Raw genomic sequence first — 137,463 nt, 5'->3', positions numbered from 1 at the left:
ACTTTCCCTAAAGCAAATTATGGTCAATGACAAGAGGCTATGTGATCTGCATAAGCAAATTAGAATTCTGCAACAACAAGTGCACAAAGTAAATCATTGGTCCTTCTACTGAAGACCAACCTAGTGCTCGTGCTGAAGACAAAGCAAGTGGTGTTGAAGACATACCCCTTGATGGAATGAAGATATATACAATAATGTGTTCATTGCAGGGACTGTACTTAAACCGGTAAGTGAATATATAGTGAACTGGTGATAGTTACCATTACTTAATTAACTTATTTAAGTAAGTTACTTTGAGGTTTTATTTTTTGTCCTGTTGCAGTGTTGTTGTTGACATCAAAAACCTGATATTGACTGGGGCTGACTTGCATTCATTAAGTCCCAGGTCAAGAGTTAATGACATGGTACATTTCTTTCTATAACCTTTGATTTGTATTGAATTATAGTTTGTAAATTGAAATACTTGCAATGTATTTTTTAGGTTATGTTATTTGCAATTGGTTTCTTCATGCTTGATGAATAATAGAACTGGAGGGATTGACTGCTTTTGCTTTAATTCTTTCTTTGCGGTAAGTCAACTGTGTGAATTTATTGTTGTTTTTTTTATGGAGTTAATGTTAACAATACTTATTGTTCGTTATAGAGTCGCGTGATCAAAGAAATGACCATGAGTCCCACAATTTGGCAAAAGAAGGACTACATGTAGTTTTATAAAAAGGGTTTATTTGAATTAGAAGGGCTATCACAGTGTGAATTTGTGAGTGGTTTATTTATTTATCCTTAATTACCTGTTAATGATTTTTTTTTCATGTTACGTTAAATTTAAAATATATTTACACATGTAGGTGTTTGTCCCCACGATTTATAGAGACCATTGGTGGTGCTACGTCCTGAATCGCGATACTATGGAACTGCATGTTTTGGATTCCCTTCCTGGATGTATTGTCGAACGTAAAGAAATTGACAAAGCAATGGTATGTACTTGGAGTATGTTTAAGAGTGAATGAATTGATAATTGTGTTTGATTTGTGTTGAATGTGAAGGATTGTCATAATGTTGATATGTGTAGGTCAATCAACTTCAATAGTTGTTTCTTTATGTTGACAATGTTGCTCAAACAACCAGTCCTCCTATTCAAATTGTACAAGAACATCTTCCTTCCCAACCAAACACGTAAATATATAAAACAACCGTACTTATTATGTTGATTCATATGTATATCGTATTAATTCATGTGTTCTTGTATCATGTATGCATGTATTATTGTGGGGTTATAGTAATCAAATATATGGAGATATGGAATGGGAGAGATGACTTTAATGGCAAGACGATGCCAAATTACACTACGGTAGTTATTAATTTTATAGATTTCACAATTTCATTTTCTACATTGACATTGTGGTATACTGAATTAAACATGTACATTTTAGCAGGATCTCCAAGTTTTGCGACAAGAAATGGTGTGCAAGTGGCTATTTGATCCTCACTATCGAGATAATATTTTGACGGATTTGAAGTTGAATGGTGAACATTGATGATAAGTTATTCATATGAATTGTTTTACAAACTTTGCAATTCTAAAGTTACATGCACTATGCAACAGAGGTTACAGTTATAGTTGAAAAAATTTGTGCATCTTTTATTTTAAATTGACTGTGGTAGCGTTGTGTTAAATGTACAAGTACATGATCATTAATGGAGTACTTATTTTATATTATTGAAGTTTTCGTTGGTTTATTATTGTTTCACTAAGAGTGAACTTTTTCGTTTTCTTTTTGAATTTATATTAAATTATTATTATTTTTTTAATAATTTTTTATTTTGTTTCTTGAAGTGTATTTCATTCCACATTGTGACCTATCTCAGATGCATTTTTATTTTGATTGCTTTTGTGGTCTCCTTTTCTGTATCTCACCTTTTGAAATGGGATGTCAATATTTATAGCAATGTTCTTTCATAGCAAGTTTGTCAATCATAATATTTGCACAAAAATGATGTAATATAAGTGTCAGTCTGTACAATCTTTGGCATTTAAAACGTCAAGGCAGGACCACTGTCACACTACAAAATTGAATCCCAAAACAGTATGTGTTGTGTGCAGAAAGTGTTACACATATCACCACTTATTCATGCCCTCATCCCCACTTCCTGTGTGAGATAACACAATGACCACCACACCACATCACCCTCATGAACTGGGAATGCAAAAATTACCATGGGAAACCCACCACCAATATGTCCCTCAATCCATCCTCATTCTTACAAAAAGACAGTTCAAAACATGCATAATTCGTCCATTGGGCAAAAAGTTATACCTTAATTACCACTTATTTAGACAGGCATCACCACTTAGCAAGACCACTGTGACACTAGAAAATTCAATCCTTCACCAACCAAGTTAAATCCCAAAACACCATGTGTTGTATGCATAAAGTATTACACATATCACCACTTATCCATGCCCTCATCCCCACTTCTTGTGTGAGATAACACAATGACTACCACACGACATCACCCTCATCAACTTGGAATGGAAAAATTACCCTGGGAAACCCTATACCCACCAACAATATGTCCATGAATTCATCCTCATTCTTAACAAAACTTAGTTCAAAACATGAATAATTCGTGAACTCGGCACAAAGTTATAATTTCATCACCACTTATTGAGACAGCCATCACCACATACGAATACCACTATCGCAGTAAACAAATCAAGCCTTGACCAACAAAGAACGACAATAGGCCATTAGTTTTGTACATATTAATGAAATAACCTATTAGTATAAATGTAATGATGAATACAATTCCTTTGTCATAGCCAATAAAAGAACATAAACTTATGACATGTAAATAAATTTAGAATTTTACATTAACATCAAAATAAATATTAATAGACAATAAATTTTGCATCTTTTATTTAAATTTAACCGTGATACTATTGTGATAACTGTCACAATGTCACAATGCTCACAATATGTGGTGATCCCTGTGTACATAAGTGGTGATCACAGTATAACTTTCTGAAATCACCACTTATTGGTGCCCTCATCCCCACTTTTTATGGATGAAAACCCAATGAATACCACATCACCCATGACCAATTGGGAATGCAAAAATAACCTTGGGACCATCCACCCACCTCCAACATGTCCAACAATTCATCCTAGTTTTCCAAAATATACCCACTTAAAAAAATCCACAATTTGTGCATGGGGCAGAAAGTTATATTGTGATCACCACTTAAGTAGACAGAGATCACCACATACTGTGAGCATTGTTACAGTTAAAAATTATGCATACAATACCTTTGTCATAGCTAATAAAACAACATAAACATATGACATGTAAATAAATATACAATTTTACATTAACATCAAAATAAATATTAATAGACAATGAATTTGTAATGACTAATACGGTAATGTTGCTAAATTTTGTACTTGTTCAAATTATGAATATCAGTTAAAACATAAAATATTTAATGTGTAATAGTACAATGTCCCAAAAGCATACTAAAATTAACAATAACATAATCAGTCATATACAACTACAAACGCTTCATTCTTTTCCTAGAATACGTCATCCAAGGTGTTTTCAAAATAGGAGTCTTGACCCGAATTCTGGGTTCACGTTTCATGCGTGATATCATGTTACTTTCTTCCTTTGGCACCTTTTCTTCATCTCTTTTATTTCCCCCATCTTTTTGTTCATGTTGTCCTGCATCAATATCATTCTTTTCCCTATATGTATCATCCACTGATAGCGGTTCAAGTAGAGGTGAAGGACAATCTTCTGGAACAGACTTGTGCATTTCACTTATGCATTGCTTTAACGGCTTCACAACATTCTCAACATTGGTAATCAAATAATCATGTTCCTTAGCTCGATGAACCATTTCTGCAGTTTCTTTAAGCATTTTACCAATATCATCTTTTGTTGGTTTCAGGATGTTATATGCACGTCGACCTTCTTCAAAGGCTTCTTTTACAATTACATTCTCAACTCTTCCTTGGAAACAGGCAAATTAACAATAACCTGATTATGTAAATAATAGTGAAAACATAAATCAATGCATTACTACATCATCAACAACAATATTTCCCTACATATTTGAATTAAAATGATGCCTTACCAAATTCTTTTCCAACACATATTCAATTTCATGGTCCCCAATGTAAAGTCCATCCAATTCAAAATTCTAGGAAATTTTATTCTTCTGGGATGCACTTTTGTCTTGTATGAGAACAAATGCTCCAATGCCCATATCTATATACCATCAATATTAAAAATTTCAATCATGCTCAATAAAATATGAAATAAATTACGCATATGAACTAAATTATATAAACATAAACATTTCAAAGTACCTGTAATAAGTATACACATCCAACAATGTGAATATGTGATGTACTTGATTCGTTTGTAATAGACATCGAAGCTGAACACAAACTATTTACTAAGTACTCATAAACTACTAAACCCCAATTAAACTTTTTTAGTTGCCCTAAATCATCCAAAACGCTAAACAACCCATAATGAACAATACCCATTCTATTTGGTAGTAAAAACTCTGAAAGCCCTAACAATATGTACAATCTACAAAAGTCCTCAATGCAACCATCATTGTCAAACTTCATAATTTCATCAAAAATCATCTTGACATTGACATTATTACTTTCAAATAAAGTCTTAGTATGACTTTCGTCTGCTGCTTTCTGCAAGTCTATTTTTTCTCCCACAACTCTCAACCCCGAACCTAAACAAACATCTACCAAGGACAATGTGACAACTTCACACCTTATGAGGAAACTTTGTCTTCTCTCCACCCACCTAGAACACAACTCCCTAAGTAGGGTTCGACTCATTTTTACCTTGTCAGCCAACAACATTAGCCATGCAAATGGGGTTGATTGAATGAAACTCTTTTGTTCATCAGTTAACCTCTTATTCACTACACCCAGAAAAGTTGTCCTACAATAATGTCGAAACACCTACATATGAAATGGAAAAAACAAATCATCAAAAAAACAAAAATCAGTGTGCGTTGTGCACAAATTATGATTTTGTTGAATCAGACCTTGTGCTCCATAACCAAATCATCGACTTGACCTGCATCTCCCTCCATTATATCCTGAAAAAAAATGTATTTATCCACCTAAAGAAACATTGATTTTTCATATATATAACTTCTGCCTAGGTGGTGTCTGCCCTCACTATTTATCCACCTAAAGAAACAAGGTTTATTTCTTCTCTATTTGTTTTATTTTTACCATACTTTACATGCATCGAATAGGATATGTTATTTTACTTTCCCTTCGTATATATTAGGGAACCTAATCATATGGAGCAAGAAGCTGGGCAAATATGATTTGAATGCTTATCAGGTACTTTCCTTTCACTCGTTGGGATTATCTGTCTCATTGTCATACTAATCTGTAATTACACTTGTAACAGGCATCACTCAGAGGAGGAATTTTCAATATTAGTTTAGATAAGCAGAACAAAAGAGTGTTTTTGCATGGGAAAGCAATTACAAGTGAAGGAGGGGTGTATTCTGGTCTAGTTTTATTTCTATCATTTCAGATTATGTAACCAGAATTCCAAATCAAAATCCTACACAGACCCTAAAATAAGAACCCAAAACGAAATCCTATCAAACCCCTAAAATCACAATCCAAAAAAGAAATACAAAATACACACATGAAATCGAAAATGAATGCCAACCAATCACAAAAGCAGAGAAGAAAATCATAACCATAATGCAAAAAAAAAAAACGAAAACAAACCTTTTTTTAATTAAGTTGGCCTTCTTAAGAGCTAGTTCTTAGAAAGAAAGAAAAAAAAGTACTTGTGTAAATAAAATTAATTATAATTAGTTTACAATTACATGTTTAATTATTTATAAAATATCATTATCTTGGTGATTATGATTAATAGGCTTGGTTTGAGTTGACAAGTTGGCCAATTTAAATCTTATATTCTTAAATAAAAATCTTGAAGAGGAAGAAAAAGGCTACATTTTATCAGGTAATGTAACCACTTATCATTATCAGATATATGATTTATCAGATAAAAATATGTATCTCTGCAGAAAGGAATCATATCTCATTATATAGAAACAGGAAATGAAAAAGAGGGATCACTCTTCACCTGCACTCCATTTTAATTGGAAAGGGGTTCATATAAAATGTGATTCAGTAAATGGCTTCTGCTTGTGTGTACATGGCTCATGTACTCAACTGTTCTTTAGAAAATGCATTATGGTGACTCTAAAATTCTTCAATTTGGTTACAAGGCAGTTAAGGTTTGAAAATGAGGTTGGAATATGCAATCAAAGCCTAATAAGTTGCTGAAGCTGCTACAATAAGAATGATGAAGTCCATATCTATGTAAATATGCTTTAGAATTACAGAACAGGTTTAAATTCCACATTCAGTCAAAATAAGTGTTGAGTTTTTCAGTATATCTTTCAAAAGTTCTGTCACAGTTTTTTATTTTAAACAATGAAAATAAATAGTTTACAAAAGCAGAGAACCATTATTCTTTTAGGAATCAAACTAGAAAACATTGAAAGAGAGTTTTGTCATGTGACATGCCTACTTCGGTTGCTTATTGCTTACACCATGAATTACTTAAAAGAAATAAAGCATTCTATCAACTTCAATTGGTAGCCAAAAGTCTGGGTCCCAGTCAATTACATGAAAAATTGACGTGTTGGTGGCCAAAAGTCTATATAATTTTATTTTTTTATTAATTTATTAATTTTATATCCTTTTAACGTGTTGGTAAATTTACTTAGAACCCTAAACCACAAACATAGAACAATAGAAATCCTAAACCACAAACATAGAACCAAACGGTCACACAATAGAACCAAAAACTCGAAAACCAAAAAACGCCCACAACACCAATGCATTCAAAAAACGACAAAAAAAAATTCACTGACCTTCCCGTCGCTCCTACCACTTCGTCTGCAACCGCTTCGTACTCCATCACATGGCAATGTTAGCCCTAATCTCTTCGCAACGTTCTCCTTGTGTTTGAGCAACACCCACACTCCACTAGGGTTCAACATGCAACCGCTTCGCACTCCATGTCTGCAATGTTAGCCCTAATCTCTTCGCAACGTTCTCCTTGCATTTGAGCAAACACCCACACTCCACTAGGTTCAACACGTTTTGAAACGAATTCAGCAAGTTCTGAAACGAAATTCAAATTTTCTCTTTATGATTGTCATTTTACATAAACACCCATATCCCCGTCAGCGATGTCATTTTACAAAAACACCCATGCCACGTAAGCAATCCATCCACGTAACCCAGATGTATTCTGGCGCAAGAAAAACTAGGGTGTCTAAATATCATTTCCCTTGCCCTTTAGGTATTAGGGTTTACAAATAGAAAAAAATGAGTTTTTTTCTACACCCCAACCCTTCACCTATCATTTCACGAAAAGAATATTTTACCATATTATAATAACTTTCAAATTACTCTTTTTGAAACATTCTGGAAGCAAAAAAATATATTTTAGAAGTTTTTTCTTTTCGGATTTCCTATTCCATAAACATCTTACTCACGGAGAATCCTAATTCTGAAATTAATCAAAGTTGTCGAGGATTAATTTGAGTATTTCGAAAATTTACAATATGAGATTCATAATTTTTAAGCACGACAAAATTTGCATATCTAATGTCTCTTTAAAATGATTCAAAAATTTAAAACTTTGAAGATGAAAGTTATAATTTGCGAAATAGTTATATTATTAATATAGTAAAACTTGATAGTACATTTTATTGATAATTTATTTCTGTTAGAATGTTAATACTCATTCTTTAGAAGCTTTTCCTAAATTATTGCAAAAAATCAACAAAGTTTGACCTCTTAACCTGATTAGTAAAGTACATACTCATAATAATATACACTAATTACATGCATTATAATAAAATATTATCATCAAAAGAATCACAAAATTTATAAAAATAAAAGAAGTATTAAAAAAAGAACAAAATGATTTATAAATTATGAATTTAAACTTTATTTTTTTCTTGGGTAGTGCATGACATGTGTGTAAAGTAACTTCGGTGGAGGACACCAATGTCAAGTTCTTTAATCTCAATGTCAATATAGTTAATCACAATAAGTGATGACATGTGTAGCAATAAATGGTGACTTGTGTAGCAATAAATGGTGATTGCTACCATTTGTCTGCACATTGATGTGATTTTGGAAATTTTAAACTTTCTTTTGTTCTTGGGTGGGGTGGTGCATGAGGTATGTGTAAAGTGACCTTAGTGGAGGACACTAAGGTCAAGTTCTCTAATCTTGGTGTGAATCTAGTTAGTCACAGTAAGCGGTAACCTGTATAAGAATAAGTGTTGACTTGCTACCAAGTTTTTGCACATTTGTCACATTTTTTGAAAATCTAAGCTTATTGTTGTTCTTGGGTGGGGATACAACCCAACTCGACAAGCAGATGACTAAGGACACCACAAACACTTCACAGCTAGGTCAATCATCTTAACATACAAGACAAAGCCCCATCAAATCTCAGAAAAGCCTTAACAAAAGGAAAACCTGACATAAAATCGAATATCAAATGTTCTTTCTTCTGATCCTTTTACAAGACAAGATTAAAGTAAATAAATTGGGCTCATTTGGACCCAAATAGTAGAATAAATTAGATTAGGGTGTACTTAGCAATTTGGGCTTGTGCCAAACCCACACACACCCATGTGTCGTCCCATGTCACTCAATTTACCCTAGCTTTTAGAACCTTTTCCCTAGCTTGGGCAACACACTAAGTTAACCTAGTTTCTAGAAGACTTCTTACCTTTTTCGCCCCTCATCTCACTCTTGCCCACAAAGGCACCCTATCCTATAAATAGGGTGCCTTGTCTCTTGTATTTACATTAAAATTTTGAATAAAAAATAAACTTTTTCAAAGTGTTTAGTGAGCTTTGTTCTCCTAAGAGTACTTGGATCTTATCTTGTGAGGGCATACTCCAAGTGGCGACACTTCACCACTCATCTTGGAGTCTTCCACCACTCCATCTCATCTTTTCCTCTTTTTTATCTTCCAATACGCTTTTCCTTATCATTCCTCGTTATATTCTTGCTTTCTTCATTTACTATTCGGTCATCATTTTATTATTTGCTTCATTTTGTTCTTTTAATTCAGCAAGTCATCATCATCTCCACTCTATAATTATGTTTTCTCTTTTATTCTCTAGAAGAGAACCTTCACACTTACTTAACCACTTGATTAAGTTTGTGTCTAGTGCAATCTTCTTTGAGCTTATCACCATATTCTGCTAATCCAAAAAGCATAAACAAAAGTGCAGCCTCTAAAATGAGCAATACTAAAATCAAGTCACATCAGGTGGGGTGTTGGATGAAGTGTGTGTAAAGTGACTTTAATGAAGGACATCAAGGTCAAGTTTTGTAATCTCAGTGTCCATGTAGTTAGTGACAAATACACTAAGTGGTGACCTACGTAAGAATAAATGGTGACATGCTACTAAGTTTCTGCACAGTGAAGTAATTTTAGAAATTTTGAGCATTATGTTGTTCTTGGGTGGGGTGGTGCATGAGATGTGTGTAAAGTGACCTCAGTGGAGGACACTGAGGAAAGTTTCTCTAATCTTAGTATCAATGTAGTTAATCAAATAAGTGATGACTTATGTAGGAATAAGTGGTAACCTACTATGAACTTTTTTCACATTGAACAAATTCCCGACATTTTGAGTTTCCTGTTGTTGTTCGGTGGGGTGGTGCATGAGGTTTATGTGAAGTAACCCTAATGGAGCACACCAAGGTGAATTTATCTAATGTTATTGTTATCGGTGTACAATTATCACATTGGACCAGTCGAACCTATAGTTGTGTACAATATTTGTAATTTATGTTTTAGTTTGGACAATTTTATTAGTTATTGGTCTGTGTTACCAATGTTACATTGTTCAAAATATTTAAAGTAACTGATTTTATTTTTCATGTAATAAATAAATTTCACATGTGATAAACGAACTCAGTTCACCTTATTTATCATCCTCTTTGGTGCAAAAACTTACATCAGGTCACGACATCCTAAACCATTCTTGAGAGTGACCAACACATTAACTTCAACCATACTCGAGTCCAATTGACGAGTACTTCAATAAATGAAATCATTCATACTAAAGTTAATAACAATTTGCATTTAAGCATAAAAAAAACATTTTGAATCCTCTCAAAAAAGTTCAATACAAAAATATGCTTATGATAAATTTATTTTATTCAACAACATATTTGACTAGGCTAAATTGAAAACATATTTGACTAGGCTAAATTGAAATTGTAAGAATATGAAAATAGATAGATAACACTTACTAAGTTAAAAGAATATTATTGTAATTAATATTAACATTATTATTACTACTATTATGATTATTATTAATAATAATATCAATAAGAATAATAATAATATTAACAATAGTAAGAAACCAAAACAAAACACAAACTTAACATAGAAGAAAAACAAATCTTTCACTCTACAATAATAAATTTTACAACTATTGAGAAAAGCTCAATGAGAAAAACTAATAAAAGAAAAAAAAAACCTAAAATAAAATATGCAAGCAAAGAATTAGAAAGAGTTTGAGAAGCACGTGAGGTCTTAAAATATTAATATATTTTATCATATCAATAGTTGTATATGGCCACATTTATGTGATTGTCTATATATCACTATCCTTACTAATATAAAAATATAATATGAAAGGTTTATTTGTATTAAATATTTATAAATTTATGAATTATTTTATGTATCAATCTTTTGAATTATAATATATCTTTAATTATTTTATATATAAATATTATTTTTCATATATCATATTATTTTCTACATATCACTATCTATCACTAACTCTAAAAGTAAGATTTTTTTTTATCTTCTTTCCAATCCTTGAATTTAACAACATTTCACAAGGCCAAGATACATTGTTACATGAAATTTTATAGTTAGGAAAAAATTTATTTAACAAAAAAAAAATAGAATACATATACTTGACAATTCATTATAATAATATAATAATAATTTAAATTAAAAATAATTAAAATATTAATTTATTGAGTTGTGAAATAAATATTTTTTTTTTTAAAATACGGTGTTGAGATTTAGGTGTAAGATTTCAGCACCTTATCACTAATACCTAGTTAAGGATATGTGAATGAGTGAGCATTAAATATTAATATACCAATGAATCGCGAAATACACACCCTTCGAATCTCACGCGCGCATTTACAACTGGATAAATAAATAAATATTTTATTGAGAAATAGAGTCACATCTGACGTGGAATTTTTTTTTGCATAAACTTTGGTGTGATGGGCGGTTGAAGTATATGAGGATTTGCTATTTGAGTCAGTGGTCCCGGTTTTTTAATAAAGAATAAATAAATAAAATAAAATAAAAAATACTTTAGGGTGTTCCATTAAAACTCTAATATAAAATAAAGTAAAATTATTGGTCCTGTGAATTTGGGTGCAATTTGAAGTGTGTATTTGCATTTTTGGTTGGAGTATAATGTTTTGCAGAAGTAGGTTTTAGGTTTCGATTTTTTTTTATGATTTAGATTTGAAGTGTGTATTTGCGTTTTTGGTTGGAACATAATATTTTGCAGGGTAGGCTTATCGATTTATTTGTTTCATTTTTTGGGTTTCGATTTTAATGAAATGAGTATCTTGAATATATTTAATGGATTATTTAACAAAAATTCATTCACCATGTTTATGATTAATTAAAGAGAGATTTTCTGAAACTATGTACAGGGAACAGGTGCAAGAGGTTGTAAAAAGAGTGAAAAACATTTGTTTTCTTTCATTTTCTTTTATAAAAGTTTTGTATATTTTTTTTTTGGTGTTACAGCGTCCCTCCTAAATAATTTTTCTTTTGCTCTATTATAATAATGGTAATAAAAAATAATAAATAAAATTTAAATAAAAAATGATTTCATCTCCTATTACCCTTTGTCACCGATAATTATTATCCTAATAGAATAATAAAAGAAATTATTTAGGATAACTTAAACTGTGAATAGAAGTAAGTGACAAAATCTTGACATGAGAAGAAAGATTTTTGGTATCACATTCAAAGATAATCTTGTTTCCTTCACGGAAAGAATGAAAACGACATAAATTTTTCCACCCTTTGCCATGTTTAATGCGTGTAGAAGGAAACTTCCCTTTCAAGACCTTGCATTCCACCTCCATTAATAGATCATAAAGAGTAACCTTATTGAATCTCCCTTGTCGAATATATTGTGCAAATGGAGCAGGAAGATCCTACAACAATATCGAAATAATAAGTAAAAAGAAATCAAGTAGAATATAATATAGGTCATTTTTAAATAAATGAATGTTATATTAACCAGATAACTAACTTTGATACTTAATCGAGACAACTTTATGGAAAAATGGTCAAAGGGGCCAATGTTTAAGGGTTCATTTCCTTCAATTTCGTTCAAATAACGATTTACTCCACTTTGAGGGACGTCATCCATATAAAGAGTTATATGGAAAGCGTTTTGACCCACGTAATGGAATAACATATAGTGATCATCTGTGAAGCCATTAAAATCAATCAAAGTAAACCATCCACGCAACATTTCCAACAACAATAAATTTTTGTTATACTGCACTATATGGATGTTCCCTTATGAATCTGCAAGCGTCCACTCCTGTCCAAGTTCTTTTTTAAAACTCAATGGCGAATTGATGGGAGTTTGTGAGTGATATAATGTTGTGAGGAAATTTTGAGTTTATTAAAAGATGTAAAATGTTACTTTACAAATTTATCCTTACCTATTAAAAAGATTTAATAATAAAATGAGTTTTTTTAAAATATATTCATAAATTTAAAAATTATAATTAAAAAAATATGTATTCGACAAATTAAATAAAAATAAAAATAGGGACTTCACATAATTGCTTAAAATATTAAACATGTATTATGAAAATAAATCAGATATTATATCAATAAATAAAAAAATTACTTTTTGATATTAAAAACCCTGTAATAATGAAAAATAAAAAATACTTAAAAAAAAATATAAGGTAATTAACAAAATATAAAAGAATTTCATAAAAAATACTAAAAAAAATATAAGGTAATTAACAATATAAAAGAATTTCATAAAAAATTATAATTAAATAAATTATAACTCATAAACATAATAATTATACATAAAAATATATTAATATAAACACGATAATGAAAAATAAAAAATATTATAACAGTAGAATAAATGAGGATAAATTCTGAAATAATACTTGGGTAGCTTTCCTTCTACATCTCTTCATTTTGAAGGGAGAAGATATTTACTGTTTATATGTATATTTTTTCATTCTCTACCTCACAAAATCCTGGATACAAATAGCTGATATTCCCTCAATTATTTGCCTATAAACAGTACATCCACAAAAATAAACATTTGTGCTCTCCTCCCTTCGCACCTCCGTTAGCGTCTTCGTTCGCCTCCACTCGCGCCTTTGTTCTTCTCTGCTTGCACCTCTGTTCGTCTCCGTTTGAGGCGACGCCTTCCACCCGCAGCTTCCTCCTCCTCTCGCACCTTCGTTTGCACCACAACCACCACCTGCAACTTCCTCCTCCTTCTCCAATGGTTCTTTGTTTTATGAAAATTTACCCACTTCAATGTCCTAAAAGCCAACACCAACTCTCTGAAGCTTGAAGAAAAACACAGTGAGAAAACTTTTTTCAAAATAATAATAATAATATTCAAGAATTTATGACACACAAATTTTTCAATAGATAAAATAAAATTGATTTTGAATCAACATATCAATATTTTATCTAATTACATTATTTATTATTAGAAATGAATAAAACTATGCAGCCATACACATTCAAAAATAAATATTAAATAAGTATTTAAATATCCATGATAATAAATATAGATATTTTAATCATTTAATTATTTTTCATACTAATAAAAATTTCAATGGTTTCTAACTTGCATAAACGAGTGATAAAGTGCTATTAATAAAAAATGATTTACAATTTAATTCTGAAAATTTATTTATTTTTATAAAATTAAAGTTATTTTGAAGAGATAGCTTTATTTAAATTTAATTATGTGGCGTAATTATTTTTAAAAATTAATTTTATTAATAATATTTTTTTGTTATGTAATTTAATTTATAATTTTTTTTGAGCTGATATTTTAAAAATAATATTTAATTAATTTTATTTAAATTTCAGAAATTACAAACTCATGACCACTCATGAATATATAGAGTGTGATCCTGGTATAGTTTTTTTAAAATAAAAATAAATTATTATTATTATTATTAGTAATAAAATAAACAATTATATTTAGCGACCAAAAGAAATTTGGTGGCTAAAAAATATATATATTTGGTGGCTGATTCGAGGGTAAAAATAAACAATTATATTTAGTGACCAAAGAAAAATCGGTGGCTAAACAATAATCATATTCGATGACTAATTCGGTAGCAGAAAATAAGCAATAATATTTAGCGACCGAATTAAAATCGTTGGCTAAAAAAGAAACATAATCGGTGGCTAATTCGGTCGCATATATATTTTTCCAATTTATACAAAACAGTCACCACTTTAGCGACCGTTTATTTTGTCACTCTCAAGTTCGATCGCTGATTCGGTCGCAAAACTAACTAACATCATTAATAATTCAGTTAGTCACTATTTCGGTTGCAAATTTAACACTACAGGTATTCGATGGTTATTTCGATTGCAAATTACGACCACTTATTTTCGGTCGCTGAATTCGGTGACTAAATTGTTATTTACTTGTAATTCATACCTAAATGTCTGAATTTTTTTTATTGGTTATTAAAATCTTATAAACGATCGAGACCTGAACTCAAATGACAACAATCTAACAAAGACAAAGAGGAAACATTTCCAATTCATACAAAGAAGAATTGTATTAGAATATTTAACTTAATAATAGAATATTTGGGAGAAGAGATGTTGACACTTAGGTATTTGTTTTTCTTTTAGTTATTTTTTATATTTTTTCTTTTCTCACCTTTCTTGATTTCAACAAATTGAAAATAAAATAAAATTCAGCTAATAATACTGGTAAGACAATTTCAAATATGGAATCGGGTTTCTCATACCCCAAATTTCCAGAGGGAGTAGTAGAAAAGTCTACCCTTTAGAAACACAACATACTTTTATGTTACTTTTGAGTGGGAGTTTATTTTTCTCATTACTTTATATAAACACGTAATATTTTTCTTTTAAATAACCATTCCAGAATAATAAATAAGCACGCACCACAAAAAAAAAAACATTTTAATGATATATACTTTTATATTGTTTCTTAAGAAAAATATTTCTCACTAATAACAAAACAAATTTCTAGGTATTTCTAGCGATGATATATACTTCAAATGATGTCATTATCTTCTTGGAGTGATTGGTTGATTTCTCTTAATTAGATTGGTGTTTGGAACCTTTACAATGTATGAGATATTTGAGAAATTAATCTTTGGTGATTCATGTTTAACGTTTTGTCTAGGTTTTGAAGTTGTAATATGTGTGTAGGTTTGTTGGTTTTTTGTTTCTTTCTCGCAAGGTCAGTTTAATGTGTATGACTCTTGGGTGTTTGGCTTGTTGGCAAAGATCCTATTTATTTGTTAGATTATTGTCTCTTTTTGTGAGAATGTTGATTCATTTCGAGAGTTGATGTAATTGTATTCTATTGTGTTCATGCTTCATGTCTTTTATATGTCAATTTGGCTGATGTGATGTGTTGTAGTGTCTGTTGGATCCCAATCTGATTGGGTGTTAAGAAGTTTGATCTAGATTTTCTTGTATAAGAATTGAGACATTCCTAAAATGTCTCATTTTATTTTATTTATTTGTCATTGATGAAAAAAAATATTCTTGAAGGAATTGTACCTTTATGGATTAGGGGGGGCCCAAGTAATACATGTCCGCTGGGTACACAATTTGTTGACGTGTCGGTTGTCTTCAAGTTCCTTCAAGCTTCCTTCTTTCGCTGTAGATGCTCCGTCGGTCGGGACTACTTGCGATTTCACTTTGACACTCAAGTCAGTGCTATGATTTAGGTGTACTCATGTGGGATCTGAAAAACATACCTTATTCTCTCTACCAGAGTCCTATTTATAGTGTTGACTTAAGGGCTTTTACCTGTGTGGACTGGATAGTCAGCTAACAACGAACATGTGGAGTGGCTCCCTGATATCGTGGAAGTGTATTTTTCAATTTGATCAATTTCTATCGTTGCATTGAGATATTTTTCGGAAATTTCGGAGCGTGCATTTGACCCATTCAACATTACTTGTAATTGCTTCTTTATTACGTATTTATTATGTTGTAAATGTTATTTGATTTGGGTGGTCGGTTCCCGATCGTCCGATGTCTAACTGGTACACTTGTCCTCCAGGCTCGAAGAGATTCATCTCTGAAGAGTCGAGTATGATGGTTGGAATTCCCGAGGTTATGCATGACTGTTGGCAACATTAAATGCGTGGCAGAGATGTGGCGCTTGATATAGTCGTCGTTTCGTGATGCATTGTTTCATCAGATGCATTCAACGGTGGAAATTTGGTGTCGTTTCATATGCCGAGTGGTGTTGATCATTGGATCATGTTAGATCTAACAGTGTTAGACGAATGGTAGAGGACCCTCTCTCCTAGTTGCCTTGCTATAAATAGCACTTCATTGAGACATAGAAAGGTTTACGCTTTCCTTCTTGCTCTTAAACCCTGTGTCGTTTGCTCCGAGTGTCGAGTCCCCTAATTTCTTTGAGTTGTCAAATTTTCAGGTCAGTAATGTCTTCCTCTCTGGATTCTTCTGATAATGTTGTAAATATTGAGTCATCTGTGACACACTGCATCTGATAGTGCGAGAAAGGGTGGTGGGTTGAGTCAGTCGTCGGACGTCCCAAGTTATGATTGGGTTGATCCCTCGGTTCTAAAAATTCCCACTAGGTTAAGGGATTCTGATAGCTTAAACCAGTTCTTATTTAAAAATTCATTTTTGACGTCCAACTGTCTGTCTGATGCGATAATGGCTTATATTTTTGGTCTTACCGACCGCGTATGTTATGGTCGGGAAAACGCGCCACATGACTTCTTCTTTGTGTATAATACTTTTTTCGCTGATTTGTACATAACTTTACCTTTTGATGATTTTACAATGGGGGTTCTTCGGATTCTCAATTTAACACCTACCTAATTGCATCCCAACTCGTGGGCGGCCTTTCAGGCGTTCCGAGTACTCTGTCATCTTTTCAAGCTTGTGTCCACACTCGAAGTTTTTTTATATTACTATAATAGGCGTCCGAGAACTCCTGTGAGTTGGTTATCTTTATCTAGCCGACCAGGGAACATTCGTTTTGCTGCCTCTACTACCTCTTATAAAAATTTTAAAGAAAAATACTTCGTGGAACCGGATGACCGAGATTATTTTTATAATGCGGACGGGACAACCAAATTTCCTTTCCATTGAACGGAAGAATCCAACCCAACTTGGTAACTGGTTGTGCTCGTCCATGTCACCGTTTGATAGAGAAATTTTGGTAGGTTTTGATCAACTTCCCTATAAACTTCTTACCCAAGAACTGATAGCTTTACACGGGTCATTCAAGAAGTGGGCGAATTTCAATGGTACGTAGATTTCTTGTATCTGATTGTGCATTCGCTATGTTGATGTAGTTTACTTTTATATGTACTTTGCATGTATTATCTTATGAATGGATCCGACCTTGAGCAATTTCATGAGTAACCACAAGCGACAAGCGGTCGCACAGAAGCTTGGAAGCTTTGAGGGAATCGAAAAAGAAAAAGTTGTTGCTACAGTGGAGGTTATTCTTGTTACTGCGGCGATTCCTCCGTTCATCAGTCGAAAGAGGGGTCATCCGCCAAAGGTTCATAATGGGTTTGAGGTTGGACAGTCGTCTGTTAGGCAGCCTTCTATGTTGAGCCCTTCGATGCAAGTGGTCCAGGCTATGCAGTTCGACCTCCTTCCAGAAGATGAAGGTGTTCTGGCAGCTATTTCCACCAGAAACTTAAGATAAGAGCTAGTGGAATTGAAAAGTTGCGCTACCGTCGTGGGCAAGACACTTGATGATTAACTGAATAGGACTAGCACAGTGTAGTGCATAAGTTGAGGGCCGAGTTGGAGGAGTCAGCCAGTTCCTTGAAGGCGGCTTTGGAAGCTGCCAAGGCTTGTAGGAAGAAAATGCAACAGAACGATCGGATGGCTCAAGAACAACAAGAGGCTTTGAAGGCAACTCTCACCAAAGTGGAGGCCGAGAGGGATCAACTTCTGAAAGAAAAATCTAATGCTAAAGCAAAAGAAAAATCTCTTACCGCTAAAATGGAGAAGTGCCAAGAATTCATGCTATGAATTAATAAAGAAAGTTTTTATTAGGATATCCAGCAGGTAGCCTTTTATCATGGCGTGCCGACGAATGACCCTCAGTATGACTTGGGTAAAGATGTAGTAAATAGCAACCTGGTATCACTTGGTGAAAGTGCTGACAATGTGATTGACGAAGAAGAACCTCAGCGTATCGAGGTGACTCTTCTAAAGATATTTTTTTAATAGTTTAAATTTATTTAAAACAACAAATTGAAAAAAAAAAAAAAAATTGAGTTTGACATTTTTTTTATAATTTTAATATTTTATTAATTATGGGTAAAAAGATATATATTAAATGTAGTTGTATTAGTTAAAATTTATTTAAAATTACCAATTCAACAAAAAAGTAATTAAATAAGATTTGAGTTTGTTTGTTTTAAATTGAAAGAAACGGTTTTGAATTATAAAAAAAAGGTTTTGAATTAAGAGAAATTGCTTAAAACTATTTTGTTTTCAAAATCAGTTGAAGGGTGTCAAGTAAAAATTCCGACGGGGGAAAATGAGCCAAAATATTGAAGAAGATATGAAGGGAGACATGGGCAGAGAATTAGAAATAACTTATACCGCCACTCCCCACCGCAACAATCATTGGCTTGGCACGCATGCGTGTCACGCTGGTGTCGCCTTCGTCGTGTGATTGGCGGTTCTGGCGTGAAGGAAGAGTAATGGATTCGGGCGCAGGACTTTGAAAACTTCAAGGTGGAAGAAAGGATGAAGATAATAAAGAAAATCCGCTGGAAGATTCTTCTGTGGCTTTCTCCGAGGGAGAGTCTACCGCCAACATTTTCTATTGCATTTTCCGTAACCTCTCTCTCTCCTTTATCATTACTCTCGAAATGAATTTTTCATTTTCCTTCATTTTTATTTAATTTTATTCGCGACAAACTACCATCAACACGTAACACCCAACCACAACAACCACCTCCATGAACAACCACCATACACCCTCCCTACACAGACCAAGAAAACACCATCCACCACCCCCTAGTGCTATGAAAGTTGCTTAGGAAAACATGGATAATATTAAATTACTAATGAGAAGAATTAATTTATTTGATGAATGGTAGATAAATTTGGGAAATTGTGTCCTTATTTTTGTCTTTGTGTATGAGAGATTCAGATGATGAATATCTCCTTTTGCAGCTTAATTCAAATGGAAAAGGTAGGATTGCTTACTAAAATAAAGAAATCTTATTATGTCATTAATAAAAATTATATCTCTGTAATCATTGTATTTTTTTTATTTCTCTTGATTATGGTTTAGTTATTTTTATTACTATTTTATATTATAAGTTTTTATTGAATTTGTTTTGACCATTTTGGTAAGTTTGTTATTTGAGAATATGTTTTGATTTTTAAATTTCATTGTTATGGTTTTGTTATTTTTTTAATATTGTATATTATAAGTTTTTTTATTGAATTTGTTTTGACCATTTTGGTAAGTTTGTTATGCAACAAGAGAATTTGTTTTGATTTTAGAATTTTATTCTTCGGTGGAAAGATCTTATAAATGAGAATTTTCTTTAAATTGAAAGGATTTTTTTCTAACGTTTGTTTTTGTTATTTGTTTTGTTTGAATTTTGAAAGAATTATTTTATTTGTGTATTTTTTGAGTTTTAGAAAGGGAACATTAGTGTGTTTTATTTAAGAAATCTAAAAGATTTCTTTTTAATTTGAATGTTGTAAGAAAAGTTTATTTAACTCTCTCATGTAAAAAATATATTAGGTTTTAAGGTGAATATTTAATTATGATTGAAAACTAAAAAAGAAAGTAAAATATTCAAAACGAAATATTTTAAAATCGTTTTCTTAAATATTCATAAATCAATTAAAATTATTTTTGGTGAATTTTATATTTTATTTGTTTCTTAATTAATTAGTTTAGTTCAAATTTTATATTAATTTTTTGTAAGCAAACCAAATTAAATTATGTATTACGTTAAACTATAATATTATACATTTAGAGTTAGTTAAAAACTAAAAAAAATATATAATTTTGAAAACATGGTAACAAAAATGTAAATATGTATATAGTTTCTGTTGCTAATATTAGTAATTTATCTATCAAATTAAAATTGCAAATATGAAGTAATTATAAAAAAATATACTATGTTTTTATTTTAGAATTTAAAAACAATAATAACTTGGTGTTTATTTGTTTCATATTTATATTGCATGATAAGATCAATTCATATTCCATTAAACTTGAATTTCATGATTGAGATATGAGCATCTAAAATTGGTTGCAATTCATCAGCGACCTCCTCCATGTTAGCTAGGATATCACATCATGCAATGTGTACAAAAAATCATTATATATGTTGATGAAAACATGAAAAATCTGTTATTTATCTATTATCTTTTTGTAACTGATTTTTCATGTTTTCATCAACATGAAATTTTTTTCTACACATTGCATTATATCCTAACTATCATGGAGGAGTCCTTTGATATATAGTAAATTCCAAATGCTTATGTCTCAATTATGAAATTCAAGTTTAATGGAATATCAATTGATCTCATCCATGCAATATAAGAATATAAACAAATATACACTAGTTAAAGACAATATATTTAATGGAATGATGAAGATTATGAGAATAAAGAGGAGAATGGTAGTGTTCACCGTAACCTTGTCGTGTACTTGGATTCAATGTCTGGTTCCATAGTTATTATGATTGAGAAAAAGTGTTAATACTTTAATATCTAAAAGAATGTATGGTAAAGGAGGGATTTTACTTTTTATATTTGTATAAAGTTGTTCCCTATATAACGTGTGCAACCACTCATTCATTGGCCATTTACTTATTATTACGTTTAAACTTTATATTTCTTACCATGGAATTCATCATAATTTTATCTCAATTTCAGTTGCAATGTTTAACTATCCTTTTTATTTATTTAGGAATAAAGATTCTTCAAAACTCCTATTTTTATTCTATTCTTACCAAACTATCTAAGCGCTCTTTTTGAAGACTGGAAAGATAAAAGACAAAATATTATGTTGGGAATCTCTCCTTAGTTTAGTGGGAGACCGTGACAAATGAATATTGGTAATTGATCCATTGAGTATATTTAATGATGGACATTCCGAAATCTTGGGATTGTATCTTTCTCTGAAGACTTTGAAGCTCAGTCTATAAAGTTGATTATTTTTAAGGTATCTTGAAAATACGACAAACATTAGTTATCCATTATCTCTTTATGAAAAAGTTTTATTATCATTCTCTATATAAAGAGAACTTGTGAGGAAGAGATAAAAGTAAGGGAGAAGAGCAACATAGAGAGAAATGAGAGAATAGAAATTCACCATAGCGAGATTAGAAATCTTAGTGAGATGTTATAGAGACTTTGTAATTCATCATTGTTAGGTGAGATTAAGTGTTATCCTTAAGAATGAGAGAAACAAATATTGTAATCAACTTTCATAGTTGAAACATTTTATGGATGAGGTTTCGAGGGTTTTTATTTCTCAAATTGAGGAAATTTTCCCAAGTTAAAATTCTTGGTATTATTATTCTATTTTGTTATATTTTTTATTATTTACTTATTGCTTCTGCAATTGCCCATTTTGTATCTACATTAAAGAATGTGAATAAGTTATGAATTTTTCAACATTTTAAACATGTTGAATAATGTGATAAAGATGTAAATATAAAAAAAATAAGATAAAAAGGATTTTAAGGTCTTTTATTTTTTCCATGTAATCTTTGTTAAATGTTTCTTTGAGCATATAAGGAAATAGAAATCAAAAGAGATATGGTCACACTATGGTGCATGTCTCAACCCAACTCTTAATGATCATTCCCAAACATAATTAATTCTATCATATTTACTAATGGTCTCTCACCCGTGACTTAGTCTTACCGACTAAAATTTTAAATTGTTTATCTATTTTAAATTTTGTGGTCTCTTTATGAAATTATGTACATTTTGAGATACTTAAAATTATTATTATAGTTAAGGAAATATCATACATTAACAAATAATGATGAATTGGATTATTAGATTATGTTACCATTAATTTATTTAATGATAAAATTAAAAAATGTAATACAATTGTTGATATCTAAAAAATACATAGACATAATGATAAAATTAAAAAGAATTAAGGATATACAAAGGCTGTGATAACAATAAAAATAAAAAATTGTGACGTCTTTGTATGCGTCACAGGGACGAGATGCATTGCGAGATGAGTTAAGGATATGTAACGAGTGAGCATTAAATATTAATGAATCCAGATCAACACACATCACGAATGTGAAAAGTTCAGAATTCTAAGTAATTATTTTTAATATTTTTTAAATTCCAATTCCACCAATGGTTGTGGGTTTTTGTCGCCCCAACAATACTCCTTCTACGCATACTCTTCTTCTTCTTCTCCCACATGGTTGTGACAGTGAAAAACTGAAGAACATAAAATTATTTTGCAACTGGAATGCAGAACGATACTTTTGCCTCCAGCTCAAAAAATATATACGTTTATATATCTCGATAAATAAGTTGCTCTTAAGAACGTTTCGGAAAGGGACGGTAAACTTTTCATTCCTATTCATTTAAAACATAGCGGTGTTTTTCAAAATAAAAGAAAATTATCATTAATGTCAGAATTTTATGAACAAACATAAAAAACTCTACTTTTGCAAGATACATTTGAGTAAAAAAAAAAGCATACTATCTTTAACAACATTGCATAAAATAACAACTAAGTGTTTCTACAATCTAAATTTTAAAAAAAATAAAAAATTAAAGACACATAATGACATCTATCTAGGTAATAATTACATGTGATTTGAATGTTGAGGAGTTAGTTAGTAGGAGGAGCAACTAATTCCCTCTTGATCTTGATGTGGTTCAAAGTATGTTCTTCAACACCCATTTCTTGCGCACGCACATCCCACTTTTTGCTATCTACATAGCAAAATCAACACACCACGGATGCTCATATCATACTTTACTAAAAACATACACCAAATATTCTTATAAATTATTATTTTTATTTTCTTTTTTACACGAAAATCATGCTCATATCATATTCTGGTTCGAACTCATCTCGCCATTTTCATTTTGAACAGAGCATGGGTATCGATGAAGTAGCACGAGAGGTTTACAGAAGAAGATTACAAGTAATGAAAGTCACCTCATTATTCTTCGTCTCATCGCAGCGAACATGCTTTCGTCCATTATCAGCAAGAGCCATGTCTGTCACACAATATTTTCTCTGCTCCTCACTTATCTCTTCGGTTCTTTCTTTATTTTCTCTGCTACCGTTGGCTTGTTATAAAGGCACTTCTGTTTACTAATAGAAAATTACTTAGTGGCAAGTTACAAGCAAGGCTCGGAGAGGGATGCCTACGTGGCGGGATGGGATTTTGTGTCTTCAAAACGCGTTAATTATGTTCTGATAAGATTACTTATTTTTAATATTATTTTAACAACATCAACGAATTGGTTTCATAACCACATTACTGTCTTTTGGACTTGCTTGGTATGGGCTACCTGATGGTCGCTCTACTCAATCCAATTCCTAGCACCCTTGATCGGAGCGTGCGAGGCGAATGTTGGTTTCTCGAGAACGTAGGTTCATCCTTCTGAGGCGTGAATCTAATAGTCCAGATGTTGATTTTTAACTTGACTCGTGGTATGCTCGTGGCTTTGGTGACGACACTTGGCTATAACGTTCTAGAACACCAGCGTTGACGTAACGTTCTAGATCGAAGAAAGGCGAAGAGGGTTAGTTGATTATTTACTTATGTCCATTTTATTTCTATATTGAAGAGTGAATGTCCATTTTATTTCTATACTAAAGATATACTAAAGAGTGAGAATTAGTTCGATTTTTCCAATATATTAAACATGTTGAATAATATGATAAAGATGTAAATATATAAAAAAAAAATAAGATAAAAAGGATTTTAAGCTCTTTCTAGTTTTTCCATGTAATCTTTGTTAAATGTTCTTTCAGCATATCAAGAAATAGAAATCAAGAGATATGGTCACACTATGGTGCAGGTCTCAACCCAACTTCTTAATGATCATTCCCAAACATAATTAATTCTATCATATTTACTAATGGTCTCTCAAATTTTAAATTTTGTGGTCTCTTTATCAAATTATGTACATTTTCAGATACTTAAAATACATGTGAGAAGGCATTCGTAACAGTTTTTGGTTTTTGTAGTGTTAGGTGTGTTTCCTTATTAAACACTATCAAATATCAAACATAGATACTTTCCTCCTCCAATTTTAGTGATTGAGTAAAAAAAATAAAACACCCTAATTTTAGCGATTGAGATAAGAAAAAACAAATGATTTAACCTAAAACACATTATTATTATTAATAGTGACGCTTTTATTTTTTATTTTTATCAATTAGATATAATTATATTTAATATTAAAATTCGAATAAACTAGGTCATCATTTGCACACTTATATTAACCGTATAAATTTATAATTCATTTTAATAAATACGAATAATACATATCAGAAGACACACGTATTTTTTGAGTGCACCTATTAATATATTGTGATTGAAACGTAGCCAACATAGTAGTGATATATGGTAAATTTATAAATATCATGTAAAATTATAACAATTTTTGTTACCTGCATTATTTATTGACTAAGTCAAATGTCGAATGATGTCAATCTCCTTTCTAGAACAACATCTATCATATTAATAATGTTGTTTCTTCTTTCTCTATAATTTTTTCTTCGTATAGATAGTTCATTTATCATTTGTTCAATGATAGTTTTTCTTCTTCTATTTACAACATTTAGTCTTTAAGTTTGTCTTTGTTGTTCTAATGTTGATCTTTTATCACTTATATTTTTCATGTCATTATATAACCTATTAAAATGTGAAAAAATAAAAAACATTAGAAAAATATTTAAAAAATTATAAAAAAATATTTATATTTATTTTTAATTAAACAATTTTAAAATAACTAAATAATTTATTTTTTAAATAAGATTATATAATTTTTTTAATACTATTTTTTTATAAAACTACAGTAAAAAAAACTCAAAATATGTTTATAAAAAAACTTACATTACAACACAGTAAAAATGAAAAATATATAACTATTAATAAAATATAAAAAACATACTATCAATTTATTCTTAATCTTTATTTTCCTTTCCAATTGTTCTTTTTCTTTCAATTATTTTATTATAAAAAATAAAATTGTAATATATCAGATTTCCACAAAATCAACGTTGTTACAAAATTTTACTTTATTATCATCAAAACAATATATCACCTTCACTAATATTATAATTTTTTTAACGATCTTTATTTACCTAGACACCAGTTTTTTTATTCCATAATATATCTTTATTAAATTATTTTGAGTCTATAATTGTCAAAATAAGTATTTAATTTATTTATTTTAGATCTTATAACTAATCTCATATATATATATATATATATATATATATATATATATTATTTATATTGTGTTATATTTTTAAGATGTATTCAAAGTTAATTTTAATATTTATAGTTTATTTTTTATTTTTTAATTTCAAAGTATAATAAGACTAAAATAAAAATTAAAATATTATATCTATCAAGATAACAAGTATGATTACATTTTTTTTAATTAAAAATAAAAATAAAATATTATATCTGTCAGGATAACAAGTATGATTACAATTTTTTCAATGGTTTTATTTATTCCGACAGTTATAGTAAAAAACATATAGTATGGAGAAACTTCTAAAATCTGTCTTATTTAAAATTTGTCTTATTTAAAAGATAATTTTTTATAATATTTTTATTTCATTGTTATTTATAATAAAATCATTATGGTTGAATTTTAAATAATATAAAAATTTAAAAATGTTGATAATACTCTTTTAAAAGATATCTTTTTAATAGTTTAAATATATTTAAAACAACAAACTGAAAAAAATAAATAAATTGAGTTTCACATTTTTTTATAATTTTTAATATTTTATTAATTATGGGTAAAAAAATTTATTTAAAACTACCAATTCAACAAAAGTAATTAAATAGAATTTGAGATTGTTTGTTTTAAATTGAAAGAAACAGTTTGAATTAAAAAAAAAGGATTTCGAATTAAGAGAAATTGCTTAAAATTATTTTATTTTCAAAATCAGTTGAAGGGTGTCATGTCATGTTTAAATTCTGAGGGTAAAAACTGAGCCAAAATATATATTGGAGAAGATATGAAGGGAGACATAGGCAGAGAATTAGAAATAACTTATACCACCACTTTCCACCACAACCATCATTGGCTTGGCACGCAGGCGTATATTAAATATTATTAATATTATTAAATATTATTAATATTATTAAATATTAGTAATATTAGTAATATTATTAAATATTATTAATATTATTAAATATTATTAAATATTATTAATATTATTAAATATTATTAAATATTATTAATATTATTAAATATTATTAATATTATTAAATATTATTAATATTATTAAATATTATTAATATTATTAAATATTATTAATATTATTAAATATTATTAATATTATTAATATTATTAAATATTATTAATATTATTAAATATTATTAATATTATTAAATATTATTAATATTATTAAATATTATTAATATTATTTAATATGATTAATATTTATAAATATTTATTAATATTATTAAATATTTATTAATATTAATAAATATTATAAATAGTGTTAATATTAATAATATTAATTTTATATAGATTTTTATTAATTGTAACACCCCGAAAATACATCTAACTATTTAAATAAATGTTCTACATATTTCTATACAAACTTAGAGTTTTTCAAAATATTTCTATTACAAGATTATGACTTATAGAAATACAAATATTTACATATCCATAACTCAAAATAAAACTCTGAAACCTTTTAAGGCTCTCCTGCACCTGTATGGTCATCTGCTCGTGTACATAGTACAGTCATCGCAGTTCAAACACAACTCAAAAAGTAAGGGTAAGCTAGTGCAAAGAAAATCCATAACATAATTCATGGAAATAGAACAAATTTAGACTAATAATTTATAACCATTTCTTTAAATGATTTCATGTAAAATTTCAATACTAATTCCATCATTCATATAGACCACACATGGATCTATTTTCAATCATAATCATTGGATTTCATTTCAATCCCACTTCGTCTTCCGAAAGACTCATTAAGTATGCACCTACCAGAGACTAACACCTGACCCAAGGATTACCAGCGAATCTAATAGAAAGGATCAGGGTAAGTTCAAACATCCAATACCGAGTGTCTACAGTGGGACCCGGTGTGTATGAACTCCCTCTCAGCTTCTCACCACCTAATATCTTAGTCTACATGACTTAGATCATTAGTGAAGCCAGATGATCTCCGTTAAACATAGGCTTTTCATACTTAACGTACCATCAAACAACAACTCATACATTATCCCAAATGTATGACATCAATCTCATACAATTTACATCATTCGTATATAATACATATCATTCAATCACATAACATTTAAAAATTATATCATTCCATAAATTTTCCAAAGTCAAAAACAATATTTAACTCTCAAACTATCAAAATATAATATTTATAAAGTTTAAATAATATATAAACAAACACACAATATATAAACAAATAACACCCTGCAAGAGAAATTCAATATTGAGACCATGTCCCTTCCGCATTCAGATCTTCTATCCTAGCGTGCTATTAAAAAATAAATTTAGCTTCCCTTACCTTAATTGTTTGCTTTCCAAGCAACTTCTATAATTTTATTTCCCATTTCCCACAGTCTGGATAAGCTTTAAGATTTACGGGCCTAATGCAAGTTATCCAAACAGAACAAAAATTCAGTTTATAGTAGAATAAGTTGAGAGGATTAAACTTCTCAACTGACCCCACCAAGATTGATGACTAAATCCTAAGGAAAAATAGAAAACAAAGGAACTTTAGAGCAAAAATGAACCTACTCTGTTTGAAAATCTGATCGGGTAGAAATGTTCCTTAACTCCTCGGCTACAGTGGTATGATCAGATTCTAAAATAGATGAAGTTTGGGAGAGAAAATTAGGAGAGAGGGAGAGAAGAGAATATGGGGAGAGAGAGAGAGAAAGAGAAAAAAAAGAAAAGAAACTATGGTGGAGGGGTAGGTTATGTGTGTTTTTTTTTTTTCGTTGTCACATTAATAGTATTTATATTATTAATGTTATTATTAATATTATCAATAATGTTAATTTTATATATATTTTTATTAATAGTATTTATATTATTAATGTTATTATTAATTTTGTTATATTACTAATATCATTAATACTATTATTATTAATATTATTTATATTATTAATATAATACTAATTATATTATTTAAATTATTATATTAATATTAATAATACGTATAAATTAGTTATGATTATTATTATTTATGAATATGAATTATGAGTTTATAATTTTTTATATTATATTAATATTTTTAATTTTTAGGATTTTTTTATAGAGAATCTTTTCTTTGGTATAATAGGCTTTCACCTTGTTTGTTCTTAAAATTCTTTAGGATAATCTACCTATGTATCGTTTTTGTTAATATATGAGTTTTGGTCTAGTCCCGTATTTTTGTATTTTCTTTCTTTTTTCTTTTGTTTAATAATACTTTTTTTCATGTGATGGTAAATGATTGTTGTTACTTGAAGTGTCAGCCTAGCTGAGATCTTAAATTTCTTACTAATGCCTAACATAAAAGCTTTTATTTTTTTAAAAAAAAGTATGTTCTTCACAATCACCCATTTCTTGCGCATGCACCTTCCACTTGTTGATATCTGCATAGCAAACTCAACTCATCACTTAGATATTATTTTTTGTAGCCAGAAAATGAACTTACAAAACTTCCTCTTCTCCACTACTCATCTCCTCACTTTCACCTTGAACAGAGCATGGGTATCCATGAAGTAGCACCAGAGGTTTACAGAAGAATATACAAGTAATGAAACTTATGAAGCCCATACACTCCTCTTAAACATCGACACTCTCGTATAACATTTGTAGGATATGTATCCGTGAAGTGTCCAATTCAAAAAGTATTTGTTAGATTTCTGACAATGTTAATATTAGTACGGTTCTAACACAATTTAAAAAAAAAAATTTAAATTTTTACAAACTTAAATTTATTGTATAAATTTTTATATAATTATAAAAATAAGAAACAAATTCTTTTAAACCAATCATAAAAAAATAATATTTTTTATTCCAAAAATTATCTAAAACATAGTTATGCACATAAATCTTTATTATTAATTTATATAATATAATATATAAATTCATATCCTTTATCTACCTATATAAACTCACCTCATTATTCTTCATCTCGTCCCAGCGAAGATGCTTCCTTCCATTATCACCAACAGCCATATGTGTGGCAAAGGGAGGAGTTGCATGAGCTACTTATAGCTAAGATCTAGTTAAGGATATGTAACGAGAGAGCATTAAACATTAGTGAATGCAGATAAACACACGTAGCCAATTCCGTTTTACACCTGTGATGAGGTCAGAAAAACTTCAAATTCGCCATCAGTTGTGGAAAAGATATGACGTTACCCAGTTTGGTTAAGTGCCTAAAGCAGAGAAGAACTAAAAAATTGAAAGAGTATTGGATGAAAAAGTAAGTGAAGTTTGAAATATTATTGACTTGATAATCAATAAATTAATATTTTAGTTATATCTAATTTATTTTTTAATTTAAAAATATTATTATATTATTATAATGGTTTCTTATTTTATTTATTCGGTGGCGGGACATGAAAACAAATGTGTCGTGAGCAATCTCTTTTGAAAAATATTGTGGTGAAAAAATAACCAATGAGGTGAAGAGAGATGTTTGAGATATCTGAGACTCCTTTTATATAACACTGAAAAAGATAACCACTGGGATACATAATTATGCTTTTTTAAAATAAAGATAAAAATGGTTTTAAGGTGACAAATTGGGCGTAGGAAAATTTTGTGAAGTGACCTTTCTTTCCTTGTTTGAACTAACAAAGTTTTGCTAAACAAACGAAGTTTTGTTAGGTGATTTTTTTTGTTTTTTTTTTTTTTATTTTTTATAAAGTTTTCGTGTTAGGCATCACTATGCAACTTGACATCTCAGCTAAGCTGACACCTCAAGAAACAACAATCATCTGCCATCACATGAAAAAAAAAATATTATTAAAAAAAAGAAAAAAGAAAGAAAATACAAAAATATGGGGGGACTAGACCAAAACCCATATGTTAACACAAACGATACATAGGTAGATTATACCTATTCATAAAGAATTCTAAGAGCAGACTAGTTGGGAGTCTATTATACCAATGAAAAGATTCTCTATGAATAAATCCTAAATTAGCCAACTTATCAGCACACGCATTCCCTTCACGAAAAATATGAGTTACCCTAAACCTGATTGTCTCACAAAAATTAAGACAAGTATTCCATCGATTCTGAAGCATCCACGGAACATTAGTCCTAGCAGTAAACGCAGCACAAACCAAGACAGAATCACATTCAAGCCAGACATTAGTAAGTCCCATTTTTTGAGCTTCCTCCATAACATGTATAACTCCATAAAACTCAGCAACCAAAGCAGTTTGAACTTCAAGAAACGCTGAAAAAGCACCAATAAATTCTCCCATACTCTCACGAAAAATACCTCCACAAGTAGCAAGACCAGGATACCCCTAGCAGCCCCATCAGTATTAATTTTGACCCAGCCTGGTGAAGGAAATTCCCATCTAATAGGAAGAAGACGAAGAACTTTACCACTACGAGGACGTGTACTAGTTTCAACATCGTAAAAGTTTTCTTTAAGATCTTAACATCCTCAAGATATGCGACCATCGGATGATTTTAGGTCTGGTATTCTAAGGTACAGAAGAATCAAAAATTGAAAACAATGGTTAGACAGAAAATTAACTTATGAAAAGATAAAACTATAAAGTTAAAAATTTATTTTTTCACATTTAAAAAAAATAATTCAATAATTTTCTTTTAATAATATAATATATAATAAAATATATCAGGTTTAAATTTAAAAAATATAATTAAAATTTTAATATTATGAGTTGTTAAGTAATTATTATTTTTTAAAATATTAAAATCTATCTATTTAATTGAAACAAGATAAATGTTTGATAAAAAAAATTCAAAAAAATTAAAATTCAAAAAATCTCAAATTTACGTAATATTTTGAAAAACTACGTTTTCAAACAAATTTATGTCATTGAACTTCAAGAAATCATTTATGTTAAAATATATGAAATTTTACTCTTTTTTTAAAAATAAAATAAAAATTTAAATAATGAAAGTAAAAAATAAATTTATTTTAAAATATTGGAACATCTCTCTTAACAATTGAAAGATAATGAATAATAAGAAAGATGATTTGTTTTTAATAAAACAAAAACACAAAATTATAAAATAAATAATAATAATAATAATTAAAAAATAAAATAATTAAATATTTTAAATGTAATTGATGCAAAATATTTAAAAACAAATTTATTATCTTTTAAATTCAAGGTATAATTACTACCTTCTTCTCTATCACCACAACCTGTCGTATCCATAATCTTAATTGCATTTTTCACACACTCCTCACTTTCACCCCTTTGTTGTTTCTTGCACAACACATCACACAAAAAGTCAGAAAAAACAATTTCATAACCAAACATTTTTGCGGAGAATTAAACAGGTTTAACTTCATCGTATGTATCAACTTCCAAACTACTGAATAAGGAAGCATCTCATCATTATCCAAATTCATAATCTTATAATACCTATTGTCGATTCTTTCATCCTTCCCGAATTGAAAACTTGCATATGCTTATAAATCCTCTGAAACCCTCATAAATTCCTCCTCTTCCACGTCCGATAGTGATTTTGGCTTGACACACCTCACGCTCTCCCCAACCACCTAAACAAATAAAAAAATATTACATCCTTCTTTCTTTATTCAATTTTTCAATAGATGCTTATAATGAATTTATTTCTCCACATAATGTAAAATATTATCATTAAGATAAGATAAGGAAAGTTTATTTTTATGAACCTATTGTCCAAAAGTTTCTTAGCAAAAGATTTTGCAAATAAATCTGTTAGATTTTGAGAAGAGTGAAATTTATGGATTTCTATATCAGCATATTCTTTTGAAGATAATGAGTAAGAAAGGATTTTAAATGAATGTGTTTTATTCAATTCCTTTTAATTTATATTTAAATGACTGTTTAATTTAAATAATGATTATAAATAAATTAATATTTTAATCAGTTTAACTAAGATTAAAATGAGATTAACTTTAAAATTCGTGATAACTCGAGTCATTTATTTCTATAAAGATGAATGTAATATGGTAAAAGGTATATTTTTCTACAATTGTTTTAAATTCTAAATAAAATTTCTATAAAGATGAATATAATCTGGTAAAAGGTATATTTTCATACAATATTTATTGTTTTAAATTCTAAATAATAATTTGAGTGTTTGAAAAATCTTTTATAATCATCTTCATCAAGATCCTATTCACAAAAATGGCCAATTGCAGTAAAAGAGCAATAAAAGAGAGAGCCAAAAGCAAGAACCGTGAATACAGAGAAGCTTAGAGAAAGAGTGAAGAGAAGCTTTGAGAGAGAGAAAGAGGGTTTCATTAATTGATTAATGAAAAGTGTACAGTACAAGGGTTATACAGAAAGGAAAACAATATAGGCACACGTAAGAGCCCAAAGACCCACAAGGGCCCAAAAACAGAAAACCAGCAAAAAAGAAATGGTTGCAGTAACATAAATAAACTCTAAAACAAATACAATAACAGAAAGATATTTTAACATCCCCCTCAAGCTGGGAATAGATATTCTTCATTCCCAGCTTGGAATATAAGGTCTTGAACATCTTAGGTGGTAGAGGTTTCGTGAAAAAATCTGCAGTTTGCATGGAGGAGGAGACAGGAAGCAACTTGATCAGTCCTTGATTGAGTTTTTCTCGAACTACATGGCAGTCAATCTCTATATGCTTTGTTCGTTCGTGGAAAACTTGATTGTGAGCAATCTGGATTGCTGACTGACTATCACAGTATAAAAGAGCAGGTTGAATGAAGGAAATTCGAAGATCTTGTAAAAGGTAGACCAGCCATTGAATTTCGCATGTGGTGGCAGCTAATGCTCTGTATTCTGCTTCAGAGGAGCTTCTTGAAATCGTTTGCTGTTTCTTTGATTTCCAGGAGATCAAAGTCTCACCCAAATATACACAGAAGCCCGTGATGGATTTTCTGGTCTCGGGGCAAGTAGCCCAATCTGAATCGCTGTACGCTTTGATCTGCACAGGAGTATTGTTATGGAGAAAGATACCAGCACCAGGTGAGGCCTTTAAATATTTGAGAACATGAAAAGCTGCTTGAGAATGAATGTTGGTAGGTGCAGATACAAAATGACTGAGGTGGTTGACAGCATAGGCAATATCTGGGCGTGTATTGGTAAGGTAAATGAGGCGTCCTACCAGTCTTCTATAGGATGTAGCTTCTTCTTCATTGAGTCTTTCTCCTTTATCAGCAGTGAGGCGAAGAGTATGTGCCATGGGTGTGAGAGAAGGAGCACAAGCAAGCATACCAGTTTCTGTAAGGAGATCTAAGGTGTATTTTCGTTGACTAAGGTGGATACCAGTGTTGTTCCTTGCAATTTCGAGGCCTAGAAAGTATGTAAGATCCCCTAAATTCTTGATGCAGAAATGCTGATGAAGCAAGGTTGTGATTTGATTAATTTCAGCAAGGTGGTTCCCAGTTAAGACTATGTCATCCACATAGACAAGAAGTGCAATTATTTTCTCTCCATCATGTTTCAAGAAAAGAGAGTGGTCAGCAGTGGAGATATTATAGTTATGAGATTTGAGAAAATTGGAAAGTTTGGCATACCATTGGCGTCCGGCTTGCTTGAGGCCATACAGAGACCTTTGAAGTTTGCACACTTTATTCCTATTTGCTACTGGAAAACCAGGGGGAAGCTTCATGTAAACTTCTTCATTTAAGTCTCCATGAAGGAAAGCGTTGTTCACATCCAATTGCTTAAGATCCCAATCTTTTGCTGCAGCAAGAGCCAGGAGAAGCCTTAAAGTGGTTAACTTTGCTACTGGTGCAAACGTATCTAAGAAGTCTAGACCCTCCATTTGATTGTAGCCTTTCGCTACTAGCCTGGCTTTATATCTTTCTATAGTACCATTTGAGTGATATTTGATCTTGTAAACCCATCTACAACCAATGGCAGATTTTCCAGGGGGAAGATCTGTAATACTCCAGGTCTTATTAGCTGCAAGGGCTGCTAACTCATTCTGCATTGCTTGGACCCAAAGAGGATTCTGAATGGCTGCCTCATAGTTTTGAGGCTCATCATGAGAATAGATAGACATTATGGTATATCTAAAATTAGAGGATAGGGAATTAAAATTAATGTAAGTTTGTATGGGATACTTGGTACTAACCTGATTACTGCTAGTCTGGAAGTCTTGCAAATAGATTGGTATCCTTCTATTACGGTCAGATCTTCTGAGTGTAACAGCAGGCACGTCATTGTTATCAACACAAAGATCATCATCATTTTTATCAGGAGAGCTATGGTCATTATGCAGATTTATGTCATCATAAGTTTGAGCATAGTGTTGTGGTATGGGAAGCGAAAGACTGTTAGGATCTTTTTCATTTTTCAAAGAATATGGAAAACAATTTTCATAAAAAACAACATTTCTTGAAACTTCAATTTTGTGATTTTTTAAGTTTAGAAAGACAAAACCTTTGGTGTGTGGTTTAAAACCAAGAAAGACACCAGGAACAGCGCGGCTGTCCAGCTTCTTTCTATGGGCAACAAGAGTAGAGGAATAGCACAAACAACCAAAGATACGCAAGTCAGAAATGTCACACAACTTTCCATGCAATTTTTCATATGGTGTTTCATTTTTGAGCAAAGGAGTAGGAATACAATTAATTAAGAAAACAGCATGTTGGACAGCAAAATTCCAGAAATTAGCAGGGAGTTTTGAATGAAAAAGGAGAGATCTTGTAACGTTTAAAATATGTTGATGCTTTCGTTCAACAACACCATTTTGCTCAGGTGTTTCTATGCATGAAGTTTGATGTAAAATGCCCTTTGAAGCAAAAAAATCTTTCATCACAAATTCAACACCATTATCAGTACGAATAGATTTGACTTTTGTTTGAAAATGATTTTCAATGTAAGAGACAAAACTCACAACATTAGCTCTAACTTCAGACTTATTTTGCATAGAGAAAATCCAAGTAAAGCGAGAAAAATCATCAACAATAGTGAGAAAATATCTATGGCCGTGCATAGAGATAACAGAACAAGGACCCCATACATCCATGTGAATTAAATCAAATATATGTGCAGAATGAGTAGTGCTAAGAGAAAAGGGCAGTTTCTTTTGTTTAGCTTGATGACAAGCATCACAAAAATAAGATTTTTCAACAGATATATCAGGATAGTAGGTTTGTAAAGTCTTTAGTCTCTCATCAGAAGGATGACCTAATCTTTGATGCCAAAGACCAACAGTTTTAGTTATACAATTCAAGAGAGGAGGAACATGCTGTGAAATGGATCTATCTAAACAATATAAGCCACCAATCAAATCAGCTGAACCAATCCTGTCTCTGGTTCTGCTGTCCTGTATGATACACTTGTTAGAGCAGAAAATTAAATGACATTGAAGGCAAGAAGTAAGTTTTGATATAGAGATTAGATTGAAAGAAAAAGCTGGAACATATAGAACATTTGTGAGGCTAATTTTGTAATTGAGATTAACAGTTCCTGAATAATTGGAAGTAACATAGTGGCCATTGGGTAATTTTATGAGAATCGGATTGATACGATGATAGGAGGAAAAATCAGATAAAGTAAAACAAACATGATCTGTTGCTCCAGAATCTAAAATCCAAGTATATTTATTTAATGAAGGAATCTTTAAGGCATGTGTGTTACCTGCAGAACTAGAGTCCCGGTCTTGTTGACTTGTATCAGCAGCAAAAGACCCAACCTGATTCACTTGAACTTGTCCAGCAGAGGTGTTTGCTTGTTTGAGCAGGTTGGTTAAGATTTGATATTGCTGATGAGTAAAATGAGTATCACCATTCTCATTGTTGTTGGAATCATACTCCTCTTGGGTGGCAATGTTGTTGACAGAATAATTTTTACCATTTTGGAATTTGTAACCGGGTGGGTAACCATGCTTCTTATAGCATGTATCAACAGTGTGGCCAGTTCTGTTGCAGTGTGTGCAGACCTTCCTATTACTATTGTGACTGACCTTTTTCTCATTCTGATTGGGAAAACCATGTTTCTTAAAACACACACTGCCATTGTGACCATTCTTACCACAAAAGGAACAAACAACATAAGACTGTACATTACTCTTGTTAACCATGGGTTGAACATTCTTTATATTAGCAATCAAAGCATGACTACTCAATTGTCGCTCTTGTTGAGCTACTAAAGAAAAGATTTTTGATATAGGTGGGACGTGTTCCATTAAAAGGACATGGGATTTAACGTTGCTATACTGATCATTTAGACCTTTTAAAAATTGCATGGCTTGGTCTTCTCTTTTTCGTTGAGAAACAATAGAGGAAATATTGCAAGTACAGTTCTTGCAGATGCAAACAGATTCGGGTCTGAAATTCTCCAACTCATCCCAAATCACCCTTAACTTTGTAAAATAGTCGGTTATTGAGAGCTCACCTTGGTTTAAGGAGGATGCCTCCATTTGGAGGTCAGAAATGCGTGAGAGGTCACCTTGAGAATATCTTGTCTTGAGATCGTTCCAAATTTCTACAGCTTTGTCCATCCAGACGATGCTTTGACGAATGGGGAAGGAAACAGAGTGGACCAGCCACGAGACCACCATGTTATTGCACCGATTCCATGCCGAAAAGGTGGAATCTGTCTTTGCTGGTTGTGTAGCGGTTCCATCGACGAACTCGAGTTTATCCTTAGCGCTTAACGCCGTGAGCATCGACCGACTCCATGGATGATAATTGCTAGGGTCCAACACCGGGGAGACAAGAGGAGTCGCTGGATTCTCGCTTGGATGAAAATACAGATAACTTGGGGCTGATTTCTCCTCTTCCTTCTTCATCCCGAGAGGTAAATCTGTTCAAAGGAAACCAAATCAAGGATTAAGATTAGAAGAAAAGAAAAAAAACAGAACAAGGAAAAAAAAACAAGAAATCAAAGAAAATAGAGAAGAGGCGGAAGAGTGAAAGAAAGATCGGTGAGACAGGATCAATGAAGAATCAGAGATGAAACGCAGCAGAGCTCTTCCAAGAAGAGCTCTGATACCATCACAAAAATGGCCAATTGCAGTAAAAGAGAAAAGAGAGAGCCAAAAGCAAGAACCGTGAATACAGAGAAGCTTAGAGAAAGAGTGAAGAGAAGCTTTGAGAGAGAGAAAGAGGGTTTCATTAATTGATTAATGAAAAGTGTACAGTACAAGGGTTATACAGAAAGGAAAACAATATAGACACACGTAAGAGCCCAAAGACCCACAAGGGCCCAAAAACAGAAAACCAGCAAAAAAGAAATGATTGCAGTAACATAAATAAACTCTAAAACAAATACAATAACAGAAAGATATTTTAACACCTATAGAAGTAATCAATAACAGTCTAACAAAGATAAAGAACGTACATTTTCAATTCATATAAGAATAATTGTATTACTACGCGTAATATATTTTTTTAAATAACCACTCCGCAATAATAAATAAGCACGCACCACGAAAAAAAAACATTTTAATGCTATATACTTTTATATTATTTCTTAAAATAAATATTTCTCAGTATAACTAATAGTATACTTAATAATTACTTTTACAATTATATAAATGGTGATTTCATCAATGGGCTTATAATGCACACAAAATTACAACGACAGTGCAAAGTTATTTTTTAATAATTAAATGACCGACAGGGTTACTTCTGTTATTGTCCGTCTATCAAATTATAGTTGCAAATTCTTTTCTGGTTTATATTATCAAAAGAAACTTTACTGGATTTTTGCAATTATAAAATTTAAAAGACCATTGAAGTTGAATTTTATCTGTAATCATTTAAATGTTAAAATAATTGTTTTTTTATTAATTGATGAATCATGGTTAAAAAGTAGGGACACCCTCTTCAATTTGTCTTGAACATCATAAATTCGTATGTATATGTATATATCTTACTCAATATTCCCGAAAAAAAAAGCTATTAAATAAGTTGACTTTTAAGAATGCTACTGAAAAAATATTGAAAAAAAATGAGGGTAAAATATATTTGGACAGTAAATCTTTCAAAATATCAAATATGATTTTAGAAAAAACATATTATGTTTACTCCTTTAAATTTTAAATATATCTTTTAGTTATCCATTACAAAAAAAAGTGTAAAAAATGACGGTTATTAATACCTGCCACAATGTTCAGTATAATGTGGTATTTGACTAACTCTACAATTATCTTTGTATAATACGTCATTTCAGTATAATATGTCATTTTTAACTGTCACAATTATCCTTAAAAAAAAAAAAATTCCCAGTTTTTTCTCTCCATACATTATTTCTCATTATTCCTTTTTTTTAAAACTTGCTTTCACTTTAAAATTGGATTTTTTTTTAAAACTTACTTTTCCTTTAAAATATTTTTTTTTTGAAAATTTGGTTTGAGTTTGGAAACCAAACCTAACACCTCTTCCCTCTCTCTCTGCTCCACACCCCTAAGCCTCTTCCCTTTCTCTGCTTCACACGAAACGAAACCCTAACGCCTCTTTCATCTGGTTGCTCCACACGAAACCCTAACGCATCTGTCATCTCACGAAACCCTAACGCCTCTGTCCTCTCACGAAACCCTAACGCCTATGTCCTCTCACGAAACCCTACTGTCTCTGTCCTCTTACGAAACCCTAACGCCTCTGTCCTCTCATGGAACTAACGCTACTCTTGGGTCCGCCATCGCCACCTCCGCGCAAGGATTCAGGTTTGTGCTTGCGCGCCCTAAACTCTATGGCTTTGTTGCTGTGATGAATTTACTGTGTTACTGTGTTCATGTGATGGTAGGAATTTGTTGCTGTGAGAAGAAGTTCAAGGTCGGAGAAGAACTTGCATCAATTAACATCTAAGTGGATTAACCAGCATCTGAAAACAAATCACTGATCCAGGTAGTCCCTTGACAATACATCTTTGTTAATTTTACTTCCCCGTGCTCTCAAAACCTTAAATGTCTGCTATGAGATCTTCTTTCATCTATGAGCCACAAGCTATGGAGTATGCAGAGCTCATTAAAATTATTTGGAACCACACTGGACGTGGCAACTGGGCAATGGATTGAATATTCATCAGGAATTGGAGCTGGTAGGTTAATTACTTATGAAATTTGTATCAAGAGCTTTTATTTTAACTTTGAAGTTTTTTTGGGAGTCATTTTAAAATAGTTAATTTTGTCCTTACTAGTTATTCTGTTCTCTTTCAGTTTTTGTAACTTGATCATTACCTTAGTTTGTGTTGCTCAACTCCTGAGACATGCTAAATAGAAGAATCGACGATATACAGAGCAAAATGCTATTCAGTACTCTTCAAATATGGGTTAAGGAAGCAAAAGTAGAGAGTATTTAATCACAAACATTATATTAAAAGAGAAAAATCAATTAGACTTACTTTTTAAGTATCTATAAGCCTCTATTTGAATGTATACTAAATGCTCCTTAACCAATATAATCAAAGGTACTTTCAAGTTCCTTGTTGTACACAGGTAGAATTTGACGAAAATGGGAAAGCCATTGGTGTGACTTCAAAAGGAGAAACAGCCAAATGCAAGAAAGTTGTGTGTGATCCATCATATTTATCTGATAAGGTTAGATTTCTATGATAACAAGGACTGTGAGCTAAGTTTTCTCAAGTGTTCTATTTAGTTACTGGACATGCTTTACATGAATGTCTGAAGTTTGAAAACATGAATTGCAGCAAAGTGTGATCTCCTCCACTCCATCTGACGCTACTTAATTCATTCAACAGGTTCACAAGGTTGGAAAGGTTTCACGTGAAATATGTATTATGAGCCATCCTATTCCAGAAACCCATGACTCTCATTCAGCACAAGTCATTCTGCCACAGAAGCAACTTGGTTGCAAGTTAGATATGTAGGTTTGCTTTTATCAACTCCGATGCTTTCATATTTTACTAAATATGCATGAAAAAAAAACTATAAGAAAACACACTAGGGAACAGCCTTTTCCAGAGAGGGGTTCACAAAAGTCCTACAAAATAATTGTGTCATTTCCTCTTTAAAAAAGTCATATTCAGGTTCTTGAAGAAAAAACTAATTAAAATCCTTGTAGAACCAAACTTGGCTCACTATAAATACACCGTTGTTGACTTTTGTAATCACAAAGTATTTGTAACTGACAGATATTGTTTTGTTATACTGCAAAATATGTTATGAAATGAAAAATTCAATTCAAAATTCCATTTTAAAAATCATAAAAGCAAAAGAAAAAAAAATTAGTTTCCTACACCAATGGGAAAAACTACTGATTAACAATGCATTATCCATTAATTTGGTTCATTCAGTTTCTAGATACAACTTAGAAATTTTAAAATTAGTGAGTAGAATGTAGTTCTAGTTTGGATTACCTCCTTCATTCGATTTTCTCTTTTACAGCAAGTACTTGATGAGAAGTTAATTCAAATTAGTTCTTACTTGTGAAGATTATTTGTTCCTACTTTATTGGCTATGTTTGCTCATGTACCTTGTTATTGCAGGTATCTCTTCTGCTACTCTTATGCTCATAATGTAGCACCCAAAGGAAAATTTATCGCTTTTGTTACAACAGAAGCAGAGACCGACCAACCTGAGGTGGATTTGAAGCCTGGTATTGACCTTCTTGGACTTGGAGATGAGATATTCTATGACATGTATGACAGGTTTGAACCCTGCAATGATCATGAGGTTGATGGTTGTTTCATCTCTACTGTAAGTATTGAGTAGAATCTCTCACAAGCATATTTTATTTTCTTTGGTTGTTTCTTATTTCCAAACCATTACGGCACTTGATTGGGTTATCTAGAGCACAGTCATACAAACACATTACAAAGTTGCTTGTTTTATTTAACTTTCATAAATATCCAAAAGTCTATCACTGATGAATATGGTCAGGACATGTTGCAATAAAGAAGAATCAAATGTTATTTTGGTTTAAATAAAGTAATGAACATCTCATGTTCTGTAAATTTACAATTAGAATCCAACGGTTTTCCTGGTGTCTTTCATGATAAGTATGAAATCTTATTACACTTCTTTTTCAGCATTTAGATGGAATTTCTTTCCTTGTATTTTTATTTCTTTTTTAAATTGTAATAATCTGAAATTAAATCCTTGCAGAGTTATGATCCTACACACACTTTGAAATCACAGTTAAAGACGTGGTCGGGATGTACAGTAAAATCACTGGAAAGGTTTGTATCTTTTTACTTAATATGCAATTTACATTACATATCTCATCGCATACTATGACAATTACAGAGTTTGAGAATAAGAAATAAAAAAAACTGGTATAGCAAAACGACTAGGCCAAGAAATTGATAGATCTCTCTATCTCTAATTGCCTAAACTTATAATTTTTACTTTCTTTTGATAAAAGGTATCTTTCATTTAGACAAAAACGTAGGAGCTTGCCTCGTCTAAGGATCGACTTGCGCACCGCTTCAAACGTCCGTCCTTCTCCAAGATCCACCTCAAGAACCTGCAAAAGAACAGAGCGGCGCCCCTGCGGCCGATCGCACTCCAACGCCCAAGTCAGTGACCGAACCACCAAATACTGAGAGCAAGAACGCTCAAGAAATCTCAAGGAACCGTGCAATGTTCTCTCTCACAGTGTGCTCTAGAACTCGCAAGCGTAAAGAGTATAATCTGAACGTGCGTACCTCAGAAAGTTCGTTGAGAACTCTTATATACCTGATCACTTTCTCTCTCCTGGCAGTTACAGATCCGGACACGTGGCTCGCATCCAGTCGTACACGTGCCATCATCTGGAGCCTCCTTGACTTGGGCGCTGCTTCCATCTTCCATTTGGCTAAGTTACTTATGCATGGTACTGCCCAGTGCATAGCTAACTTGGGAGTGCGATCTCTACTAGAACTGGCGAGTTGGGATGCCTTCGTACATCTTCCCTGTGGTCTCGCCGGCCACCTTCATAATCTGCACCACCTTCATCTTCGGCGATGTGCTTGTTCTGGCGATCTCCAATCACTTGGTCGCCTGAGTTTACCATCTGGCGACTTCATCTTCAACTGGGCGATCGCCTGGTATGCTGGAGATCGGAGCACGCCAACTTAATAACTGGCGACTACACGAGCCCCCCGACTTCCTTCCCTTCTGCCAACCTGGCGCCTTGTCAACACGCCTATACTGTAGCTGGATGCCACGTCATCACTTCCGACTACCAGGGCGGTACAATATGCAATTTACATTACATATCTCATCGCATACTATGACAATTACAGAGTTTGAGAATAAGAAATAAAAAAAAAACTGGTATAGCAAAACGACTAGGCCAAGAAATTGATAGATCTCTCTATCTCTAATTGCCTAAACTTATAATTTTTACTTTCTTTTGATAAAAGGTATCTTTCATTTAGAAAAAAAAGCTTGTGCTTGGAATTTAACACTGATTTCGTTGTTTTTACTCCTTATTTATGGTATTACATTTTCAAAAAATAAAGCTAAATTTTAACCATAATATAGAATGGTACCTGCACTTGTAGATTTAACCTAAAAAGCATGTATAGTGTTACCTCATATAACATAAAATTTCTATACCTTTAGAGAACCTGATACAATAATTTAGGTACGATCTTGGAATTCCGCATCTGCATGCACAAAAACATTTAAGCTCCAAATATAATGTTGCATAAATAAAATATCATATTCAAGAAGGAAAAGGTCATAAAGTCTGGATTTGTTTTCTTGTCTTGATTAACATCACTTTTGTCTTTTGTTTCAGATTCTTGATCTTTCTGTGGACTTGAGTGCCGCAAGTGCTGCAGCTGAAGAATGAGATTGCTTGAAACTATATAATCATGCCCAAGTTTTGAAAAAAAAGCTTTAATCTATTTAAATTTATTTTTTAGATGATTTAATGGGAAGACAACACATCCTTGTTCCTTTTGCTCGATGGAATTTGTATGACCCATTTATGACAGCATTTTTTAATTCAGACGAGAAGTTTGATATATATTCTTTGATGAAATATATTTTTTAATATTATTTTGTATGGTTAATACTTAATTTAGACTTTTGTTTGTACTTTGAATTTTAAGAACTTTAAAAAAGGTATTGTATTTTTAAGTTTTAGTGTCTTGAAGTTGAAATATTTAATATACTTAAATATTTATTATTGTCTTTTATTTTATTTTATTATGAAAAAATAGTGGTTAAATTTTATAATTGTATAAAACAGATTATAAAAAAATTATAAAAAAGTGGTGGTTAAATTTTATAATTGTATAAAACAGATTATAAAAATGATTATAAAAAAGTGGTGGTTAAATTTTATTTATTCAGAATTAAAATTACGTCAGTTAAAAATGTCACTACTACGTATATTATGGCGCTAGAATCTTCTTCAATGAATGTAAATTGTGACAGTTATAACTGACACTATTTACATATAAAAACCGTCACTACTTACATTATGTTTAAAGTGGCGGGTGTTGCGGCAGGTAGCGTAAAACCGCCACATTAAACTTTGTGGCGGCCAGTTCTATGGCGGTTTGGGAAACCGCCACAAGTGTAAATTGTGACGGTTATAAACGTCAGTTTATACGAAAATAACCGCCACAATATACACTTTTTTTTGTAGTGATAGTTGATGCAGTTCGCCGCCACCATGCCAGGTACACCGACGTTGTTCATTGTTATTTTAATTCTTGATTGATCACCTTGAACACAAAAATCAAATCGTAATAGAAAAATATGTGAATAGATGAATGGAGTAAAATGGTCATATCGTTATACTATAAATTGATTTGGTGTTCATGCTTTGTCACATAAGATTATTCAAAAAAATTCTAGATAAAAAGATAATCAAACCTCTAAAGAGATATAATTATAAAGAAAGTAAAATTGAATTAAATGTGTAATATGCATAGTTGGGGATGTATCAAATAAATTAAAATAGATGCATGTACTTAGAGCACTCTACAATAAGTTATTATTATTTTATAAATTAGTAATATTGCCTCTTGTGTCATCATAAAATGTAATAAGCTGTTTTTGTGAACAATGAAGTTAACTTCTTATAAACGTTAATATACCGGAGAACTTATCTTTTATCTGATTCTAAGATATTGTATCTTATTAGTATGAGAATATGCCAAGGAATATATGATTCGATATCCGGATTTATTGTTATGACTTTATACTATTAATGTTTTGTTTATTTTCTATTTTAAAAAATTTAGTTAATAAAATATTATAATAATGATTTATAAACGTCTCATTTTACTTGGTCCGTTGATTGTTGATTGAAACAGTTTAAGTATTAATTGGGTAATTAAAGAAATCAAAAGAAAGGAAAACTTTAATTTGCATGTTAATAAAAAATATTTTGTAATTTAATATAGAAATTAGTAAGATTATGTTATAAATTGGAAAGTAAATATGATCACATATTTCTAATTAAGAATATGAGCGGAAATTTATGACTATAATTAATAAGATATTTGGTAAAAATTGGGTAAAGAAAACTTTGAAAGTATTTGTGAAATTTTTTGTCAATGTTGTATATAATACATTTCCATGAGTTTACTTGCCTTCGCAACAACCTCGAGCTGCTAAGAACACCTTACATGAAGAAAAACCTATTAAGAAGACCATGCAATGCATGATGAGATCTCCTCAATTTAACTGGGTGAGAAGCCGACCTCGTTCGGTTAAAATAATCAATTACGAAGACCATGCACTGCATGATGAGATCTCCTCAGTTTAACTGGGTGAGAAACCGATCTTGTTTAGTTACAATATCAAAATCATTAAGAAGACCATGCACTGCATGATGAGATCTCCTCAGTTTAACTGAGTGGGAAACCGATCTTGTTCGGTTAAAATATTAATTATTAAGAAGGTCATGCATTGCATGAAGAAACCTCAACCATCTTAACTGGGTGGGGTGTCGACATAGCTCAATCCAGTTTGTAAAGGAAATGTTGATATATCAGGTGAAGAAAATGCCGACCTCGCTTGGTCCAGTTTGTGAAGGAAATGTCGATCTCACTCAACCCAGTTTGTAAGTTTTAAATAATATCTATAACAAGGTTAAACACGTGGATGGAGGCAACAAAAATAATGGGCGACGGGATGTGTTCAAGATAATAATAGGCTGTGAGGTCATGGACCAATCAAGATGAGGTTGAGGAAAACAAAATCCAATCATGTTAAAGGTAAGAAGGACGTTTTGAAGGCCTGTTTAGTCTCATTGGCTCATGCCTGAGGCTGAGGGGCTGTGAGGTCATGGGACGATCACTGAGGGGCTGTGAGGTCATGGGATGTCGGTGTTCAAGGTGAGGGACAATTGTTATTTTAATTCATGACCTCACAGGCCCTCAGTGATCGTCCCATGACCTACCTCACAGGCCCTCAGTGATCGTCCCATGACCACACAGCCCCACAGTGATCGTCCCATGACCTCACAGTAACATTGGTAATAGAGACCCACTAACTAATAAAGTTATCCAACCTAAATCATAAATATTGTACACAACTACAAGTTCGACTAGTTCACTACGATAAATGTACACCGATAACAATGACAATAGAGAAATTCACCTTGGCATCCTTCATTTGGGTCACTTTACACATATCTCATGCACCACACCACCGAACAACAACAGTAAGTTCAAAATGTCGAAATTTGTTCAGTGTGCAAAAAGTTGATAGTAGGTCACCACTTACTGTGACTAACTACATTAATACTGAGATTAGAGAACTTGTCTACGTGCTCTCCATTGAGGTCACTTTACAAACACCTTATGCACCACCCACCCAAGAACAACACAAAGCTCAAAATTTCTAAAATTACTTCATTGTGCATAAACTTAGTAGTAGGTCACCATTTATTCCTACCCAGGTCACTACTTAGTGTGCCTATCACTAAATACATTGACACTAAGATTACAAAACTTGGCCTTGGAGTACTACACTTAGGTCACTTTATACACACTTCATGCACCACCCCATCCAATAATAAACTCAGATTTTCAAAAATTTGATTAATGTGCACAAACTTGATAACAGATCACCATTTATTGTGACTAACTACATTCACATTGAGATTAGAAAACTTGACCTTGTTTTTTTGTTTAGAGTTTATGAAATATTGGGTATATATGAAGGCTGATAGGAGAAGGCAAAGGTTCAATGAGGTATGTACAGTGTCCACTTCCCTTTTGCTTCAACCTTGGTGTTGTAACTGGATTGGCATAATTCTTGAATATCTTTAGAAAAGAAGTCAATTTTCATTTATTTGCTTTTATAACTTTGAATTCAATGTTGTTGAGCTTTTTTCTGAAGGCAACTTTGGGAATCTGATATCTTTAGTTGGTTTTTCTGAAGCTTGGTAGACAACGTACTGTATTTATTGATTGTAATTATAATCATAGATTTATCCAGATGCTAGTGTTTGTACTACACTTAAGAGTGTTCTCTACTCTTCAGCTGGTAACAAGGTTGTCTTAAATCGACAACTAATGGTTTTTTTTTTTTGAATCATTGACAGCTTAAGCCAGCAAATATACTGATGTTTCTTGAACTATTTATGCCTGTTTATGGTTATAAAAGTTCTTGTTCAATGAAGTTTATTTCAAAAGATAAGTCACATATTTTCCCCTGTATTTTCTCTGAATCTTTAAATAGGTATCTATATGATTTAAAATGTGTAATGAGCCCCTATAATTTTGAAATCTCTTTCAATCAGATCCTGAAATTCCTATTTGTTGTTCAGTCCCTGAATTTTTGCTTAAAACTATTGCTACATGTTTGCTTAAAACCATTGCTTTATGATTTCAGGAAATTAAAAGTAAATGCTTGTCACAACCCAACACAATATGCATTTATATCATACAAGTCACAAGCAACAGACACCAAGTAACAAGAACATGTAGCGTGATGTGGTAATTGCCTACTTATCCTTATAATGTGACATAAACATATTTATTATTAGGAGAAACTTTATTGGCAATTGCATAAGCACCTTTTCTCATTAAACAATTGCATTTTCTCGTGAAATAACATTTAAGGAACTATTTCTTATATTGAAGAACAAGGAAGTTGCACTTTCTTGAGTTTCACTTGTTGTTTATACGTTCAAACTTTATTGTCAAGGTAGGAGATGATATTAGGCATGCCAAAAAAATGGGGCAAGAGACAATAACGTTACATAAATTGAGAAAAGTAGTTGCTTAAATTGTATATAATTAAAGCAAAAAGATCTGTCATGATGCAACAGATAAAAAATTACAAATTATTAGATACAGTATCTATCATTGAAGTTTTCATTTATTTTGATATGATTTCACAAAGAGATATGATTTTTTTTTCATGAGAAATGCTTTATTAATTTATTAATGGGGAAGTCCTATGTAAGCAATTAGGTGGAATTCCAGTGGAGCAGAAAAAGATTAGACTTTTGACCACTTGGTGACAAAGGCTATCAAAACAAGTTAGAACCAACTTTTCTCCAAAAACATATCTAATGTTGAGTAGAGTAAGAAATCTATATTTTTACATGTCTCTTGAGTGATTATAAGTTAAACTTTCAATCGGAATTTTTTCATTCTCTAATTATCATTTACAGTTTCAAAAGATATTATGCTTGCCATACAATTTGGTGTATAATTTGCTATTGTTATTGGTTTGATTTGCTTAGAAAATTTCTACACTGTTACTTCTGAGGCTTGCATATCAGAGTCTTGGTGAGATTTGGGCACTTCCCCCTTGTATTTTTCTATAAAATATTTCCTCATGGAATTAACAACCAGGAAGATGTGCTCTTTCTTTGATTATATACTCTCTTACTCTGGTGCTTCTGCTCAGAATATGTTCTTATTGTACTACAAGGGAAGGATAATGGTCAAGGTATTTGTTTGATTTTGGTTGGACTAAGGAAATAAAGCATTATAGTATTTCAGATATGACATATTGAATGTGTATATTTGTTGATACTGTTGAACATCTATGGAGCAGGTGGAACGGTGGAACGTTGGCTGTTTATTCTTGCTATGTCAACATGCAAATACTAGAATCATTCCAACTAGCATCGTACGGAGGAATAGATAATAAGATATAGTGTCAATGCATAAAAAAATATATCTATTTATAAGTTATTGTTATTTAACATCTTACTATCAGTTTTTTATTTTATTTTACAAAACATATGCTATTATTGTTTTATATTAATTTAGAATTTAATTTCTTCTGAGGTTGTATTAAAATATTACCTGTCAAATTAAGAAATCATAAATGGGTATTAATTTTTAAATATTATTCCCAGTGGTCTTATTAGAACATTTCTCTTTTTATAATTTTACTAATAAGATAGTTTAAAAAGTTGTACAAAAGTGTTTCAGAAAAGAAAAATAAGAATGACCACGTTGAGTTGACAACAACACTTGAAATGATAATCATATATATCATTGACATGCCGGAATACTATTATACCATTTCACGTAAAACTATAAACTAACTTCAAAAAGGCTTGAATTTTGAGTGGTATTGATTTGTATTTACAGGGGCCGCACCAAAGTTGCTTTTACAACTCATGAATGTAAAGGGTCTTACCATATCTCATGTCAAAAGCCACCTTCAAGTTACTCTTTTCTCCGCCACAACCACAAATAATGTTATGGGGAAAAAGACATAATCTACTTCATGTTTTCTCTTTCTTTATTTAATTTATCTATTTTTAAAAGTTAAAAAAAAAATTATGATAAAGAATGAACTCCTTCATAATTAATTGTTAGTCTTAAAGTTAGAAAATCCTGGTGTATTGATGACAGATGTGCAAGACCAAGAAGCACGAGATGAGTCAAGGTTTATAATTGTACTGTGTATATCAGTTACTTATATGCAAGTTCTCATATCATGCATCATGTATAAAGAAGAAATAGCTAGGTGTAAACTAGCTTAGACATTTTATTTGGTTCAATAGAGGAAATTAGAATCTGTAAATGCTGAAAAAAATATATACCAACCATCCAGGGGTAGTACAATATGACATGTTAAGCAAATATGAGATTTTTTTTATTTTTTTTTTGAATTTTTTTATTAAAATTTTGTCTCATCTAAATTAAATAGACAAACTTTAATATTTTAAAATTAATAATATTAAAATTTAATTTTTTTAAATTTAAATATAATAAATTTTATTATATTGTTATATTACTAAAAAAATTATTAAAATATTTTTTTATAACGTAAAAGAATAATTTTTTAGCTTACAATTTGTTTCAGCATGTTAATTTAACATTTTCTATCCGGTCACGGATTTAATTTTGTCTTTTTCTTTTGAAAACCATAAAATGGTCCCGCAACGCTAAGCATAATTTTTCTATTAGTAAACAGAGGTGCATAAATAAAGAAACAACAGAGAGGCCTAAATAAAATAAGGCAGCGGGAGAAGAATAGATACGTGAGAATAAAAAACGAGCAGAACAGAACTGAGAAAAAAAAAATTGAGGAGCAGAGAAAATATTAAAACAAAACAACGGAGGTGAACGCGAGCAGGAGAGGCGGCGAGCGGTGGCAAACGCGAGCGAACGTAGGCGCTTGCGAACACGGGTAGTGGCGAGTGCGACGGCGTCGAGAGTGAGCGACGGCGGCGAGACATACGAGTAGGAGCCGCACAGGTGACGGTCCGCCGTCCGAGTCAGCTCACTTTCCCTTCCAAACTCGTAGTTTACTCGCGATCTTAACAATATTGTGTGACAGACATGGCTCTTGCTGATAATGGACGGAAGCATGTTCGCTGCGATGAAACGAAGAATAATGAGGTGACTTTCATTACTTGTAATATTCTTGTGTTAACTGCTGGTGCTAGTTCATGGATCATGCTTTCGAACATCACCGCCTGTTCAAAGTGAAAGTGGGGAGATGAGTTCGGGTATAAAAAAAACAGGAAAACTTATCTTTAACACCGATAAAGAGTAAAATTCACACACTTCACAATTCCTTAAAGGAAAAAAATTTATTAGGCACCACCTAATGAAACGTATGCATGACATCACATTATAATAATATTTATAATTTAAAATTAAATTAAATATAATTGAATTATTATTTTATTGATTTGTGAAGTGTTAATATATTATTATTTTTTCTTATAATAATATTTAAAATTAAAAAATACAATAAAAATATTAATTTATTAGAATTAGAATATTAGTTGTATGTTTTTAGTAATGTATCAGCATCCGTGATGTGTTGATTTTGCTATGTAGATAGCAAAAAGTGGAATGTGCGTGCGCAAGAAATGGGTGGTGAAGAACATACTTGGCTGGGCGAGGAGGACCAAAACTTTGAACCAGATCAAGCGGGGATGTAGTTGCTTCTGCTACTAAGTAATTCCTCAAGATTCAAATCACATGTAATTATAACCAAGATTTAAATAATACGTCATTATGTGTTTTTAATTTAATTTTGTTTTTTAATTTAGATTGTAGAAACACTTTGTTGTTATTTTATGCAGTTATGTTGAAGATATAATATGAAGTATGCTTTTTTTTAGTCAAATTTAATTTATGTATCTTGCAAAAGTAGAGTTTTTTTTTTTATTTGCGTCCGTAAAATTCTGAGAATAAAATTAAAATGTATAATTGTTATTGTTTAATAGTTTTTTTTATAAAAATGATTTTCAACTCTAACATTTTATTGTTTTCAAGAGGGAACACATTTGCTTGACACCGATCTTAAAAAAATATGGCAAGATATGGTAAAGTTGAAAAATTGAAATTTGAAATTTTGAGAATTTGAATGGGTGATGGACGAAATTTGGGATTGTGTGTTGAGAGAGACAGAAAGAGGGTTTAAGATGACATCTACGTCATGCAGGAAAGCAACACTGTTGGTGCTCATGTAAATTGCCGTGTAACATTCAAAGATATTAAAAGATATCTCATAATTTTATATTTCTAAATCTTATTCTATAATAATCTAATTAATTATCTAAAATTATTTGTATTTAAAATTTTAATATTTAATTATCTCTTGTCTCTAGTTTCTATTTAATATTTTTTTTGATAGATTTTTTTGATACTGATAATGTGGAAATACTCGAAAGAATTGTAAAGAAGTTGTTTTGATGTTTTTACATAGGTATCTTAACTCAAACTTGCTTATTCTTATTCTTTTGATGTATGTCATGCTTGGCAAAGCATATTTCTGGCTCTATTTTTTTTTTCTTTTCAAAGTTCTCTCATATGAAACATCCAAAAATACAAGTATTGTTTTTCTATTAGCTAATACGAACATACATGTTTTCTGCCATTTTAATGAATGTATAACTAAGCAATATGGAATCTATTGGTTTATATCTAAATGTGTGAATCATTTACTGCATTGCTTTTGTTAAAAATAAATATAGACTCTCACTTAAAAGGAATACAAGGAAAAATAAATTAATTGTTGTAAACTCTTACAAAAGATAAATAAAAATAAGCATTCAATTGAAGGTTAATTTAGTCATGACATTTTAAAAAATAAATTAAAAGTTCAGCTTCACCCATAGAGGGTTGTGGTAGAGATGTAAAGTCATTCTTTTAGATGCTTGGCTGAGAGTTAGTATTGGCCTTGAATTTATACGGAAAGTTTCATTAGACACTTAGGTGAATGGCTTTAGTCTGCATGCATACTGTGTATTATATTTCAAAATAAATGCTTGCATGGTGAAGCTAAGTTGGTGATTATCTCTTGGACTTCATATTATAATATCAATTAGTCATTATAAACTGGAAGAAATATCAGCACTTTTATTTGTATCTATTGCTCTATTTGTCTAAAAATTATTTATCTGGCAACATATGTCATTTGTTTATTAATAATAGGCAAAGTAGTATGTTTCAGTCACCAGTGAAAGCAAAGCTATACCATATTCAGCGTTTGGACCCAATTTCAAGGTTACACAACATTGTAGTTTTGAAAACAATGATTTATTGCCTTCTTTTTTGAGTCAAGTTGATGATTGTTTCAACAATTGCCATAATTATAAGAAATCGTACAACATCTGAAGAACCACTGGAACAACATTCATCTGCACATCACAAGATGTAATTAATGGTATTTTATACATGCAATACAAACTAGTAAAAAGAAATAGACTCTTCCAAAAATCCTTATAAAAGTATAGGTTTAAGGTTTATATATATTTATATATTTTTTAAAAAAAAAATACGTGTGTATGCATTTGTATTCGATAACCTTTTGTTCAATATCATCACAATTTTTTTTTAACTAAATATAAGTTATATATAGTGAATTCTACTATGAAGAAATCATATAAATTATATTAATTTTTTCAATTTGCTTTATCATTTTAATTATAAAATAGTAACTAAAGTATTTAATTAGATAAATTAAGAATAATATTATATTTGAATGATAAATTAGTGTATTTAATTTGCAAATATTTATGATTTAAGTAAAATAATAATAATAATAGAAAATAATGATAACTCAAACAATTCAAATATGCATTAAAAACATCAACAATTAATAGACCATGGGTATCCATGAAGTAGCACGAGAGGTTTACACAAGAACATTATCAGCAAGTGCCATGTGCGTCACAGGGAGGAGATGCAATGCAGTGCAATGCGAGATGAGTTAAGGATATGTAACGAGTGAGCATTAAATATTAATGAATCCAGATCAACACACATCGCGAATTCCGTTCTACAGTGTGGTGAGATGGGTAGACAAAGTATTTTATAGGAAAATGGGGTCCACATGTGGGACGTGAAAAAATAAATGTTTACTGAGCAATCCCACTTGAAAATATTTGGTGAACAAACACATTTGAAAAATGTTTGGTGATCAACAACTCAAAAACTATTTATGTTCCATACTTTGTTTTGAGCCCGTATGTTCCTTCCTGTATACAATCTTGACTTTTTTTAGCCGGTTTGTCCCAATATACCATCTTGACGACGTCGCAGAAATTGATGACGTGGCCGAAAATGATGACATGGCCAAGAATTATAAAATTTAAAGGTTTGAAATTATAAATGAATAGTGATATTCCAACCACAATATTGCTGTGTCAGAGTACAACTGCTGCTGACATGGTATTATTATTATTATTATTATTATTATTATTATTATTATTATTATTATTATTAATCATAATAATAATAGTAATTATAATTATAATAATTATAATAATATTTTTTTAAATTTATTAAGTGTTATTTATCTATTTTTATATTTTACAATCTCAATTTAACGTAATTTAGGGTTTAAAATTTAGTTAAATATGTTGTTAAATAAAATAAATATTTATCGTAAGTATACTTTTGAATTGGACTTTCTTAGCAGTATTACTATAGTTTTATTCAAAATGTTTTTTTTATATGTTTAAATACAAATTGTGATTAGTTTTATTATGAATTATTCATTTATTAAAGTACTGACCAATTGGACTCAAGTATGATTGAGGTTAATGTGTTGGTCATTCATAAAAATGGTTTAGGATATTGTGAATTGGTGTAAGTTTTTGCACAATGGTTAGAGAGGATAATGAATAAGGTGAATTGAATTTGTTTATCACATATGAAATTTATTTATCACATAAAAAATGATATCGATTACTTTAAACATTTTTAATAATGTAACATTGGTAACACAGACCCACTAACTAATAAAATTGTTCAATCTAAAACATAAGTTATAAATATTGTACACAACTACAGGTTCGACTTGTCCATTGTGATGTTAGAGAAATTCATCTTGGTGTCCTCCACTAGGGTCACTTTACACTACCTCATACACCACCCCACCGAACAACAACAGTAAGCTCAAAATGTCAGGAATTTGTTCAGTGTGCAAAAAGTTGATAGCAGATCACCTCTTATTCTTATACAAGTCACCACTTATTTTGAATAACTACATTGATACTGAGATTAGAGAACTTTTCCTCAGTGTCTTCCATTGAGGTCACTTTACACACATCTCATGCACCACCCCACCCAACAACGTAATGCTCAAAATTTTCTAAAATTACTTCACTATGAAGAAATTTGGTAGCAGGTTACCATTTATTCTTACCTAAGTCACCACTTAGTGTATTTGTCACCAACTACATTGACAATGAGATTACAAAACTTGACATTGGTGTCCTGCACTAAGGTCACTTTACACACACATAAACCACCCTACCTAAGAACAACAATAAGCTTAGATTTTCAAAAATTTGATCAGTGTGCAAAAACTTGGTAGCAGGTCACCACTTATTCCTATACAGGTCTCACTTACTGTGGCTAACTACATTCACACCGAGATTAGAGAACTTGACATTTGTGTCCTCTACTAAGGTCACTTTACACACACCTCATGCACCACCACACCCAAAAACAAAACAAAGTTTAAGATTTCCAAAATTACATCTCTGTGCAGAAAAATGGTATCAAGTCACCATTTATTGTTACATGGGTCACCACTTATATTGACTAACTACATTGAAGCTGAGATTAAAGAACTTGACGTTCGTGTCCTCCACTGAGGTTACTTTACACACATGTTATGCACTCCCCAAGAACAAAACAAAATTTTAAAATTTCTAAAATTATTTAACAATACAGAAACTTAGTGGTAGGTCACCACTTATGCCTACACAGGTCACCACTTAATGTGACTGTGACTAACTACATTAACAATGACATTAGAGAACTTGACCATCGTGTCCTCCACTAGGGTGACTTTACACACATCTCATGCACTGCATTGCCACACCCAAAAAATAAAACAAAACTCAAACTTTTTAAAATTACTTTGTTGTGCAAAATGTTGGTAGCTGGTCACCACTTATTCATACATAGGTCACCACTTACTCTGACTAATTGACACTGGATTAGATAATTGTACCTTGGTGTCTTCCATTGAGGTCACTTTAGACACACCTCATGATAGCATTGCCTTCATGACTGAATTGTTTTCTTGGAGTTTGAAGATGAATGTGCAGAAGCTTGATGGAGGTGATGGAACAAGAATAGCTCCAATGGAGCTATGAATTCCTTAAAGGTGCACGAGGAGTGGGGAGAGTGATTGGTTGGGCCATATAACTTGGAGAGGTGAAGAAGAATACCAAAGGTCTCTAACCTAGAGAGGTTTAGGCAAGAGAGTGCAAGAGCTAGCAACATGGCAGCATAACACTCATAAAATTGATCTTATTAAAATGATAGTCAAGCACCCCATTATATAATAGTGAGGTCCGACCAATGCTACAAGAAAAATAGTTGGAAAATTCAAAAGGCATAGGTTTAAAATTGGCGCCTAAAGAGTAGTCACATGGCAAGCATGACTAGGTGTGCTTCATGTGACTAATGATAGACCTAGGTTAAATTAGGAGTCTTAATGAAACCCTAATTTAACCTAGGTTGGTTTTTAGGTGCCTAATTCAACCCTAATTACAATGAAGAAAATTTACAACTATTTTTCCTACTCTACTTTTTGAAAGAAAAATAAATTCTACTATAGAAAACTACACTAGGTTATGACATTTCTGAACATGTATAGAAGGGTGTCTCTGCCATCAATAGTAGAGTCTCAGTCTTCTTGTATCTTCCTTGCAATTGACCTAGTGGTTGGTCCTAAGCTTGGCCTTCTTCCATCACCTCATGCACCACCTCACACAAGAACAACACAGAGCTTAAAATTTCTAAAATTACTTAACTGTGTAGAAACTTTGTAGTAGGTCACCACTTATTCCTACACATGTCACCATTTATTCCTACACATGTCACCATTTAATATGACTTTCTCTAACTACATTAATAACCATATTAGAGATTGACATTTTTGTCCTTCACTAGGGTTACTTTACACATACCTCATGCACTGCACCACCCTACACAAGAACAACACAAACCTCAAAATTTTTTAAATTAATTAATCGTGCAAAAAGTTGGTGGTAGGGGTTACCACTTATTCCTACAGAAGTCACCACTTACTCTGATTAACTATCAACATTGAGATTAGATAATTGTACATTGGTCTCCTCCATTGAGGTTATGTTACACACACCTCATGCACCACTCTGCCTAAGAACAACACAAAACTCACATGTTTACATAAGTAGTAGCCTTTGTATAGGGTTTTACCTTCTTCATAAAATCGTTGAAACAAGAAACACCTATATATGGTTGGTTAAATTTGCTTGGAGTAATTGACTATATATCACTTATATTTAGCTAAGAGAGGTTTGTGGTGGTGCTGAAAATGACAATCGTGCAAAAGGGTTGTTAAATACAAATGAATGCACTCAAACCCTTTTGAATAAATGATTTTGAAATTTGTAATCCATATCATCATTTTGTTCTTCTTTTAATACTTCTTTTATTTTTGTAAATTTTGTGATTCTTTTGATGATAGTATTTTGTTATATTGCATGTATTCAATGTATATTATTATAAGTATGTACTTTATTAATCAGGTTACGAGGTCAAAATTTGTGAATTTCTCGTAATAATTTAGGAAAAACTTCTAAAGAATGCTATCAGCATTCTAACAAGAAAGAAATAAGGATGTAAATGATCAATAAAAAATATTATTAAGTTTTACTATATTAATAATATATAACTATTTTTCAAATTTATAACTTTTATGTTCAAGATTTTAAATTTTCGAATATTTTAAAGAGACATTACGTATGCTAATTTTTTTATGTCATAAATTATAAATTTTATAAATAAATAAATTTGTTGAATTGATAAAATATATTATTGATAATAACATATGACTTTTATTATTCAATTTTTTTATTTTATTTTGAAAAAAAAATAGATTTTCATATGTTCTAATATAAATGACATTTTTGGAATCATAATAAATTTATTTGAAAACGTTAGTTTTTAGAAATGTTACGAGATTTTTTGAATTTGATTTTTTTTTTAAAAAATTATCAAACATTTGTCTTGTCTAAATTGAATAAATATATTTTAATATTTTAAAAAATTAATTACTTAACAATTAATAATATCAAAAAAAAATTATTTTTAATTTTTTAAATTTAAATATAATATATTTTATTATATTTTTTATATTATTAAAAGATAATTATTGAAATGATCTTTTATTTTATTAAAAAAATTTAACTTCACAGTTTTATCTTTGATCACATTAATTTCTTGTTCCATCACTGTTTTCAATTTTTTCTACCTTTATCACGTGATAAAATTGTCGTGACACGTAACTATCTCTCTCCTAGTCATTGATTATTGTAATTTGGAGCAAGCTAAAAGTGATTGATTATTGTCTAACAATCATTATTCATTATAAATAGTGTTTTTGTCAGGTGAAAGCGGAAGGGTAAGGATTTTTGGTCAAAAGAATTATTGATTAATAAAATAATCAACTTTTACTATCAATTCATTTTCAAACTCATATATATATATATTCATATCCTAAAAAAACTTATTTTTTAAAAACTTCTATCTTAGCATTCAGAGACAAAAATTTGTTGGTTTTTTTTTATCAGAAAAAAAAATGTGTTGTAATATAAGAGAATATGTTCTTTTTCTTTTGTCGTTTTTTAATTATTTTCATAATGTTTATTCTAAAATTATTTGTTTATACGGTAGTGATTTTTTTTTTTTATCTTTGGATTCATATCTAACCATTTACGACGGCATAATCCACGTGAAGAATAGATTAAAATAAAAGTGAATTTTGTCTTTTTCTTATTAATGTGAGATTTTTAAATAGTTTTAGGATTTTCTCTATTTTAACATATTTAACTAGTAAATAAAAAAATTTAAAAAATAGCAAAATATCACCAGAAATAAAAGAATTTTTAAACTCTCAATACAATAATTTATACAACGGATTAACAATCCGACTTTATAGTCCACTCAATCATCCTCAATTGAAAAAAAAAACTTTATTTATGTTATATCACATAAATAAGAAGAACAAATAATATAAACTACAAGAAAAAAAAAAGTTTAAAAAAAAGAGACTTTATTTTTTTTTTTTTTCATTATTCTATGTTTCACTTGCATAAAAGAAGGGTGTTTGTTTAAATTGTGAGAGAGTGGTGCAGAAGAAGATATGAAGATATGCCGAGTCGCAAGGAAACCGACCGAGACACACCTACACCACCACTTCCGACCACAACATTGTATTCAGTTACAAATAATTAAATACATAATTTAAAAAAATAAAAGACATAAGAAACATTCAATTAAAAATAACTAATTATATTTTTAAGTCATAAAAACATAACAAAATTGAAAAAAAATAAAAGTCGTAATTGTAAACACGGTCCAATTAAAAAAATTGAAAAGAATTTTCACAAACACGATTCCAGAAGATTGAAATTTTTTTTTGGAAATCATACTTTAGAAGACCACTCCACGCCAATTAGAACAAAACTTAAAGTTTTTTAGAAAAAAAAAATCGTAACATAACTTTATTGTGAAATGTAAGAAAATAAATTATGAAAGCACAACTTTTAATTTGAAAAAGAAAATCTTCACAACAAAAGTTATGCACTTAAACACAACTTCTTTGTATTAAAATCGGCTTTTCATGTCTGACTTATCTATTTTTATAATTTTTTAAAAATTTATCTATTTTAAAAAAAAAATTACATCAATCATATATTTTTTTTAAAGTATTGATTAATTATTGACCTAAATTCTTTTCGATACACTTCAAATTCAAAATTTTTAATTTTTCAAATTTCAAAATTCTTAAATTTCAAAATTTTCAAATTTTTAAATTTTTAAATTTCAAAATTTTCAAATTTAAAACTAAACCCTAAATCCATCAAACCTCCTTTTCATTTTCTATTTTCATATTTCCATTTGATATACCACAATTTTCTTCAGAGGGAATAAGCTAGGGAGTTTCGGGAGTAGTTTTTCATTTGAGGAGCAATTTTTTTATTTGATTTACGAATTAATTTTCCATTCGATACAATAGAAATTTTCTATTTGATTTACTGATCAGTTTTCCATTTGATTTCGTCATTTCCTACCATTTTACTTAGTTCAATCAAAGAACTTACGATCGTATTGGCACATGCTATTTCGGTTGATGTTAGTGTTGTTCATTTTCTCTATCTTTTGAATTTTATCTTCTATTGAGTAAAAATTAGTATTGTCCTTTTTGTTGTTGATTAGTTGTGGATGTTCAGGGTTTTCTGCGGTGGCTTTGAATCATTGATTGGGAAAATCTTTAGAAGTTTTGGTGTTTACGGTATGTTATGAGAACATCTCTCCAAGGTTGCCTTATTTTTTGCAAGGAATAAAAGAAGTTGACAATTTATTGGCTTTGGTTTTGTTTCAGAGTATGCAATATACCGATGTAAGTTATTGGGAAGAAGAATTTGTTGAAGACCTTCTTGAGCATCATAAGAGGTTTGTTTTCTCAAAATTAGTTTAGCATTTCTTCCCTTTAAAAAAAATCTTCTACAATAAAAAAGGAATCAGTGATAATTTCCCATTGTAGAAAACTTCAGGAGAAACCAGAGGCAGTTGTATTTGAAATTATGAATGCTCGAAAAAAAAAAAGCACAGGAAAGTTTTTAGTTTCTCACAAAAAATTCAACTACATTTCGAATTTTCAAAACAGAAAATTATAGATTCAACAAAATAGAGGACAAAAGTTATATATTTTAAAATATGATGTTAATTTTCATATATATTGTAATTTTTACATTATCAATTAATTACAATTTCATCTCAAATAACTTAAAAAAAAACTTAAATATGATTATAATATTGAATACGTAATAGAGGACAAAAATTATATATTTTAAAATATTAAATATATAATAAAAATAAAATACTAGATAAATAATAATAATAATAATAAAATATATATACATTTAAAACAAAATAAAAAATACAAATATATAGACGACGCATGTGTTCCCGTTAGTTTATAATAAAATCATTCTTATTTATAATAAAACCATTATGATTGAATTTTAAATAAGAATACAAATTTAAAAATGTTGATAATACTCTTCTAAAGATATTTTTTTTAACAGTTTAAATTTATTTAAAACAACAAACTGAAAAAAAAAAATTGAGTTTCACAATTTTTATTATAATTCTTAATATTTTATTAATTATGGGTAAAAAGATATATATTTAATGTAGTTATAGTAGTTAAAATTTATTTAAAACTACCAATTCAACAAAAAGTAATTAAATAGGATTTGAGTTGTTTGTTTTAAATTGAGAGAAACAGTTTTGAATTAAAAAAAATACGGTTTTGAATTAAGAGAAATTCCTTAAAACTATTTTATTTTCAAAATCAGTTGAAGGGTGTCATGTTCAAACTCTGAGGGGGAAAAAGTGAGCCAAAATATATATTGGAGAAGATATGAAGGGAGACATAGGCAGAGAATTAGAAATAACTTATACCACCACTTTCCACCACAACAATCATTGGCTTGGCACGCAGGCGTGTCACGCCGATGTCGCCTCCGTCGTGTGATTGGCGGTTCTGGCGTGAAGGAAGAGTCACGGATTCAGGCGCAGGACTTTGAAATGTTTCAGGTGGGAGAGGACGAAGATAATAAAGAAAACCCGCTGGAAGATTCTTCTATGGCTTCTCCGAGGGAGAGTCTGCCGCCAACATTTTCGATTTCATTTCCAGTAACCTCTCTCTCTCCTTTATCAGTGCTCTCGAAATGAATTTTTCATTATCCTTCTTTTTTATTTAATTTTTTTGATTGATACTTTAATTACACAACCGCGACAAATTACCATCAACACGTGACTCCGGTGACAACAACCATCTCCATGAACAACCGCCATACACCCTCCCTACAGAGACCAAGAAAACACCATCCACCACCACAAACACCGTCGTTACACTACCAATGCAACCCGCACCGCATGATGAAAATGCAAGATGATAAATAACTCCTTTGCAGCTTAATTCAAATGGAAAAGGTAGGATTGCTTACTAAAATAAAGAATTCTTATTATGTCATTAATAAAATGATATCTTTGTAATCATTGTATTTTTTTTATTTCTCTTGATTACAGTTTAGTTAGTTTTAATAATATTTTATATTATAAATTTTTATTGAATTTGTTTTGACCATTTTGGTAAGTTTGTTATAACAACAAACAAATATTTGAGAATATGTTTTGATTTTTGAATTTCATTTTTATGGTTTAGTTTTTAATATTGTATATTATAAGTTTTTTTATTGAATTTGTTTTGACCAGTAAGTTTGTTATGCAACAAGAGAATTTGTTTTGATTTCAGAATTTTATTCTTGGGTGGAAAAATCTTATAAATGAGAATTTTCTTTAAATTGAAAGGATTTTTTCTAATGTTGTTTTTGTTATTTATTTTGAATTTTGAAAATTTTATTTTATTTGTGTATTTTTTTAATTTTAGAAAGGGGGCATTAGTGTGCTTTATTTATGAAATCTAAAAAAAAAATTCATTTTTAATTTGAATGCTGTAAGAAAATTTTATTTAATTCTCTCGTGTAAAAACTATTTCAAGGTGAATATATAATTATGATTAAAAACTAAAAAAGAAAGTAAAATATTCAAAACGAAATATTTTAAAATCGTTTTCATAAATATTCATAAATCAATTAAAATTGAATTTTTGATGAATTTAATATTTTATTTGTTTCTTAATTAGTTACTTTAGTTCAAATTTTATATTATTTTTTTTTTAAGCAAACCAAATTAAATTATTTATTACATTAAACTATAATATTATACATTTAGAGTTAGTTAAAAACTAAAAAATATATTTATTAACATTTATTTTTATATTTAATTGTATTATATCTATAAGTTTGAAAACATGGTAACAAAAATGTAAATATGTATATAGTTTCTAATGATAATATTAGTAATTTATCTATCAAATTAAAATTGCAAATATGAAGTAATTATAAAAAAAATATACTATGTTTTTATTTTAGAATTTAAAAAAGTAATAATTTGGTGTTTATTTGTTTCATGATAAGATCAATTCATATTCCATTAAACTTGAATTTCATTACTAGGATATGAGCATCTGGAATTGGCGGCAATTCAGAGACCTCCTCCGTGTTAGTTAGGATATCATATCATGCAATGTATAAAAATTCTTTATGTTGATGAAAACATGAAAAATCTGTTATTTATCTATTATCCTTTTGTAACTGATTTTTCATGTTTTCATCAACGAGAATTTTTTTTACACATTGCTTTATATGCTCACTATCACGAAGGAATCCTATGAAATACAATCAATTCAAGATGTTTATGTCTCAGTTATGAAATTCAAGTTTAATGAAATATCAATTGATCTCATCCATACAATATAAGTATATAAACAAATATACACTAGATAACGACAATATATTTAATAAAATGATGAGTATTATGAGAATAAAGAGGAGAAGGGTAGTGTCACCATAACCTTGTTGTTATAAGTGTATTTGATTCAATGTCTAGTTCCATAGTCATGATTGAGAAAAAATGTGAATACTTTAATATCTAAAACAATATATGTAAAAGAGAGATTTTTATTATTTATATTTGTATATAGTTGTTATATATATATATATATATATATATATATATATATATATATATATATATTGTGTGCAATAACTCATTCATTGCTATGTACTTATTATTACTTTTAAACTTTATATTCTTCCCATGGACTTCATCATTTTATCTCAATTTCATTTGTAATGTTTAACTATCATTTTTATTTATTTAGGAATAAAGATTCTTCTAAACTCTTATTTTTATTTTATTCTTACCCAACTATCTAAACTTTTTTTTGAAGACTGGAAACATAAAAGACAAAATATTATACTGGAATCCCTTCTTAATTTAGTGGGAGACCATGACCAATGAATATTGGTAATTGATCCATTGAGTATATTCAATGATGGACATTTCGAAATCTTGGAATTATATCTCTCTCACTTTGAAGCTCAGTCTATAAAGTTGATTATTTTTAAGGTATCTTGAAAATACGACAAACAATAATTATACCATTATCTCTTTATAAAAAAAGTTTTCTTCTCATTCTCTACATAAAAGGAACTTGGGAGGAAGGAACTTGGGAGGAAGAGATAAAAGCAAGGGAGAAGAACAACATAGACAGGTATGAGAGGATAAAAATTCAACACAGTGAGATTAGAAATTCTAGTGAAATGTTAGAGAGAATTTGTATTTTATCATTGTTAGGTGTGTTAGAGTGACCATAATCTTTATTATTCTATTTTGTTATATTTTCTATTATTTACTCATTACTTCTGCAAATGCCCATTTTGTATCTACATTAAAGAGTGAGAATTATTTTTGATTTTTCCAACATATTAAAAATGTTGAATAATGCGATAAAGATGTAAATATAAAAAAAATGAAGATAAAAAGAATTTTAAGCTCTTTCCAATTTTTCCATGTAATATTTGTTAAATGTTTCTTTCAGCATATCAAGAAATAGAAATTGAAAGAGATATGGTTACGCTATGGTGCATGTCTCAACCCAAAATCATTCCCAAATATAATTAATTCTATCATATTTACTAATGGTCTCTCACGCGTGACTTAGTCCTACCAACTCAAATTTTAAATTCTTTATCTATTTTAAATTTTGTGGTCTCTTTATCAAATTATACATTAACAAATAATGAAGAATTAGATTATGGTCACCATTAATTTATTTAATGATAAAATTAAAAAATGTTATACAATTGTTGATATCTAAAAAAATTCATAGACTTGATAAAATTAAAAAAATTAAGGATATACAAAGGTTGTCCTTTTATGATAACAATAAAAAAAAATTGTGACGTCTTTCTATTCGATAATAATTATAATAATAATAAAAATATATTAATAGAAAATTCCTTTTAACTATTTTTTTCGTGTATAAAATGTTTTATGATTTTACTCCTTAGTTAACCATTTTTTAAACCATAAACCCTAATTCAAATAATTACTCTATAAAAAAAATACAATTTTTTACCTACAATCAAATCATAAAAGTTATAACATCCAATAAAATATATCTAAATATTTCAATACAAATTATAGTACCAACATTATCTTTTACACTGTTTATAATAATATAATAATATTTTTAAATTAAAAAATAAAATAAAATATTAATTTATTAAAATGTAAAGAGTATGTTTTTATTCTTGAGAGTCTTAATATTTCAACACTGAGAGTCTTAATATAACAACCCTTGAAAGTTTTTACCATAATTTCTTTAAAAAAAATATCAATGATAACCAATATCAATAACGCTTTTCAGACCACCCAAAGGAAAACTTCAACCTCTTCAACTTTCACGTACGTGCAAAATGAAATCTAAAGTCAACATTAAATATTCAAAAATAAAAATAAAAATACTATTCACTATAAGAAAATAATTTAATATAAAAAATTTAGAAAAAAATAATTACTTATTATGTTAACTATATTAAATATTATTTTGTAAACTATTTTTTTTTAATTTAAGTCATTTTTATTATTAATAAAAATTTAATATAATTAGATATGGTATTTATAATAACTAGTAATTATAAAAATACTTATTTATTAGACACAATATTTTAAGTCTTTCATTACGATATAATTAAAAATTATTTTTTGTTATTTTTTTTAATTTTAGAGACTAATTTTTAGTTAATAAAAATAATAAATATAAAAATTATTTTTTTACATTTTTAATTCTCGTATAGTTAGAGAGTTAATTTTTTAGTCACTATCAAAATTTAGATATTGGTTTTAAGTAACTAAGTTTTTTAAAATTATAAACTATTTTTTTTTCCTCAATGTGATTTTTATGTCTTCAACATAATTGCATAAAATAACAAGTAAGTGTTTTTATATCACAGGATAGATTTACATAATCTGAAAGAAAGACCGTTTATTTACTCAAATAGCAGATCCAATAACCATTCTACAATCTAAATTAAAAAACAAAAACAAATTAAAGAGACATAATGACGTATTATTTAAATCTAGGTTATAATTACACGTGATTTGAATGTGGAGTTACTAAGTAGCAGAAGCAGGTGCATCCCTCTTGATGTGGTTTGAAGTTATGGTCCTCCAGGGCCCAGGCAAGTATGTTCTTCACCACCACCCATTTCTTGCGCATGCACCTTCCACTTTTTGCTATCTGCATAGCAAAATCAACTCATCACTTGATATTACTTTTTCCTCTTTCCCACTACTCATCTCCCCACTTTCACTTTGAACAGACCATGGGTATCCATAAAGTAGAACATCAAGAGGTTTACAGAAGAATATTACAAGTAATGAAACTAATCAACGAAGCCCAGACATTCCTCTTAAATGGTGTGTCGATGGATACTCGTAACGGACACCGACATGACACTTGTCCAATTCAAAAAATATTTATTGGATTTCTGACAATTTTAGTACAGTTCTAAAACAATTTTAAAAAGGTAAAATACATTAATTTTCTACGAATTCAAATTTATTATATAAATTTTTATATAATTATAAAAATAAAAAAACTTGAACCAGTCATAAAAAAATAATATTTTTCTACTCCAAAAAATAATTTTTACACATAAATCTTTATTATCAATTTATATAATTTATAATTATATAATATATATTTGTATTCTCCTATCTTACATATTTTAAAGATTACACGTATCTATTATCCGTGTAAATGTATCTGCTACGTAGAATAGAATGAAACTCAGCTCATTATTCTTGGTCTCGTCGCAGCGAAGATGCTTCCTTCCATTATCACCAACAGCCATATGTGTGGCACAGGGAGGAGTTGCATGAGCTACTTATAAATTCGTGATAACCCATGACTGGTTCAAAAGGACTTATTACTTATTTTTATAATCATACTAAAAATTTATACAATAAATTTGAATTTTTAGAAAATTAATTTATTTTTCTTTTGTTGTGTTAGAATCGTGCTAGAATTGTCAAAAATTCAACAAATATTTTTTGAATTGGACACTTCATTAATACGTGTACTGAGTATCAGTGTTCAATACTTATGTTCGACACATATATATAATTTAATAGGAGTGTGCCATCCTCATAAAGTAAAATATAAAGGTATTTTATCAAAGCAATTACGTGGTTGTCTTAGTCTTTCTTTGTAAATCAGAAAATTGATGCAATCACCATGCAAAGCAACAATGTCACAATCACCTATAAATACATACATATGACAAGTTATGTAAGAATCTAACATACAACCAGCTATAAATACACATGACAAGGTTATGTGGCAATCCACTCGCTTTGCACAGATGGCAGGTGGTGGTAATGGTCGGAGACGTGTTTCCGGCGATGAGAGGAAGAATGAGGTGACTTCTAACTTTTATTTCATTACTTGTAATTAATACTGTCATGTAAACCTCTGCTGCTACTTCATGGATCCTATATGCTTTAGAATATCATCATATATCTGTTCAAAGTGAAAGTGGGGAGATGAGTTTGAACCCTCTTTAAGGAGTGTGTAGGGAGAAGAGGAAGAAGAGGGAGGAGTAACGTGGCGGAGAACTAGATCATCCCCGGAATTTTTTACTTTTGACAATTCAAAGTTTCTTCTGTGTACAAATAAAAAGCTATTTTTTTAAAAAAAATTGCAATATATTTGTTGGATTTATAGAGTTGATATATATATATATATTAAAATAAGTGATGAGTTGATTTTGCAATGAAGATAGGAAAAAGGGAAAGGTGCAGCCGCAACAAGTGGACAGTGAAGAAGATATTGGCATGGGTGTGGAGGTGGAACAACAAGAAGAAGGATCAAAAGTAACTCAAGCTTCAACATAATATAATTATAAGCTGGAGTCAAATAATATGTTTTGATTGGTTTACTGCTTTGAATTTGGATTATTATGTACACTGTAATCTCAGTATTTGGGTTATGAAATTCAGATTTGGAAATTTCAATGATGACCTAATACAAGTCTTTTATGGATTGGAAAATTAGCAAATTTTCTATTAAGGCATTTTGTTCAAGCAAAGAGTAGATAATGTTTGCAATAATTTTGGCATGATTGAAATATGCTTCAGTTTGAGGTAGTCTTACTTAAAATTTGTTAGTTGTGAATAAGTTACGCGTTGAGCGCTGCTTCTTCCTGCACCCCGCGTTAAATGTGAAATACTTTTTTTTGTCTTTCATTAAAAAAATAAATTAACATTTAACATTTTATCTCATCAGGTATTATCTTCACTCTTTTCTTACATTAGTTTGTTATTCTTTTGTTTTTTCATTTTCCCGATTACATAATTCCAGGAAATAACCCAGAAACAATTTAAAAAATAAATATAATTTGAATTATATAATTTACAAACTAATCTATTTGAAAATAACTTATAAATTATATAATTTAGAATATATCTTTTAAAAAATTATATTCTAGATTAAATGATTAAATAATATGAAAGTTTCTTGAATCAAGATCTCCCAACCCCATGCTTCTGGCCTTCTTGAAAGCCTACAAAAGCAGGGTTTTTTAGTACCTTATGAAACTTCCATGATAGTCATTAAATTAAACATTAAAGCATAACATAGAAAATAAAAGGGTTCCATCATTTTTCTGTAAAGAAACAAATGAAGCCAATTCAGTAATTTGAGCACCACTCCTGATATGCAGTGAACTTGCAGTCATGTGAACTAAAGAAGTAGCTACAGATCCGCAAAATGAAAATATTTGAAAAATAGTTTTACCTCATTTGCTGCAGCTGCTATTGGCATTGATACAACATTTTCATCTCCAAGAGCAAGAGCTAACCTCATGTCCTTCTGCTGGTGCTTCAGCGGAAAAGCTGGGGAGTAACTATTTTGGAGCATTGTAGGTCCTTTCAATTTAAACATGCCATTACTTATGGCACCAAGATCCTGCACACAAAAATTCCCCAATTATTGTTTAAAATAGCACTAAAAAAGGTAGCAATAAGAGTCTCAGTGGTTGAAATCAATTACCAGCACATCAAGAAGAGTTGTAGGGTTCAAACCACTTCTTTCACCTAGTGTGAGTCCCTCAGAGAAAGCATTCATCATACTGCAACGGGGAATAACTAATTTACAGAATAAGACAGAAAATATGGACATGCAATCCATTTAGCTTGCAGCCAAAGAAGGAATACTAATAGTACAATGTGCATGATTATTTCTTTCTAGCTGATTCATAAAATACTGCAATCACCCTACCAACTCCCAAATTAAAAATGATAGAGCCAAGGAAAAGGGGGAAGAAAATATTACCTGCCATTATCATGTTAACAACAAGTTTCATTTTTGCACCATTTCCAACCTCACCCAAAAAGAAAGACTTCTTCCCCAGTATGTCAAAGGCTGGAAGTGCTTCATCATACAATGCCTGCATGTCAAAAGAATCAACAACTTTAATGTACAGAAAGATTCGCAATGCATATTTATGCTCTTTTATTTCCCTCAATATGGAGCAGTTCATAACAAGGAATCTGAATGAGACCACTTGCACACATACTTGAATATGAGGAAATGTGAATATTGTTTTTCAGAAAATTCAGAGTATAATTTATACAGTTTTGAACAATGCTAGAATAGACATTACCGTGAATACAAAAAGCTTGACCAATCAATTCTAATCAAAGAATAAATCTAAATAAACCTGAGCAAAAACAAATAACACACAAACTGCATATTTTGTAAAAAAACAGACAATCACTCACACTTGAATTTCTCTAAAGAAACACTCTTCTTTGTAATTCTCTCTATTGTATTTCTTTCTTTGGGTGCATCTTACAATTGAGAGAGCATCCTATTTATAGGCTTTAGGAAGCTCTTCTAGAAAAGTCTTCATTATGGCCTTAAAACCCCACTAACAACACAATTAAAATCCCACTCACAACTTTTGACCTTTTACATATCCAAACTCCCATTCTACTCTTTTCTAGTAACTTCTAACTTTAAAACCCACAAATTACATTAAAGTTTATTCAACAAAACTCCCCCATAAACTTAAATGTTTCTACCATCCATCATGCCAATCATCTTCTTGAATTTGTCGAAAAAGACTTTCGGTAGCGGTTTTGTGAAGATATCAGCAACTTGATATTGACTTGCCACATGCACCAATTCCACACTTCCTTTCTTCACATGATCACGAATAAAGTGAAAACGAACATCAATGTGTTTGCTTCTTTCATGGTTCACTGGGTTCTTTGCCAACTCAATTGCTGATTTGTTGTCAACTTGAACCACGGTTGCACCTAGTTGCTTTAGCTCCATCTTGCTCAACAAGTTTCTAAGCCATATCGCATGACATACACACCAAGATGCTGCCACATATTCAGCTTCACACGTCGATAGCGTCACGATCGGTTGCTTCTTTGAAAGCCAAGAAAATGCTGTGTTGCCCATAAAGAATACATATCCCGATGTACTTTTCCGATCATCTATGTCTCCGCACCAATCGCTGTCAGAGTAACCCACCAACTTGTAATCTTCTGCTTTTGAGTAGAACAATCCGAGTGATACAGTACCTTGGATGTACCGTAGGACTCGCTTCAACGCCTTCCAATGTGAGTAAACTGGTTCCTCCATGAATCGACTTATGATGCCGACACTTAATGAAAGATCCGGCCTCGTGCATGTGAGATAACGAAGGCTTCCTACCAAACTCCGGTATCTACTTGCATCGACACGTTCTCCTCCATCGAACTTTGAGAGTTTTGCACCTGGTTCCATTGGTATTGATACTGGGTTGCAATTTTCCATCTTGTACTTCTTCAAAATCTCCTTTGCATATGTCTCCTGTGATACAAAAATACCTGTCTCTTTTTGTCTAACTTCCAAGCCAAGGAAAAACTTCATCAATCCCAAATCTGTCATCTCAAATTCCCGTCTCATTGTGCCCTTAAACTCTTCTATCATCTCATTATTGTTACCCATAAAAATGAGATCATCAACATAAAGAGCAACAAATATCATGTTACCTCCATTGTTCTTTGCGTAAAGAGCATGCTCGTAAGGACATTGCTTGAACCCGTTCTCCTTGAAGTATGTATCGATACGAGTATTCCATGCCCGCGGTGCTTGCTTCAACCCGTAAAGTGCCTTCTTCAATTTTAGCACCTTCTTCTCCTCTCCGATTTTCATGTACACAGGTGGTTGTTCGATGTAGACTTCTTCTTCAAGCACACCATTCAAGAATGCCGACTTGACATCCATTTGAAATATCGGCCATTTAAATTGAGCCGCTTGGGAAATGAGCAATCGAATTGTCTCCATTCTTACAACGGGAGCAAACACCTCATCGTAGTCAATTCCCTCCTTTTGTTTGTATCCCTTCGCAACGAGTCGCGCCTTGTACCTCTCTATCTAGCCTTGAGCATTCATCTTTTTCTTGAATATCCACTTCACACCAATGGGCTGACTTCCCTCTGGCAATTCTGTTAGCTCCCATGTGTTGTTGCGGTCAATCGCTTTAATCTCCTCATCCATGGCAGTTTGCCACTTCTTGTCTCGCACCGCCTCTTCAAAGCTGATATTTTCTGCATCTGCCAAAAGACATACTAGGTGTACCTCATTTGTCGAATCATACAAATCATGCAAACTTCGAATTTTAGGTTGTCGTGGTTCATCTTCATCATTGTTTGTTTCATAATTTATACTTGTCGGTGCAACAATTGATGATTCTCCAACTTCAATCATAATCTCTGAAGAATTATTCCAATCCCACTCGCTTGTTTCATTCATTCGCACATCACGACTCACCATCACCTTCTTGCTTATCGGGTCAAGGAGCTTGTATCCTTTTGTCTTCTCATCATACCCAATAAAAACATACCTTTTGCTTTTGTCTTCGAGCTTCGTTCTTCGTTGATCTGGTACGTGTGCATAAGCCATACTACCAAACACTTTGAGATGAGAAACTGTTGGCTTTTGTCCGCTCCATGCCTCTTGCGGTGTTTGATCATCTAACTTCACATGTGGACATCGATTTTGCACATAGATGGCGCATTGCACAGCTTCCGCCCAAAATTCCTTTGGCATCTTTTTGCTCTTAAGCATTGATCGAACCATGTCGAGAATGGTCCGATTCTTCCTCTCGGCCACACCATTTTGTTGAGGAGTGTATGGTGCAGTTAGAAATCGCCTTATGCCTTGCTCCTCGCAATACTCCATGAAAGTTGTTGAAGTATACTCACCACCTCTATCAGATCGTACAGCTTTGATCTGTTTATCAGTTGTCCTCTCCACCATCACCTTGAACTTTTTGAACACCTCAAATGCCTCGGATTTTTCCTTCAGAAAATAAACCCAAGTCTTTCGTGAGAAATCATCGATAAAGGTAATGAAATACCTTTTACCGCCGAAGGAATCTGGAGTAATTGGTCCACATATGTCGGTATGAATCAATTCGAGAGGTTGCTTAGCCCAATATTGAGCCTTCTTTGGAAACGAGGTTCTCACATGCTTGCTGAGCACACATTCTTCACAAAATTTTCCCTCGTAGTCCATGTTGGGTAGCCCGTGCACCATATTCTTCTTCGCTAACTCTTTTAGTCCACCATGATGTAGGTGACCAAAACGGAGATGCCACAACGATGCCTTATTTTCTATGTTGACTTGCAAACATTTTTCTCGTATGCTTCTCAAATTCAGCTTGTACATCCGATTTCTTGCCATCTCAATTCGAGCAACCAAACGCCCTTACTTGTTCTTCAAGTGTAGGAGTCGATCTTTCAAAAATATCGAGTAACCTTTCTCCGTGAGTTGCCCCATACTAAAAATGTTGGTCTTGAGGTCTGGTACGTAATAAACATCTTGGAGTGACCTAATTAAGCCATCCTTTTGTAAGTAGCAAACCGTACCTCGCCCTTTGACCTCCACCTTTGATGCATCTCCAAATGAAACATGACCATCTTCAATCTTTTGCATATCTTTGAATAGGTACTCGTGACCGCACATATGGTTGCTTGCTCCTGAGTCGAGGTACCACAGAGTGTCATTGTTAATGTTGACTTCATCTTGAGCCATCAAGAGAACACCTTCATTCGTTTCGACTTCCAAGGCTAGGTTGGTTGTTTCTTCTATCTTTAGATCAGCACGACAATCTTTTGCAAAATGCCCCACTTTACCACAATTGTAACATTTGTCAGAGTTACAATCCTTCGCATAGTGACCATATTTGTGACATTTGTAGCACTCGATGTTGGAATAATTCGATCGGCCGCCTCTTCCTCTACCACGTCCTCTTCCACGCCAATTTGGTTGGCTCGACTGTTCCTTCTCCTTATAGTACCCTTCATGGTTGTTGCCTTTTCCACCACGACCGTTTCCACGACTTCCACGACCACGCCCTCTATATTGAGAATTTTGATGATAGAGTACCTTTTCGTCTTTGATTGACGCCTTGATTTGAAGTGCTTGCTCGAGTGTTTCCTCCTTCTTCTTCTTCTTTCGTTGCTCGTGTGCCTCGAGAGAACCGGCGAGCTCGTCGACTGTGAGCGTCACAAGGTCCTTTGACTCTTCTATCGCGCACACAATACTCTAAAAATTGTCTGTTAATGTTCTCAAAATCTTCTCCACAACTCGTGCATCGGTCAGAGTTTCACCGTTTCGGTTGAGTTGATTCACCACAGCCTGTACACGCGTGATGTAGTCAGATACACTTTCTGACTCCATCATCTTCATGTTCTCCAACTCGCCACGCAGAGTTTCTAGACGCACTTGCTTAACTTGGTAAGCTCCTTTGAACACCTTCTCCAATATGTCCCATGCTTCCTTTGAAGTGGACGCACCAGCAATCTTCTCAAAATTTGCCTCATCAACAGCTCTATACAACATGTACAAAGCTGCCTTATCTTTCGATCGCATCTCTTTCAATGCCTTGGTTTGAGCTGCCGTATAACCCGTGGTATTTGTTGGTTCTTCAAAACCTTCTTCGACCACCTCCCATGAATCCTGAGAACCGAGAAGAGCTTTCATTTGAATGCTCCAGTTGTCATATCTGTTGCCTTCGTTAACCGTGGTAGCGGTATTTGACCCGTCACATTCGCCATTGGCTCTGATACCAAATTGTAAAAAAACAGACAATCACTCACACTTGAATTTCTCTAAAGAAACACTCTTCTTTGTAATTCTCTCTCTATTGTATTTCTTTCTTTGGGTGCATCTTACAATTGAGAGAGCATCCTATTTATAGGCTTTAGGAAGCTCTTCTAGAAAAGTCTTCATTATGGCCTTAAAACCCCACTAACAACACAATTAAAATCCCACTCACAACTTTTGACCTTTTACATATCCAAACTCCCATTCTACTCTTTCCTAGTAACTTCTAACTTTAAAACCCACAAATTACATTAAAGTTTATTCAACATATTTTACATATGTCATAGCTCCAACACACGATATCAACAAAGCCTAACGTCAAAACCACATACCCAACTTCAACAGACATCTGACAACATAGTAAGTAATGTTTTTTCTCCTTCTCTTGTAGTTTTTTGGCTTGGCTCAATGGGAAGTCTGATTTCTAGGTGATTCACATGTTCTACGAAGAGCTCATACGATGAAGAAGGTATCAAACATTAATTTAAAAAATTCTATCAGCACATTCCCGGCTAGCAAATACATGGCCTAACCTTCATAATAAATTTAGAAAAGGTTAAGTATGATGGTTGCTCTTTCACTGAACATACACATTTTCTCCCAATAGATGACTATTTCCAACGGCCAGCAGAACACTTAAAATACCAGTGGGAGAGAGAAATGGCCAAAAGATAAAAAGAGTACCAATGTCCTACTAGCATCAAATGGTGAGCACTGGTTCAAAACCTAGAAACAGTCTCCTTGATGGGGTAAGAGTGCATTGGGAACCCTTTATATCATAAATTAAGGGCACCGGACACATCTCTCTCTCTCAACCTAGCTTACTTCTCCATTTTCTCTCTCTTTATAATAACTTCATTTTAAACTTGCATCCCCTCTTCAATTTAAAAGTTTCTCTGTAGCAAAAAGAGTCTGTAGCAAAATTTTGGAAAAGTAAACAAACTACATTTTACACAAATCACAAGCAAAATATATCTCAAACAGAAAAAAGAAAACGTGATGAATTTCAAAATGAAGGGAAAATAAATCTTAACATCAGCTGGTATACCAACCTCAGATGTCTTGGAGGATGTATCAGCATCAACTGTTGACATGTCAATGTAACCTTTTCCGTTAATATGATCAAGAACACCATCTTTATCAAACACAATCTAGAAATTCATCACAAACAGAATTCAAATAAGAGCTAAAAAAGAAGTTACTAGTCAAAATAATATTCACCACAACTGACCGATAAAGCAGCCGGAGGATCAGATAACATTGCAATTGTGTACTTGCATTTCTTGACAACAGTTGCTGGCCTTTCTCCAACTGAAGCACCATATTGCACAAGTTCTTCACACTACAATTAGAAGTTGCAGCAAACAAGAATTAGAAGAACTATCCGAGTTAGGGGCACTAGGCTAGTGGCAGAGTGTTCAAATTAAAAAGTTGCTAAGTCAACACATCTATATTAAATAAACACTGTAATTTGCTGACTAAAAAGTATATCTAAACTGAAACTCATGTTTGAGGGTAAAGTAAGTAATCCCAGTCATTAGCAAAATAATTAAACATTGATATGATGACACAAGCATTCATAACAAATAATGGACGCGCTGCAATATCAACAATTGATTTTCTCATCAACAAATGAGATTACTTACTTAACCCTTATTTTAGAGAGCCAAATCCTCATCAAGTGTTAAACAGAATACACAATTTTCTCAAGCACTTATCTGACATCATCTATAAGAAAACAAATAAATTTGCTAAGCTGTATTCCAAAATACCAGGAACAATACCTCAGCACACAACTTTCTGTGTAACTTGAAGAATAGTAGTGACACATGAGAAGAACCTATGCTACGGAACCCCAAATTAAAATTGCACAAGAAAATGCACAGAATTATACCAACCATAGTGATCAACCAGTATTATGGAAAGAAATCATGGTAAGGACACACACAAACAAACATAATAACAAAAGAAACTGAAACTTAAAAAATAGTAGAATGTGAATGGAGACCTTGGAGAGGGTTTTGTTCCAGACAGTGACTTTGAAGCCATGGCGTAGCAGGTTGGTTGCCATAGCCTTGCCATTATCCCCAAACCTAAGAATCCAACCTCCATCCCTCTTTTCTGATTTCTCACGCTCACCACTCTCTTCTTTCTTCCAACTTCTCAGGAAGGTGCCTCCTTTAGCGTAACAATTATCGGTTTCATTTATAAACAACACATTTTTGTAGTCACCATTGGTTTTTGGTAAGAAAATGGCAAAAATAATCTCATGCTATTACTATTCGTTTGTAAATATTTAAAATCTTTTTAATTTATAAATCCTGGAAATTTTGAGAATGAGGAACTAGAATAATTTTTTATATATATTATCAACCAGTTTAAAAGGTTGCTTTTTTAAAGTAATAATTATACAATTAATATCTTTTGTCGAAAAACTTGATAATTTATAATTAAATAATAATGTAAAATATGGCAATAGTGTATTTTAATTAAATTCAATAAGTCAATTCACGCGTAGAATAACAATCTTAAAAATAATTAAAAGAGGAGATTTGTACTGAAGAATTCAACTATGGGACAAAAATTCTTAAGTTAAGATATCTGCTAATATTTGATTGTAACATTGTTTTATTTATTTACTTCTATATTATTGTTTAGTTAGGGTTTGTGGTTGAGCCAAATCCGACAACAGGTGAATTGTGATTGGTGGGAATGAAAAGTATGAAAGGAAGGGTTCCACGTCACTTCCACGTTTTGCTTCTGTTCTTCCTCCAATTTGGGGAAACTTGTCTATTACTAAATAAGAATATTCAGTATTCACCCAAAATGGTAACTGTTTAGTTTTAAAAAAAGAAAAACAGTTGGGAAATCTTTGATTGTTTTTTTCAACCAAACTATACTAAAAAAATTAGGTATATTTTGAACAAGTTTATGAAATTCAAATTTGAGCAAATTGAAGAGGGTCTCCCTACTTTGCTTTTTAAGTAGAGGACATTGATTCATCAATTAATTAAAAAAAAACAATCATTTTTACATTCAATTCATAATAGATAAAATTCAATTTCAATGTTTTAATTTTTATAATTGCAAAAATCCATCAATGAACTTTAATATTATTTTTTAACTATTAATAAAATGGTATAAATAAATTTAAATTTCGATCCTGCTATAAATACTATCAGTGAAAAAAGGAAAAGAATAGTCATAATAATGTATAATTAAAGACCAATTTTACATTCATCACTACTTTCCATTAACCTATATTTTTTTAGTGAGTAACAAGGAGGAACATATCCATTTTTATTTTTAATACTTATAAAAGATAATTTTATGAATTTGACTACTATTTAATAGAAGGTAGAGTTTTAAATAATCATTTAAATAAATTTTTGGACTTATAATACATTCATAACCTTGTTTCATATAAGATATATTACAAGAAAAATTAATTTTAAAAACTATTTTATTATTCAATAAAATAATAAATTAATCATTAGTTTAACTAACAATTTAAAATAATAAATAACTAAAATCTTAATAACTATTATTAATAATAAAAATTACTATAAATATTAATAATTTTTTAATTTATAATTTAGTGAATATTTAGTATTTAGATTTTTTAATGGTAAGAACAACAAACTTCTCTTTTCAATGTGGAACTAGACACTCGTCTTCTTTCATTCATTAGCAACAGAATTCACAGTCTCCTTATCTCAATGAGATCCAACAAAATTCACAGATTATGACGTGCAATAAAAAATATATAATTTAGTCAAATCAATTTTTAATTTTTTTCTTTTCTTTGCTTATCTTCTAAGTAACCTTGGAAGACAAGTACACCAATCTTTGACTCTTACACGTATTTTCCCCCTCCAAATACTTGTCAAGAAATTTTTGTATGCGTTTCAGAAAAAAGAAGGCATCGGAAGAAAAATAGTTTTATTAAGTTATTCTGCATAATTTATGTTACCATTAAGTTCATAGTTAACCAAAAATTATTAAAATAAACCTGTTTATTTAAACATTTAATTAGTGAAAACAGACACCTCTAAGATTCATTGTTTATTTCCATTGAAATCATGATAAAATTACTATTCCTTTTTTATTTTAGTTTTCACTAGTGCAGAAATGTAAAACAAATGCGGTTATTTTAAATTTACAAATGCGGTCATAGAACCGCATTTGATCAGCACGCATTCGTAAATCTGGCATTTACAAATGCGGTCATAGGACCGCATTCATAAATCACATTTACAAATGCGGTTATTTTAAGTAACCGCATTGGTATATTATTCTGAATGAGGGATGTGGGTTTGGGGTTTAGGATTTATGAATGCGGTCTTGGTAAAAACCGCATTCATAAATCACTATTTACAAATGCGGTCTTGGTAAATGACCACATTTGTAAATAGTGTTTTTTTTTAAAGTGCAGTTTGTTTTGTGCAGAAACCATATAATTTAATAACCTGCATAATGATCAAACCCAGCCAGACAAATACAGAAATATAGTAATCAATTGAAATCATCAAAATGTACATTTACAAGTGATCAAATTACATATAATAAAACCACTATTGTTTACCTATGCTAGAGTTATAAAAATTAATGAAATATGTGGACCAAGAATCTCTAACATATGAAATGCCTTCCTCATTCATTGGTGTTTCTTCTGTGAATAACTGCATTGTAAAGTTGACATAAATTAGTTTTTAGATATATATATGTTCAAGAATTATAAAAATGATTTAACATATATAGTACCTCTTTCCAACCAGTTTTAACACCTAGTCTTATAATGGTAATCATCCATTGCATAATGTAATAGCCACACTCATAGCTTCCTGGTTGTTTATTACACTATAATTCAATAAAAAGTAACATGTTAGTATATTGATAAACAATGATAATAGAGAAAGAAAAAAATTACAAACCTTTACTCTTATGTAGTTCAAATTATTTGAACTGGATCGACCTTTTAGGATGTTATATCCACGCCATGAACTGGTTAATACAAAAAACCTCGTTAGTAGATGGTTAATTAGTAACATACAAAGTTAAGTTTATACTATACTTACGTATCAATGATATCCTTAAATTTTGAGGGGAATCTTCTTGTGTAGGGAACAGAACCACACAACAGTCTTATCAACCATTGATAAGACAAGTAACTGCCAATGATGCCTATATGATCAATGAAAAGAGTTAGTAAATATTTAAAACATGAAATAATAATAATTGATGACATATAATTAAACTTACTCATTAATATAAGGGCATAAATAAATTTGTTTTCCCTCTTTTTCCAGGGTGTTAGTGATGTATGCTTGAGTCTCAGTTGAGTTTGGTCCAACGGGATTAGTATATGCAGGATCTAAGAATCCATACATATTTTCCTTCCCCTCAGTGATACAGACTCTATTCAAAAACCTACAAGTTTTTAGTTAAAGCATAATCAATAATAATTTAACATAAAGTAAATTGAATAATAGGTAAAGATACTTACATCATAAAAAATTGAATTATACTTATATTGAGCTCCTGTTTCCCAGATATAAATTCTGATAAACCTGTGTTGTAAATCATCAGTGGCAGTTCAGTGTTTATTTGAAAAAATGTATTATCCCACGGAATTGGAAAAGGATCATTGCCAATCTGACTAGCAATGAGACGTAGGGAAGCTATAGGATCGTCAATTGGAACCTCACGCTTCTTTTCCGGACTTGGTGGCTGAAAAGGTTTCTACAAGATAAACAACATTTGTATTAAATTATATGTAATATATAAATATAAATAAAAAATAATATAATGAAACGAAATTATTACATGAGGTTCGGGCATAGATTGAATGAGCTCTCTGGGCCAGGCAACGAATGTCTGAAATGCATCGGCCACAGTGGTTACCTCATCTGAAGGTAGTGGAACACGAGCATCAGGAAATCGTACTTTTTCAACTGTTACCTTCGCCACATCAGGGGAGAGAGGAACGTTATGTAAGGTGGTGACGTTTTTATAGACTTTTCCAAGTGCCACCACCCGAGGAAGTTTGTCGCCCACTACCAGTAGCTCACAATTCTCTGTCTGCCCATTGATATCATCCCCTGATGTTGGAGGAGCCGCACAACTCCCCTTTGTGCTCTTGGGAGTGGGACTAACAAGGGGTTCAATCGGCTCAGCACAAACTTGTTGCGATAGAAACTCTTGTCGCATTTGATCATTCTCCTTTTTCATCTCCAGCCACATCAAATCAGTCTCCTTTCTCATCTCCTCCATTATTTCTTCACGTAACTTAGTCTTCAGTTGAGTTTCGTTCTTGGAGGAGGAGGATGGCTGTCGTTCTGAAACTCCAAAATAAAGTTTAATTCCGACCCCTTGTCCAGCTGCACGAACACGACCAGAGTGTTCAGGTCGTCCAATTGCTTCAACCAGGATATCGTGACGACCTTCAGCAACAAATTTACCGGCGGATTCCAAGGAATCCTGCAAGGGTACACAAAAATCATATTTTCAATCATTAATATAATTAATGCTTTAAAAAAAATGAAAATAACAAAAATAACTTACAATTTTTTCGATTATAACCCCGGATTGCTCAGAACTTGGTGCACCCGACTTTTTAATTCGAGCCCTCTTCCATTTTACATGGCGAAAAGGTGGTGATGGAGGAGAAGTGACCCCTGTTTCCACATTCTCAGACAACGTCCCCTGTTGAGATTTCTCCTTTTCCACCATCAGTGTTTGCTCAAGTTTTCGATACCCCGAACGAGACATAACGTGCGGGGTAAGATTCTTCAAAGCTATCTCTTGAGCTTTCTTCCGAAGATCCTGTCATAATTGAAAGTCATCATCAAATTTCTTCCATTGAATAGAATCAGCTGGATGTCGGTACATGCCATCGCATTTCCTCTCATCTGCATGCCATCTAAGATTCTTAGCATCGTCTGGGTTTGCAAACAAACGCTTCATCCTTGGAATGATGGGAAGATACCACATAACCTTCATTGGGGGTCCATGCTTTTCCATGTCATCAATAGAATCATCATCTTTTTGTTTCAACTTATAACGTGATAACCCACACCTCGAACAACTTTTCAACAATTCAAAATCTTTCCGGTATAATATACAATCATTAGGACATGCATGTATCTTTTTGTACTCCATACCCATTGGACAAATAATCTTTTTGGCCTCGTAATTACGATTAGGTAGACTATTTCCCTCTGGAAGCATATCCTTCAACAGCTGGAGCAATTCCGTGAAGCTTTTATCAGTCCATCCGTTTATTGCCTTCAAATTCATCAATCTTAACACCGCCGACAACCGTGTGAAGTTAGTTGATCCAGGATACAAAGGAGTCTCTGCATCTTTTGACATACTTTCATATCCATGCGCTTTTGCAAAACACTCAGCTCCCACATCACGAATCATGTCCTCCAATCGATCATCATCTCCATCATCGTGTACTGCTTTATCCATGGTAGAACCCACATATTCTTCAGTTACGGAAACACGTGGTAAATTTAATAATTCACCATGCCATGTCCAAGTTGTATAAGATCGAAGAAACCCATCACATAGCAGGTGTTCCCTCATGATATTCACATCCAGTATCCTTCCATTCAAACAGTTAACGCACGGACACCTGATCTTTGCTCCATCATGACCACTAATAATCACGTTACGCTGCGCAAATTGTATAAATTCCTCTACTCCCCTTTCGTACTCATCACTTATACGAACAGCATTAATCCAACTTTGATCCATTATATATTCTGGAATAGTTAGGATTTTCTAATAATTAGTATTCTATTCTATCTCACACATTTGCCGAGGGTCGAACACCCCCGGACTCAATCCAAACACGATAATTCTATTCTAAAAGTAACAATAACTAACATAACATAAAACTTTTATTAAAATGTAATTAACAACTAACTAAATATATATATAATATAAATTTAAGAAAATACAAATTATATAATACAAATTTATATATAATAATATATAAATTAATTGTTTCCGTAACTAATTTATTAAATTATATATAAATTATAATAAACAAAAATTCAAAATACACAGAAATATATAAATTATTAGTTATTAGTTATAAATTCCAAGTTGTATTAGTTATTAATTAAATATATATTATAATAAAAAAAATAAAAATTCAAAATACTAAATAAAAATTCAAAATATTAAATATAAATTCAAAATATTAAATAAATATTAAATACAAAACCAACCTCTCCGTCGTGAAGAAGATTGATGGTGATCGGAGTGGAAGACAATGGCGAAGGCGGCGGCGGAAGCTGTGGCGGTGGCGGAGCAGGAAAACAGCACCGAACACCAATGGAACAGTAACCTAAGTGCCACAAACGAAGTAAGGAAACGAAAATGACAATGACAACGAAGTGAATAATGAATGATGCGAAAACGAAAACGAAAACGAATGAGTGATGAAACTTACAAAATGCAGAGAGAAGAAACTGAACTGAGCGCAAAACGTTGAAACGAAGAGCGGAGAAGAGGAAAGTGAAAGTGAAAGTGAAACTAGTGGCGCGCTTCAAATTTTTAGGGTAAAATTGTTTTACAAATGCGGTTGTAGGGTAAGACCGCATTTGTAAATCAATTCAAATGATTTACAAATGCGGTCTTACCCTACAACCGTATTTGTAAAACAATTTAATTTAAAAAATGCCACCGCGTTTTTTACAAATGCGTTTAAGCGCAAAGTCGCACTAAATAAAGGGTCGTTGTTTTACATTTCTGCACTAGTGTTTATATTTTTGCATACAATCTCTTGCTTTATTAATTTGAGATTAAAATGTATGAGATTATAGTATATGTCATGTTTTAGGCTATCATGATAGTCTCATAAGTTTCAATGGTAAGTGTTAAAATCATACATTGATTAGATATTAAAGTATTTTTTAGTATATAACCGGATACAAAACTCATCTTATAAGTGAATTTTATAAAGTTGAATTAGACTTAATCTGTCATAAAATATTAATTTTGTCACACTAAAACTATTTTTACTTGTAATAACAAAATCAAGTCATTACTTATATGATAACTCAATGAATTAGTGAGCGTAAGAAGAGATATCCAAATTCCTGTTCCCCTACTCACTCCACACCTACGTAGCACATACATGGAGATAAATATGTTTCAAATTTTGTTTGAAGCAGAAAGATGTTTTTCATGGCTGAATCAAAAGAATTTGTTTCTTATTTTTATAATCACAATAAATATTTATACAACAAATTTGAGTTTTAAGAAAATATAATTTTCCTATTTAAAAATATGTTAGAACCGCGCTAGAATTGTTAGAAATCCAACAATTTCTTTTGAATTTAACACTTCACTGATACATCTACGAGTGTCAGTATCCGATACTTCACTGATACGTATCCTACGAGTGTTGTACGAGTGTCGATATCCGATACGTGTGTTGGAGTGTCTGAACCTCATAACTCTACACCATCCTATCCTTAAAAAATCTTCAAACTCATCCCCCCACTTTCACTTTTAACACAAATGCATGAATTAGCATAAGAGGTTTACACAAGAATATTAAAAATAATAAAACAAACCTTAGAAGTCACCTCGTTATTCTTCCTCTCATTGCCCGAAACATGCTTCTGTCAATTATCACCCATATGTAAGGGTGGTCAAAGATTGAATTGAATCTAAACCTAAATATTTAGATTAAATTTAAAATTTAAATCTATATTTTTTATAAAATTAATTTAAATTTTTATAAATCCAAATCCAAATATTTGAATTGGATTCTAAATCCAAATAGAATAAGCCAGAAAAAAAAAATATTTTAAAGAATCTACATAAACTCCTAACTAGCTTCCAGGTTGGATTGTTACAGATAAAGAGAGGAATGAGTTTTAATTTGAAATTTGTAAAGAAGAGGAAGGGGAGATGGGAAAGAAAGGAAAAAGAATGAGGAACAGTAAGGGAATCTTTATTTTTGTAAGGAAAAAAGTTTTGTTAAGACTGCACACAGTAAATAACACTATTCAACAACCCTTTATAATAAGATTATAATATTTTAAATTAAAAATTAAAATGAAAATAGTTAAAATATTATTTTATTTGTATGTTAAGAGTGTGATTTTACTGTGTGTAGTGTTAAGGTATCAAGTCCTTTTGTAAGGGAAGAAATTTTAGATTGCTAATGATACCTCTTTTCTGTTTGGATTTTTTTTTATCTTTGTGAAAACGAAAAGACCATACAGCGCAAATCACATACAGGAATAACATTGACACCATAACAAAATCAAAATAAATAACCAACATAACTTATACTTTTTATTTAATCTTTATATATTATTTTATTATTTTTCAATCCTTCCCATCAGACAAATATGATTTATTAAAGTTATATATTGTAGTCAGAAACTAAACTAATTTTTGAAGTATACAAAAATGTTTAAAAATATAAAGATTAAGAAGATTATATTTTATATAATTATTGGAACAAGTGATTACATCTTAATTATTATTTTTCATTTTTAGTGCTCAACCTTCTTAATGTTCCTTTCACCTTGGTGTCACCTTGCATGCCCCCGTAGGAAGAGTGATTCATTTCGAGAGTTTACAGAGTTTTTTTTAATAAAATAATAAATGCCTACTCATGCACAGATCTTTAACTAGGTCATAGCTATCAATAGCTCATACATGCAACTCCTCCCTTGGAGTACTATGGGTGATATATGCAACCACTTTGAACATCAATAACAGCATCACTATGGGGAAAAACATGATCTTTGGTTGTTTGTCATTAAAAGTGCTTTTGTTTCTAAAATCAAACGCTAAAAATTGTAGCTTTTGAGTGGGGCTTAAGATTTTATACTAAGGTGTTTGTTTCTTCATCAACCTTCCCCTACCTTCAATGGCTATTCTTGTTCATTTGTGTTGTAGTTGTAGGGTTAGATGGAAAAGGATAAAACCATATTTGAAGTAATGTGACTGTATAACTGTGATGCAAAAGATGGCCTTGCACAGATATTTTAGGTGAAATACAAGTGATACATAGTATGAGCCCATCACAGTTACTCCAAATATAATAAGAATCCCAACACAGTGGTACCCTAATAATATTCTCACAGAAAGTCAATGTTTGTAATTGCATGCCTATGTTCTTATGCAAAGTGTCTTTTTCACAACCTCTTTGATAAATTTGTAATGATATCAATCAACTGATCATCATATTCTGTCTGGGAGGACAGATTGGAACACTGCTATGTTGGTGGGCAATGGTTTGGAATGTTGTTTCTATAAGATGATACACTTTTATCTGTCCAAACAGTCTGTATTTTTTGTTTAATTTTTTGATAAAAGGAAATTATTATAGGGAAAATAGGGGAACTACAAGTTAGAAGGACAGGATAATCTTCAAACAAGAAACTTCCTAGAACTTAGGCCTTGGTCTAAATCAACTCTCAACTCAACTCAACCCCCTCTAACAACTAACTTTTAACTACTTTTATTTTTATTTTTCTTCCTATAATACATTTCCAAACCGTCCCATTACTTCCCTGCCTAATATGGGATTGAATATGTTGTAAAAGGTACTTTTTTTTATGGAACAAGGGTTTTGCCTAAAAAAAATATGGATCTATCAAATATGAATCACTACAATAATATTGATTGATATACCAACACACATGCTTCAAAAGTACAAGCCATTGTGCCTCAAAATTTGGTGCAGAGACACATGACAAAATAGAGAAACTTTGTATGCTGAATGAAACCATTTTTTGATTACTCATATGCAATCGGAACAAACATTTGGACTAAGAAGTGAGGAATGAGCCTTTTGTAGGTAACTCTTTCTTTCCATAAAAATGTTTTCCTCTCAAGTATGTGAAAACTGGTGCCACGTCTTGCCTTTCTGGTAATCTATCTATGTGAAGAATATGGAATAAAAATAAATAAATTTGGTTGACAAAAAGGAATGCATGGTTCCAACTTCCCTTTCCTAATTGCTCCATTAAAATATTAACACTACAGTATTATGAACACATTTTATTATCATTTCAAATTTATTGAAATTCACAAGTTTCACTTCTCATTTAATTAGTTTCATTTATGAGTTAATAGTTTTTAATAAAATTTAACGAATAATATGTTATAGAGTATGTTATAAATGATTTTTTCCTTACTATTTGCATATTATAGTATAGTAACATTTGGAATAATTCAGAGTAATAATTATAACTTGGCTTTTTGACCATCATGAGGTTATTTTTTTTTTTTTTTTTTTATCAAAATGGAATTCGTTTTAAAAAAATTACAAATTTAGGGAAGTCGTGCCAATTCGGCACGACTTCATATGCACAAATCGTCTCAATTAAACACGACTTTGCTATGTCATACTGAAGTCGTGCCAACTTGGCATGACTTTTGCCCTGTCATACTAAAGTTGTGTCAAATTGACACGACTTCTGCCATGTCATACTGAAGTTGTGCCAACTTGGCACTACTCTGCCACGTCATAATTTTTTTTTTAATTTTATTGTTTATATTGGGTAGTAAGTTATGTAATGTTAAAAATTAATTTGATACATAATTTTCTAAGAGTGTTAGTTTTAAGGAACAAAAAATTGGATAATCGTGTATGAATCAAGTTTGACGGTAGTGTAATACAATAACTTGATTATTTGATTAATTAAAAATGAAGAAAATTGTTATTGAATTTGGAAATAAATAGATAAATAAAAATTTATTGTACTTGGAAAATAAATAGAGAATTATTGTTGCGAATTACCAAAATAAATAGTTTGAAAAGTAATGACTATAAGTGGCGACATGGGTCAAGTCAGCTAATAATCATTCCTTCTCAAGCTATTTATTTTGCTAATTCACAACAATAATTCTCTATTTATTTTCCAAATACAATAAATTTTCATTTATCTATTTATTTCCAAATTCAATAATAATTTTCTTCATTTTTTAATTAATCAAATAATTAAGTTATTGTATTACATTACCGTCAAACACGATCCATACATGATTATCCAATTTTTTGTTCCTCAAAACTAACTCTCTTAGAAAATTATGTATCAAATTAATTTTTAACATTACATAACTTACTACCCAATATATAAACAATAAAATAAATAAAAAAAAAAAAATTATGACGTGGCAGAAATCATGCCAAGTTGGCACGACTTCAGTATGACATGGCAGAAGTTGTGCCAAGTTGGCACGACTTCAGTATGACATGACAGAGTCGTGTCAAATTGTGACGATTTGTGCATATGAAGTCGTGCCAAATTGGCACGACTTGCCTAAATTTATAATTTTTTTTAAACAGACCCCATTTTGGTAAAAACAAAAAAAATAACCCTATCATGATAAAAACCCTTATAACTTTTTGTGTCAAGTAAAGGCAAAGCAAAAAGTAGATATAAAACTTTGCGCAATTTACCTTGTTAATTTTTTCATCTTTCAAATAATATATAATGTTAGACCAATTGATAGATTGGGTAAAATGAGAACGAATTGCATGTACATGGTATAGAGTTATCTACCAGCATGGCAATGAATACATGCAAAGATAAATATGTTAATCAAATCTTACCTTCTCAACTATTATTCACATTCCTTGACATCATATTAATTTAATATTTACTTATTATAGTTCTTTTTACAATAAGTTAATGTATCCCTTTATTTTACAATGCCGTGTGAAAATAAATAAGATGTTTAGGATAATACCATTAATACATCAACGAGTAAAGCAAGTTTGGTGAAACATTTCTTTTTGTTTTTGTCTGAAAACTTGAAAAAGTACTTAGTTTACACCAATTATAAGAAGCTAGAGAAAGGGAAGGTGGCCCGTGGACAATATGTTGCAAAATAGAACTTCTATCTTTCTCAAGTTCAAATTGAGAAAAACATAATAAGAGTACATGTGACTAGGAGCCACACCATTGTTAACTTGGAAAAGACAAATCTTAAAGCTTAAGTTCATATGAAAAAAAGAGTTACTTTCATTTTTCTTTCTCCCTTCATCAACATTGTCCACTCTTCATGAATCATGACACGAGGATATATAATATGTTGTTGTGTTGTTAGAACATAATGCAAGTGGTCATAAACTATGCAAGTGCATGCTATTTTTGCACTAAAACATAAGACAAATCACAAAAGTATCCTATCACTTTAAATTTATGAAAAAGTATCCATCATGCTTCACTCCCATGCTTCACTACCATTGAATAATTATTTTAAAAAAACACAAGTCCTTTATATCATTATTGAAACTTATATTTTAGAAAACTTATTAATTAATTAATATATTTATTTTTTATAATTAATATTATTTCTTATTCTATAAATTTTTTTATATAAATAATTATAGTTATTTTTATTATATTGTAATTTTTTTATTATCACATAATATTATTAAATATTATTAAAATTCAGTTTATTTACATTTATTATCATTATTTTAAAAATTTATTCTAATTAATATTATTATTTATTATTTATTTTATAACTTAATTTTAAATATTATTATTATTTTAATATTTATATTATTAATATTTTTTATTATTGCAAATATATTATATAAATATATTTATATTATTATTATATTATATTATTATAATTAATTGTATCATAAAATTTATATATATGTTAACATAATGATTATATATATATATATTAACATAATCGATTATATTATAGAATTTATATACATTGATTACATAATTAATTATTTTTATTAATATATATATAATATTTTTATTTTATTATAAATATATTAAATATTTTGGTAGTGTGTACAGTTTGATATAAAATTAAAAAATATATTTTGTACTTGTGTGGACTAAGGGGACCCAGATAGCACCTGTTGTTGTTGATCGTACAATTGCTGACGTGTTGGTTTGTTTGCTTCTTCTCTCTCCTTTGATCTTCAGGCGATCGGAGGTACCTACAAAAAGTACTCCGATGCTCAAGTAAGTAATAGTTCTCATATATGTTTTTCTCAATTGAATCAAAACATACCTCACTTCTCTTCTGAGAGTGCTATTTGTAGCTGGTTTGTGGGCCTTGGCTCATGTGGGCTGGATATCAGTTGTCAACTGTCGTGTGTAATGACTCCTTATTTCCAGGCACGAGTATGTTTTTAATCAGTTTTATTTGTTGAGTAGGAGATATTTTCCGTATTATTCGGAGTGTGCGCTGACTCATTCAACGCCACTCACACATGTTATTACTTACTACCATTATTATTTTTATTCATTATTTTACTTGAGCGGTCGGTCGCAAAAGGTGGAACCGGGTCGTCCAGTACGGTACATATTTTTAATTTCTTTTTGATAATTTTAATTTTTTTTTATTATATATAATTGTTAATTAAATATAATGTAGGACACGCCAGATCTATATATTATATAATTATGAATTATATAAATTGATAATAAAGATTTATGTGCAAAAGTATGTTTTCAGTTGTTTTTTAGAGGAAAAAGATATTTTTCATGACTGATTCAAAAAGACTTGTTCCTTATTTTTATAATCATACTAAAAATTTATACAATAAATTTGAATTTTTAGAAAATTAATTTATTTTTCTATTACGTTAGAATCATGTTAGAATTGTAAAAAATTCAACAAATATATCAAAAATTCAACAAATATTTTTTGAATTGAATACTTCACTAATATATGTGATGAGTATCGTGAACACAAACCTATGATTTAATTTAATAGGAGTGTGCAATTCTTAACCAAGTAAAGATATAAAGGTCTTTTATCAAAGCAATTACGTGGTTGTCTTAGCCTTTTTTTTTGTAAATAAGAAAATTGATGAAGAGTGTAACCTTACGTATACATTTACCAGCATTTCTCAGTAAATCATTATATCCAAATCGAAGATATTCCTGTATTTCCGTCTTAGTAAATAGTAAATATGAGAGTAAGATAAATATATATTATGATGTTAAAAATTTGACGTCTTCCTATTATGCTTTTCAAAAATAGAGGACATGATTCATCAATTAATAAAAAAAACACAATAATTTTTACATTCAATTCATAACTGATCAAATTCAATTTCAATGGTCTTTTAATTTTTATAATTGCAAAAATCCATCAATAGAATTTAATATTATTTTTTAATTATTAATAAAATGCTATAAATAAATTATAATTTTGATCCTACTATAAATAATATCAGTGAAAAAAAATAGTCATAATAATGTATAATGAACGACCAATTTTACATTCATCACTAACCTATGTTTTTTTCAGTGAGTAACAAGGAGGAACATATCCAATTTTATTTTAATCCTAATAAAAGATAATTTTATGAAATTGATTACTATTTATTAGAAGGTAGAATTTTAAATAATCATGTAAATAAAATTTCGGACCTTTTGATACATTCATGGTTTCATATAAGATACATTAAAAAAAAGAATAAAATTTAGAAATTAATTTATTAATCTCTAAATGAGAATATTAATTAATAATTTAATTAAATATTAATTTAAAATAATAAATAATTAAATTCTTAATAATTAATATTAGTTATAAATTTAAAATTTATTTTTTATTAATAATAAAAATGATTTTAAATATTAATAATTTTTTAATTTATAAAATAATATATAACTTGATTAAATATTAACGGCGAATGGTAATATAGTCAAACCCTGTAATGTTACAATCACAACAATGTCATAAACGTACAAAATGTCACAATCATGCAACGCGACCATCACAATCATGCATTGAGCTACCGCCCCGAAGAATGTCACAATCATGCATTGAGCTACCGACCCGAAGAATGTCACAATCATGCAACGCGACCATCACAATCATGCAACGAGCTATAAATCCACACGACAAGGTTATGTAGCAATCCACTCGCTGGCAGAGATGGCAGGTGGTGGTAATGGTCGGAGACGTGTTTCCGGCGATGAGAGGAAGAATGAGGTGACTTCTAACTTTTATTTCATTACTTGTAATTAATACTGTCATGTAAACCTCTGCTGCTACTTCATGGAACCCTCTTTAAGGAGAGGGTGGGCATAGAGTGTGTAGGGGAAGAGGAAGAAGAGTGAGGAGTAAGGTGGTGGAGAACTAGATCATCCCTGGAGTTTTTCTATGTTTGACAATTCAAAGTTTCTTCTGTGTACAAATAAAAAAAAATACTATTTTTTAAAAACATTTGCAATATGTTTGTTGGCTTAATTTGTAGAGTTGATATATATATTAAAATAAGTGATGAGTTGTTTTTGCAATGAAGATAGGAAAAAGTGAAAGGTGCAGACGCAACAAGTGGACAGTGAAGAAGATATTGGCATGGGTTTGGAGGTGGAAGAACAAGAAGAAGGATCAAGTAACTCAAGCTTCAACATAACTTATAATTATAAGGTGGAGTCAAATAATATGTTGTGATTTGTTACTGCTTTTAATTTGGATTATTATGTACACTGTAATCTCAGTATTTGGGTTATGAAATTGATCAGATCTGGAAAATTACCTCATACAAGTCTTTTATGGATTGGAATAATTTTGGCATGATTGAAATATGTTTCAGTTTGAGGTAGTGTTACTTAAAATTAGTTAGTTGGGAATAATTTACGCGTTGAGGGCTGCTTCTTCCTGCACGCCATGACCCCACATTAAATGTGAAATACCTTTTTGTCTTTCATTAAAAAAAAGTAAATTAACCCTTAACATCATCCGGTATCCCTACTCTTTTCTTAATTGGTTTGTTATTCATTTCAGTCTTTTGTTTTTTCATTTTTCCGATTACATAATCCAAATAATATATGTAATCCAAAAAATATTTTTAGATCTGAGAATGATCTCCACATTTATAAAATCCAGAAACAATTTTAAAAAAAATATATTTAAAAATTATATAATTCAGAAATTAATCTTAAATTAAAAAATAACTTATAAATTATATAATTAAAAATATATCTTTTAAAAAATAATATTCTAATTACATATAATTTTTTTTTTATTTAAGTATAGCTTATGGATTATATAATCCATATATATTATGAATTACATCCTCTAAAAGTTAATTCATATAAAAAAAACTTATGGATTGTATAATTGTTAATCACGAATCTGATAAAAGAGATTACCTAATCCAAAAGTTAGTCAAAGTATGCAAAAGGACTTACGGAATATTAACTAAGAAACTTTTTTTATAAATGGACATTTTCTTAAAACTTAGTGGCCCACGTTGAGTAGTATAGAAAATTCTTCATACAAATAAACGTAGAGAAAGCTCAATCAAAACATACGTTTGATACCAGCAAGTAGTGACTCATACCCCAAAATTGAAGATGAATAGGAAAAAAAGTGTTCATAAGAACATTAATGTCAGTGAGCAGTTGCAATGAGTTGAACTAAACTTGTTTTCACACATTAAGGCTTATTCGTGCAATGGTGTCAAAATTTTAAAAGCTTCATTCATTTCAATTAGATTCTATAATAATGACTAATGCTCAAACAGATATTTGATAGATGGTTCACGTCACACTGTTGACCAGATAGTGGCTTCATCACTTCAGAAAGTTATCCAGTCAAGTTGAATGATCAGGAGCTCTGTAAGTCTAATGAACTGCTGAAAAATCAAGATCTCCCAACCCCAAGCCTCTGGCCTTCTTGAAAGCCTACAAAAACAGGGTTTTTTAGTACCTTATGAAACTTCCATGATAGTCATTAAATTAAACATTAAGCATAATATAGAAAATAAAAGGGTTCCATCATTTTTCTGTAAAGAAACAAATGAAGCCAATTCAGTAATTTGAGCACCACTCCTGATATTCAGTGAACTTGCAGTGATGTGAACTAAAGAAGTAGCTACAGATCCACAAAAAAAAAAAAAACTTGAAAAATAGTTTTACCTCATTTGCTGCAGCTGCTATTGGCATTGACACAGCATTTTCATCTCCAAGAGCAAGAGCTAACCTCATGTCCTTCTGCTGGTGCTTCAAAGGAAAAGCTGGGGAGTAACTATTTTGGAGCATTGTAGGTCCTTTCAATTTAAACATGCCGTTACTTATGACATCAATATCCTGCACTCAAAAATTACCCAATTATTGTTTAAAATGGCACTACAAAAGGTAGCAATAAGAATCTCAGTGGTTGAAATCAATTACCAGCACTTCAAGAAGAGTTGCAGGGTTCAAACCACTTCTTTCAGCTAGTGTGTGTCCCTCAGAGAAAGCATTCATCATACTGTAACGGAGAATAACCGATTCACAGATCAAGACAGAAAATATGGACATGCAATCCATTTGGCTTGCAGCCAAAGAAGGAATACTCATAATAGTACAATGTGGATGATTATTTTCTTTCTAGCTGATTGATAAAATACTGCAATCACCCTACCCACTCCCAAATTAAAAATGATAGAGCCAGGAAAAGGGGGAAGAAAATATTACCTGCCCATTATCATGTTAACAACAAGTTTCATTTTTGCACCATTTTCAACCTCACCCAAAAAGAAAGACTCTTCCCCAGTATGTCAAATGATGGAAGTGCTTCATCATACAATGCCTGCACGTCAAAAGAATCAACAACATTTATGTATGGAAAGATGCGCAATGCATATTTATGCTCTTCTATTTCCGTCAATATGAAGCAGTTCATAACAAAGAATCTGAATGAGACCACTTGCACACATACTTGAATATGAGGAAATGTGAATATTGTTTTCAGAAAATTCAGAGTATACTTTATACAGCTTTGAACAATGCTAGAATTATAGACATCACCACGACTACAAAAAGCTTGACCAATCAATCCTAATCAAAGAATAAATCTAATTAAACCTGAACAAAAACAAATGACGCACAAACTGCATATTTTACACGTTACAGCTCCCAACACACACGATATCAACAAAGCCTAGCGTCAAAACTACATACCCAACTTCAAAAGACATCTGACAACATAGTAAGTAATGCCTTTTCTCTTTCTCTTTTAGTTTTTGGCTTGGCTCAATGGGAAGTTTGATTTCTAGGTGATTCACATGTTCTACGAAGGGCTCATTCAATGAAGAAGGTATGAAACATTTAATATACAAAATTCTATCAGGACTTTCCCAGCTAGCAAATATATGGCCTAACCTTCATAATAAATTTAGAAAAGGTTAAGTACGATGGTTGCTCCTCTACTGAACTTGTATCAATACTATAGAACATACACATTTTCTCCCAATAGATGACAATTTCCAATGGCCAGCAGAACACTTAAAATACCAGTGGGAGAGAGAAAATAACCAAAAGATAAAAAGCATACCAATGTCCTACTAGCATCAAATGGTGAGACAGCTTGTTTTATTTTTTACTCTCCATCTAAATTGCTGCAATAATTGCAAGAGGTTCCAATCCATGAAAACAATATTCTTATTTTAATCGTACATATGTTACATAAGATTAGGAACATAGGGACTACCTTGTGATCTGGAACAGGAAGTCACCGTCACTGGTTCAAAACCTAGAAACAGTCTCTTTGATAGGGTAAGACTGCAATGGTCACCATTTATATCTTACATAAATTGAGGGCATTGGCCGCATCTCTCTCTCAACCTATCTTACTTCTCCATTTTTATCTCTGTTCATAATAACTTCATTTTAAGTTAAGCTACTAACCTTCATGAAAAAGGATGTTAAACCCATCTTAAAGTAAGCATGTATAAATGATAATTCAAGTGTACCAAACACTTTCCTTTGCTTATGCCATTTTATATTGACTGCAAGGACCCTGTCATGATATTTTCAAGCTTTCTGGGAGAAAGTTCTGACTGCTGTCAGTAGTTAGTCTGGATAACAATAACCAATAGATGTGTCCATAATCTGTAGATATTACCTTCAAATTTTTGCCATCTGATGGCATTTTACAACACTAAAGATTGCTTAAATAGCTCAAACGTACATAAATTTTTTTGTTTGGGGAACTCAACAGAATACTCTAGGAGACCACTGATCATTAAAATACATTAATTAAATTTAAAAGTTTTTTAGGGCATTAATGGGTTGCTGATACATCTTATACATGCTATACTCTGAAAACTTCCAGTCATGCAAACATGTCATATGATGGAGAGAAGAGGCATTTGAATATCTCAACTCCTTCGCATAGTTAAAGGCACATCAATAATTTGTTGAATAACATTTAGAAATACCTTGTCCGCAGCCAGCAGCATGTATAACTAGTTGACCATCTTCTGCAGGCTTCTTGCTACCCGAAACAGGAGCTTCAAGGAAGTAACCACCTTTAGCTTTGATTGCCTGTGGAAATCAGGTCTGTAAATGCCAATTTGCCTATGGATTTCTTTCCATTCGAAAGGTTGAGTAGGTAAAATGTGAAGTAGTATGAACTAGCACAGATAGTAAACTACAGTAACCTATAAGCCCTGCATATAGCACAAGGATAAAGAGAACAAGCATAAATCCCCAGTACTGTTGACTTCCCAGCTAATTGAACTTCCTTTATACAGGAAATATTAATGGCCAAATACCAAATAATGACTACAATCACAAACTTATAATTAGATAAAAGAATTGGGATGCAAGATACTAAAAAATATGTGCCAACAAAGTAAACTGCAAACTACATTACATTATTCTTATTTCAAGCCAGGGGAAATGAGAGAAGAGGGAGGATTAGAGCAATGTTTCTCATCTATACAATATTAATAAAATGGGGGGCTCGAGGATTAATTAGAATACAGAACAAAAATCATATGAATTTTCACACAAAATACCCCGAGCAATATGAAAAATGAAGTCATGCAACATTACTAGTTGCAACCTCTCTTCAATTTACAAGTTTCTCTTTAGCAACAAGAGTCTATAGCAAAATTATGGAAAAGTAGACAGACTACATTTTACACAAATCACAAGCAAAATATATCTCAAACAGATAAAAGAAAACGTGATCAATTTCAAAATGAAGGGAAAATAAATCTTAACATCAGCTGGTATACCAACCTCAGATATCTTGGAGGATGTATCAGTATCAACGGTTGACATGTCAATGTAACATTTTCCATTAATAAGATCAAGATCACCATCTTGATCAAACACAATCTAGAAAGTCACCGCAGACAGAATTCAAATAAGAGCTAAAAAAGAAGTTACTAGTCAAAATAATATTCACAACAACTGACCGATAAAGCAGCCGATGGATCAGATAACATTGCAATTGTGTACTTGCATTTCTTGACAACAGTTGCTGACGTTTCTCCAACTGAAGCACCATATTGCACAAGTTCTTCACACTACAATTAGAAGTTGCAGCAAACATGAATTAGAAGAACTATCCGAGTTAAGGGCACTAGGCTAGTGGCAGAGTGTTCAAATTAAAAGTTGCTAAGTCAACACATCCATAGTAAATAAACACTGTAATTTGCTAACTAAAAAGTATATCTAAACTGAAACTCATGTTTGAGGGTAAAGTAAGTAATCCCAGTCATTAGCAAAAGAATTAAACATTGATATGATATGACACAAACATTCATAACAAATAATGGATGCGCTGCAATATCAACAATTGATTTTCTCATCAACAGATGAGATTACTTACTTAACCCTTATTTTAGAGAACCAAATCCATCTCATAAAGTGTTGAACAGAATTCACAATTTTCTCAAGCACTTATCTGACATCATCTATAAGAAAACAAATAAATTTGCTAAGCTGTATTCCAAAATGCCAGGAGCAATACCTCAGCACACAACTTTCTGTGTAACTTGAAGAATGGTAGTGACACCTGAGAAGAACCTATGATACGGAACCCAAATTAAAATTACACAAGAAAATGCACAGAATTATACCAACCATAATGATCAACCAGTATTATGGAAATATATCATCATAAGGACACACACAAACAAACATGATAACAAAAAAACTGAAACTGGAAAAATAGTACAATGTGAATGGAGACCTTGGAGAGGGTTCTGTTCCAAACAGTGACATGGATATCTGTTAATATTTGATTGTGTTATTTTTTATTTATTTACTGTGTATGTTTTTATTTGGTAAGGGTTTGTGGTTGAGCCAAATCCAACAGGTGAATTGTGATTGGTAGGAATGAAAAGTATCAAAGGAAGGGTTCCACGTCACTTCCACAGTTTGCTTTTGTTCTTCCTCCAATTTGGGGAAACTTGTCTATTACTAAATAAGAATATTCAGTATTCACCCAAAATGGTAACTGTTTAATTTTAAAAAAAGAAAAATAGTTGGGTAATCTTGGATTGGATTTTTCAACCAAACTATACTAAAAAATATAGGTATCTTTTTAACAAGTTTATGTACAGTTCATACTTGATAAAATTACAGCTTAGTATATTTTTTTGTCAAAATTTATGAGATAAATTCTATTTATATTTATTAATATATTATTAATTAGCTTAATTAATTTATTAGTTATAATTGTTTTAAAATATGTTAATTTATAAATAATAAAAAAATGAGAATAAAGAAATAATAATGTATTGATCTCTTGGTATTACTTATTGAATGCCAACTTTATTTTTGTCCAATGTTTTTATACGGATGACAATTATATATTAAATTTGGGACATTACACGGATTAATTACTAGTATTCAAGAGGAAGATGGGTCATCGATTTCTCCAAATTTGTACAGTTTGGTATTATTCTTGTTTGAGACATCAAATAATCGTGACATCATAAATATTCTTACAAATTGAAACGTGGAGGTTGCTTGTTTGTACCAATTGTTTGGACCATTATATTAAAAGATTTCATTCCTAAATATTGAGTTCTTTTATGCATATTTGAGTTGTTTAAGTTATTATTATTTTATATTATTATTATTATTATTTAAATCATAAATATTTGCAAAAGTCATGCATATAGGACAAGGATAAAGAGAACAACATAAATCCCTAGTACGGTTGACTAATCACAAGTTTTCTCACTTCAAATCTATGGAAAAGTATTTCTTATTTTGTTTCAACATCTTCCCCTTTTTCTATATGTGAAATAACACTAACAACAAAGGAAAAATAACATTTTCACAAATAGAAGAGTAACTTATCTCTTCAAGTGAGTTTCTCCTAGGGTTAAATCTTGGCACTCAACATGAATCACTGCCTCATAGTATGATGTTACAAATCCCTTTGACAAATAATTGTGAACACGAAACAATGCACGCTTCATTATTTGGTTTACTTTGGTTACGTATGACTCCAAACAAATGTTTATTTCTTCAAATAATTCCAGTACATGCACAGGTTTGAATAATTAATAGAGAATGTGAGCTCAAACTTTAATTTCTAATGAGAAATAATAAAAAACCTTCCAAACTTAAGATCACTTGTAAGGGGTGAGGAAATACAACAATCAATGGAGAATTAATGAGCTTCTTGTGAGTCTTTCAAGGGGACAAAATCATGACAATAAACATGTAAATTGAGTGACCAAGAAAAACATTGATTACCATTATGTGAATTTAAAAATATACGGGTTATGATTGCTACAATCATATCATTAGAATATCCATTGTCTCTAAGTCCTAAAAGTACACCTCAATTATCTATCCTAAAGCCTTCAGAATGCATCTAGAAAAAGCTAAAGAGTAAGAGTGTAAGTATTTCTATGCACCAATGAAAATAAAGATAAATGCTACTTGCCATCATGCACCTTGGAGTTCGTAGAAATTACTATAGAAACTACTAGACATTACCTCAAAATTGATAGAAACTCTCCCAAAATTTGTATACACCCCCCATAGTTGCTAGACAATACCCCATAATTGCTAAATAACACCCCAGAATTGATAAACACTTTCCACAATTAATAGACAATTGTTTCTTCTTGCACCTCCATAACTTCTCTTGACACCCCCATAGGTCAAGCGTAAAGATCATTTTATCCTTAAAAATGCATTTTGGATTGTAGAATCCATAAGGTATTTCCAAATCCCGAAATACCTTCTAGATTCTACAATCCATTAGTATTTTTTTTTTCTATTTATGCATCTTGGATTGTAGAATATTGAAGGTATTTCTAAGTCCAAAAATACCTTATAGATTCTATAATCCAAATTGTTTTTTTTTTCTTAAAAAATACATTTCGTATTATAGAATCTAAAAGGTAGTTCTGCGTCCGAAAATACTTTCCGGATTCTATAATCCATAATGTATTTATTTAAAAAAACACATTCTAGATTATAGAATCTATAAGGTATTTTCTAAATCGTCTATTCCAAAATAAAAAACATCAATAGAATAAAGGGTATTTTTTGTATTTTAAAAAGTATGGTAATGTCAAAAGAAGCTATGTAGGTGCGTGAAGAAATATCCTTGATAGACTCTTCCCAGAGTTGGTAGACGCTCCCCCACAATGGCTAGACAGTTCGTTGAAGTTTTTGCACGGTACCCCATAATTGCTAGACAATACTCAAGAATTGGTATACAATTTCCAAAATTGATAAACATTTCCAAAAGTTGCTAGACAATACTCCATTATTGATAGATGCTTCCTAGAATTGATATACAGTCTCCAAAACTACAAGGAAAGAACCCACCACGAACAGAACATCATTTAGCAACAAAAACAAATGAAAGAGAATGTTGGGGGGACCTAATATAGCATTATCATTTTGATTATTTTATAACGAGATTTTGCTTGGATAGAGAACAAACTAGTTCACTTGGCGTTATGAGTTAGCTTAATTTGTAGTACCTCGTTTTAATCCAGGTTTGTTTTAGAAAAATAATAGCTTAATGTATGCACTTTCTGAAAGGGACTTCTAAGAAAATCATAGTAACCACTTTCTTTTCATAAATATTATATTTCATTCCCAAATCAAACATGCACACCACAAAATCAAAAAAGGCATTTAATGATTTGCACAGTGTTTTTTTAAAAAAATTAAAATAACTTCTACTGCTTGGATTGTCTTAGTGTGTGTCTGGAACAACATCCAAAAGAGGGAGAAAAAGATATTGAACCACACATTGTAGATTCTGCATTAAAGTGATTTCTAACAATTCCAAACATATATTTAGAAGTTTTTTTTTAATAGGTTAATTAACTATGCACAGATTACAACTGAAAAGAAAAATAACTTTTTACTAAATTGAAGTAATTTTAAAATTGTAAAATGATGTCTTTCAATTAATAATTGTTAAAATTAACATTTTAAAAAAAAATTCTCTCTTTTAGAGCTAACTAGGTCATCATAAATTTTAGTCTATAACATGGATATTTTATTGGATGAATTTGTTGTTGCCATTAACTCGCAAGAGCCCTTTATCCTTCATTAGTCAAATTTGACGGAAAGGTTGTTGCGTGGTTTTAGTTTCATTCACATACTTTAGAAACATACATGAATGCTCATATTGTTAATGCAATGCAGGAAGGATGCAAATTACAGCAAAACTGTCATTGCCTGCACTATATGATAAAATGGTATAAATAAATTATAATTGATCCTACTATAAATAATATCAGTGAAAAAAAGAAAAAAATAGTCATAATAATGTATAATTAAAGACCAATTTTACATTCATTACTATTTTTCATTAACCTATATTTTTCTAGTGAGTAACAAGGAAGAACATATCCAATTTTATTTCAATACTAATAAAAGATAATTTTATTACTATTTATTAGAAGGTAGAATTTTAAATAATCATTTAAATAAAATTTTGGACTTTTAATACATTCATAACCTTGTTTCGTATAAGATATATTACAAGAAAAAATAATTTTAAAAACTATTTTATTATTTTATAAAATAATAAACTAATCATTAATTTAATTAAAGATTTAAAATAATCCAGACCTATTTTAGAAGAATAATAACTTAATGTACCCGATTTCTGAAAAACTTCTAAAAAAATCATAGCACCCACTTCTCGGAAATATAATATTTCATTTCCAAATTACAGAGAAAAAAAAGTCAGCTTAATTCATCGTATATTACTATTTTAAATTTTTATTTTCCATCTATCATCCTTTTATTTTTATTTTTCTATCTAACACTATTTTAAAAGTAAAATAATAAATAAATTATTAAATTAAAAAAATATAATTTTAATTTTGAATGTATTAAAAAAATAAATATTTATAATGTTTAAAATAGTTAAAAATATAATTAATGAATAAAAAAATAAGTTATTACAAAATAATAAAAAACAATAAACTAAAAATGTGTAGTTTAAATTTTTTCTTTTAAAAATAAAGAAAATAAAAAATTAAATCCTACAACAACATAAATTGAATCTATAAACAAAAGTTAGTATTTATTATTATTATTATTGATGATGTAAACATGTTAATTTCAAGTAAAAAATACAGGACATAATTATTAAAAAACCAAAGTCAATTAGAATTAATTAGCAGTGGGTACAAATAATATTGAAGTGTCTACCCTAAATGCAAAATCCTAAAAAAACCTAATATAAATGTTACACTTAATGCTTACAAATGAGAAGAAGAAAAGTGCAAAAATAAATAAATATAGAAAATAAAAACAACAATAATAAAAATAAAAACAAAAAATAGAAATAAATAAAGAATGATAGAAAAAAATTAATAACTAAAAACATAAAAGATATAAATAAAGGCAAAACAAAAAAAAGATAAAAATAAAAGATATAAAAAAATAAAATAATAAAAACAAGATAAAGATAAGAGATATAAGACGATACTAAATAATTATATCATGTATTTTATAGATTCAACTTTTATAATTATGACTTGTATTTTTTACTTAAAACTAACATGATTACATTATCAATAATAATAAAAATAAATATTAATTTATATTTATAAACTTTTATGTTGTTGTAAGGTTTAATTTTTTATTTTTTTCATTCTTTAAAAAAATTTAAACTAAACATTTTTAATTTATTATTATTTTTTATTTTGTAAAAACTCATTTCTTTATTCCTTAATAATTATTTTAAACATTAAAAATATTTATATTTTTAATGCATTTAAAATTAAAATTATCAATTTTAATTAAATTTTTTTTTTAAAGGTGCTAGACAGGGAAATAAAAACAAAAGAATGCTAATAAGAAAAAAAAAAAAAGATAGATAGAAAAATAAAAGTAGAAATAGTAATATAGGAGAAATTTTAATTGAGTCATGAGTCATGTAATTTTTAAAAAAAATTAAAATAACTTCCATTGCTTAGATTGTTTTAGTGGATGTGTGAAGAAGAGGAAAGAAAAAGACATTGAAGTCATCTCTGAGGCAACTCCAAACATATCTTCAAAAGTTATTTTTGTCTCTCTTTTAGAGCTAACAAGGTCATCTTAAATTTGGTCTATAACATATTAAGATCGATCTTTTGTTGTATGAATTTGTTATATCCTTCATTAGTCAAATTTGACGGAAAGGGTGCTGCGTGGTTTTAGTTGTTCCATTTAGAGAAACCTTATAAATAATTTTTTATTTACTTGTCCTGTTTATTTTCTAGATCACAAATTTTGGTTCCATACTTTTTGGATTTTGGTTCCATACTTTTTGGAGTCGAGTTCTCCCTATTGTGCTAAATTTCGATTTCAACCTTCATTTATATTAATTCTATTACTATTATTATTATTATTATTATTATTATTAATTATTATTATTATTATTATTATTATTAGTGGGCGCTATACATTCACTTTTTTAATTTTTATTATTTATATATAATTATATTTAATATAAAAATTAATTAAAAGACATTATAAAAAAATTAGTATTATTTATGAATTTTTACTTATAGATTTTAATTTTTCTTGTAGTGAGATGTTAATTAAACTAAATAATAAAAAAAATATAAAATTATGATTTTTAAAAGAAACATAAGATATGAAGAAAAAAATTCTTCACCTCACATCTAATATGACATCTCTAAGATTCATTACTTACTTTCACTAAGAGATAAAACTACTATTTTTTTCTTTATTTTAGTTTTATATTTTACATACAATCCTGTTTCATTAATTTGAGATTAAAATGCAATAGTCTCATAAATTTAAATTTAAATGACAACTTTAAATTTTGTTTGATTAAATCATAATGGTATATTGATAAGTGTTGAAGATCTCACATTGACTAAAATTTTTTTTTTTTTCTAAATATATAAGTAGTGAATTTTATAAGGTTGAGATAATTTTAGATCAATTTCTTAATATAAAATTAGAGTTATTTAAAAGTTTATCTTAAGGAAGTAGCTATTGTATTAGTAAAATTTAAATTTAAATTTTTTTATAAAACTAATTTGGATTATTATAACTTATATTTTTATTTAATCTTTATATATTATTTTTCAATACTTCCTTGACAAATAGAATTTATTAAAGTTATATATTGTAGTCAGAAACTAAACTAATTTTTGAAGTATACAAAAATGTTTAAAAATATAAAGATTAAGAAGATTATATTTTATATAATTATTGGAACAAGTGCTTACATCTTAATTATTATTTTTCATTTTTAGTGCTCAACCTTCTTAATGTTCCTTTCACCTTGGTGTCACCTTGCATGCCCCAGTAGGAAGAATGATTCATTTAGAAACATAAGTCCATCACAGTTACTCCAAATATAATAAGAATCCCAACACAGTGGTATCCTAATATTCTCACAGAAACTCAATGTTTTTAATTGCAAGTGCTTGCCTATGTTCGTATGCAAAGTGTCGTTTTCACAAATAAATTTGTAATGATATCAAACAACATCGTATTCCCTCTGGGAGGACAGATTGGGACACTGCTATGTTGGTGGGCCATGGTTTGGAATGTTGTTTCTATAAGATGATACACTTTTATCTGTCCAAACAGAGTCTGTATTTTTTTGATAAAAAAACGAAAAGGAATTTTTTAGCGGGAAAATAGGGGAACTACGAGTTAGATGAGGACAGGATAACCTTCAAACAAGAAACTTTCTAGAACTTAGGCCTTGGTCTAATTCAACTCTCAACTCAACCCCCTGTGACAACTAACTATTAACTACTTTTATTTTTAAATTTTTCCTTTAAAACATTTCCACACAGTTTCATTACTTCCCTGCCCAACAACTACACATGGAAGAGAGCATGAAAAACAGCTAAATGTACCGTGAACCTGTCCTATAAACTGCATATTCAAGATGGTGACCCTTTAAACAGCTATAAGCAGAATAACAAAGAGAAGCTAAAAGTTATCCCTCAGCATGTAATTTAAGGTATTCAATATTGTTAGACTCAAACTGGTGCAGTTCACAATATGCCATTGTTATGTAATTTCTAAGACCACCTCTATCTAGTTTCTTACTCATGTTAAACAAATTGACATGCCAAAACTGGAAAATGAGGAAAAGGTGTTCTATTTTAAATGGAGTAAAATATTGTAGTGCTTACTTACAGTTTTTGTTTTGTACCTGTGGAATACGTTTGGTGTCTCCCTTGGGATGAATTTTTCACCTAAAAACCATCCCTAAAATTTTCTTCTCATGTTAAAGGGGAAATCGAAGTGACCCTTGATATCTTTATTTTCTTCTCAATTTTAAGAGATCTGTATGATTTTTTTAATAATTTTTAACAGGCTGGAGCTTTAAAATCTGAACCATGGAGATCAAAAGTTGATAGCCTTTTGATAGTCATTGCAATGGATTCTTTTATGGAAGGAACAGTTTCTGAAGAACCTGCTGCCACTGTCACAGATTTGCAGCTTGCTGCATTGCGGGCTTTACTAGTATCCTTTCTTTCATTTGCTCGAGAACGACCTCCATATTTTTTCCAGGGTCTTTGTCTCACCATTTGATGCTAGTAGGACATTGGTTCGCTTTTTATCTTTTGGCCATTTTCTCTCTCCCACTGCTATTCTAAGTCTTCTGCTGGCCATTGGAAATAGTCATCTATTGGGAGAAATGTGTATGTTCTATAGTATTGATACAAGTTCAGTGAAGGAGCAACCATCCTACTTAACCTTTTATAAATTTATTATAAAGGTTAGGCCATGTATTTGCTAGCTGGAAATGTCCCGATAGAATTTTGTAAATTAAATGTTTCATACCTTCTTCATCGTATGAGCCCTTCGTAGAACATGTGAATCACCTAGAAATCAGACTTTCCATTGAGCCAAGCCAAAAACTAAAAGAGAAAGAGAAAAAACATTACTTACTATGTTGTCAGATGTCTGTTGAAGTATGTAGTTTTGACGTTAGGCTTTGTTGATATCGTGTGTTGGGAGCTGTGACATGTGTAAAATATATGCAGTTTGTGCGTTATTTGTTTTTGTTCAAGTTTAATTAGATTTATTCTTTGATTAGGATTGATTGGTCAAGCTTTTTGTATTCGCGGTGATGTCTATAATTCTAGCATTGTTCAAAGCTGTATAAATTATACTCTGAGTTTCCTGAAAACAATATTCACATTTCCTCATATTCAAGTATGTGTGCAAGTGGCCTCATTCAGATTCCTTGTTATGAACTGCTCCATATTGAGGGAAATAAAAGAGCATAAATATGCATTGCGCATCTCTCCATACATTAATGTTGTGGATTCTTTTGACATGCAGGCATTGTATGATGAAGCACTTCCAGCATTTGACATACCGGGGAAGAAGTGTTTCTTTTTGGGTGAGGTTGGAAATGGTGCAAAAATGAAACTTGTTGTTAACATGATAATGGGCAGCTAATATTTTCCTCCCCTTTTCCTGGCTCTATCATTTTTAATTTGGGAGAGGGTAGGGTGATTGCAGTATTTTATGAATCAGCAAGAAAGAAATATTCATCCACATTGTACTATTATCAGTATTCCTTCTTTGGCTGCAAGCCCAATGGATTGCATGTCCATATTTTCTGTCTTGATCTGTGAATCAGTTATTCTCCGTTACAGTATGATGAATTGCTTTCTCTGAGGGACTCACACTAGCTGAAAGAAGTGGTTTGAACCCTGCAACTCTTCTCTGGTAATTGATTTCAACCACTGAGATTCTTATTGCTACCTTTTGTAGTGCCATTTTAAACACTATTTGGGGAATTTTTGTGTGCAGGATCTTGGTGCCATAAGTAACGGCATGTTTAAATTGAAAGGACCTACAATACTGCACAATAGTTACTCCCCAGCTATTCCGCTGAAGCACCAGCAGAAGGACATGAGATTAGCTCTTGCTCTTGGAGATTAAAATGCCGTGTCAATGCCAATAGCAGCTGCAGTAAATGAGGTAAAACTATTTGTCAAGTATTTTCATTTTGTGGATCTGTAGCTACTTCTTTAGTTCACATGACTGAAAGTCCAGTGAATATCAGGAGTTGTGCTCAAATTACTGAATTGACTTCATTTGTTTCTTTACAGAAAAATGATGGAACCCTTTTATTTTTTATATTATGTTTTTATGTTTGATGACTATTATGGAAGTTACTTAAGGTATTACATGAACCAGCACCAGAGATTTGCATGACAGTATTCCTGTAGCAGGTGTAGATCCCACATTTTTTAACAGATATGTGGGTCAAAAAATATGTAACCTATTGGAAAAATGTGGAACCCACGTATCTATTCAAGGGATCCGCTGTAAAAATGTGTAACCCACGTATCTATTAAAAAAATGTGGGATCAGTGTGGAACCCACACGGACTTTGCTACAAGAATTTTCTTCAACTTTTTTATAAATTACACAACGAGGTCATGTAGCAATCCATACAAGTCCTCGTGTCGGACAGATGGCAGGTGGTAGTAATGGTCGGAGACATGTTTCCGGCGATGAGACAAAGAATGAGGTGACTTCTAACGTTTATTTCATTACTTGTAATTGATACTGTCATGTAAATTTAAACCTCTGCTGCTAGTTCATGGATCCTATGTGCTTTGGAACATCATCATATGTGTTCAAAGTGAAAGTGGGGAGATGAGTTTGAACCCTCTTTAAGTAGTGTGTAGGGGGAAGAGGGAGTGGGGTGACACAGAAAGATAAGAAGAAAATGAAGAGGAAGAAGAGTGAGGAGTAAAGTGGTGGAGAACTGGATCATCCCTGGAGTTTTTTATTTTTGACAATTCAAAGTTTCTTCTGTGTACAAATAAAAAGAATACTATTTTTAAAAAACATTTGCAATATGTTTGTTGGCTTAATTTGTAGAGTTGATATATATATATTAAAATAAGTGATGAGTTGTTTTTGCAATGAAGATAGGAAAAGGTGAAAGGTGCAGGCGCAACAAATGGACAGTGAAGAAGATATTGGCATGGGTGTGGAAGTGGAAGAACAAGAAGAAGGATCAAGTAACTCAAATTCAACATAACGTATAATTATAAGCTGGAGTCAAATAATATGTTGTGATTTGTTTGCTTTGAATTTGGATTATTACGTATACTTCAGTATTTGGGTTATGAAATTAAGATCTGGAAAATTACCTCATACAAGTTTTTTATGGATTGGAAAATTAGCAATTTTTCTATTAGAGTATTATATATTAACACTCTCAACAATAAAAACATATCCATCACATTTTAATAAATTAATATTTTATTATTTTTATTTTATTTTTTAATTTAAAATTATTATTATATTATTATAAATAGTATTAAATATATGTTTTTTTACTGTTCATATGTCAACAAAACTTTTCTCTCTCTTTCTAGCATTTTGTTAAAGCAAAGAGTAGATAATGTTTGCAATAATTTTGGCATGATTAAAATATGTTTGAGTTTCGCATTGAGGGCTGTTTCATCCTGCGACTCTATTCTGGTGGCACCTTGTAAATACTTTTTTATTCTTCAATAAGAAAATAAATTAATCTTTAAAATCACACACCATTTTCACCTTCTTCTTCATTCATTTTATCTTACCTCAACACCCCCATTTACCTCGACACCCCCATGGACCTCCACTCTTTCTTGCATTGCTTTGTTATTAATTTCAGTATCTTTCGTTTTTTTTCATTTTCTAAAAACATTTCGGATTATATAATTGGGAGATATTTTCAAATCTTGGAAGTGTTTCTTGGGTTTATAAAATTCAGAAGCAATTTAATATATATATATATATATATATATATTCAAATTACATAATTTTTTAAAGTCTTTTTTGAAAGTCTTTTTTGAAGTGCTTGTCTATAAATATACATAAAGAAAGGCCAATCAAAATACGTTTGATGCCAGCTAGTAGAGACTCATACTCCAAAATTAAAGATGAATGTTAATGAACCCATTAGGTAACAGACTACGTAACCACCTGTGCCTAAGTCTATAGCACTCTGGGCTTTCATTATATAAATACATCAATGTACCCATGTATAGATATAGTAAGAAATATACTGATTCTACTTTTATCTCTGCACCTTGTCTCTTCTCTCTCATCTCTCTCTTCACCTTCACATGGTATCAAGAGCTAGTGATTTTTTTTCATCATGCCAATGTCTTCTTCCTCATCTTCCCTTTCCTCCCCATCGCTTCACACCTTCTCCACTCCTCCCACACTAAAGCTTAATGATGAAAATTTTCTTGCTTGGCGCCAACAGATTCTTGCGCAGGTTGAAGGGCTTGATCTTCTTCATTTCTTGACTTCTTGTTCTACACCGCCCAATCATCTCACCCCTGGTTCAGGTTCTGTTAATCCCTCTGGTTTTATTACTCCCTCAGGTTCTGTTAATCCTGCCTATCTTTTGCACAAACAGCAAGTGATGGCAATGTCATGGAGCTCTTCTCGGATTTGTGATCAAAGGTGCGGAAGTTATGGATTGAAATGTGCAAGATCCTCCTAGGAGTTGTGGTGATCTTGAAGGTGCATGATGAGTATGGAGTAAGGGAGGTTCGGCCAGCCCTATGGTAGGTGATGAAGATGAAGATGAAGATTAGGTCCTAGAAACTAGGAAAAAGCAATGTATGACACAATGTTGGCAGCATAACATTACTCTCATTAATCTTCAAAATACAAGAGCTAGGCATCTCCTTTTATAGGCTAAGGAGGCCATGAATGTTAAGCTAATTTCACATGAAATGTAAGCAAAATGAAATGGAAATGTGAAGGCACATGGCACATGGACCACATGGCCGACCATGTGAGACAAAGTTCTAGAATGCGCACAAAATCTAGGGTAAATCACATATAAGACAAGTTTATGCTTTCTAACACTACACTAATTACTAAGCCACCCCTAATGGGCCTCCATGTAGCATGTACAAGGTCTTCTCCCTCCCATCCGTGGCTTGACCCATTTGTGCGTGAATATGCTTGGCCATGGACCTAGTGATAGGTCTTAGACGGTCTAGGCTTCCTCCTAGACGCTCCTTGTGTAGCCGCCCCTCCTCTTGTGCTAGACGCTCCCCTCTTGAGTCTAGACGCTCCTCACATGGTTCTAGACAGTCTAGTCTTGGGTCTTGGCTTCCATGGTGAGGTGAGCTTGGCCCTCCTCCATCAGCAAGACCATCTCCTTGTTGCCTGGCTGCTTGCGTCGATGTCCACCTCCATGTTAACTCCGATGGTTGGTCTCTGCACTCCGCACCTTATCTGGGATAAAATCACTGTTTATTATGCTTCGCATACACGTGCCAAGGTTCGTCAACTGAAACTCCAACTTAAAACTCAGAAACATGAGCGTATTGTTTCCACGTATCTTCTTGCTCTTAAGCGTGTGGTTGATTCTCTTGCTGCTATTGGATCTCCGATCTCTGACGAAGACCATATCGATGCCATTCTTGATGGTCTCCCTAAAGAATATGACAGTTTCGTTACGTCTGTCACCTCACGGCTTGATCCTTACACGGTTCAAGATATTGAATCTTTACTTTTGGCTCAAGAAGATCGCTTTGATAAACACAAATTTCTTGACTCATCTCCTACTCAAGTGCACTTCTCTTCCACCAGTTGGGCACCTTCGTCGTCTTCTACATCTTCATCACGAGGAGGTCGTTCTTCCTCTCGTGCATCTTTTCACCATAAGCGTCAGAATTACTCTCGTCCTCCTCACCCTAATTCTTGGAGATCTGTTGCTCCTTCTTTATCTTCTCAACCACGGGTTCAGTGTCAGTTGTGTTTCAAGTTTGGCCACACAGCTTTAAGATGTTGGACCAGATCTAAAGTTGTTTCTTCTTCACCCATAATTGCTAATACATCTTCTTTTCAGCCACCTCTTCATGATCCTGAACCATCTATTCTGGGTACTCCTTCCATAGTGAGTGATCCTCTTTTGTACCCAGATACAGGAGCTACTCATCATATCACCAATGATCCTGTTGTTTTTAACAAGAAACAGATTTATCATGGTTCTGAGAATGTTCAACTTGGTAATGGCTCAAGTATGTTTATTCATAGTATTGGCTCTGCTTCTCTATGTAATTCTTCATCTAATAATCTATTTACTCTTCATAATCTTCTATATGTACCATCTATTAACAAGAACCTTCTGAGTGTTTCTCAATTAGCACATGATAATGGTGTCTTTTTTGAATTTTTTCCTAACCATTGCTGTGTTAAAAATCAAGTTACCAAGCAAATTATTCTTCAAGGAAGGATTCATGAGGGTCTTTACGTGTTTCCCACTTTACACAAACCTTTATGTTCCTCTATTAATGTTACCTCCTGTAATTCTACTGTGCATAGTTATGATATTTGGCATAAACGCCTTGCCCATGCTTCATTTAAAACAGTAAAACTTGTTATGCGTTCCAACAACATTTCATGTAATATAGATGCTTCTTTTTGTGAGTCTTGTGCTCGAGCCAAAGCTTATCAACTTCCTTTTCCTTCGTCCCATACTGCATATACTGCTCCTTTAGAACTTGTGTTTGTTGATATTTGGGGCCCCTCACATGTTACCTCCACTAATGGTTCTCTGTACTATATTACTTTTGTTGATGCTTTTTCTAAATACACATGGTTTTATCTTATTTCACACAAATCTCAGGCTACTTCTGTTTTTCTAAAATTTAAAGCTCTTGCTAAAACCCAAACTGGTTTTTCTCTAAAAACTCTTCACACCGACAATGCTAAGGAATTTTTATCGCTAATCAAACTTTTAAACACATATGGAATCACTCATAGACTCACTTGCCCTCACACCCATCAACAGAACGGTTCTGTTGAACGTAAACACCGTCACATTGTTGATACCGGCTTAGCTCTTTTGGCTGCTGCCTCTCTTCCTCTACGTTTCTGGGGTGAAGCTTTCTCTTTTGCAGTTTTCACTATTAATCTCTTACCCACCCCTGTTTTACGTAATCTTAGCCCGTATGAAATGCTTTTTTCTCGCAAACCTGATTATACCATTCTGAAATTTTTTGGATGTGCCTGTTATCATTTACTTCGCCCATATAATCAACACAAATTTTATTTTCGTTCGTCTTTATGCTTGTTTCTTGGGTATGCTTCTAACCGTAAAGGCTATATATGCTTAACACCATTTGGTAAATTTATTTATTCCCGTAATGTGCTATTTAATGAATTCCTTTTTCCTTATTCTATGCCTAGTATTTTGTTCACAGGTTCTGCCAATGTCAACACTGATTCTCCTAGTTTTTCTCCTGCTCTTACGGTTATTTCTGCTTCTCCTGCAACATCACCTTCCTCTCTCTCTCTCTCTCTCTCTCTCTCTCTCTCTCTCTCTCTCTCTCTCTCTCTCTCTCTCTCTCTCTCTCTCTCTCTCTCTCTCTCTCTCTCTCTCTCTCTCTCTCTCTCTCTCTCCTGAGATACCATCTTCGCTGTCCTCTGCATCTTCACCTCCTACCTATACTGCTTCTTTGACGCCAACAAATGCTTCTAGTCTTAATGTTCACCCAATGATTACTCGTGCTAAAGATGGTATTTTCAAACCCAGAGCTCTTCAATCCTCTATCTCTGCTAATTTTCCAGAACCCTCAACGTACAAACAAGCACTAACTCAACCTTATTGGCTTCAAGAGATGAAAGCTGAATATGACGCTCTTATGCAAAACAATACCTGGACCCTGACTACCCTTCCTTCAACTGCTAATGTTGTTGGGTGCAAATGGGTGTTCAAAAAGAAGTATAATGTTGATGGCTCTCTACAATGGTACAAGGCACGCTTGGTAGCAAAAGGATTTCATCAACGTGAAGGCTATGATTTTACAGATACATTTAGTCCTGTTATTAAACCCACTATTATTCGTTTAGTTCTCACCATTGCTTTATCTTCCTCTTGGCCAATTCATCAGATTGATATCAACAACGCTTTTCTTCATGATGACCTTAATTTTCTTGTTTACATGCACCAACCTCCAGGATTTTCCAGCACTGATTCCTCTCTTGTTTGTCGTCTCAATAAAGCTATCTATGGTCTCAAGCAAGCTCCTCAATCTTGGTTTAAAAAACTCTCCACCACACTTGTCCGCATGGGTTTTTCATCTTCCAAAAGTGATATCTCTCTATTTTCCTGTTTCACACCTACTGACACAATTTTTTTATTGGTCTATGTTGATGATATACTCATCACTGGTAGCTCAAAATCTCTGGTGTAGGATTTCATTCATAACCTCAGTGTTATTTTCAGATTAAAGGATCTAGGTCCGCTTCATTACTTTCTCAGGATTGAAGTTACCTGGCTCCCTAATAACTCTCTTCATCTTTCCCAGCAGAAATATATTTGTGACCTTCTTCGACGTGTGCACATGCTCGACTCCAAGCCTCAACCTACACCCATGATCTCCTCCCTTCGTCTTGTAGTTGATGCTTCTGTCGCGGTTGTAGATCCTACTCTCTATCGCTCGGTTGTTGGCACCCTTCAATATATTACTCTCACTTGTCCTGAACTATCATTCTCTGTCAACAGAGTTTGCCAATTCATGCACAACCCACAACTCCCACATTGGACTGCGGTCAAACGTATTCTTCGGTATCTTGCTGGCTCTACAACTCAAGGTCTACGTCTGTATCCTTCTCCAAACTACTCGGTTGTTGCCTTCAGTGACTCAGGTTGGGCCACTGATCTTGATGATCGAAAATCTATCTCAGAGTATTGTATATATGTTGGCTGCAATCTTATTTCCTGGTCCTCGAAGAAATAGAAGGTTGTCTCCCGCAGTAGCATTGAGGCTGAATACAGAAGTGTTGCAGCTGCCCTTGCAGATATTATCTGGCTCACCTCTCTAATGACTGAACTACGTCTTCCCACTTCTACACCGCGCCTTTATTCTGACAATATGGGAGTTGTTCAGCTTGCTGCAAAATCCTGTGATGCATTCTCGGTCTAAACATTTTGAGTTGGATTTGCACTTTGTTAGGGACTATGTCCAAATCAAACGTCTCATCCTGCTTCATCTACCAACCCAGTTTCAAGTCGCGGATATCCTCACCAAACCTGTCTCTGGTGCTTCGTTTCACAACTTCAAACGTAAACTTAAGGTTCTTGATCCACCCACCCTAAGTTTAAGGGGGTTGTTAATGAACTCATTACGTAACAGACTACGTAACTACCAATGCCTAAGTCTATACCATTCTGGACTTTCATTATATAAATACATCAATGTAGCCATGTACAGATATAATAAGAATATATAATAAGAAATATATTATTCTAATTTTTTATCTCTGCACCTTGCGTCTTCTCTCTCATCTCTCTCTTCACCTTCAAAATGAATAGGAAAAAAAGTGTTGATATAAACATTAATGTCAGTGAATCAGTTGCAATGAGTTGAACTAAACTCGTCTTAACATATTAAGGCTTATTTGTGCAATGGTGTCAAAATTTTAAAAGCTTCATTCATTTCAATTAGATTCTATAATAATAACCAATGCTCAAACAGATATTTCAACCCCATGCTTCTGGCCTTCTTGAAAGCCTACAAAAGCATGGTTTTTTAGTACCTTATGAAACTTCCATGATAGTCATTAAACATAAAATCATAATATAGAAAATAAAAGGGTTTCATCATTTTTCTGTAAAGAAACAAATGAAGCCAATTCAGTAAATTGAGCAACACTCGTGATATTCACTGGACTTTCAGTCATGTGAACTAAAGAAGTAGCTACAGATCCACGAAATGAAATTTTTGAAGATTATTGTTTTATGGAGAAATTTTTAATTTGTAATAATATGTGTAGATAGTTATTATTTTTTAGCATTTAATTGTTTATAACAAAAAGATTTATTTAAAATGAAATTTTTTACAGAATGGAAATAGAAATTTGTAATATTTAGTATTACGAAGTGGATTTTAAGCCTAACTCAACCCCATAAAACCGGCTCATGGGGTTAGGTTTGCACCCACTTATATACAATCAAAGACTCTAATCTCTAGTCGATGTGGGATCTCCAACATTTAGATTTTTTATTTTACATTTTACATAAATTATTAATCTTATAATTAAAAAAAATATAAAAAATGTTGTAGTAATTAAAGAAAGCAGAAAAAGTTTACATAAGAAATTTGATGAAAATATTATTAGTAATAAAAATAATATAATAATTTTCATGAAAATTAATTATATACATTAATTTAAAATAGAAATATTAAGATAGTAATGAAATTTATATTATATTATTTAAACTTAAATATTAAATTAAATATCTTTATTATTGAGAATTCATTTGAATGAGTTTGTCTTAATTAAAATCCTATTTAAATATAGACCAAATTAATATAATTATTTTTTTATTGATTAATAGGAGTTTATTTTCATATTAGTTATAAAACATTGAATTTTCTTTTCTGTTTTGAGAAAATTCCTTTACTTTTTAGATTTTTTTGTTTACAAAAGTATATTTTGAACATTTAATTCTTTATTAAATTTTTTTTTATTTTAAATTAATATTTCGACAAGAGGGAAATATAATTCAAGTATTAATTTAGATATCTTTTATTAATTTGAGATATTATATACAGTTGAACATATTAATTTATTTATATATATATATTTATATATGTATACAGTTTACTTTTTAAGTAATTAAAACTGAAAATTGAATGGTACGTTTGGATTATTATTAGTAATATAAATTAAGTTTATCGTATTAATAAAAAATAATTATATGCATTATTTTAAATGAAAAATATTAATATAGGAATGGAATTTAAGAATGTTAATAAATAAATTTAACAATGTGTAGATAGTTATTATTTTTTTAACATTTAAGACACTACAAGAAAAAGTGTTTTTAGAAACTAAATTTTGGTTTCTAAAAGGATAAAATTAGTTACTAACTTAATTAGAGACTAATTTAGAAATTAATAGATTTAAGGGATTAAAATCATGGTTGTTAATTTTAGATACCAATTTAGATTTTAATTTAAAAATCAATTTAGTTATCATTAAATAAAAATCAATTTAGTGATCAAATATATTGAAACTAATTTAGTGACCAATTATATAGAAATCAAATTAACAACCAATTTCATTAAAATCAATTTAGTGACTAAAATATATAGAAACTCATTTAGTAACCAAATATATAAATACCAAAAAAATATCACTATATTGATTTCTAAATAATATAATTTATTATAAAATATTATTTTATTTACCTACTTACTCTTTAATATTTTATATTTATTTATAAATTTAAGCTCACTAATTTTAAAATAAATTTATAAAATTCATAACTCATATCTTTCATACTTTATATTTATTTATAGCCTTATGCTTAATATCATCAACTCTATTTTTGTTTATTAAAAATGAAAAAATATAATAATAAGAAGTGAGATATTGAAAATATTAAATATTTTTCAATGCTTTACTTATTTGTAACACGTAAAGAAAACATTTGTTATTTATTTTAAAAAATACACATATAACTTACATGAAATGATCTAAAAAATATTTCCTTGAAAAATCGTGAAGTATTGTGTGCCTGTGTCTCTCTATTATGGAAGGATAACAATATAGACAATATTTTAAAACTATTTGAACTTTGTTGTGATATTACTGATAAATATTTAAAAAATGGTATAAACATAAATGTTCTTAAATATGTTTGAAAGTAATTATAGAGGATAATACAGTGGCAAGTATTCTTGAATCATAAAAGAAAATTAGAGTAGAAGGGAATCTCATTTTTGTGGGTTCATTAGAAACAGCAGCACTGAAAGCATAGTGTTTAATTATTTAATACTAATATTTAAGGGCAGGGAATAGTAAAGACACACTTTGAAACCAAATACACACCATTACTTTCCTAGGCTACTATACTAGGAATGGTAGGACTGTCAGCATAAACGCTTCAAAAGATAAGGTAGTTGCAGAGTCCACATCGACTAGAGAGATGAGATTAAAGTCTTTCATTATATATAAGTGGGTGTAAATCTCACTTTTTTTCAATTTGTTAAGATGGCCCTGCATTAAGAAATACACTCATCACCTTCATTTCTATTTTTCAACGTAAGCCCTTTCATTAGAGAAGAATTTATGGTTCTCACTAAGAAATAGAACCAGGTCGAACCTGTTTCACGAAAAGCCATCTTAGAGTCAACTATCTGAAACAAAGTATATTCATGTCTCAATTCTTGGCCTCTGATAATACTTATAAAACCTGCATCAGTAAACATGGAAAGAAATCAGTTTATATATTCATGTTATACACACACAACACAATAACCAAAAAGTAAGCACAATGCTCCTGTAAAGAAATTTTTTACTGTAAGTTGCTCCCATTTTAAATCTGGAAACTACGGTGCCTTAACTAACAATATATACAATAATTTTGATCCAGCTTTAACATTATCCTCCATGATTCGTGAAGATGTTCAAGGTTAGAATGTCAGAAATGCTGGTAGTCTAAAAATAAATAATCCGCTATTACATTACGTATGGGTGCATATCTTATGTTCTCGTGAAAGCAACTTCCTACAACTATTAAATGAAGATATTTTCATGTTGTGGTGCATAAAAAATAATATATTGATTAATTGGCCACATTACATCATATTCATTCAACACATGATGAAATGTCGAAACAACAACATGTCTCTGCTGTATGAAATTTTGATAACACGCATCTTACAGGTGTTGTCAATATGTGTTATATATATATATATATATATATATATATATATTGAAGAGGAAAGCAAATCGTTGCAGTGCCATTCCGCAGAGTCATAGAGTCGTTGCAGATCGACGGACACCGCGAGATCTCCTCCGGTTTTTCCGGCAATCCGTTTCTCCACTCGCTTTCTGTTTCAAGTTTGTGCCTTTGAGTTTGAAAGGGTTTTTGAAACGTTGCAAGACCTGTTCCACGGTCTTCCTTCTGATTGTGGTGGCCTTCCGCCATTTCCGGCACGTCTCCGGCGTCACCTCTGAACCGCCGGAACAGCTTTCTCCATATCCCCTTTTTCCGTGGGTTTTGAGCTTCTCTCCTTGCCTATAAATAAGAGGCACGAGAATGCTCAAACACACAGGCTTCGGCACATCCTTCTCCTCTTCTTCTTCCTCACAGCACTCACGCCTCGGGAAACCATAATTTTTGTTCGTTTGTTATGCGAATCAAATAGATGTCATCAATAGAAGAAATGGACAAGGGCCGAAGCATTTAAAGTTCTTCTTATTAATCTTTGCAAAAGATGAGGCCCAAACCCAAAGCCCAAGCCCAAGAAAGCCCACTCCAATCAAAGAATCACTAGGAGCATGGCTAGATCTTTGGGGAGAGATTGCCAAATGAAATCTCTCTTTGTAATATCTCTTGTATTAAATAAGATAGGATAGCCTTAGGGAAGTGCCTAAAAAGGAAAATAAAATAAACTATACATGTAAAGGCACTTTTAGTCACTAGTTACTTAGAAATGGCTAGGAAGGTCACCTTTTGGCCTAGTTAGGTACCTTTTGTTCATAGAAGGAACTAGAAGGAGTCTTTCCTTCCTTCCTTACCTAGAGGGCTGGTCATCTCCCACCTTATAAAAGGAGAGCCTTGCCTCATTGTAAAGAAGATTGAAATTGAGAGTAATGAAACTATAGTGAAATTTAGAGAAAGTTGTGAGCCTTGTCTCTTCTTCTCTTAGAAGTCTCATCTTGTGAGCTCTTGGGACTCTCAAGTGGCGGCACCACCACTCATCTTGGAAGCAACCACCCTCCAAGTGGCATGAAGATCATCCCTTGATCAACAACCTCATAAGTCTTTCTTTCCATCTCTTTTTTCTTCCCGTTTTGTGTTCTTGGTTGGCTCTTATTCTTTCTTTCGCTGCATCTTGTGCTTAGATGCTCTTCTATCATTCTTTGCACGTTATTCTTCCTATTTCCAGTGCAGTTTTGCTGTGTTCTTGCTGTTTCGCTACATAATGATTTCCAATTACATGTGCTAACCTTGTTGTTTGCAAGTTCTTCTACATGGGTTTTGTTGCCTAGTTCATTCCAATTCAGTGAACTTGTTGCATGTTGCAGTATTTCTGTTCTTGCCACTGTTTTTGTGTTGTTTCACCTGTTCTTGGGTTTTACTTGCTGTTTTAGAAGTTACCCATTCATTCTATATCCATATCATATTATTGGAATCACATCAGTTTTAAAGCCTATCTTTCTACAATCGTAAGGACTTATGGCTGAAAATCCGAACAACAACGACAACACCACTACGGGAACATCAAATGTTGCTTCCGCAACGCAAACCATTTTTGCGAAACCATTTCCGGACGTCTCCAAAATTGAAGTCTTCACCGGTCATAACTTCCGACGTTGGCAAGAACACGTGTCCACCCTATTGGACATGTACGGAGTTGCTCATGCACTTACGACTGCCAAACCCGACTCAACCACGGCTGCGACTGGATCCATGCGAATAAGGTATGCCGTCACACTTTACTCAGTGTGTTATCTAACGATCTATTCGATGTTTATGCTTCTTATAAGAATGCGAAAGATATTTGGGATTCTCTTATCCTCAAATATACTGCCGAAGACATCATCAGACAAAGGTTCATAATTGCAAACTACTATCACTGGGAGATGATCGAAGGAAAAGACATCAAAATCCAAATAAACGAATATCACAAGCTGATTGAAGATATCAAAACTGAAAGCATAAAATTGCCAGATGAATTCGTGTCCAAACTCTTGATCGAAAAGCTTTCGCAGTCTTGGACGGATTACAAACAACAACTGAAGCACAGACAGAAACAGATGTCTCTATCAGATCTGATCACCCACATCATCATCGAAGACACAAACAGGAAGGAGTGCGCTGCTACAAAGGCCAAAGCTTTGTCTGCCAAAGCAAACGTGATAGAAGAAAAACCAGCTCCAAAAAGGTACGAGAAAAAATTTGATCACAAAAAGAAACCTAATAACAAATTCTCTCGTCCCAGTGGAACTAACCCCACTTTCAAGAAAAAAAGTTAATTGCTTTGTCTGTGGAAAGTCAGGCCATCATGCACCTCAGTGCAGACATAGGGCTAAAAATGACTATCCTCCTAAGGCAAATCTAAGGGGAAGATACTATTGTGGCAGTCGTTTCACAAGTAAACCTTGTGACAAATGTGAGCAAATGGGTGGTAGACTCTAAGGCTACCAGACACATCTGTGCAAACAGAAATGTGTTCACCTCCTACACAAGTGTGGGGGATGGAGAAGAACAAGTATATCTCGGTGACTCCAGGACAACTCCTGTCCTAGGAAAAGGAAAAGTTCTTCTGAAGCTCACATCTGGTAAAACTCTAGCTTTGAATTATGTGCTACATGTGCTATCAATTAGAGTTAATTTGGTCTCTGTGGCATTACTAAGCAAAGTTGGGGTTAAAGTGTCATTTGAATCTGACAAGATTGTTATGACAAAAAACAATGTTTTTGTGGGAAAGGGATATTGTGATCAAGGCCTTTTTGTATTAAACATTTCTGAAATTATGAATGAATCTAAATCTTCTGCTTATATTGTTGACTCGTATGATATATGCCATGCTAGATTAGGACATGTGAATTCTTCGTATGTTATAAAATTGCAACGACTAGGATTAATCAACATGCATGACAAACAATGTAGTAAATGTTATGTATGCGTAGAATCTAAAATAACGAAGAAAACATGTTACTCTGTAGAACGTCAAACTGAAATTCTTGGTTTAATTCATACCGACCTTGCTGATTTAAAACAAACCATGTCTAGAGGTGGTAAAAATTATTTTGTAACTTTTATAGATGATTTTTCTAGATACACCAAAGTGTATTTAATTAAACATAAGGATGAAGCTTTTGACATGTTCTTAACTTATAAAGCGGAAGTAGAAAATCAACTGAATAAGAAAATTAAGAGAATTAGATCAGATAGAGGTGGTGAATATGTTTTATTTAATGATTATTGTGTAAAAGAAGGTATTATTCATGAAGTAACCCCACCATATTCACCTGAGTCTAATGGAGTAGTTGAAAGGAAAAATAGGACTCTTAAAGAAATGATGAATGCCATGCTTATTAGTTCTAATGCTCCTGATAATTTATGGGGTGAATCTTTGCTTACTGCGTGTTTCTTGCAAAATAGGATACCACATAGGAAAACTGGTAAAACACCCTATGAGTTGTGGAAAGGTTATCAACCTAATTTGAAATACCTAAGAGTGTGGGGGAGTTTAGCTAAAGTGATGTTACCTGATCCTAAGAAAAGGAAAATAGGCTCTAAAACATCTGATTGTATGTTCTTAGGATATGCAGAACATAGCACTGCCTATAGGTTTCTAGTTCTTAATAGTGATATAATTGAACGAAACACTATAGTAGAGACAAAAACGCTGAGTTCTTTGGACACATCTTTCCTCTAAAGAGTAGTGGTACATCTGAACAACCTATAGATAGTGTTAGTGATACCTTGAGTGAAGATGTTAGGAGAAGTAAAAGACAGAGAAAGGAAACATCTTTTGGAGATGACTTTTATACTTATCTAGTTGAGAATGATCCAATAAGTTTTGTAGAAGCTGCTAGTGCTCCTGATGCTAAACATTGGGATAAGGCCATTAAAACTGAGCTTGATTCAATTGAGAAAAATAATACGTGGACCTTAGTAGATCTGCCTAAAGGAGCAAAACCCATTGGTTGTAAGTGGATCTTTAAGAAGAAGTACCATCCTGATGGATCCATAGAGAAATATAAGGCAAGATTAGTAGCTAAAGGGTTTACTCAAAAACATAACATAGATTACTTTGATACTTTTGCACCTGTTACTAGGATTTCCTCTATCCGTGTATTGCTAGCCTTAGCATCTATCCATAAGTTAGTAATTCACCAAATGGATGTTAAAACAACTTTTCTGAATGGTGAATTAGAATAGGAAATTTATATGACTCAACCTGAAGGTTGTGTAGTCTCAGGTCAAAAAGAAAAGGTATGCAAACTTTTAAAATCTTTGTATGGTTTGAAACAAGCACCAAAACAATGGCATGAAAAACTTGATAATGTTTTACTTTGTGAAGGTTTTTCTACCAATGATGCTGATAAATGTGTGTATTCTAGATCTGAAAATGGTGAATATGTCATTATATGTTTGTATGTGGATGACATGCTAATATTTGGTACATGCAATGATATAGTTGTTAAAACAAAATTATTTCTTGGATCTAAGTTTGAGATGAAAGACATGGGTGAAGCAAGCGTGATTCTAGGAGTTAAAATCATAAGGAAGGGAGATAGTATATTACTATCCCAAGAAAAATACACTGAGAAACTTCTAAAGAAGTTTGGTTACTATGACTTTAAGTCAGTGAGTACCCCTTATGATGCTAACTCTAAATTAAAGAAGAACAGAGGCGAATCTATTTCTCAAACTCAGTATGCCCAGATAATTGGGAGCTTATTGCATTTAATGAGCTTTTCTAGACCAGATATTGCTTATGCAGTAGGTAGATTGAGTAGATACACTCAATGTCCTAGTCAGGATCATTGGGAAGCACTTGTGAGACTCATGAAATACTTGAGAGGTACAATTGATTATGCCATTGAATATAGTGGATTTCCCGTTGTGCTAGAAGGGTACATTGATGCTAACTGGATCTCTGATTCAGATGAGACAAAATCCACTAGTGGTTATGTATTTACACTTGGGGGTGGTGCAGTTACATGGAGATCAGCCAGGCAAACTATTATTGCAAGATCAACAATGGAATCTGAGTTTGTTGCTCTAGAAATGGCTGGTAGTGAAGATGAGTGGTTGAAAAACTTCTTAACAAACATTCCTTTAGGAATGAAACCAACCCCATCTGTATCAATGCATTGTGATTGCCAATCGGCAATAGCTATAGCTAAAAATAAAAGCTACAATGGAAAGAATAGACATATACAATTGAGACACAATTTGGTGAAACAGCTGTTAAAGAGTGGAACGATTTCTATTGACTATGTCAAGTCAGAACGGAATCTAGTAGATCCTCTGACAAAACCCCTAGGGAGAAAAATGATTTTAGAAACATCGAGGGAAATAGGACTTAAGCCACTTGCAAACAAACAAGTGATGGAAACCCAACCTTTGTGATTGGAGATCCCATGAATAAGGTTCATATGGGTAAAAACAAGTCACTTGTTAGTTCTGCTAGCACAGATATTGATTTAAAATCAATTTTGTCCATTCCTTTGGTGTGTGAGAAAGTGCTAGTTACTGCATTATCGAGAGGATAAACTTTGTGGTTAAAATTCAGAGGTAAAAGAGTTTTTAATGATTTACAAAGTTTTAATGGTTTTCATATCCCTTATGGGTGGTGTATGATTTGCACCATACACTTGATGAAATCACCTATATGAGTGACAAGTGGGGCCGCTTGCATGAGATCTTGGCAAGATCTCTATAGCACTCATGAATATCGGGCACGCGCATGGCCTAGTAGCGCAACACAACGATAACAACAAGTATTGTGAAGGTGTATTGTGATTGATAAACTTCTAATACATACTAAGTGTTTTGGTTCATATAGCTTGCTATACCAATTACACTATGTATTAAGTTCATCAATCTAAGACTGGTTCATATAGCTTGTTATACCAGTTCTAATGCATTACATCTTAGATAAACCCAGAATTTCCTTTTTTTTCTTCCTTTTTCTTTCTTCTGCAATATGTGGGGGATTGTTGTCAATATGTGTTATATATATATATTGAAGAAGAAAGCGAACCGTTGCAGTGCCATTCCGCAGAGTCGTAGAGTCGTTGCAGATCGACGGACACCGCGAGATCTCCTCCGGTTTTTCCGGCAATCCGTTTCTCCACTCGCTTTCTGTTTCAAGTTTGTGCCTTTGAGTTTGAAAGGGTTTTTGAAACGTTGCAAGACCTGTTCCACGATCTTCCTTCTGTTGTGGTGGCCTTCCGCCATTTTCGGCGCGTCTCCGGCGTCACTTCCGAACCGCCGGAACAACTTTCTCCATATCCCCTTTTTCCGTGGGTTTTGAGCTTCTCTCCTTGCCTATAAATAAGAGGCACGAGAATGCTCAAACACACAGGCTTCGGCACATCCTTCTCCTCTTCTTCTTCCTCACAACACTCACCACCGTGCCTTCTTCTTCATTCTCCAATTTTTTTCCCTTCTCATTTTCTCTCACCTCATTATCCTTTTATTATAATTTTTCTGGGTTCTTTTTGGGTTTCACTCTTTTAAAAAGAGAAACTTGCTAGTTCTGATCCTCGGAAATTACCGGAAAGTTCTTGTTGTATCCTGGGGGACTTGCGGAATACACCGCGGATAAGTCCTTACGGATAGTGATTACTCACGCCTCGGGAAACCATAATTTTTGTTCGTTTTAAAGCCTATCTTTCTACAACAGGTGTATGGCTTCGACTTTTCAAATGAGCAAACAATAATGCTAGGATAAAATCATTAAAAAGAGTATGACGAAATTAAATATATTACAGGTTAATAGTGTATGGCAACTTGGTAGGCCTCGAGCGGAGGACGAAGAAGATGATGAAGAGGATCAATTGGCAGAACAAGATGTTCAAGGTGCTAAACCTCAGCCAGCATTTTCCAGTCAAACCGAAATTTTAACCCAAATTTGGACGGGGATGCAAGACATGAAAGAAAGTATGAGGAACTGTTAATACCCGTATTGACAGGATTGATCAAAGGATGAAGCAAATTTAGGATACTCTGAATGACATTCATCGTCATCAAAGCCATTGATTATCTTATCAGTATGTTATTGTCATTATTATTTTTATTTGTATTTTTCATGTTGAATATTATTATTGTTATTTTTATTGTTTTTGTTATTTTTCATCTGATAAATTCTTATTTAATATTAAGCTTTTGATAGTTTTCATGGTAACTTTTATTTGAATTTTATATTATCTTTTAATTTATAATTAAAACTTTCAATTATTTTAATTAATTAAATTATGTACAAAATTAATAATTTTTTATTTTTTACTTTTTTATACACACGAACAAAACTATATTTCATTATTATATATAACTTAATATAATACAAATTAAATAATATAATATAAATTATTTTAATTAACTGAAATGTTTTTTAAATTAATTAATATTTCATTTTGCTATATTTTTATGTAAGGATAAATTTTTATATACATATTTAAATTTATATTTTATTTTTTTATTTATTTGAATTCTACATTATTTTATTCTTTAATTTATAATTAAAATTTTAAATTATTTTAATTAAATAAAATGTGCACAAAATTAATTATCATTTATTTCTCTTTTTATATATACAAGTATAAATTTGTAATCTTATAATTTACACAACAATAAATAATTTAAAATATTCTTACAATCATGACATCACTCACATATTTCAATAAACTTTATTGAAACATCCATTCTAACATGAACTCAATTTTTTTCACAATTTATTTACACTTTCTTCACAGCCTCATCTTTCCCTATCCCCACCTAATACAAGCAAAATATTAATGAATTTGACTAAATATAGGCTACGTCATTGGCAACCAGTGTGTTCATATATGTGTTGTAAACCATGTCACAATCATACAACGAGCTATAAATACAGACGGCCATGTATCAATCCATAAAAGTCCTCGCTGGCAGAGATGGCAGGATGGCAGGTGGTGATAATGGTCGGAGACGTGTTTCCGGCGATGAGACGAAGAATGAGGTGATTTTTTTTATTTTATTTTTTACAATTCAATGTTTCTTCTCTGTAGAAAAAGAATTCAAAAAAGTATTTTACAATACGTTTCTTAGCGTGATTTATAGTATTAATAACTTTAAATTTAACTTTTAAACAATAACTTTAAATAATAACTTTAAATTTAACTTTTAATCTTATAAAATCTGTGTTTATGTATATAAAGTGAGGCTTCTTTTCACTTGTACTTGTATATTTTGAAATGTAGTTACCTAATTTGATTATTTCTAGTCGAGTAAATTTTTGACATATTTTTCAATGAAGAAGACAGGAAAAATTGAAAGGTGCAGCCGCAACAAATGGACAGTGAAAAAGATATTTGCATGGGTGTGGAGGTGGAACAAGAAGAAGAAGTAAAGGTCCAACATAACGAATAATTATAAGCTGGAGTCGAATAATATGTCATGCTATATTGTGATTGTTACTTCTTTGAATTTGGATTATTATGTAAACCGTCTATAAATATAATCTCACTATTTGGATTATGAAATTCTGGAATCATTACCGGAATAAAATTTATAGTTGAAAAATATGATTTTTTTTTTAAACCTTAAAATGAATTCAGAACTCAACAATTACTTAAACTCGCTTCTATCATGTAACACCTTAAAAAATTAATTACTTATTATAGTAAATAAGATTTAAATTATTTGAATATTTTATTTGAAATTAATTTTAATTTGAAAGAAACAAAACATAAAAAAAATAAAAAAAATACAGCTTAACATTTGAAAAATTATAACATACTTGAGATAACTGATGACCAAACCATCATTCCCAGGCATCTACCCTTGTTCTACCATGAATGGACAAAAGCTATTGAAGATGATCACGATTTCCTAAGTACAAAATTCAATGATGACCTAGTACAAGTCTTTTATGGATTCAAAAATTTGCAAATTTTCTATTAAGGCATTTTGTTCAAGCAGAGAGTAGATAATGTTTGCAGTAATTTTGGCATGATTGAAATATGTTTGAGTTTGAGTAGTGTTTGTTAAAATGAGTTAGTTGTGAATGAGTTAGGGTTGAGTAGTAGAGAAAATTCTTTATACAGAAAAAGATAAAGATAAAGAAAGCTTAATCAAAGCATACGTTTGATGGCAGCTAGTAGTGACTCATACCCCAAAATTAAAGATGAATAGGAAAAAAAGTGTTGATATAAACATTAATGTCAGTGAACAGTTGCAATGAGTTGAACTAAACTTGTTTTCACACATTAAGGCTTATTCGTGCAATGATGTCAAAATTTTAAAAGGTTCATTCATTTCAATTAGATTCTATAATAATAACCAATGGTCAAACAGATATTTCATAGATGGTTCACGTCACACTGTTGACCAGATAGTGGCTTAATCACTTCAGAAAGTTATCCAGTCAAGATGAATGATCAGGAGCTTTGTAAGTCTCATGAACTGCTGAAAAATCAAGATCTCCCAACCCCATGCTTCTGGCCTTCTTGAAAGCCTACAAAAGCAGGGTTTTTTAGTACCTTATGAAACTTCCATGATAGTCATTAAATTAAACATTAAAGCATAACAGAGAAAATAAAAGGGTTCCATCATTTTTCTGTAAAGAAACAAATGAAGCCAATTCAGTAATTTGAGCACCACTCCTGATATGCAGTGAACTTGCAGTCATGTGAACTAAAGAAGTAGCTAAAGATCCGCAAAATGAAAATATTTGAAAAATAGTTTTACCTCATTTGCTGCAGCTGCTATTGGCATTGATACAGCATTTTCATCTCCAAGAGCAAGAGCTAACCTCATGTCCTTCTGCTGGTGCTTCAGCGGAAAAGCTGGGGAGTAACTATTTTGGAGCATTGTAGGTCCTTTCAATTTAAACATGCCGTTACTTATGGCACCAAGATCCTGCACACAAAAATTTCCCAATTATTGTTTAAAATAGCACTAAAAAATTTAGCAATAAGAGTCTCAGTGGTTGAAATCAATTACCAGCACATCAAGAAGAGTTGCAGGGTTCAAACCACTTCTTTCAGCTAGTGTGAGTCCCTCAGAGAAAGCATTCATCATACTGCAACGGGGAATAACTAAGTTACAGAACAAGCAGAAAATATGAACATGCAATCCATTTGGCTTGCAGCCAAAGAAGGAATACTAATAATAGTACAATGTGGATGATTATTTCTTTCTAGCATAAAATACTGCAATCACCCTACCCACTCCCAAATTAAAAATGATAGAGGGAGTAAAAGGGGGAAGAAAATATTACCTGCCCATTACCATGTTAACAACAAGTTTCATTTTTGCACCATTTCCAACCTCACCCAAAAAGAAAGACTTCTTCCCCAGTATGTCAAATGCTGGAAGTGCTTCATCATACAATGCCTGCATGTCAAAAGAATCAACAACTTTAATGTACAGAAAGATGAGCTATGCATATTTATGCTCTTTTATTTCCCTCAATATGGAGCAGCTCATAACAATGAATCTTAATGAGACCACTTGCACACATACTTGAATATGAGGAAATGTGAATATTGTTTTTAGAAAATTCAGAGTATAATTTATACAGCTTTGAACAATGTTAGAATTATAGACATCACCGCAAATACAAAAAGCTTGACCAATCAATCCGAATCAAAGAATAAATCTAATTAAACCTGAACAAAAGAAAATAACGCACAAACTGCATATTTTACATGTCACAGCTCCCAACACACACGATATCAACAAAGCCTAACGTCAAAACTACATACCCAACTTCAACAGACATCTGACAACATAGTAAGTAATGTTTTTTCTCTTTCTCTTTTAGTTTTTGGCTTGGCTCAATGGGAAGTCTGATTTCTAGGTGATTCACATGTTCTACGAAGGGAGGGCTCATATGATGAAGAAGGTATGAAACATTTAATTTAAAAAAATTCTATCAGGACATTCCCAGCTAGCAAATACATGGACTAACCTTCATAATAAATTTATAAAAGGTTAAATATGATGGTTGCTCCTTCATTAAACTTGTATCAATACTATAGAACATACACATTTCTCGAAATAGACGACTATTTCCAATGGCCAGCAGAACACTTAAAATACCAGTGGGAGAGAGAAAATGGCCAAAAGATAAAAAGCATACCAGTGTCCTACTAGCATCAAATGGTGAGACAACTTGTTTTACTTTTTACCCTCCATCTAAATTGCTGCAATAATTGCAAGGGGTTCCAACCCATCAAAGTAATATTCTTATTTTAATCGTACATATGTTACATAAGATGAACATAGGGACTACCTTGTGATCTGGAACAGGAAGTCACCGTCACTGGTTCAAAACCTTGAAACAGTCTCTTTGATGGGGTAAAACTGCATTGGTAACCCTTTATATCTTACATAAATTGAGGGCATCGGACACATCTCTCTCTCAACCTAGCTAGCTTCTCCATTTTTCTCTCTTCATAATAACTTCATTTTAAGTTAGGCTACTAACCTTCATGAAAAAGGATGTTTTACCCATCTTAAGGTGAAGTATGTATAAATGATAATTCAAGTGTACCAAACATTTTTCTTTGCTTAGGACATTTTAAATTGACTGCAAGGACTCTGCCATTATATTTTCAAGCTTTCTAGCGGAAAGTTCTGACTTCTGTCAGTTGCTAGTCTAGATAACAATAACCAATAGATGTTTCCATAATTTGTAGATATTACCTTTACATTTTTGTCATCTGATGGCATTTTACAACACTAAAGATTGCTTAAATAGCTCAAACATACATCAATTTATTTTGTTTTGGGAACTCAACAGAATACTTTAGGAGACCACTGATCATTAAAATCCATTAATTAAAAGTTTTTTAGGGCATTAACGGGTTGCTGATATATCTTATACATGCTATACTCTGAAAACTTCCAGTCATGCAAACATGTCATATGATGGAGAGAAGAGGCATCTGAATGTTTCAACTCCTTCGCATAGTTAAAGGCACATCAATAATTTGTTGCATAACATTTAGAAATACCTTGTCCCCAGCAGCAAGTACGACTAGTTGACCATCTTCTGCAGGCTTCTTGCTACCCGAAACAGGAGCTTCAAGGAAGTCACCACCTTTAGCTTTGATTGCCTGTGGAAATCAGGTCTGTAAATGCCAACTTGCCTATGGATTTCTTTCCATTCGAAAGGTTGAGTAGGTAAAATGTGTAGTATGAACTAGCAGAGATAGTAAACTACAGTAACCTATAAGCCATGCATATAGCACAAGGATAAAGAGAACAAGCATAAATCCCCAGTACTGATGATTTCCCAGCTAATTGAACTTCCTTTATACAGGAAATTTTAATGGCCAAATACCAAATAATGACTATAATCACAAACTTATAATTAGATAAAAAAATTGCGATGCATGATACTAAAAAAGATGTCCCCACAAAGTAAATTGCAAACTACATTACATTATTCTTATTTCAAGCCAGGGGAAAAGAGAGAAGAGGGAGGATTAGAGCAATGTTTGTCATCTATAAAAATATTAATAAAATGGGGGGCTCGAGGATTAAATAGAATACAGAACAAAAATTATATCAATTTTCACATAAAATACCCCAAGCAATATGAAAAATGAAGTCATGCAACATTACTAGTTGCAACCTCTCTTCAATTTACAAGTTTCTCTTTAGCAACAAGAGTCTATACCAAAATTTTGGAAAAGTAGACAGACTACATTTTACACAAATCACAAGCAAAATATATATCAAACAGAGAAAAGAAAATGTGATGAATTTCAAATGAAGGGAAAATAAATCTTAACATCAGCTGGGGTATACCAACCTCAGATATCTTGGAGGATGTATCAGCATCAACTGTTGACATATCAATGTAACCTTTTCCATTAATATGATCAAGAACACCATCTTTATCAAACACAACCTAGAAAGTCACCACAGACAGAATTCAAATAAGAGCTAAAAAATAAGTTACTAGTCAAAATAATATTCACCACAACTGACCGATAAAGCAGCCGAAGGATCAGATAACATTGCAATTGTGTACTTGCATTTCTTGACAACAGTTGCTGGCGACTGTCCAATTGAAGCACCAAATTGCACAAGTTCTTCACACTACAATTAGAAGTTGCAGCAAACATGAATTAGCAAAAGTATCCGAGTTAAGGGCGCTAGGCTAGTGGCAGAGTGTTCAAATTAAAAGTTGCTATGTCAACACATCCATAATAAATAAACACTGTAATTTGCTGACTGAAAAGTATATATAAACTGAAACTCATGTTTGAGGGTAAAGTAAGTAATCCCAGTCATTGGCAAAAGAATTAAACATTGATATTACACAAATATTCATAATAAATAATGGATGCGCTGCAATATCAACAATTGATTTTCTCATCAACAGATGAGATTACTTACTTAACCCTTATTAGAGAGCCAAATTCATCTCATAAAGTGTTGAACAGAATATACAATTTTCTCAAGCCCTTATCTGACATCATCTATAAGAAAACAAATAAATTTGCTAAGCTGTATTCCAAAATGCCAGGAGCGATACCTCAGCACACAACTTTCTGTGTAACTTGAAGAATGGTATTGACACATGAGAAGAAACTATTCTACGGAACCCCAAATTAAAATTTCACAAAAAAAAAATGCACAGAATTATACCAACCATAATAATCAATCAGTATTATGGAAAGAAATCATCATAAGGACACACACAGAAACATAATAACAAAAAAGAAACTGAAACTTGAAAAATAGTAGAATGTGTGAATGGAGACCTTGGAGAGGGTTCTGTTCCAAACAGTGACTTTGAAGCCATGGCGTAGCAGGTTGGTTGCCATAGCCTTGCCCATTATCCCCAAACCTAAGAATCCAACCTCCATCTCTCTTTTCTGATTTCTCACTCTCACCACTCTCTTCTTTCTCCCAACTTCTCAGGAAAGGTGCCTCCTTTAGCATAACAATTATCGCTTTCATTTATAAACAACACATTTTTGTAGTCACCACTGGTTCTTTGGTAAGAAAATGGCAAAAATAATCTCATGCTATTACTATTCATTTGTAAATATTTAAAATCTTCTAATTTATAAATCCTGGAAATTTTGAGAATGAAGAACTAGTATAATTTTTTATATATATTATTAACCAGTTTAAAAGGTTGTTTTTTTTAAGTAATGACTATACAATTAATATATTTTTGTCGAAAAACTTGATAATTTATAATTAAATAATAATGTAAAATATGGTAATAGTGTATTTTAATTAAATTCAATAAGTTTATTCATGCGTGTAATAACAATCTTAAAAATAAATTAGGAGATTTGTACTGAAGAATTGAACTAAGGGACTAAAATTCCTAAGTTAAGATTTCTGTTAATATTTATTTATTTATTATTGTTTAGTTAGGGTTTGTGGTTGAGCCAAATCCGACAACAGGTGAATTGTGATTGGTGGGAATGAAAAGTATGAAAGGAAGGGTTCCACGTCACTTCCTCGTTTTGCTTCTGTTCTTCCTCCAATTTGGGGAAACTTGTCTATTACTAAATAAGAATATTCAAAGTTCACCAAAAATGGTAATTATTTTTAAAAAAGGAAAAATAGTTGGGTAATTTTGGATTGGTTTTTTCAACCAAACTACACTACAAAATTAATTAGGCCTTTTTCTAAATTTGTCACAACTGTGGTGGACCAAGGGGACAACCCATTGTAAATAAAAAGTTTAAGTAAGTTTTTTTTATAGTTTACAAAGATGAAAAATTGAGAAAAGTTTGAAATCAGAGATAAAAAATCATATTTAAATCATTATTTATTAAGACTTTAATATTATTTTTAATTATTAATAAAATGGTATAAATAAATTATAATTTTGATCCTACTACAAATAATATCAGTGGAAAAAGGAAATTAGTCATTATAACGTATAATTACCAATTTTACATTCATCACAACTTTTCATTATCTATTTTTTATTACAATTATTTAATAACTAAATAATAATAAAATACTGAATTAAGTTATTTAATTAAAATACAAAATTAAACAGCGACTAAAAAATATTAATAAAAGTAATTGTAATATAGGTGTATCCTTCTTTAGTGAGTAATTAGGAGGGATATATAAAAAATAATAAATTAAAAAACATTAAGAAATATGTACAAATATCTTATTTAATTTGACAAAACTTTAAAATATATTGAATAAAATATTGTAATTTATTTATTAAAAATATAATAAAATATTAAAAAGGAGTAAATTGAAGGAATAGAAAAACATATTTTTATCTTAAACATATTTAAAAGCAAAAATATACAATAAAATGATATTGTATAAAATATAAAAAGGCTGTGAGGGCATCAAGATCGGTGCTCTGATACCATATAAGAAAATGATAAAAAAAATGGTAAGAAGAGGAGATTATTATTGTCTTAATGTATATGTTACATCTGTAGGGAGTTTCTCTCCCCCAAATTACCATCTAATCATGTAGGATACTAATCATAAGATTCTATCATTATTAAATTAATTACATATAATTGGGTACAATATCGTACAATATTGCATACAATAATTACATATAATTTGATAATTATTATTTTCTTAATATAAAATCAAATATTTTATAAATATAATTTATTAATAAAAATAACAATAAAATTGTGTTGTAATAACATCTATTAACAAATATACTTCTTAGCTAGTTTTTTTCAGTTAGTTTGTTAGTTATGCACTTGGTGAAGACATTCTTTACTATTGATATAAAGATTATTGTAATTGATAACAAATGAATATAGAGAATGCATTCTTCCTCATGTTTATTATTTTTTCTCAAATTCTCTAAAGAATGCACAAGGTATCATTGTGCTATTTTTTTGCAATAGTTAGCTTCCTTTCTTCATCTTCTTCTCTATTTCTTTCATGGCGGCTCCTTTGTTTATGGTTCTTAATATGTCAAATATTTACTTCGTCAACGTCTATGATAACCATGAAATTCCTTTTGTTTTAATCAAATTGGATGGTTTCAATTATCATTATATTAGTCTCGTGATGTTTCCTCAACTCTTCGCTCGAGGAGCAAGATTCACTTCATCAATGACACTCTTCTTCGTCCCCCCTCATGGTTTTGTAATGTTTGGCCATTGGATCGTTGTAATTTTATTGTCCTGTCGTGGTTTGTTCACTCTTTTGTTGTTAATATTGCTTCAAGGGTTTGTTGGATGGACACCATAGTTGAGATGTATAACACTTTGCAAATGTTACTACCGGGGAGATGTCTTTCGCATCTTTGATATCTAAGAAGAGATATATGCTCTTCACCAAGGTTCTTTCAATATCGCCACTTATTTACTCGATTGCAAAATCTTTGGGAAGATTTAGATCAATTTCTCCCTCTGCCTTCATGTTCTTGTGAGATCAAGTATTCTTGCAATCTTATTCCTACTATACCTTCATATCGTGATGGTGATTGCATCCTTTGTTTTCTCAAAGGACTTAATGAACAATACCTTCTTATTCGTTCTCAAATCACGATGATGCAATCGTTACCAGATCTTAATCATGTTTTCTCGTTTCTAATATACAAAGAGCGTCATTTTGGTGTACTTGTTGATGATCCTCGTACTTTGGTTTACTTTCCTTCCTCAACACGAGGACGTGGTGGTTCTGGTGTTCGATCTCAGCCTTCCTCAACTTCTGATAGGGGTCGTGGTCATGTCTGAAGTTCTAAAGTGTGTGTTCATTGTGATCCTTGTCACACTACTAAAACTTGCTATGAGAAACATGAATGTTCTCCCTATATGCAGATTTCACATTCTGTTTGTAATGTTCAATCACTCAAAGATATTGATGAAGGTGATGATACTACTTCTGTTCTTTTTTAGGCAGGAGTTTCTTCTACTCCAACTATAACTCTAACTTTATAGCAACATCAGGTCTTAATAGCTCTTTTGCAACAATCAAATATGGTTTGCAACAATCAAATTTGGATGGTACCATGATTAATCACATTCCCATCTTTTGTGAACAAACCTTCAAGTATTGTTTGCACCTCGTCCAATTCTTTTTTTCCAAAGATGCTTGAATCATTGGCACAAGAGTTTCTACACCTTCTATTCCACAAAGAAAATCTTAAAGAACCACAAAGCCTTCAGATTACTTAAAAGACTATGCATTATCTAATGCTTCAAAAATATGAGAAGTATTCATTCTTTCCACAAATATGTTACACCTCGAGTCAAGGAACCACATATCTTCTTTATTGGACTTATTCATATCCATGTAAATCGTTAACAACATCTCTTTTTAAGTTTCTGCATAGTTGGTCTCATTGTCCTTGCTTGGACATTCCCATTGAAAATGTCCTAACTTGTGACAATTATAGCACTCTATTGTGGTATTGTCGAAGCTTTGTCTGTCTCATCCTCGTCCTCTTCCTCTAAGACTGCCACAACCTTGACCCTTTCTTCCAGATTGTTCTCCAGAAGTAATTTTCAAGGCGTATTCTTCTTCAACATGAGAGCTCATGCATTGTTCATGCACAAGTAAGTTGATTGGCAACTCATCAACAGTTAAGGTATTTGTATCTTTACACTCCTTAATGGAACACACAACATAATCAAACTTGGGAGTCAAGGATCTCAAAATCTTTTCAACTACAACAACATATCCCTTGTTCTCACAATTTATTTTCATCTTGTTGACTATGGTAAGGGTCTGCGTAAAATACTTATTCATAGATTCTCCTACATTCATGTGAAGAATTTCAAACTCCTTCCGAAGAGCTTGCAAGTGCACACTCTTTACTTGAGTCAAACCTTGATATTTTTGCTTCAATATCGAATGATTATCTTCAATATCAAAACTTGAGTCAAAGAATCCCATATATTCTTCGATATATCATTGTTAATGATTATCTCCAAAATCGAATGATCTAATGCTTAAATTAGATAGTTCTTTGCTTTCAAGTCTTTCAACTTTTGATCTTCAATGTTCTTCTTCTCGACTTATGTGAGAACAACGCCTTTTGTTGCTGCAATAATCCCATTCTCCACCAAATGCTAGTATTCTTTTGAACGTAAAAAAGTTTTCTATAAACATAACCCAATGATCATAGTGTCCATCAAATTTCAGAATTGTTGATTGTACATATAAACATTTTGTCATCATGTTTTGATGACTACACACGTAGAAGACTTTGACTTCTAGTTTAAATCAGACATCATGATGGAGCTTTAATTAGAAACAGAATAATTTATAAAAAAATTAGGAAATTGAGAGAAATCTTACTGTTTGTTGAAGAATAAATTAGCTACAGAATAAACTGAAAACCATAAATGACAATCTAACAAATCCAAACCAGCAGTCACACTTTAATGTAATATAATCCCCACTAGTTTTCAAATCATCCCTTGACGGCACACTTTAATATCAAATATAGTCCCCACTAGTTTTGAATGTATAAAGATGATGAAGTGCCTATGCTCTTTGAGAAATCTTCAACTTCCATCACCCAAAAATGAAATTTGGACTATCACATAAATCATATTGAGAAAAAAAGTTAGTTTATAATTTTAAAAAATTTAGTTACTTAAAACCAATATCTAAATTTAGATAATAGTGACTAAAAACTTAATGAAAAACTAAAAAATAATTTTTAATTATATCGTAATAAAAACTAGAAATATTGTGTCTAATAAATAAATATTTTTATAATTACTAGTTATTAGAAATACCATATCTAATTATATTAAATTTTTATTAATAATAAAAATACTTAAATATCAATAATTTTTAATTTATAAAATAATATCTAATATAGTTAATATAATAAGTAAATATTTTTTATTGTAAATTATTTTCTTATAGTGTGAATAGTAATTTTTGTTTTTATTTTATTTTTTTGTTTTGAATATGTAGCTTTCAGTTTAGATTTCATTTTGCACACGTACATGAAAGTGGAAGAGGTTTGAACTTTTCCTTTGGACTAAAAAATGGTATTGATGTTGGATATAATTGATTTGCTGGTAGATAGGTAGGTGCTGGTTTGTGCTTATAGGAGCAGTTTTGGACTACTGTAGGGTTTTTTAGTCGGTTGTTTTTTGGTTTTTCATTGAGAAATCCCTATCGTTATTGTTTCTGAAGAGAAATCCCTATTTATTCATTGTTGGAGATTCTAAATTGAGTAGAGAAAATTACAATTCATTAGGGTGTAAAACATCATGAACCGATTTTATAGATTAAGTTAAATTTAAATATTGATGGAGTTGATGGAGAAGGTTATTGTTTATGAAAAGTTATTATTTGTTGATTTGGGTTGAGACATCTTTAATGACTTAATTATTTTTATTTTTTTATAAGAAAAAAAATTATTAATTGATTAACTAAAATATAAATATTTATTAAAGTTTTTTTTTTATCAATAATTTTTATATTTATATGCATAGACATGCATATTAATTAGAAGGATAAATATTTGTCATTAATTGGTTTGATTTAAAATTATATAATAACAATTTTTCATATTATTTTGAATTATTTTTATCAACCCAAATTTATATAATTAATATATTGTATTTTCTTAAAAGAAATTATGGGTAAAAACTTGCACATATCCTTAACCAGGGTCTTAACCAGGTAACCAGGGTCTTAGCTAGCTAATAAATAGGAGGTCATGGTGGCAATACATGCAACTCCTTTCTGTGGCAGACATGGCAGGTGGTGATAATGGACGGAGGCATGTTTCCGGCGATGAGACCAAGAATAAGGTCACTTCTAACGTTTATTTTCTTACTTCTAATACTGTCTCGTTAACCTCTGCTGCTACTTCATGGACAGTACTCATATCCATCTGTTCAAAGTGATGAGTTGATTTTGCTATGTAGACAGGAAAAAGTAGAAGGGGCAGACGCAAGAAATGGGTGGTGAAGAACATGCTTGCGTGGGCTTGGAGGAAGATAACACTGAAGAACATGAAGAAGGATGCAGATGCAGCTGCAGCTTCTGCTACTAAGTAAGCTTCACAGATCACGAATAATTATAATAAAGCTGCAGTTAAATATGGTGAGACTTGTTTCTGCTTTGAATCTGGATTGCCATGGCCAAAATGGTGACTCTGGGATTTGAAAAAGATTGTTGGTCAGAGGACATTTTTCCTATTTTATATTTTATGTAATCGTACGTGAAAATCACAAGCCACTTCCTAGAACTGTATATATAATAAAAAATAAATTTATAATTAAATAATATGAAAACATATTAAAATAATAACATTGTTCATTACAAAGTGTATTATAAAAAGAGAGTTGATTATCAATTTATCAAAGTCCCATCAAGTCATTGTATATAGAACTAATATAAAGTGTGTGTCTCACTCTCAAATGTTTGAATAATTGAAGATTAAATTAAAATGTATAATTGTTATTGTTCAATATTTTTTTATGAATGTTTCTCAATTTTAACTTATCATGTTTCTTTAATGTTTATCGATTTCGATAATCTAGTGTTACAAGAAACAAAAAGATATTAAAGATGGAAAGACCGAAATATACTACTAAAAGTTTTATTATATAAATAAATTTTAATTTTAAAAATAAATTAGGTATATATATTTTAAAAAACTAATATCTAAAAATTATTTTTTATTATTAATAAATAATTTTTAAATTAATATGTAATTAGTTATTAATACTATTCAGGTTAATGTACACGGCACCCAAATATCTAATATGCTTCTACCAAGTCAAGATATT

General features: G+C 31.3%; 2 protein-coding genes, 3 long non-coding RNA genes and 2 pseudogenes across 7 annotated transcripts; 3 read left to right on the top strand and 4 right to left on the bottom strand.

The window, feature by feature from the left end:
- Positions 1 to 39,426: 39,426 nt before the first annotated feature.
- LOC137817424 (uncharacterized) lies at positions 39,427 to 39,828 on the top strand. The gene is made up of 3 exons (XR_011081959.2): positions 39,427 to 39,457; positions 39,538 to 39,638; positions 39,712 to 39,828. It is a non-coding gene; the product is annotated as an uncharacterized LOC137817424 (long non-coding RNA).
- Positions 39,829 to 50,146: 10,318 nt separating this feature from the next.
- LOC137817428 (uncharacterized) lies at positions 50,147 to 51,253 on the top strand. Its single transcript, XR_011081961.2, has 2 exons — positions 50,147 to 50,520; positions 50,968 to 51,253. It is a non-coding gene; the product is annotated as an uncharacterized LOC137817428 (long non-coding RNA).
- Positions 51,254 to 66,907: 15,654 nt separating this feature from the next.
- Positions 66,908 to 67,641, top strand: LOC137817427 (uncharacterized). The gene is made up of 2 exons (XR_011081960.2): positions 66,908 to 67,046; positions 67,406 to 67,641. It is a non-coding gene; the product is annotated as an uncharacterized LOC137817427 (long non-coding RNA).
- A 452-nt stretch (positions 67,642 to 68,093) lies between these two features.
- LOC137817425 (glyoxylate/succinic semialdehyde reductase 1-like) lies at positions 68,094 to 75,971 on the bottom strand (annotated as a pseudogene). Its single transcript, XR_016516161.1, has 7 exons — positions 75,804 to 75,971; positions 75,027 to 75,137; positions 74,848 to 74,946; positions 68,960 to 69,074; positions 68,678 to 68,772; positions 68,423 to 68,593; positions 68,094 to 68,189 (listed from the first exon to the last, which is right to left on the bottom strand). The product of XR_016516161.1 is annotated as a glyoxylate/succinic semialdehyde reductase 1-like (transcript).
- Positions 75,972 to 92,282: 16,311 nt separating this feature from the next.
- On the bottom strand, positions 92,283 to 93,582 carry LOC137817426 (glyoxylate/succinic semialdehyde reductase 1-like; annotated as a pseudogene). Its single transcript, XR_016516347.1, has 4 exons — positions 93,241 to 93,582; positions 92,956 to 93,034; positions 92,701 to 92,871; positions 92,283 to 92,466 (listed from the first exon to the last, which is right to left on the bottom strand). The product of XR_016516347.1 is annotated as a glyoxylate/succinic semialdehyde reductase 1-like (transcript).
- Positions 93,583 to 125,894: 32,312 nt separating this feature from the next.
- LOC137817422 (glyoxylate/succinic semialdehyde reductase 1) lies at positions 125,895 to 130,823 on the bottom strand. Its single transcript, XM_068620716.1, has 8 exons — positions 130,498 to 130,823; positions 129,719 to 129,829; positions 129,540 to 129,638; positions 128,737 to 128,838; positions 126,996 to 127,111; positions 126,719 to 126,797; positions 126,464 to 126,634; positions 125,895 to 126,230 (listed from the first exon to the last, which is right to left on the bottom strand). Exons 1-8 carry the CDS (start codon positions 130,600 to 130,602, stop codon positions 126,141 to 126,143), a joined length of 873 nt encoding a protein of 290 aa, XP_068476817.1. The 5' UTR covers positions 130,603 to 130,823; the 3' UTR covers positions 125,895 to 126,140.
- Positions 130,824 to 134,131: 3,308 nt separating this feature from the next.
- Positions 134,132 to 134,596, bottom strand: LOC137817420 (uncharacterized). The gene has a single exon (XM_068620713.1). It carries the CDS (start codon positions 134,594 to 134,596, stop codon positions 134,132 to 134,134), a length of 465 nt encoding a protein of 154 aa, XP_068476814.1.
- Between the last annotated feature and the right edge of the window lie 2,867 nt (positions 134,597 to 137,463).

The sequence above is a fragment of the Phaseolus vulgaris genome, chromosome 10 (genome assembly GCF_051622355.1).
Source record: "Phaseolus vulgaris cultivar YP4 chromosome 10, ASM5162235v1, whole genome shotgun sequence".
NCBI classification, from domain to species: Eukaryota; Viridiplantae; Streptophyta; class Magnoliopsida; order Fabales; family Fabaceae; genus Phaseolus; species Phaseolus vulgaris.
Note: the sequence above shows the minus strand (reverse complement) of the source record. Positions and strands in the feature narration are given on the sequence as shown.

Excerpts from the sequence above, each read along its gene's own strand:
- LOC137817422 (XM_068620716.1), bottom strand. The coding sequence starts at position 130,602 with ATGGAGGTTGGATTCTTAGGTTTGGGGATAATGGGCAAGGCTATGGCA. Across the intron at positions 129,830-130,497 it reads GGAACAGAACCCTCTCCAAG|TGTGAAGAACTTGTGCAATT; the intron begins GTCTCCATTCAC and ends TTCTAATTGTAG. Across the intron at positions 126,635-126,718 it reads CAACTCTTCTTGATGTGCTG|GATCTTGGTGCCATAAGTAA; the intron begins GTAATTGATTTC and ends TTTTGTGTGCAG.
- LOC137817420 (XM_068620713.1), bottom strand. The coding sequence starts at position 134,596 with ATGGGATTCTTTGACTCAAGTTTTGATATTGAAGATAATCATTCGATA.